We start from the raw sequence: 144,179 nt of genomic DNA on the forward strand, positions 1-144,179 counted from the left end.
GTTACAATCGTTGTCTGTGTGTTTGGTTATCTTTAGTTTGGGTTATTGAACTGCTTGTATGTCCTTTTGCTTCCTGTCAAACCAGCATCATTGCATCATCTTTCACCTTGTATTACATTTTTATGATCCTTTCCAAGAATATTTCTTTGATATTGTTGCATCAGGCATCATCGGGTTCTCCATTTCACTGTAGGATCTCCCGGGAAAAAAATAAATAAATATGTTTGCTCAACATATGTTTTCCACATACTGGATGTTTTGCTGTTTGATCCTGCAGCCTCCCCACACTAAGACAGATGGGAGTCTTTCCTTTGGGCAGAAATTTAAATTCAAGGCATGTGTAGGTTTTACACTTTTATTTACATCTTGTTATGTTGGACGGCACTGATTGATCATGAATTAAAGCTAACATCTGCTCTAAGCAGCAACACTGTAAACAAAGGCTGTAAATCGTTGTAGTGTAATAGTTGAAGATTTATAGTTTCCAAAATGTATGAAAACAAGCAGTGTGTCTGCAGCCGATTTGGATTAACTTTCAACAAAAGTAAAAGGGCAAGATGGTCAAGAACTATCTCTGTAGTTATTATTTCGGGTCAGGGTGGGTCTGTGCAACTAATTTTCAAACCAACACCATTTCAGGCTTTTAGACTTTTGGATTAAAATGAGTTACTTGGATTAGGACGTTTCAAACAGACCATGCACCAACTCGCCCCATCCTAGATTTCTAAAAAGTCAAAGGTGTTTCTCACCTATTGGCCACAGGAGATTCCTCAAAACATGAAATGATAAAGTGCGTGTAGAAAACGTATTAATATGAGCAACAGCCGTCTTTTATGAACACATTTTTGGTTGGAAGTTAAATCCAGAACATGTATGTATGAGCACACTACACTAACACTGAACAAACATGACATAAATTTTCTCTTTCTGTTTTTTTTACTGCTGAAGTTCAACTATAACTAAAACACTCAGAGAGGAAAACGTGTTGAAATATTAAAAGTCAAAGGCTTTGAAAGCAGATGTGCTTTAAGGTGGAATTAATGCTTGATCATTTGTAACCTGTTTTTTGTGGTGTTCATCGGTTTCTCCCCGCAGAAAAAAAATATGGTAGCATGCAAAATGCATTAAACTGAGAAGATAATGGTGAAAAATCCCTCAGCATGAGTTAGCTTGTTTTTCTCTGAGCTGGTTTGTCGAAATCTTCATTTCAACCCGGCAGATCTTTGTCTTCACCCTGATTGATTGACTTTTGTTCTCATATAAAATATACACCATGTGAGCAGCAGAACAAACATGTATTGCATGTCTTCAGTTCAAATACAAATATATGTATTTAGTCTTGAAAAGATTAAGCGATAAATTGAATTACTTTTTATAATAAAAAAAAAACAGCCCAGACTTTATTGTAGGAAAGCAGATAAAAATGAGTATGTTCAGCGATAAAATCGTAGAAACTTCTTCTTTAATGCCCACAGTATGGTTGAACTGTTTTTACTATTTAAGCAGGACTGTGAAAAGCCAGTGAAGGGCACTGACTGCCGCTGACTATTTGTGATAGCTGGCGATGAGTCTTTTATGTTCCTGCAGAGGAATTTTGTTCCAAACATTGTTTTCATTCAGCCATGTTGGAACGTTTCCAAACTTGACCGGCCCGTGTCAGGCAGCTCAGTAAGATAAGTCCAGACTTTGACTGGGTCAGTTGGAAACTAAAATGTTCCATATTCTTTTTATCTGTTCCAGATGACGTGTTCATCTGGAACAGTCGGAAGGTTAACGCTTGTTCCATGTTCACTCCAGCCATGTTCACTGAAAGAATTGACTTTGTAATCTTTTCCGGACTGATAAATGTCAGAGCCGTTGTTTTTAATTTGGTCTTTTTGGCCTACGTCATATTGTCAAGCAGGTTTTCTGTTGATTTTTGTTCTCGTTTTTTCCAGCCTGGCAGTAATCAGACCCGGAGTAAAACATGCGGTCACTCCCAATGATTGCTGATTGGATTGTTTAGTTGGGACTTCTTTTTCCCTTCCCAAAAATGTAATCCTTAATCCTCATCTGAAACATTTGCTTGGGAGGAATCTGAAAGAAAGGAAATACTTTTCACAGTATGGTGTATAAAAATCTCAACGCTTGCCAAAGCACATAAGTGGCAAGAAAATATAAGAGCAAACATTTAAAAAATTGAATTTGATGAAAACTGGGATGCGATGACCATAAGCCTGCAACCAAACATTAGGCCCCAGGGAACCCATCACAAAGCATGCAATGTGGAAATAATTGTACTTTCAAGCTTCTGCGATTTTGGTTTAACAAAATTGGCACAGTAACTTTTATCTACGGAAAACTATGACTCAAATGATAAGTTTGCTTAGCACCGAATATTGATTTGGTGTGAATAAATTTCCAACTGTTGCGACTGGATGTCCACAACATCACACTCCTCCTACAGTCCAACAGAGGGCAGCCACCAGTCACCCTCCATTACAATACACTCACTGTCACATCAACCTCAGATCCCCCTGTTCGTTCACACATTATTAGTCACCAATTAAGTGACCATTTGGCTCAGCCACAAAGTTTAATTCACCATTACTTTCAAATGAGCATTGAAAGATGAAACTCCAAATAACTCACCAGTGACGTATGTAGTCAGTGGGACTGTGTTTCACTTGTTTGTGTACTTTTCAGGGTCAGTTCAGGTGAATTGTTTGCCTGGCGTGATGACATTACTTGAAAGGCGCATCAATGGGGGAAAATCAGTATCAACAAGTGAATTAACAGCGGGGTCGTGTCCTCTCCGTTGGCTCAAAGAGCCCGTTTTGGGTCCAAAATCTGCCTGCCCATTCGTGAGAATTACTGGAGTGCGAGAGACCGGCACTGCGGGTTTGCGAGGGTACGAGCAAGTTCTCATTTCATTTGTAACAGACCATCGCTTTTCAATGACTCCTGTTCACACATCAGAAAAGCATCCAAGAGCATATCTGTCTGCTGTTTACCTCAGAGCTTATTCTCATTCCAATAAGATCCATACCTGTGTGCGTGGAATCTATTACTCACATGCCGAATCTTGTGTGCTTTGTTGTGTGAAGGAATTTCAAGGAAGCAGAGCAAGTTCTTCAACCAACTGTGGGGCCGAAGCCAAGGGGAAGGAAAGCAATGCGGGGACAGGATACGAAGCGAAAGGGCATGAGAGGACAAGACAGGAAAAGAAAGCACGAGAGAATGTGACCAGACACAAGGTGAAAGGAGCGGGAGAGGAGGGGAGGGGTGAGGAGAAGACAGAAGATGAGGCGAGAAGACAGGAAAGGCAAAGCCATGTTGCCTGTGTGGAATTATGGATACCACAGTAATTAATTGGTACATTCATAGACCACCTGGCATAAGTACCCTCCCCTCCACTCCTATACACACGGAATGGACAATTACATAACAAGAGAGGTCTCCACATGTACCTAAACTATGCTGTTAATTATGTTTTACAGAAGCCGAACAAAGGACCTCAGCTTTGAGCGGTTTTACAGCCATGTTGTGGTTCTTGTTACTGTTTCAACACTGATTGCACTGAAAATAAAAACCTTTACCACCCCTTTGGCTTAGTCTCACTCCTGCACCATGGAGACTTGCCATGAGAATTTTGTGTTTGTTGTCTTGTGGAGGACTATGGACCCTTCAGCGCGGGGCCCCCCGGGGCCCAGGGGATCTATATACGGTTCAAACAAGGTGACAGATTTGAGCGCAGCAGGCCTGGAGTTACTTGAGGTCAGTCGGTCATAAAGATATAAGCTCACGTCCTCAAACCCAGGACACTCTGCCCTCATGAGGATCACAACAAAAACAGGGGCAGGAGGGGGGAGAGATGGGTGCCGTAATGTGTTTGACATGTCATGACTCATTTGCTGCCTTATTTCCAAAACAAGTTGTTGCACACTGCAGGGAAGCTTTGATATCTGCTTTTTTTTTTTTGCTATGTGCAGCAGGCCTGACTTTCAAGCTAATTTTTAAAAGTTGCTATAACACAGCAGGAGCTCTTTGGAGAGCACGTAAAGACCTGATTCTGCCTCCGGAGGGGCCTCGGTTCGTCTTGGAAAGGGTCCAAGAAGGAATAAAGATTGTGAAAGATTAAACGTTGCACTTCGCTGACAGCTCACACTTCTCACATTGGACCACAAGACAAACTGGATCACTGAAAGATAACAGAGATGATAGTCATAACACAAGGATTTCTTTTAATGCTTTTATGCTATGCAGTGGTGTAAATCGAGCCTGGGCGTCGGGATCCTCTGCCTTAAACCATGAGGATACATCCTGATCCAACACACCCGACTCAAAGACTGACTTACCTGAACCGCAGGTCACTCAGTCGAAACTCCATAATCAGCATACAATTTAAATTAGCTGTGTTGATGGTGAAAAACATCTTAAACATGCAAGATAGTTTGCCCTGAGGGCGAGGATTACAAAACGAGGGTGTGAAGTAGGTTGAAGTTTCTTTTTACTACGACAGACAAGTCCACACATGTGGGAGGACCGCCTTATCTGGAAATGCTTTGGGCAATTTTAACACTTCCTCTGCAACAAATTATGGCAGAATTTATTAAATGATTTTTAGCAAAAATTCTAGTTTTAAAAAAGTATATATATATATGTATATATATATATATACTTTTTTAAGTATATATATATATATATACATATATATATATATTTATTTATTTATTTATTTATTTATTTATTTATTTATTTATTTGAGATATCTGACATGATCCATGCCTATTGGCTAAAGAAACTCACTGCTCTCCATGAGCGACTGGCAGGCCAAATGAACCAGCTGCTACAAAGTGGGACTCACCCTGAATGGTTAACTGAAGGGCGAACAATCCTAATCCAGAAGGATCCAATAAAGGGTCCAGTCCCACCCAACTACCGACCAATAACCTGCCTCTCCACAACCTGGAAGCTCATGTCAGGCATCATAGCGGCCAAGATAAGCAAACACATGGATAAACACATGAGGGTATCGGTGTAAATAGCAGAGAAGCCAAACACCAACTCCTCGTAGACCACACAAAACCCGACACACCAACCTGTGCATGGCTTGGATTGATTACAAGAAAGCCTATGACTCAATGCTGCATACTTTGATCATTGAATGCTTAGAGATGTATAACATCAACAGGATTCTGAGAGCCTTGATTGCAAACTCGATGAGGCTGTGGAAAACCACCCTTGAAGCCAACTGCAAACCACTTGCACAAGTGTCCATCAAATGTGGCATATACCACGGAGATGCTCTGTCCCCGCTACTGTTCTGCATAGGCCTGAACCCCCCAGCCAAATTATCAACAAGACTGGCTACGGATACCGACTCAAAAATGGGGCCAACATCAGTCACCTCCTCTACATGGATGACATCAAGCTGTATGCCAAGAGTGAGCGAGACATCGACTCACTGATCCACACCACCAGGATCTACAGCACTGATATTGGGATGTCATTCGGACTAGAGAAGTGTGGTCGGCTGATCACAAAGAGGGGAAAGTGATCCGCACAGAAGGAGTCTCACTCCCAGAAGGAATAATAGCAGACATAGGGACAGTTACAAGTACCTAGGTATACCACAAGCAAATGGCAACCTCGATGAGGCCACAAGGAAGGGAGCCACAGCTAAATACCTCCAACGAATAAGGCAAGTCCTGAGAAGCCAGCTCAATGGCAAGAACAAAATCCGTGCAATAAACAGCTATGCCCTGCCAGTTATCAGATACCCTGCTGGAATAAAAGGAGGAGATAAAAGCCACAAATATTAAGACTAGAAAGCTACTAACCATGCATGGAGGGTTCCACCCCAAATCCAGCACCCTGAGACTGTACACGAGCCACAAGGAAGGAGGCAGAGGACTAGTGAGTGTGAGAACCACTGTCCAGGACGAAACAACTAAGATCCATAAATACATCAGGGACAAAGCCTCTACAGACAATGTGCTCAGTGAATGTTTCAGACAACAGGGAACGGAGGTTGAGGTGCCGGAGATACCATCATGGGAGGACAAGCAATAGAGGCCCAGATCTACCACACCAGACAAGACCCAAGGTGTAGGTTGTGCAAGGAGGCCCCTGAGACAGTCCAGCACATCACAGCAGGGTGCAAGATACTGGCAGGGAAAGCGTACATGGAGCGACATAACCAAGTGGCAGGCATAGTGTACAGAAACATCTGTGCAGAATATGGACTGGAAACCCTGAGATCAAAATGGGAAACACCCCCAAAGGTGGTGGAGAACGCCAGAGCTAAGATCCTGTGGGACTTCCAGATCAGACAGACAAAATGGTAATGGCGAACCAACAGACATTGTCGTAGTGGACAAACAACAGAGGAAAGCCGTTGTGGTAGATGTAGCAATACCAAGTGATTGCAACATCAGGAAAAAGGAGCACGAGAAACTGGAGAAATACCAGGGCCTCAGGGAAGAACTGGAGAGGGCCTGGAAGGTGAAGACCACAGTGGTGCCTGTGGTCATCGGGGCCCTCGGGGCAGTAACCCCAAACTGGAGCAGTGGCTACAACAGATCCCAGGAACAACATCAGACATCTCAGTCCAGAAATGTGCAGTCCTTGGCACAGCCAAGATACTGCAGGACCCTCAAGCTCCCAGGCCTCTGGTAGAGGACCTGAGCTCAGAGGATAAGAACCACCCGCGGTGGGTGAGAAGGTAATTTTATTTATTTATTTATTTATAGATTGATTGTATTTGCACTCTGATGTAATTATGAGAACACAAGGAGATGAAAGTAGATGGAGTTTTGGTGACATTTCTGCACATTTAATGTGCTTTATGTGATACGTTATTTATTGACTTTATGGATATTTTGATAGTAATGAGCAAATTTTCTATGTTTAAACCAGGGCTACTTATTGCACAAATAACTCTAATGCCAACAAATTTTTATTTCACTGATTGCGCAGAAGAAAATAAATCTTTATTTCACATATTTATGAATATTAACAAAAAAAAAACAATTATACTCCTTTTCTATTGTCCTATTATTTTATTTGGGGGGGAGCATCTGTATCTTTCTCTGTCTGCAGTACAGTTTAGTCAGAATACATACAAATTTGTTAACTTCTGGCCTGTTGAGTATCGTACAAATCTACTTTGCTTGGTTTCAGCGACAAAACTAAATATGGCTGACAAGTCTTGTAAATACTCTATCGGCCAGTCCCATCACACATACGATATCAAATTTTCTGTTTATCTCAACACACATGTGACTTTCCCTGATCCCATCCTGCATTCTCAGAAAACCGTCATGACAAAAATATGGACTCTGGTCCGTTTGCTTTGTGGACGGCTTGTTACCACCTTACTTAATAGGGGACACTTGGAATCTGGCTAACCGGAACAAGTTGGTGAATGAGTCACAGGGTATATCATGTAACGTGTAAGTCTGTGACCTACTAGTTGCTATGCCGCAAAGTTTGTACACTGGGTCGTCAGCCCTTGTCATCTCTTTCAACGGCATGCGAGGTTTAAAATTAGCTTCTACGAAGCTGATGCTCCGTATGGACAACGCTTAGAGATACATTTGTTGTCACTTACATGAATCAGAAATTATATTTTGGAATAATTTTGTAAAAAAAAGACAAATTCTGTCGATTTGCAATGGAGTTCAGTTAAGAATATGTAGGGTGGCAGTAAACTGCAAAAATCCCATCATAAAGTAATTCACAGACTTTCCATGCGTTTTGTATCATCACGAGCCAGACAGGAACAACTTAACGAGGGTAATTCAACAAGATCGCTTTTTTTTCTTCTCTCCTCTCTATAACTTAGAGACTTTGTTAATCGTTGCCCTTTCCTGCTTGTTTCGAAGTTCCGCACATTGCTGCTGCTGATAAGATGCACTTTTAGACATGGGGTTAAGAGAGGTGAAGCTGAGATAGCTCCAGGTTATGAGTCAAATGGTAGGATATAAACTTAATGGCATATAGAGCCAAGCAATTAATCACAGTTACCAGAGGGGGTGGCGTAGCTGGTGAAACGATAGCTGCTGTTTGAAATTTCTAATGGGACGAATTTGTATTTTACTTCCTCTTTTACTGTAATATTACATACATGACTCATGCTGGCTGAGGTTAGTCTCTGTAAACCATTTGATCGGTGTTGGCACAGGTAGATGCGAAACAAGCCAATTACCCCAATACCACCAGTCAACCAGTGATGCTGCTCGAGAAGTTACTGGCTGGAGAGTGTTTTGCAACACTGTTCCAAACAAAATGTACCAGTTTAGGTCATAAAATCCCCATGAGGCACGTTAGGGGGCGGAGGGATCAGAACTGGAAAACAATGTACACACACTCATCTCGAAATCAAAAGGACAGGGCCACTCATTCACACAGGAGGATGAATCAAAATTCTTGGAACGTCTCTTTAAAAAAAAAAAAAAAAAAAAAAAAAAAGAACAAAACTGCAGACGAAGCCTCATATGGTTTATGCAATTTATAATGACACACAGGGTTTCTAAAAGGAAATCCGGAGCATTTTGAGTAACACTGCATTCATCATGGAAATATTTAACAGCACCTTAGTTGACCTTCTGGTGAAGCGTTGCTACATTCCCTGAAATCCGTTCTGCTGTCACGTAGACAGTGAGACGTCTCCCAGACATACACATACATGTCAGAGAGAATATGACAACAAGAAGAGAAACGAAACAAAACAAGGGTATTAAAAGTAAAACATTTTTGTCAGCATGCGTATGTCTAACATAAACATTTCTTGTGAGAGACTTGAGCTTTTCTCTTTCTTGGCACACTTGTTGAAACACAAGCTGACAGAAACATTTACCGTCTCACGGCGGCACATCTTGTGTTTCAGGCTTTGAGTAAAACCAAATAAAATAAACCGTCAGAAGAGTCTTCCCCACAGCATTTCGGTTGGTGACTAATATTCCTCACCTCAACATCCTTATAATCAAGAAGATAAGGCTGTAACTGAACTCAGAACTGCTTCCCAAGTGATATTGTGCAACACCTGCCAAGAAGTAGCTCAAAGTTCAGCTCCCACATACTAGATTTCAATGTTTTATGCTACATCAGGTCACAAAGATCCACATGAATAGCAGCTCCTGAATGAATAGAAGAGGTTACTCGCTCATTGGACGAAAAGAAGTATGTTTTTATTAAGGTATTCATTCACTTCAAAAAAGCATTTAGTGCACTTAATCATCTATCTCAGCAACAGGCACCAATTTGTGAGAGTTTATGATTTTGGGTCATCTTGCTTGGACATTGTTTGTGGTGTCCCCCAGGGGTCAGTATTGGGACCAAAACTGTGTGTTTCACACAAAAATGATGTGCTTTGTTTAGTGTAATTCCCACTTGTACATCGAGTGCAGGTGGGAATCACAGCAGCTCCTGGCAGAGGTCAACTCTGGGTTGTGCACTCTGAAAAAGTGTTTTGATATTAGCAAATCATCATTAAATTTAGATGAAACTAAGTGTATGTTATTTAGTAATTGTGAAGGTGGTTGAGATTTACATATTTTTAATTGATAATGTCAGCTTGAGCAGAATTGCAGAAAATTTATGGGAGTATTGAGGAATTACAAGATCTGGTGCAAACACAAAAAGCATGTAGAAGTGTCTCCTTTCTAAGCAATGTCAGGCAATTACTAGACTGCACTGCGGTGCATGTATCATGCTGTTCGCTTATTTGGCTATATATTAACTTAGTCTGAAGAAGATTGGGGCAACGACTGCAAAACCTAACTCCAACCACTATAAGAAGATGAGAATAGCTCATAAGGAAGGTTTTTATGATCATCTCAATGATTCACTTCGATTCAATGGCATTTTGACAAAAGCTGAAAGTAATATAGTTACTAGAGTGTCTTATGAAATAACATTCTTCTTAGATTAGGTTTTTGTTCTGCTCCTGGTTTGCAGAACCTTGTGAAATCCTTCAAAATTCGGGAAACGAGAATCAGCTAGCACGCATATTAAGCCTTGACAATTCGAACTGCCAGCTCATTAGGTCACTCAAGCGTTGCATTTTTCAGCCCTTCCTGTTCATGATTGGATATCTCTTGAAAGGTTGCAAAGATAATTTGACATAAACAAGTCGGTGCAGTTGACCTCAGTTTGCCTGACCTAGGCTAAATCAATACTAAACCTTCTCAGTCACATGTTTTGTGTAGTCTTTAGAGGCTTGTTGGGTGAAAACATGTTCTGATGTCAGCAGGTCCGTGCACCCACATATGGGATACCCAACACAGTTGAGACATGACTTCTTTGTGCCCTGATCCATGGCACAGACCTAACCTTTTGACCTGTTTCCCTCCACCTAAGCTGGCCAGCCGCAATTCCTCGCAGAATTATGCGTTTTCTAGTAAATACTTGCAAGGTGACAGGATTGTCTAGGCTATTTCTGCTGAGTTGATCGGGATTACGGTTGTACACTACTCTTGCACAGCATGTTTACCTTACTTGCAGGTGTAATCCAATTTGTTTTTGTTACCCGGGGAAAGATTTAACACGATAAGAATTTAGTTTGATAATACTAAGGTGCATTTACTTGAACATTTAAACATGTGCAGTGCACTGTTCACTTCGACTCTGATATCTCTGGCCCCGATAATTATTTATATTGGCCTAGTTTAAGAGAACATGACACAAAAAGTGACACATATTAGTTCATGAAGCAATGTTCCACATACAGATTGCTGTTGCTTTGCTCTTTGTATGTATGGCACACACATGACCCAGTTGTGTGTCCTGCTCTGTGTAATAGTTACTGATTAACACTTCAGCAGTTTAACAGCCGAAATGTTAATAAAATCAGAACACCAAAAGAAATATCACATGTTCCGGCTGCTCTGTAATTGCTTTTCTTCGTTAAGACATCGCCTGTGTTATTTCTTGCAGCACAGGTTAAAATAACGGATTTCACAATTTGCATTTTAGAAAGAAAGAAAGAAAACTGAAAGAAAAACTAAAGAAAATATGGGATAACAGTGATATTACAAAGACTAGAAACTTTTCCAAACGCATATAAAACTGTACTCCTTGTAAAAGATTTGTCACATTGTTTGCACATTTTGTAATCATTTGCAATAAACTCATGGTAACTCAGTTGTGTTTACTTTTGCAAGCCATTGTTGCGCAGAGTTTCATAAGTTTTGAATCATGATTATCAGTTCACTGCTAAAAAAATCAGAAAACATTTCTTTTCTAATTTTCATTTATATATTTGTTGTCTTACTTTGTCAAAGCTGTAGGTAATCATTGCCTTAAGTTGATGTAACGCTATTATCTGAAGTCACGGAGCTAACTACACAGATTCATCTGTTTCATGAGGGTCATTTTTATCCATGTCATCAAATAAACACAGATAAGGCATCATTCTGACGCTTCATCGCTCTGCTGTGTGCAGAGCAATGTGTGTGTGTCTCTCTGTGTCCGATGCCCCTTTTCCACAGCTATGTGCTGGAAAGGTGTGTGGATTACTTCGTCAGTGTGGCTGGCAGCACAGTCGGGAGCGTTTCCTCTGATAAGATCTGGGCTTATAAATCGCAGCACTCTTTCCATTTGGCTCTTTTACCGAATAACAACCGATTCTGTGACGCCTAGCCTGGCTCTGTCTTTTAACTTCTGTTCAGCCACATTTACCTCAACGCTGCTGCCGTGTCATGAACACTACCGCTGCTCCTCTGATGACCCCAGAGGAGCAGCGGCACCTCGGATGACCCCAGTCCTTCTCCACTCTTTCTGGCTCAATGTTTCCTCTTGGGGTGAAAAAAAAAGGGCCTCTCTCTGTGTGTGTTTCCACTTCTCTTTATAGCATTATAAAGGATAGGGCAAAGGACACAAACTCTTTTTTTTTGCCTCCATTTCATCTTCCATTTTGCAGCTCATGCTTAAAAAAGAAAAACTGCGATCAATAATTTCTTGCATAATGCGACAAAAAGTTATTCTCTTCTGTCATAATCGCCTACTCTATAAAATGCAATGATGTGAGTTAGATTAAGTGTGAAAGCACATGGTGACATTCTGCAATTTACACTGACGCCCCTTAATCCAATGACGATGTATTGGTCAAGCTAAAAAAAAAAAAGGAAAAGAATACCACAGTAATGGTAGGAGGGATGATCAGAAATATTTTAAACCAATCGCTTGGTTGACATTTATAAAGATGTGCAACTTGCTACATGCGCTCTAGTAGTGAATCTTTGACCTGCATTTAAGTTTATTCACCGCTGAAATAATTGATTCTGCTCAGTCAACCAATTTTAAACCTGCACTCTGCTCAGAACCCTTAGCTGTATTTCATCCAGCTAAGGGTGAATTCCTCTTCCTTGAAAGAAGATTGTACAGAGAGCTACAAAAATAAATCATTCGCTCAAAAAGCCAAACAGCTGGACAATTTATCTCGGTTCTGTGTTGAAAAAGTAATCCCTCCTGCAAAATCACATAGGCTACGGCAAAGATGGTTTTTATTTATTCATATTTACTTATTTGTTTATTTGTGAAGTCTTATTTCCTCACCAAATTATTTTCTCTCACCTTTAAAAGTCGCCAAATGGCGTCCGTGGAGAATACAGAGGTAAAGACCGCTGCTGGAAAGCACACAGTTGCCAGAAATTCTCTGGATGATCCCCAAAAACATCTGAGAGCAAATTAAAACAAAATCATAAAAAAAAAAAAAAATGGGGGGGCCACTTTTTTGGAATGTGTCATAAAACTAATGTAGCATTTCAGAAACAGATCATTAAATATTGGGGTAATTTTGTGAGGGTCTGAGACCGCTTTGCTGCTTCAGAATCTGGATGATTTCAAGTAATTGGTGGATCCATAAATTCTGCTGCGTAGCTGAAAAATCCTACAGTCGGATTTCTCTGTCATGTTTGCACAGTTTGATTTGCATGTCAAAAAGCAGCACTGACACAGCGGTTCCAATCAGTTCTCCCAGTTCATTCATTAGTTTCCTCAGGAAGGAAAATTATTGTGTTTATTTTTTCCAAGTTGTTTCTACTACTTGTGCCCTCTGTCGCATTTATCAAACTTGTGAGGTCAAATCAATAACCACTCCAACCAAACAATCTTTGTGAATTTTCGCCCATGATAAATAGCTGCAGCACGCAATTGCTTTAATTCTTCAGTGTCTGAGCCAAATGAATGGCAGATTATTTATTAGCAATTTGTTATCCTTCAAGCTGCCACATACGTCACTTGGTTGGAAGGATTGTGAAGCACTGTGAGATATAATGGACTCAGAGATTTTGAATAGCATTGTGATGGCTACTTTACCGTACTGCAGTCATAAGAAAAAATGTTTACACAATGGTTCGTTGGTATAAAGTATTTCGATGATTTTGTCGTAGGGAGAAATTTGCTGGTGTACAAACAAACAACGTAGTCAAGTCAAAACGGTTGCAGAAATTGCAAAAAATCCGCCCGAATCCTGGCAAAAGTTGAAGCATTTCATTTACCGTATTTATCCCGAACGGTCAATCTCCCCTGCGGCGAGTGGCAGACGGGTCGGACTCCCCCCGGAGTCCCATTAAGACCCTGTGTTGATCTGTTTGGTATCCAAGCTGCCGCTTTCAGACATCTTTCCTGACTTCCTCCTCCTTACTGGAATAACCACCAACAAAATCTTCGCTCCATGACCTCACATTTGAGGTTTATTACATAATGGAAAGCAAAGAGTTATGTCCTCATGGTAACGGTCTGATCCCCCCTCTGGCCTGGTGTGGTCTAAATTGAAGCAAGCCATTCAGCCACCCACCTCACATCTTCTCAAGGTACCAAACAACTGACCTGCCAGCACCGAGCCAGAGACGCAACAACAGTAAAAAATAAACAAATGAAAAATAGAATAAAACATCGTTAAAACTCAGTCAGAGATTATCTGATAAGAGGAACTGAAATCAAACAGAGGAGAGAGCGCTGCTATTAGTAATTAGGATCCAGAGAACGCGACGTAGCCTCAGGCATTTAGTGTGCTTCTGTTAGTAGTTTTTGCTCTTTGATGCAAACCCCAGTAACAAAGACAGTCAACCATTTTTTGATAAATTACACATGATTCCAGTTTGTTCTTTTTGCACTTTTTTTGTTTTGTTTTTGTTGCATTTTTACCCTTTCTTAGAATATTCTCTTTGCAGTTATTAAGCACATCTAAGATTTGCGACATGTAAAAGACAATCAGTCAGACATATAAAATACAGTCTATTTCCCAAATAGACTGTATTTTTTAGACACGAAACATTTTGGTTTTTTGAACAACAAAGTTGGCTCAAAAAACATTTATGAACCAATTCAAAATATTTTTCGGTCTGCTGCCAGATTTTTCAATTAAAAACTGCATATTAGCTGTTCAGTGAGTTTATACCATTGTAATAAAAACCTAAAATATACACATTTGGGGAGCTTACCTTACCATACCACAAATGATGGGACAAAAATAAATAAATCATGCTTACACACAACGTAAGATGACTCAGCAGTTACACACAAATCTAATTCACTAATCTTTTAAAACCACCACAGGAAGCAGTTTTAATTGCTTACATCCCAGGACATGGCCTCTGTTGGTCACCTGGTGCCCAACCTCTATTTTTCTTAGAACAAACAGTAAAAATATTTCCTTGAAAAAACAAAATGCAGAAGAGTCTCTTTCAATCCGTCCCTGCCGATATTCAGACAAAAGCCGACGCCCACAGGGAGATTTGCTTGAGGTTATGCACCCATGTCGACTGCAACCCCGAAACTGCAAAGTCAGGAATATTTTCTACGTACAGCCTGTCATTTCTTCTGTAAAATTTTGTCTGTGCAAAGGATTACTGAGCATTGTCAGGGACTCTCTTTGGCCTTGTTTCACACATAGCATTCTCTCATGACTGGAACAAAGTAGTTTGGACTTGTTTCAGTTTTGTTGTCTTAGAATAAGGGAGGAGATTATCTGTATTTGCGATATTGCTAGGCAAAATCATAATAAAGATTTCTGACCTATGATCGTATTTTTTTTTTTAAACCTTCCTTATCACTTGTTCAATCTCTTTGGTATTGTTGTTAAACACATAGCACACATAGCAACAGGCTAACATTAGCAGGCCAGACTTGTTTTGTCTTTTTTTTCTTATTTTTTTGCAGCTTTATGAGTTTCTGATGTATAAACTAATTACACTTCTCAGGAAATTTGTGTTTAGGTTGCTCACATCTACAGTCTCTTCTTGTCCGAGCTGGTGAAAAGCCCTGTAGTAACATAATTTGATATTAATGAGTTTTTAATGCTGTTTCTCTAAGGGGAAAATCCCCAATTAATCAAGGCATACTTCACATTTATTTTGACCCCTGTCATGTCTCTGTTAGGGGGGTTTTATGGGAAACACAACCCAATATGGTAGTGTGACAAAACAGAATAAGAAAAGAATGTAAACATATTAATTTTGTGTCAATAATATACATTAGTACATGTGGTGTCTAGCACCAGGTAGTGCCTGGATGATGTATAACCGGCTTAAGTCATATGTTTTAAAACACACACAAAAGAGTATTTTTATTTTATTTCAACTATTTTTATACCAAGTTATGACAGTTTTTCAGTTTTCTTATTAAAATCACTAGATTTGTATTTACAAAAACCTTACAAAACTGGACACAAGATCCTTTCTGCATATAGTGGATGCTAGTATTTGTGTGGGCAATTCTCATAATTTATTGGTGGCTTTGCAAATGAAATATTTCAGCTTCCTGAGCTGCATTTTCTATTTTGGCTCTAGTGAAAAACCTGCAAACAGGTCAGGTCATTTCCTCAAGTAATATGTCCACAGAAAAATCAGTAAATAGGTGAGTTTTCAAATGTTAAACTACAAACAGGAGGGGGATTGTTTTTCTATTTGACTAATCTGGAGAGTTTTATGCCAACAAGATCAATCATGACATCATTACATGATTGATCATAAAAATAGGGTTGAAAATGTCTGTATTGAAACATTTGATGTTTACATGTTTTAAGATGATAAAAAAAAAACAATCACTTTATTATCAACAGTGCTGTGACCAGGTAGAAACGTCAGACTATTATAACTAATTCTCTTTTATGCAGCCTGACAGTCTTCAGTGTTAACTGATACAGTTTGAATATTGAGCTCAAACAATACTTGAAGGATCTGATGCAGGAGGCCAAGATTAAATAACAAAAACAAGCAACTGTGATTTTGATTATGTATCTTGGAGCCTTTTATTGATAACTGAGTCTTTTTGTTTGTGATGTAACCTCTCTTCATGGGAGAGTCGGGACCTTCACCTTATTGAGTTCGTTCTCGAGTGATGTGAGGTGAAAGCAGCTCATGTGACAGCAGCCTCTAAATTATGTAAACAATACTTTGCTCAGCTTCTTAAAATTCTTATCAACCAGTTTGGTCCAAAGGTTTCAGGGAGCATTAGGTATAGGTTTTAGGTTACTAATTGACTTGATTCATTTCAGTCATTGAGTCCAACAAAACAGAGCATATAAGTTCACAATATTGTCCATTTTTATTTTTTTTTTATTTTTTTTTTCAAAATTGCTTCACTGTTTTGATTTTTAGGGATTGCTTCACTTTTACGTTTAAGGCATTGAAATATCTTATAATTAAGCATTCGTGGTAAAGTGATGTTACTAACAGAGGTAAAGATATAAAAAGCAAGTTTGTTTTCATGACGACATACAACATAAAACAATAGTTATCAAAAATGGTAAGACACGCAAACGTGATCTATGGGTTAGTTTCAAAATTCAGGAAAATCCTTGGATATTTATAAATATGTCTAACTTCATGTTTTACCGGTTTAAAAAAAAAATTATGTTCACTTAACATAAACTGTACCTTGAATATTCCCAAAATCAGCAAATATAATCCACACACAGTGCAACACAATGTTAGCTCCATTGTTCCATCGGTTTACTGTTTGCTGTGTGGTCTCTGTTTGCATCTGTGGGTTTGTTTCCTAGTAATCTAGTTTCCTCCCAGAGCCTCAAAACTTGCATCTTGGTTTAATTGGAGAGTTTCATTTGCCCTTTGGTATGAATGTTAGTGAAAGATTGCATGTCTCTGTGTGTTGCCCTGGGATGAACTGCTGATCCTGTGGACCCCCACCTCTCGCCCACCAATGACTGGAAACAGGCATCACCAAGCATTTACACGCTGCGCTTGCAGCACCGCTTGTCCGACATAAATTTCTCCAGTCGGAGACTAACAAATAAACCTTGTACTTTAACCAGAGAGGTAAAACAAATTATGAAAAAAATCTATACTCACAATATAATCCATTATGATCCTGTGAAGCAGCAACCAGAAATTTGGATTGTTGAGTCGTACTGAGCTACAAGAAACAACAAACATTAAAAGTTTTCACTTTCAAAATTTGATTTTTGTCTTTCACACTTATTCATTTTTTTTGCTCCTTCGTTTCCACCCCCAAGTTCACATGCGAGCAGGGAAAAGAAAAGAATAAGAAAAACACATGAGGATATTTTTTAAAATGCTTTCCAATCTAGAAGTAGACTCCCCTGAGACAATAAGAAATAAGTAAATAAATTAAATAGAGACAAACTTTGCAAACGTTCACAATCAGTGTCTCCTGCGCTGGAAATCGCAACAGCTACTTGCAGTTGTTCTGTTTAACTCTCTCGAGTGTCTTTTCCTTTAATTCTGTGTCACAACAATCCTAAATTAAACTGTTCTGGACTGTCCGTAACATTTCATCATGTTACGGACATTTCATGTTATGCGACGTGTTTTCTGTCTGTATAAAAACAAGTTTTGTCCCTCTATTATGCAACTCCATAATAATGGGAATTGTCAATAACATTGTTAGCTTTAGAGAGAAGCGGAGAGAATGATATTGTCCAGATCTTGTACGAAGCTAATTTTTTAAAATAATTTTCCTACCACAGCTGATTTTCAGCAGAAGTGCAGCTTTGTCTGTGAACTCTTGTTTTCCTCCCACTTGGATTTTACAGTAAATGTTCCAGCTATGAATTTAAATAAGTCTGGTATGCCTGTGAAATGTTATTTTCTAGAAACTTGCGTTCTCAGAAACATGCTTTCTGTGATGTACTTTGGAACACGTCGTTTTTCTTATTGTGCAACTGTTTTGTGGGAATTGTGTGGTGATTTATGTTCCCTTAAATGACCTGTTTTACATGCTATTGTGTTTTCAGAACAACATTTTGTCCTTGCGAGGAAGACGAGTGTAATTTTCTAAATCAGCCATTGAGATTTTGTTCTGCTCTGTCTACTGTTGCGGTATTTGGAGCCACAATCCTGTCAGCAGGGTTACCGGGTATATAATCACATTTTCCAAAGTATTTGATCATGCCTTAAACAGTGTTGTGCCTCCCAGTCTCTAGTTTGATATGTTTTTTAAAAAAATGTACTTCTCTGCAGTGCTGAATGCAAACACTCTGCACAACTGGCATCGCATTGTCCTTTTTAAATGGCGTAACACGACCACATCATATTTCTCAGCTACGAAAGCAAAAATTAAAACTCAAATCAAATTTTAATGGGCTCAGCGAGTTTGAGTAAGTTAGGTTTTTAGACTTTTTTCAGATTCACTAATACATATTCAGTGAATAACTTACTGACCTATTCAACTTGTGTTAAATATACTTTTGTTTTAGTAATAGTTACGTTAATTTGGAAAGGTGTTTTTTATTTTTTATTTTTTTTGTATTTACGCAGGACAAGACAACAAAAACAAACAAACTCTCAATTACTTTTTCCACGTACTCTATTTTTTTTTTATAGTAAGTAACTTCTTATGTGATTTTATTATAATTTCCTCAAGGAAGTACCAAAAACACAATTTAAGGAGAAAAATGTTTTGATTGGGTTGCAGAGAAGAAGAAATTAATGAGCAAACATACAGGTTTGTGATATAATCTGTGCACAAATTTTTTTCCACATATATATTTACAAAGATATTTAAATAATGAAATATAATACTTTTGAATGCCCTGTGAAAATCCTGTTCACTTTTCTATTTTTTCAGCATTTCTTTTCATTTTATTTTATTTCAGTTAAATTGGGTCCATGAACAGCAATTCACTCGCTACAATTTTTGCCAGCTGACGCCGACTTTCGCAACAACTATTGACACGAAAGGATCAGAGGATTCATCTAGATTTAAGAAAAAATAAATAAATGAATAAAAAAATCTATTTAGATAATTTTGAGATCAAATGAAATAAAATTAAACTGCAAATAAAGAAAATGAAACCCAAGGGAAGACTGATTAAAATTTCCAAAAACCAAGCAATCTTTTAACTGCTCCTCAGAGAGTCTCTGGTGAGGCAGAAACTCGTAAAAAACGGGGCAAAGTTCCTGTCCAAAACTAAATTAAACAAGCAGCCTTGTTGGAAATCTCCTTGAGATATTAAATCTATTCCGCTGACACATTTTATTTATTTTTTTTATCCACTTTTATCTGCTAGGTTTTGGCGATGGTACATGAAAAATGTCAAAAGGATCTGATGAACCGCAGCGAAGCGCATCCTGTAAGAGATCTTTCAAAGTCTTTCACCCCCACCCCAAAATGACCCAAATGTAAAAAGTTAAAAAAGTGATTAGATGTAAAAGAAGTACAGTGGATATATCAAAGGATGGTTTGGACAAAGGATGCTGGATATGTGAGGTGATAAATCAGCAGCCACTTTGGCCTGGACGGATTAGCTTGATGGTTGCTTAGGAACTCCAACTCCAGTCTTTAAGGAACATCAAGAGACAAGTCTGTATTTTCCCCATTCTGCATTCAAAATTTACGAATCTGCAAGTCAGCTTCAGCTTTCGCTGAATACGCCGTGTTAGGTGACATAACAGACACGGTTAAACACCTGAGCTTTATGTTTTAATGATAGGGGAAGCGCTGAGCGAGCGTCTCATTCCCAGGTTGTGTGTTCATTGACTTTACAGTGGCCCTAGTAGGAACAGTGGTTTAAGCTGGATGCCTGCCACTCTTGGTGCTTTGCTGCAGGCACTGTCAGAGCTGTTTTTCCTATTCTGGGATGTCCTTGCATGACCCGAGCTCTGATGCCAAGAACCAGGCTGTGTTGTGTCTAATGAATGCAGGCTTCCAGCAGGCCTTGATCTTTTCTGATATAAGAAGATTTTTTTTAAACACTGAAAGGAGAGGATTCAATATTTATTTTTTACACCGTTTTTTTTTTTTTTTTTTTTTACATTCTTTATTTTTTGTATAAAATACTGAAAATGTGGCATCCAAGACCAAAAAAAAAAAGTAGAAGAAGATTCACCTTTGTTTGTCTGTGACACATTGCATTTAGTCACTCTGATCTCCTATGATGGGTTTATATAGGGTGATAATTTCTGTTTCTTTGAAACGAGGGCGCTGTGAGGGTGACATAGTTTGCGGTTTAGCCACACAGTAAGAGGTTTATCTCCTGTTTTCCAGTTGGTTTAGCTGAAGAATTAAAGACTTCCTTGGCCATCTTTGGCTGGCGACGTTTAGCCTGCTGCCACACTCCTCAGCAATTTATGGATGCCCTGGAAAAACAATTATTTATAGCCCATTTACCAAGAACTCCAAGATTAAAGAACCCTAACATGCTGGTGTGACCCAAAAAAAGATCCTCCCCCCCAAGAGTGAGAGTGATTAGATTAGGTTTGGAGGGATAACATCTACTGTGAGTGCAGCGGGTGACATCTAGATAGTGAAAGTGAAGGTAAGTTGATGGCCTGTTCATCCCATCAAGTCATTAGGCAACTCAGCAAAGGCTGTGTGTCTGTATGTTGATAGTCTTCACAGAGTTAATAAGCTTAGTTGACTTTGTATTTCTGTGATGGACCCCTCAGTCTGTGAGGTTACACAAAGCTAAAATTGGACTGATCTGATCTGATCTCTAGAGCTCTCCTATCATTCCAGGAAAATCAGATTCCCCCCCAAATAAGAAACACAGGCAGGAAATTCATCACAAGCCAGCACAGATGCTCCCTTTTCTTCCTCTAGCCTCCATGTAAACAACCAAAGGCGGCAAATGGCCTAATCCAGATCACAGCGGTGGGTAAACCGAGCAGAGGAGAAACCAGCATCGCAAGAACCACTGATTACAGAGCCATGACTGGGTAAATGTTGATGCTTCTTTTCCTGGGACATGCCTCAATACGGTTGCATTCCTAAGAGATACAAGGCGCATAAAAGGCATTGGGCACCAGCTGATTGGAGCCAGTTCTTTGGAAGCCATGAGTGCACTTTTTGTTTTGTTTTCATCATTTCAAAAGTGAAAGACACGCAGGGAGAAACATCTGACTCACGTCTGGGTTGATTTAAAAGGGCTTTCTGTTCAGTTATTGTTCCTGGAAAATCGAGGATGCAACACTCTACGTGCAAACATAAGAAAAATTTTCTGATTCTGCTTTTTTGTTTTTTGTTTTTTTTTTACCAAAGGCAATCACATCTGCAGAGGCAAAGTTAAGAATACGTGACGTGTTTTTTATCCATTTGATTGCAGTTATCATAACTGCCACAATCGACATTGCTTGAGAAATACCTTAGAGGTTTAGGAAGCAACTGCAGCTCAAAACACGATTTTCAGATCTCTGGGTTGTGTTTGGAATCTGGCATTCATTTCTGCTCCAATGTTTACAAAGTGAGCTTAGCTCGATGGATGTAGATGCTTTAACAGAAACAGCCGTCACAGATGCACATCTGGTTTGCCGCGGCTGCTTCTCACCAGGTTGTCGGCTCTTCTCTTTATAAAACACCTAGCGCTGTTTTATCAGTTCAGATGGAAGAGATTACTCTTTAAAATACATGAAAAACGCATCTCAGTAAGTCGGAATATGGTTGAAAAGTAATTTTTATTTCAATAACTAGTTCAGAAAGTGTGCTATACATAGACTGATATATTTTAAGAGTTTACTTATGTTAATCATAAAGAGACTAGCTTTTAGCTAAATAAAAAAATAACACACACACAAAAAAAAATTATTATAGATTGTTTGTTGTGGCCTATACAATCATGGAAGAAGAGAGTCATTAGTACACTCCATGAGAAGGGTAAGTCCTAGGACATCATTGCTTACTGAGCTAGACATTCAAGCACAAATATTCCCCCCCAAAAAATGACTGGAAAGTTGAGTGGAAGGAAAAATGCAATAGAAAAAAATAGGACTGTGGACTATAAATAGAAAACTACTGCAAATTATTTACGGTGCACCTGAAAAAATATTCACAAAGCATTTTGTTATGCTGCATTCTATGCATACATACAGTATATCCCTTTATGGCAATGTGGTAAAGGTTTTTGGGTTTCTTTGTAAATGTATGTAAATGTAAAAGTAGAAAACCCAAAAATTAAAAAGAAAATCTAATTTATATAAATATTCCCTAGAGCTCAAAATGTAGCTTTTTCCACCAATCACCCTTGAAATGTTTCATTTGAATCCGATTAAGGTAAATTCTGTTGCTTGGATTTGATTTGGAAAGGCCCAAATCTGTCTATATGAGGTTTCACAGTGGAGTGCAGATCAGAGACCAGACAAAAAGCATTCAGTGAAACAATCTGTCTGTAGACCTCAGAGACAGGATTGTCTAGAAACACAAATCTGAGGAAGGATACGAAAATATGTCAGTATCCCATTGAGCTCAGTAGCCTGCATCGCTGGTCAATGAAAGAAGTTTAGAAGCGGCAGAACTATTCCTAGAGCTGACCAGCTGTCCAAACTGACGCAGAAGGATGACCATCTCTGCAGAAAACCTACCTGGGTGGTAAAGCGGCCAGACAAAAGCCAATCCTTACTAAAAGACACAAGGCTCCCTGTCTGGAGTCACTGAAGGACTTTCTGAAACGAAACGATCTGGTCGAGTGAGACAAAGATCGATCTGTATGGTGTAAGTGGCAGGCATCATGTTTGGAGGAAATTAGGCTTCGCTCATCATTGAGCCAGTGCCAGAATGGCACTGGCTCAATGATGAGAGGTAAGCTAAGCCAGAGAGGTAAGCTAAGCCAGAGAGGTAAGCTAAGCCAGTAGCAAAGACGTAAAAAATCTTTGCTTGATACTTTGAATGGACAAAGCGTCAAGCAAATTCACATATTCACATGTGAATACTTCTGTAAATGTGATTTATTGGTTTTATAGTTTTACTAAAACTGCAAATAAACTCTAACGTTTTTTCACATTGTTACAATGACGTATTGTGTGTGTGGAAATTGCTTTAAAACAATCTGGAGAAAGGGTGTAAAAGCAAAAATGTAGAAAAGGCGAAACGATGTAAATGTGCTGAACCATGGACTTAATATCTATGACATTAAACCTTTTTAACATTAAGAGGTGAAAGATCACATGAGAGTGAAGCGGCACCAATGCCGACTTGCTCAAGGTATAACTTTTCTGTCCAGGTTAAGTTTTGGATCCACCACATCGTGGGTCACTGTCGTCCAGTGAACTATGAGCTCATCCATTCGGCAGATTTGTGAGTCCCCGAGTTGTTTGAGTCGATGCATCGTCCACTGGATCGAACGAGCTCCACTTAGCGTGCCAGCATCCCGGCTGTGAAATTTATTAGATTGAGACAGAAAGGCCCGTCTCAATCTAACAAATTTAGCTGCATGATAAATTGTCCCGGTAATTGTTGTGATAAACAATAATAATGATGTTTGAGACCAAGTAGTATTTCAATAACGGCACAACAATGAAAGTTTGCCCTGTCAAAGACCGATAATTGTTAGAATATTAATATTAATATTAATATATTAATATTTTCAATCTATCCAAATTAGGAGCAAATGATAACAAAAAAAAGAAAGAAATAAAAACACAAACAAAATGGATTTTGATGTTTCTTCTAATTAAATTGGCCATCAAAAAACATGAATGGAGTTTCTTTTAATTTACCATCAGATTAACTGATTTATTTCTGATTGCTTAGTGAGTGAAGACAAAAGAACAGACAAACAAGAAGTGTGCTCTTGTTACGAGGAGGAATTAAGTCCTTTCTTGCAAATTTAAAAACTTTCAAACTTTTTTGCCTTGCATTTCCAGCTCTCAAATAAACCATGTAAAAAAAAAGAAAGAAAGAGAGAAAGAAAGAAACACTGCAGAGACAGCAGTGCCCAGCCTCCTTGGTTTGGATACTTTCAATTTCCGTTTTATTCCGCCATCTTTATTAGTTCCCTCGATCGCTGTGGTTAAGCGCTTTAACTACGGCGGTGATGTTTATTCCATGGCAGCTCCTGGGTTAAGAACCTCTCTCTTCCACAAGATCTGTGTCAGATCCCACGGGACATCAATCTCAAAGCAGAACAAACAAAAAAAATAATTTAAATACCTTCTGAACTATTTCTGCATTAATGAGACATAAAAATGCTTTTTCTTCCTTTTTTTTTTTACTTTGATCAATAGGACGTCCTGGATTAGGACGCAGACATGTCTTGTGTTGAAGACTGCTGCCACTGCTTGTGAGCAGAGCAGGTCAGCTCGCCCTCGGTTACCAAGTCATCCGTCTGAATAGCCTCATTTAGAAACCGGAGGAGCTTACTCAGAAGGTGGAAGTGCGGAGCCAGACAGGGTTGGCCGGGATGACATTGCGATTGTGTGTTGTGTTTTGTTTGGTGTTTTAAGCCAAAAGGGGCAGCATTTGGACTCATCCCTTGCGCCAAACGCTGTGCCACCTCGTCAGACGCCGATGCCTGAGCTGTAAATTCACCCGGGCGAGCAGAGCACTTGCAGCTGTGTTCACACGCAGCGGCTTGAAACTGTCTTCGGATAAGCCTTTCAGAGTGCGTAAAAATGAACTTTAAACGCAGAACACATTGGCGCAAGAGAAAGCCGTTATCCCTCCGGAATCATGCGGGATTTCGTTACTTATTGCTCCTTAAATGCGATCTGATGTTCATTTTGGTCACAGTGGCACAGTCCAACTAAATTTACTGTTCCACTTTCATTGTCGCTGCTACACACTCAGTGGAGATTTACAGTGAGTGACAGGCAAAGTGTTTTATGCGAGTGTAAGTATTTGGGCGGAAAAACGTCTCTAAGATCTGCTTACAGTGCTGGGAAAAATGTTTCTTCCCCTACCTTTTCTTTTCTCGTGCAACACAAACATCTCAGGTCATCGAGCAAATTTTCAAATGAGGCAGAGGTAACTTGAGCAATTTCGACGTGCAGTTTTCAAATGGCGATTGAGTTCACTGTGGGGGTAAAGGTTACCTAAACACTGATGAATTAACTGCACCTAATCGTATCTTTCAGTCATCGAAGCTCCACAGGACCAGAGCAAGTCGTTATTCATATTTTCCACCCGGCCAGATTTATTGAGAGAGCTCAGCAGTAACTCTCCCAGGAGTCACAAAATAACTCAGAACGACGTTCAAAGCTCTGCAGGTTTCACTTGCTTTAATTAAGGTCAGTACTTTTGATTCAACGGAAAGAAAGACAGCAAAATAAATAAATAAAAATAACTGCATTTACTGTCAAGTTCCGCGGCCAAAAATACTGTCAACCAAGCGTAACACAAAAGCTAACTTATATTTCCCCGTTTCATTTCTTGATGAACTCCAAAACCTTGGTCTTGGAGGAAAAGGGAGACTTTCTGAAGGTGGGTGTCCAGTTTTGGATTGGCACAATGCTGGACTTAAATCTTCTTGAGATGCTCTGGTTTTGCCTCAAATAGATTATTTGTGCCAAGAAAGCCTTCAATGTGGCCGAATTGAAAGAATTTTAAAGAAAGAAAGAAAAAAAAAAACATCTTGGACAAAATTCTTCCAGAGTGATCCAAAAGTGTCAGGGTGCTTTTTGAAGGGGCAATGATGACAAACAACACTGGAAAAAAAAAAAAAGAATTCATATGGACGTCTAATTGTGTTAATCAATTAGAAAAAGATCAATTTTAAAGCCATCCAAGATCTTCATAGGGGGTCAACATTTAATCAATCCCAGTAGGTCCAATACAAGAAGCCTATTGTGAGCCTCCAGAGTTACCATGGGCCTCTTGGCTGCTTGTCTGATTGGCTTTCTGCTCCTTTGTCTTTATGATGCTGTTTGATTTTATTTATGGGCGTCAGAGATAGAGGGCCTGAATACAAATGCATGCCACACTTTGAAGATTGCATTTCCACAAAAAAAAAAAACTGTCTGTCTCGTAAAATCCGACTGAGATGAAGAGGGAAACCCGTTAATACTTTTTGAAGGTAGTGTAAAAAAAAAAGGAAGTTACACCAACGTCATGCAGAACAAAAGAAGACCCACAGCATGAGATTCAAGAATATCTGAGCTCACAAGCAGATCAGATGTGTTTTTTTTTTTTCAATAGCACTTTATAGGACATGCTAATAACCCAGTACTAATCATTAAAAGAACATTTAGAAACAATGTCACCAATAGTTGTAAGTTATTTCAAAGTCAGGCATCATCTAGAGAACGTCAATACTTCTTAAAACAATCAAAGAAAGAAAAAAAACAAACAATAAAATATTTTTTATAAGACATTACATACTCTGTTGCTGACCTGTGACACAGTCGGAACAGACACAGAAAAAAAGCGGGAAATCACCATAGGAAGAGCTCCGGCGATTGGACACATGCTGCTTTTGTTAAGCCAGAGAAACGGAGCCCAGCAGTCACATGGTTTCCATCTCATTAACACCTGCGAGGTGGCGGAAAACACTTCAGGGTGAGGTAACAGGATTTGGGGGTCGAAGCAAAAGATCGGACTGGCATTGTTTTGGAGCTGGTCCCGACGAAACGCGTTCAATAACCCCCATGTTAGACTTAATTAAGGCTCTGTTTACCAAACAAGAGCCGCCGAGGGAAAAATCTGGGCGGCAGAACGCGAGAAATTCAGCTGACAAGATAAAATACCTCGGCGAAGATACACAATGCTAAGGCTAATTGAATTAAAGATAATTAAAACCTAACTGTGATTGCGCTGGGAAACGCTTAAAATAACGAGCATGATCCGGTGGCTTTCATTCACCATCAGCCAGAGAATTTGGCCAAAAACACCGGAATTTAGTTGACTGAAAACAATTAGCACATCCAGGCTTTCCTTTCTAAAATGTGGCTCTTGTCTCCACCCGTTTTTTGCAGATCTAGAAGCTGAAATTTCAACCTGTTCTTCTCGGCGAAACAGATGAGGACCAATCAGATTAAATGGGAAAACTTCTTGGAGGAGCAATGCTCCAACAGGATTGCCTTGGACTTTGACTGGGCCACTCCAAATATGAATATGCTTTTGATGTGAAATCATTCAACTGAACTGATGGCTGAGTGTTTTGTGATGCTGGAAGATGAACCTCCACTCCAGTTCTGAAGTATTTTTGTTTCCAGAACTTGTCCTGTACTTTTCATTCAGTTTGGTTTCCGGATTTAGTTGTTTAGTGTGGGTTTTTTGTTTGTTTGTTTGTTTGTTTTTACCACACATAGTGTTTCATACATAATCCCAAAAAATTCTAGATTTCCCTTAACTTTTTCGTGACGTGGAAATAAACCTGATTTTTGGGTTTTTGTTGTTCTTTTTTTACTAAAATCTATTAAAAAGGTTTTATGATGTCTGTTTTCTGTCTTCTGTTCTTCACCTACAATAAGTTTATGTGATTCTCTCTCCAAACAATAAACTTTGAGCCCCATTGAGTCGACACTTTATAGACACCAAGTTTTCACACTCAGTGAATTGATTTACAAAAAAGAGAGAAAGAGAGAGTTTCAGTGAATAGCAATCTTGATATCTTGCAACAAAATTCTTAACTTGATTTAAATCTGGACCACAGCATGATGCTGTCACCACCAGGTTGGGTATAGGTCCAAACTTTAGCTTATTTTTTATTTTTATTTTTTAACCAAAATGAAGTCCCTGCATTTAAGCTGACCAGAAGGCCATCAGTTTGCTGCCTCTCCCGCTTCTCGCTCCAAGTGTTCGTGGGGTCCTCGCTGCTTCTGAAACGCGGGGCCTCTCGACTGGTGTCACTGCAGCGCCGTCTGGCGGCCGCTGGCATGCATCGTGACAAACTGATCCTAGATTCCCGGCGGATGAGACAAATGTTTTCCCCGACGTGTGTGTGCGGGTAGGCGTGCGTGTGTGTGTGTGATGTGAACGCGTGGGTTTACCCCCACCATTCCACGGAAACAATAAACACAGAGCGGGGAAACGGCCCACTCAGTTGCACGTTCTCACAAGGAGTGTCATGTTTAACAGGCATCTGGACTGACAGCCCCCCCCCCCCCCCTTCACTCTTCTCCTCTCGTCACTCCCCACCTCTTCTGTGTTTCTGAAGCTCAGAGTTGACGGGAGGTAATCCCCTCCATGTGAGTGGGCGGTGCGGGTACCGGAGGCGTGTTTTTTTTTTTTCCTTCTATTATTCAAATGCCGCTGTACCTATAAAAAGAGGTCCTGCCTGCGTCAGATGATTTTCTCCAATGGCTAAAGGTGACTGAATATTAGTTGCTTCGGCATCGTCCTATCGGCAAGGGAAGAGATGATGGACGACTCCGGCGGTGTCCAAATGGCGAGGGCGCTGAAACACGCAGCCCTGTGCCTGATGCTGCTGCCCCGGTTCCTGCTGGCCGCCGTCATGCTGTGGCTCCTGGACTTCCTGTGCATCAGGAGGAAAGTGCTGCTGAAAATGGGCGAGCGTCAGGACGGCCCGGACGACCCGCCGGTCTGCGTCTCCGACTCCAACAAGATGTTCACCTGGGAGTCCCTCAGGGCCGTGTGGCACGGCCAGAAGCTGGACTTTCTCAAATCGGCGCACCTCGGGGAGGCTGCCCCCAACACCGAGGTGGTGCTGGTCCAGGAGCGGCGGCAGGTCCGGATCCTGGACTGCACGAAAGGGAAGAGACCGCTCGTCCTCAACTTTGGCAGCTGCTCCTGACCGCCGTTCATGACGCGCCTGGCGGCGTTCCAGCGCGTCGTCAGGCAGTACGCGGACATCGCGGACTTCTTAGTTGTGTACATCGAGGAGGCGCACCCGTCGGACGGCTGGGTGAGCTCCGACGCGCCTTACCAGATCCCCAAGCACCGCTGCCTGGAGGACCGGCTGAGAGCCGCGCAGCTGATGTTCACCAAGGTGCCAGAGAGCAACGTGGTGGTGGACAACATGGACAACTCGTCCAACGCCGCTTATGGAGCCTACTTTGAGAGACTTTACATCGTGATGGACGAGCGGGTGGTGTACCAGGGCGGGAGGGGTCCGGAGGGCTACCGGATCTCAGAGCTGAAGAACTGGCTGGAGCAATACAGGAAAGAGGTGATGGACCCCCAGACGGCGGTGCTGTGTGTGTAGCCGAACCCGCCCTGCTGCTCTGCCCTCCGCTTTAGTGTCCAAACCCACAGTGCAAAATATCCAGATGCTGCTATCAAACGTTCACACATGGCACATTATATATATGAATATTATATATATGTTGTTTCTCTTGCATTAAGATGTTCAGGACTGACACAGATAGAGGTTCGGTTTAAGTTGACACCTTTAGCCTATAGATTGTAGGCTGTTAAACTGTGTTGTCATGACTTTAAATTGATTTTGTTTGTTTGTTTGTTTGTTTTGTTTTTGTTTTTGTATGAAAAAAGCATTTGAATTAATTGAAGCTAGGTTCAGTTGGTGACCACTATTTTTCTATTTTGAGTGCGTGTGGGTGGTGTGCGCGCGCGTGCGTGCGTGCGTGTGTGTGTGTGTGCGTGGGTGTGTGTGTGTGTGTGTGTGTGTGAAGGAGCGTGCATTCAGCTTAATATCTCACTCTGGCGTCTGTGTGAAGTTCGGTTTTTAAAAGGCGCATCCAGAAAACCGACACTGATGTTTCTGACACTGGAAGCAGAGCAATATCAGCTGGATGCTCGCTCCCTCTGTGGTTCACTGCCAAACGACGTGATGTTGAAAACGATGTAACTAAAAAAATGTGTTTTTTACAAAAAAAAAAAAAAAAAAAAGTGAAATGAAATAAAACTCATATCAGATGAAAGGTGGGGAGACACCTTAAAGTTATTTATTTTGTTTATATATCTATATATAAAAGTGTGTCGCTTCGAATGAGCGTCTTGTCCTTTAACTGGACCACTGAAAACCTAGAAAGGTTTTAATCCAAACTGGGGTTATCAAACGTGTGGTCCGTGTGCCTTTTGTGGTCTTATGGGTGACTTTTGTGCGGCCCACACACACAAAATAAAGTACGGTGGAATTTAGTTTTATTTTATGAATCTTATTTTTTCATTAATGCCTGTCTTTTGGAGAGAGAAAAAAAATATGTAGAAAGAAACAAATCTTCCTAAATGAAAAATGTTAAGTACAACAAAAAGTGTTAATTTTTTTAATGGATTTCCCCCTTACCCCTCTTCTAATATAAAGGTAAATAGGGCCTCAGTTATCGAGGCACTGTTTTTATTCAGATACAGAGTTGGGTGCATTTATTCAATAAATTGTACAAACCACAGCAAGAAAGTTTGACGCATGTTTCATTCCTGTTGTGAATGGGCTCGATATTTTTTTCTGAAGCAAAAAAAAAAACCTTTGATGTTTACGTAACATCTTTATTATCATTTCAGAAAAATTAAGCAACTTTATGCATTTCATTTAAGCATAAGCAGTGAACAGTGAAAACACGGTCCAATTATAAAATTGTAAATACAATAACTCACATTTTTGTGTCGTCCTGAAAACAAATCATTCCCACATCATCAGGCTGCCAGCACTGTGTCTCACTGTGGGAATTGTGAGCTTGATGTCCAGCTGAAATTTTATCCCTTTTATTGTTTTACGCCTCATCAGAGCATCTTTCCTCAAGTTATTGTCGTGTCAAAGACTCAAAGGCAAACAGTTGACAGATTCTTCCAGCTGAGAAGGTGGAGCCGACACGAAACGAGAGGTTTGGTATCAAACTGATACGAATGAAATTAACCACTCAGAATGTCCCTCGTGTCAGTTTCACTATGTGTAAACTTGCCTGTTTTAAATTGAATAACGTGTTTTGCACGCCAGCAAAGAAACCAGTGGGTAAACTAATCGTCAGAAACACGAAATGAGGATTGAATTTTGTTCAAACGTAAAACAAATGATCTACACGTGATCATCTTTCCTCCAAGAGCCGTCGTGAATAAATCTTGTACTTAAAACTGAAACTCAATTTGCAGAGAAGCTCCAACTCACTGGGGAGTAATGTTCCACAGCTCTGTGCTGTTTAATCAAACATGCATATTTATATTAACTTTGCAAAGCTTTTATTCTCTAGGAACAACAAAACAAACAAAAGGATAAAAAAGCAAATGCTGTTTAGGTGATGTCTTGCAGCCTCTTTAATCAGTCCATCTTCTTCGCTTTCCTTTTCATCTCTGCAAGTGTGTTTTCGGCTGCGTACAAACACACACTGACAAATGCAATTTGGATTAGAGAGCAATGTGAATGCTGTTGATCCCATGTGGTCCGACTTGCTACTGTGTGGTTATAATTTGCCCAGTTTTTCACTTACGCGTTGGCCCCGGAGGATCAACGTGGCATGCGGCTAACGGGGCCAAGCTGAGAGCGTGGGGAGCCGACGCGCTCCCTCCGACTGTCTGTTTTCTGACCAGAAAAAGCTGCACGTCGGTTTGAATTTCACGTTGCGGCCGAGCCGCAGCTCTTCTGAAGCGATAAAGTGATTAAAGAAGGTCAGTCAATCAGCAATGTCTGACAAATCAGAAGCACACAGGCCGTCGGTATCTCCCATGGAGCTGCTAATAGGTCGCCTAAGGAGGTCAAGGGATTATGGATTACAAATAGTTTCAACATTGCTTTCTTGTTCAGCAGCAGTAAATATATCATCATAGTTACTGTCTTTCCAAAAGTAAACAACAATAAGAAAAAGGGCACATGATTCTGGAGAACTTTGTGTCCCTAAAGAGATTAGATTTGCTTCATCTGGTCAAGCAGCCAATGGACAAACACTGCTGTTCTGTTCTACTGAGTTACAAACATTGGAGGCCAGTGGTGGAAGAATTATTAAGGGACATTACTGAAACAAAAGGACAGATGCCTTACCGTCCTCGATGCTGCCAGTACTGTCCCGGAAGTAGGTACGAAAATCAGAGAACTGCACCAAATTTACTAATGGGAAAATGAATCTGGCCGGTTTGGTTAGAGGTAGTCTCGTGGGAATGTACCTCAAGAGGTTCCAGAAGTCCTGAGAACTTCACCAGCCAGCAGGACAGTCATGATAAACACCCATGCAGAGCAGCCACGGAATGGTTCAAATAAAGGTATGGTCACAATTTACAATGGCTTAGTCAAAGTCTTGGGATGAAGCAAAATAAGAATATGAGTCCAGACTTAAACATTTTGCCAGATGATCTGAAAAGATGGAAAATTATCGTCAATCTGATCTGATAATCGTCAGACAATTGCCAGATCGTCAGATTGACTATTTTCAGACCATAAAGAGATTTTATTTATATTAAAAATATTTTTGACAAAATAAAAGTTTCCTTTTCAGTTGATACTATGAAAGATATTTTTAACAACTACTTCCATTCACTGTTGAGCAAAATATGCTTTGGATTCATAATGACTGAAGCCACGGGCATGTTTAAGTTCGGGAAAGCTAGAATTGTGCATGGGACCACGCGGCAAAAGCGTTCTGTGTAATATTCTGCTATATTTCAATATTGCAAAGTTATGGTCAAAACAATCCTGGAGAACAACGGTGACTTGCCAGTTGCCCAGCAAATAGTCATTGTATCCCTTCACAAGAAAGATAAATCACAACATGACATTGCTGAAGAAGGCACAAGATTTTAGCAGGCATATTAATGGAAAGTTCAGTGGAAGGAAAAACGTAATAGAAACGAGCATATAGGTAACAAGCTTGAAGTCTGAGATCATCTCTGAAGCTGGTCAAAGATCTGCTGAGAACCTGTCTGCTTGTGACCAGATGTTAGCGCCATCATCGCCATTGGGGAACGAAGAATCTTTAAACAACGTGAGCACTGCAAAGGCTTGCCAAGATCCATCACTCTAAACCAGGTTATGCAAGCATTGTTTCCCTGACTGCGCTTCAGCAGAAACGCGTGAGTCACTAAATGTGACTGATGTGTGTCTGCGGCACCCCACATGTCAGAAATATCATTCTGCCTTAGACAATGCAAATAGACAACTTACTTTTTTTATTATCTCTTGAATTCCATTTTTGTGGAGAAACTCAGAATTCAACACTAAGAAAGCAAATGTTTTCTCTTGAGACCCGACAACTTGTCCAGCATAACAAGCACGCTGCAATTGCAACTCGCAGGCTTGCAAAACTTTCCGTTCCATGCTAAAGCAGGTAATTTATTTCTCTAAATTTACTCAGTTTAATTCAAGTCATGCTTAGCTAATCACAATCTTAGAAATTATGACAATGTATGATCTTATGAACTGCTATAAATCAGTCAAAAAAGGTTAAAAAAAAAAAAAAAGAAGAAATCCCAATTTGTGCTGTACTAAAAGAATGAATAAAACATCTTTTGTGGATGGTATCTCTGTATTTATGATGCCTACTGGAGACCAATTACCCTTTGGGATGTCAATAAAAACTGAACGGAAATAAATCGAAAAGAGTTTTAATACATAATTAGCGTCTTTTACGGACGGCGCGATATGAATCTAAATGATAGCATCAGTAATTTCACAGCAGGATTATAATGTAGATTTTTAGACGACAGATATTGTGACATGTTTGTTTCACTGGAGCTAATTATTACAAAATTATTTTGCTGGGACATTTTGTCGTAAAATTTGTTTGAGAAGTATAAAACTGTTGTTGTTTCAGGCTTATCTAACAGACAGACATCTCCCTCCCCCTTTTCGCAGTAATCCACCAGTCAGAGCAAAATGTTCTCATTTTATAAGCTTCTGATTGTTTTATTTTTTTCCTTTATTTTTCTAATCCTTTCATTCTATAACATCATGGTCAGCATTGTTGCTGTTTTAAGGTGCTTTGTAAAAAGAAAATGACATGGTACGATACGGTACGATACGGTACGATACGGTACGATACGGTACGATACGGTATGCTACAATATAGGGCATCAAAACTAGATGCAAGAACTCACTAAAAATGACAAAAAATATCTCAGCTCACTTAAAAGATATTCTTTTCATCTCACTCAAGTTTCTTTTAATTTTAACAGCACTTTCCTAAGTTCAAAGTTTCTCCGATGATTCTGGAGGCTTTCCCCCGGTAGTCTTTAAGAAATAAAGACTTTCCTCTCTCCTAACATGGCATTCACAACATTTACACTTTCTGCCAAAAGCTGAAGGCACTCAGAAATTGTGAAGATGCTCAAGTTTTTTTAAAGTAAAATAAATGAAATAAATTTTAATCTGCAAGAAGCACAAAAGTTAAATTTTCCTAGTCACAGCCACGCCAAATTACAATGAAAAATTATTTACAAAAGCAACCAAACATGTTTTGGTGCGTTTGCAGTGGAGGTAACAACTGTCCTGTTTTCTGCTCATTTACATGATGCATGGCTCCAAATTAACACAGAATGTGTAATTGCTCAGTGTGTATTTCTGTCATCACTGCAGCACTTTCATCCAGTTGTCCTCAACCAGTTGCTGCTTAGCTTGAGATAAACTTTTGACCAATTACTTTTCCACGTGTTAAATAAATTTTCTTTAATGCCTTTCAAAAGTATTCAGACCTCTTCAAATATTTCCAGATTTTGTCGTAACATAAGCATAAATATCAAAAAGGTTGCAAGATGTTATATCTTGCTAAAGGAAATCAATCAATCAAATTTTATATATAGCACATTTCAGCTATAAATATTAACAAATGCAAAACTCAAAGTCATGCAACATAGAATCAGCAATCAAAACATTACATTATGCCAAGTGCCATCATTAAATTCGTAATTGACTACGTTTCAAATGCAACTCTAAACAGGTGAAAAGCAACTCCACAGCATAATGCTGTCTCCACCATGCTTCCTTACGATAAACTATCAACAATTAAAGCTAGGTCAAGAGAACCAAATTCTGGTTTCGGATTTTTGTTTTTTTGTTATTTCCATGTCTGCAGCTACACCTTGAAAGACCTCTACCTCAGATCTTCACCGACCATTCTGCTAACCCGATGGATTAGTGACACTTGATGAACTCCTATAGATAGCTCTGTGACCCACTTGCAGGACGCGCTCCGGGAGGATAGATTTGGTTACAAAAACTTCCTGTGCTGTATGTCTCTGACAAATCTGGCTTTAATTTATTTATTTATTTATTTTATTAGGGTTTTTGCGTCTATTTCAGAAATGCATTTCTTCTTCATGCCCAGACTTACAGGCACCAAACAGAATTTGCAAGAATATCTGAATGTTTGATAAAAACGATCGCTGGACCCAGTGAGGGCAAGCAGGTGTAGAGAATGGATGGACGTTCCATAAAACCTAATTTGATTTAAACCAGTCAATGGATCCCCTGTTCCGACTTGCACACAAACTTATATCGAAACCCTGGCTGCAGGTCTTTTTTTATATATATATTTTTTGAGATCAGAATACAACATGTACCCGCTTCAGGGTACGCTAAAGAGCTGGAACCAGCCGCCGTTCGAATAAAATATGGATCGAATCACAGTAACTGAACGAAACTGTGAACTGCAGCCTCTGTAATCGTCAGTCACCGACAGCAATGGGCCTTTTAAATATATCCAAAGCTTTTGCACAATCACTATTAAGCCTGATTAAATATGTAGGCAAAACGGTTCATCATAAGACGCTGATTAAGAATGAGATGATATTATCCAGTCGCTGACGTGACCCCACCTCTTCCCTCCTGGTTACTCAGACAAAAGAAGCAACCCATTGTCCATGAAAAACAGATCGCCTTCAAGCAACCCTCACAACTCCGCCTCAGGCAAAGAAAAACTTTGTAGAGCTGAGAAAAATATTCCTATGTCATAATCATGATACTATTTAAGATAAGGTACCACTTGGCAGGACATTAGATGCCTTGTTAAAATTGTATCTCTTTATCTGGCCAATCCCATGACTTTCCATTTCGCTCTGAGCAGTTCAAGTCATATGATTTGGAAAACAAGGTTTGTAACCATGGGACAGAAGCCATCGGGAAAGATATTCCACGAACCTCTTTGTAATTTGGATCTGACCTTTACTTCTGGGTAAATAAGCTTTGATGTCATGATAAACCGAGAGCAGATAGGTGGGTTTTTTTTCTTTTTTTTTGGGTTTCATTTATCAGGCAGAAACGTGGACGATTCCTGAAGCATACCTGCTAGATTGGTCAGCAGCAATGACGCAGAATCCTCTGGAGCAGGGATTCTAGTGATAAAACAAACAAAAAAATGGGACCTTGTCATACTACTGCTGATAGGAACCAGCCAAGAGAAACACGGGTCAGCTTTGTAAACAGCACAAAGATATATTTGCAAAAAAATAAATAAATTATGAGAATATTTCAATAGGTTGCCTACATAGCACCTTAGAAAAAGTATGCACACCCCAGGGAAGCTGGTATGACCATGAGAAGACTGAGGGAGAGAAAATGATAATCATAATGACAAGTTACAACGTAGAATCTTTTAGAACACTTGAAATTGAAGTTCAGACGCTCTCCAAGCCAAATCCGACCGAACTCGAGGAACCTTGTGAAGAAGAATCAAGGGGACAACATCAGTTCCTCGACGGGCAAAAGTTCACAGACGCTCACGGCAAAAAGACTTGAAGCTGGAATTGCAGTGAAAGGTGGCTCTACGAAGTGCTGACTCAGTGTCTCGCCGTTTTAAAGCCTCCAACAGTTTTTTCTTTGCTTTTTCTTTTTCCTTTTCCTTTTCCTTTCTGTTCCACAGGATTGTTCTGGATGAATGCTCCATTCAGTTTTGTCTGGAAAGTCGTTAAGAACTTTCTGGTTACAAATTGGAAAACGCTCAGATTTACTACTTGTTCTGCTGCTAACTACGTACAAGCCAGTAGCAATATATTTCTTTCCTTTTTTTTTCATAATTTGCAAACATAAAAAAAAAAAAAAGCTAACAGCCAAACATTTACCAGTTCTGTGCTGGTGATGCTGGCGTGTGGCCCAAACCGAATGCCTCTTCGACTTCTGCCTGCTTCTCTGCTGCTTTGGAACAAAAGCGTTCCCTCAGCATTATGCCGCCACTGCAAAAGAGAAACCGTTGCCTCCAGGCCGAGATCCTATATGGTAGTTCTCTGCAAAAACATTTTTACGTCTTTGTCAAATAGTTGCTATTTGGTCTCATCTGTTCAGGTCACACATGAATTTCTGGCCTCTTCAGAATGTTGTTTTGTGTGCAGATGATGTAATTTTATTTTATGTTTTGATGATAAACTATGCGTGGATTTGACTTTTATGCAGAATGAAAAGCTTGGGGAAACCAATAGATGGTTAATATAAATTGATTGCTGTAGATGGCTTTTTCATTCAAGTTTATTTTCACTGAGAACTCTTCAAAAAGAGTTCTCAGTGAAAATGATACAATTGAGAGAAGAAGAGATAATGCAATTTTTTAATGTGGATTTTTAAGGTGAAATACATAATTTTTCTAAAACTTGGAATCCAGGTCACTTCAGGTTTGTATTTGGCTAAAATTATTAGATAAAAAGAGAGTAAGGTGGAAGCAAAGTTGACTGCAGCAACAAAACTTTGCAGTGCTCGATATTTGGTGACACCGGGTAAGGTCAGAAATACCGACATGGCCAGTCACTATTGAACCAAATGAAAAATAAATACACACACAAATATCTATTGTCTCAATGTTTTTTTGTTTGTTTTTTTAAGAAAAGGAGCTATACGGATTTCATCAGAGGTGGAAAAAAAGACAACGCGACATCCTACAAAACTTATGAAAGCAGAGCAAGACTTAAGAACAATTTTATATTGGAAAAACTCCAGGTGAGGTTAATTTGCTGATCAGATCTCAGTTTGCATTGAGATTTAATTGGAGAAGACCCGCAAAAAGTCACTAAAACCTTTCTGATGAAACAAAGTTTCAAAGTTTCCTTTTCTCTCAATGTTATGTGTGGGTGCTCCAGCGCCCTCTGTTGGTCAGTGAAGGTCATTGTAACTCCTTCATAAACAGTACACATAAAAGAAAATATATGCAAGTCTGTAGACACGTACAATCATTTTACGAGACACAATGTTGAAAGAAACTGGATCATCACTTCTCCATCTTTTCGTGAAGGTTAGCACTGCAGGCTGAACAATGCAGCACAGCTAGCTGATATCGGATGTTAGAAAGGTAATGATTCAAAACACTGACTGATGATTGCTTCCAAAACTGTAGGAATGTTAATTCTGTAGCAACAATTTAAATAAATGTAGCATATGTCATGTTTAATGGATGTAGATGTTGCTTTTATATTTGCCATAATGGAAAAAGCAGCAGCAGAAAAACATCATCAGCCGGCTGTCAAAACTATTTTCAACAGCAGCACTTTTATTTTGGTGGCCATAACTAAGAACAGCATTGCTGGAACCGATTATATTTGACCTAAAAACTAGCATTAGCATCGCAGCACAGCTATCTGCTACAGGAATTTGGAAAAGCAGAAGTTCAAAACTGCACTGAAAGATTGTTTATGGGCTGCTTACAGATTTTTAGTTGTAGGCTACAGCAACAATTTAAGCAATTAAACTTTGTAGTACTGTTACCTTAGAAAATATATTTTACCAGCTGAAAAAAAAATGCTTTACTGTTGGCAGTTAAAGCCTTCATAACGAAGGTTACTCTGGTAGTGACTCATCCTGTGGTTATAGACTGGCAAAGTCAAGATACGCTTATCTCATCGATGGAAAAGTTGTCTTTTTTATGTATGCATTAAACACTGAGATCTCAAACCAGAACAAAATGTGGATTTTTGCAGAGGGTCTGCACATCGTAAGGAGAATATCCATTAGAAAAAGGGTAGAAAGCAATTAGTGCAAGAAGACAAGACAGGATGGCGTTGGAGGCCAATGATGCAAACACAAATTTTTCGGGACGGAAACTCGATGAATCATGCAGTTAAGTTTCTTTCTTATGTCAGTCTGCAGCCAGTCGCTCTGCACACCAGCGTGGCATGTGTATCCTGGTTGTCATGGGGATGCGGTTGCTATGAGATCAATTTATCTGGAGATCTGTTGGTTTGCAGATGTCACTGCGGTGCTGATCTCAATAATATAGCCCAGGTCAAATTTCAAACCGTGAAGTCTTTTCGTGTTCTCACGCCAAGGCGCCCGGGAGATCTTTTTCTGACGCCACTCGGGTTCCGGAGACAAACTAGACACTCAACCTCTGCGAGTTTGTTTCTTTTCTGGTTTTCTCAATTAAAAGCAGCGAGCCGGCTGCACACCGGCAAACGAGCCGGTGCGCCAGATGAATACCAGAAGACGCTAACCTCGCCTCAGCCAAACTCATCTCTTACTGTGCCGCGCGTCAGAGCGCAGGCCTCCTCCCCACCCCGACGAGGAAACGTGTCTGCAGCTCTCACGTGTGGCTCTGATCAGGACTATCACCCACCTGCTTTTCTTCTGCTGTTGAAATCCCTGAGTAGCATGTGAGAAAGTGTCTTGCGGTGCAGAGGCTTTCTGAATGCATCGCAAGAGTTGGAAGGAGAAGGGAAATGATTTCGCAGAATAGCCTACCCCGAACGCAGCAGCTGCTGCAGCAGCAGCAGCAGCAGCAGCAGCAGAGGCTTAAAAAGCTGGCATTTCCCAGTCTCGTTTCCACACGATGAGACTTTAAGATCCCTGGATGGTGCTACCAATTTCAGCTATGAGCTCCGAGCCCGTTTACATCCCTCTGTTGTTCCGACTGCTCTGTTTTCCCATCATGGTTGATAAAACATGCTTCTGAAATGTCCTATTGTTGTTTGGCTGCTTACTCAAGAGATTGCCTTCTGTGACTAAAAGTTCAACAAGTAGCCTTGTTCTGGAGATGCTTGAAAAATACAAACATTTTGATGTGTTAGAAAATGGTGGTCTATTTAAAAATATAGGCTAAAATTTATTAAATGTTGCGTTAAATAACAGTTGTTTTTAGTTGCGTCTTTTCCAACGCAAAGTGGAGCAGTGGCATTTTCTAAAAGGTGTGATAATTATGAAGAAAAAAAAACTGTCAGATCAGATGATTATTTCTACTACGTCAATATTTTACTGAACATTTTGATCGTGTTGTAAAATTCCACTTGGTGTATTCGATCAATGAAGTCAGTGGACCCCCTCAAACATGTACTACTGCGCCTTGGGAAAAGTATCCATACACAACCCAACTTGTAGGGGACACGCTTTTCATGTGAAGGAGGTGCTCAGAATCAACATTTTAAAAATACCGCGGCGGAAAACAAGCGTACCCTCCTCATGGTGAAGCACGGTGGTGGCAGAATCATTCTGTGGACATCGTCATGAAACGTACCGAAAGGGTTTTACATTTCAAAGTTTAAACGGGTGCTGATACTTTTGTGTGAGTGTGGACGAAAACAACAATAAAAAGAGCCACGTCACAGTCCTTGCGTCGCCGAATCGACTTTCTGGACAGTTTTCCCAGGAGGCCTTTCATAAGCTCGCCACTGAACTGAGACGTGCCAACAGCATAACCAACCAACCAACCTTCAGGTGAGTGAGAGCCGCGCGCTGTGCTTTGTGTTCACTACTCAAGGTGAATATCCATAAAGCAAACCGTGGATCTGTTTTACAACTGCAAAAATAAGTGAGTCTTTGTACTTGTGCTCGTGAAATTAAAATGCTTGGCTGTTTGTGCTCGGGAGAGTAAAGCAAACTTTTCTTCGCCGGCCTTGAAATCCCAGTTGATCGTGAACAAACGGACACGCAGGCTCCATCAGCCACAGCGCTCCGTTTGTTCTGCAGAGAAGAGGCCCCTTTTAAATGTTTTGAATGATCAGTAGCAGCTAATAATTACTTTCTCATCAGCGGTGAAAACCTGACTGGTAAATTGAGCCAAACACATTTATTTGCACCCAGTTCTGTATGTTTAAAAGCCTTTATGTAAGTTATTATTCATATTTTGATATAAAAGCACAATGCTTTTTTTTCTCTTTCTTTTTCAAAAGCTCCAACCCTTAAATTGAGATTCTATATTCAGTGGGAAAACTAAATCCTCCTTTAGGATTAATAGCTTTAAAAACTAAAATAAAATAAAGTGCATTTTCAATTAAATTGGAACACATCATTTCTCTACAACCAAACTTAAAGAATGAAGAGACTTCTACTTCCTTTTAAAGTGACTGGAAGCTTCAGTAGCTTTAATCGATTCATCAAATCAGATCAAACAAAGCAGAAATAGTAGCAGTAATGTGTAATTTGTGATATGTAAATGTACAACTGCCACCTGTAAATAAAAACAAAACAAAAATGACAATACATAGCTAACTTAAACAGCGAGAGAAAAGAATGAAGAATAAATCTCTGAATCCAAATTGTTCTTGAATGATTTCGTTCTTTTTTTCTTATTATTGTTTTGACATGACTCGATGCCTTTTGTAGTTCTTTTCAGACACTAAAATCAAAAGCAAAACTGCAAATGTTGCTCTTTACAGGTGCAGACTATCACTTTGTATTTATGATTATTACAGTTATTGACGGAATCAGTGCCAATGTAATGTGACTTACAGATATGTGAGGAAAACAAAAACCTTTACCAGAGTAATTCAGATGAATCGTCACTGAATTTGCCTCCTTCCGTTTCTGCACATATGCCTGCTGCCAAGCCAAGTGGAATGGAGTGGGGGGGTCAAAACAGTGTGAGGATATTAAAAAAAATCTGTGCGTGCCTCTCTTGGTTGTTTGTATCTCTCCCATCAGCGCTCTTCCATACTTGCTCCGCTCTCAGCATTTTCTGCGCGTCACGTCCATCCCGTATGACCTGACCCCTAATGTTCAGAGCACCGCGCATCCAGACGGTCAAAAGAGGTCGTCATCTCCGTGCCGTCCAGGTTCGTCCTCCCCCGCATAAATTCAGACAATTACCTATGTGCTTTGTGCAAAGCGAGCACCCTCCACCCCCTCACTGTGTGTGTGTGTGGGTGTGTGTGTGTGTGTGTGTGTGTGTGTGTGTGTGTGTGTGTGTGTGTGTGTGTGTGTGTGTGTGTGTGTGTGTGTGTGTGTGTGTGTTTGTAGCGTGGCTCCTACTGCAAACAATAAGCTTGTCCCCAGATGCCTCACAAACTGCGAGACAATAACGCTTCAGAGCGCACATGTTCCAGACAGTCACAGCGGATAATCATCCTGATATGACTTTTTCTTTTCCATCTTTTTTTTTTCTTCTTTTTTTTCACAGGAATCACAAAGACAAAGATCGCTTTGTTGGAGGAAAGAAACCGTTTATGTCAAAACTTCACTGCTTTTAGCCTCTTTGGTTACGAGGAGCGGAGAGTTTGGCTGCTGTTGCCCCCAGCTGCTCATATGAACGTCATGGTTGAATACAAACACCAACACTTCATTTTAATTCATTTGTTTCACAGAGTTGAAGTGAAGCACCGTGTTGCGATAGATCTTGAGAAACCACATCCATGCCTGGCTCAGGGACGGACCAAGAAAAGTGTCTAAATTTTAAGTTCATAGACCAAAAACTCTCCATGCGAGTTCCCCGATGCGCTAGGCTGACACACAGATACCCCACGAGGCTGCGACTACAAACCAAAAAGAAATAAATAAGTAACTTGGAGGCTTAAATTTTAAAACCGTTAATAATTTGTATTCCACAGTCATTTCTATGCTCTTGCTTGAGCTCGTTTATCACATAAATGTCAATGGCACGCATCGCGGTTTGAGGTCGCAGTGTGACAAAAATGTGGAAAAAGGGTATTTACTCTCGTCCTCATCAGAAACAACCCGCCACATAAATGTGGAGCTTTGACCGAAGCTAGAAACCATTTTTCTTCATTCAATAATTATTTCCTGACATGTTTAAAATGTGCTTTTTAAAATCAACAAGCCATCTGCAGCAAAAACCGACGGCTTATCTGAATTTGAAACCCAACGTGTTCAAAAGCCTCAAGTTCTTCCGAGTGCAGTCCGTCTTGAGCTGGGAGGTCATGCTACCATCGGGTTTAATCCGTTTCTCCTCAACATGCCTTCTGCATTTTGACAGACTGCCATTCACATCCCACATTTTGTGCTAAAAGTGCCAAAAGAAAGTTTGGATTTTAACTTCATGAATGCATTTTTTCCCAAACTTATTACATGCGTCGACGTCAGCGTTAGAATCGAGGGCTTCCCCGCTCAGATTCTGCATGCGCTGATGCATCTCGCTTCATCATTTCAACCTCCACACTAATAACAAACGTCTGAGGCTGAGAGTTGAAGGACAATGGCAGTACTGAGTCCATCCATTCAGCATCATAATGTAACCCCAAACTTTTGAAACGGATCCGTCCATTTCGAGCAGCTTCTCCGTGCCTGATGTAGAAAGAGGACGTCTGCAGCATAATCCTTCCCTCTCCGTGCTTCGGCGAAGGAAGGGTTGTGTTCAGTGTCGTGTTCAGCATTTCTTCATCCGGGTGGAGAAAAGTTTGCTATTGCTTACATCTGAACTACAGGAACAGGAAGAAGACGCAGGTAAATTGGTAAAGAGTGCAAAATAAAATTAAATCAGAGAAAGTTTCTCAAGGGACGGCAAGTTAAGTAACAGCAACGTCGAGGGGAAGAAAAAAAAAAAATAAATGCCCCAGCTTTTTAGATTTAGATGAAAACAGAGCTGAATATGAGGTTGGACATTTTGCAGCGACTAGATGCATCTCACCGAGCTTTGTCTCTCGTTTCATGCCCTCTAAGAAAGTTGGGCCTGTTAAAAGTGGTTAAATACGAAGTGGAAACGTGTGTGTGTGTGTGTGTGTGTGTGTGTGTGTGTGTGTGTGTGTGTGTGTGTGTGTGTGTGTGTGTGTGTGTGTGTGTGTGTGGGTGTGGGTGTGTGTGTGTTTCTGTGTGTGTATTAGGCTGAAATGCTGGGCTGCTGCTGCTGCTGACTCCAACTACGCTTTGATGAGGAGGACTTTGATGCAGAGTTTCTGGCATCAAAAGAAAACGGAACAGTCCTGCATCCCTGTTTCCCTTCACCAAAAGGAGGGAGGAAGGGAGGAAGAAGGGGCGGGTGAAGGTGCGAGTCTGTTGAAGTCGTCGACGGCGACGACCTGAGAGGGGAGAGTCAGAGAGGGAGAGCGCAAAGAGGAAGCAGCCCCTCCATGAGGAGTGATGAGTCTCTATCTGGCTTCCGTTTTCCTTTTGAACACACACACACACACACACACACACACACACACACACACACACACACACACACACACACACACACACACACACACACACACTTTCACTCAGACCCCGTCTCAGGTGCACCCAGATGTTCTCCCCTCTTGACAGACTTCAGACTAAAGTCACGCAGACCCTCAAAGCTTTTTCCTAAAACCTGATTGGATGTCGATACAAAAGGGGTCCATGTTCCAAACTTTTGAGAGGTACTGTTTCCATGGCAATAGGTTCTGACACCTCCTGTCGTGATGAGAGGGGTTTTTTTTTTTCTTTTTTGGTTGCACAGGACTGGTGGCTGAGGATGAGGATGAGGAGGAGAGGAGAGCAAGAGAGGGCCGAGCAACGGAGGAGATCTGAACGCCGACAAGTCAAGGAAGGCCGTCAGTACAAGCAGATCAAACGAGGAAGGGGGGGGTGAAAAAAAAAAAAAAGCAAGCCATCATATTTGAGTTGAAGAGGCAGCGTTCGGCTCTCCGACTGCAGGCGAATTAAGCGAACCCATGTGACCTCATCTGAGCGGAGAGGGAGTGATACAGAGCCTTTTAACCACCCACCAAAAAACAAAGAAAAGAAAAAAAACCGCTGACGTACTTCGATCTTTAGAGACGCATCCAGCCTGGAGGAATATTTCTTAGATAATTGGAGAACAATGTGTTGATAATGAGGCAACTTGGTGGATTTACTGTGTGTGAGAGGGGAGAGGTGTGTGTGTGTGTGTGTGTGTGGGGGGGGGGGTTTCAGCATCCTCATTAAGGAAGGCATTTTGGACCAAGCGCTAATGTGCCACGCTGCTTTGTCCTCTCACAGTAAATATAGAAGCAAGTTTGTTTTGGTTTTTTTGATCCAGCAATAGGCACGAAAACATGACGCGGAGATGGATTTGCGCGATCAAAGATCAAATCAATTGCTGACGCAGAGGGGGCTTTCTCTCCTCCTAAACAGATGCATCATCATACCTCTATCACCGGGCAAAAAATAAATAAATAAAATTGGGGGAAAAAAAGAGAAAAGAATAGGGTCCCCGATACAGGTTCACTTAGGTGCCAGCAGGGGTGGGAGGGTGTGATCGTGCCTCACTGTTCCTTTAAGACGAACTTCGATGACCTGAGGAGAGAGACGATCGGGGGGAGTGTTTGTGCAAATGTTAACAGCTGACGGCGGCACCTAGCAACATCTTCACGAAATAATAAAAAGAAAGAAAGAAAAAAGATAATAATAAGCAGCGTCCTTCAGATGACGCCTCGAGGAGCAAGTAAAAGAATCGCGTGCAGCTTTTCAGAGCAATAACATCAGAGGAAATGCAGCTGAGAAAATACAAGAACATATTTTACTATTTTAGAGAAAAATAAAACGGCTTTTTTAAAATTATTATTATTATTATTTCCACGCCTGGACAGGAAAGAACTGGGTGGAGATACATTCAGAATTTAAAAAAAAAAAGAAGAAGAAACTTAAGAAGCTCCAAAAGGATTTGAGATTAAGATTTAAAATGACCAAATCCAAAAGAGAAACTGCAACAGGATAAAGATGGATGTCAACGGACAAACCCGTCCTGCCCAACTGAACACGAGCGTCTTCTGCTGTGCAAAGCCTGAAGAAATAGACGCCCAAAAGACTTGGAGTTGGAAATGGAGTGAAAGGAAGAGTGGTGAGGTCTGCATACAAACAAACTGCACACCTTTTGAGATTTGTCACACTCTTTCTGAAAACTTGTAACATTTTAAAAGGGGTATTACCCTTTTTCTAGCTCCTGTGACTTGCATTGGTTTCATGGGTCAAACACAAGAAAGATGAAATCGTTCAAAATCTCCTGGAGTCGTCTGTGCTGTTGGGCTTATGTTGAGAAAAACTTTAAAGTGTCGTCGAAAAGAATAAATCCTGCACAGTGGGCCAGACAGAGATCGAGGTAGATAAATCCTCCAGAAGGATTTGAAATGTTCAAACATAAAGCATGTGTGAGAATTGCAGCTTATTGAGATAAGCTTCTATGAGGAAAGCAAACCATCTAATTCAAACTGCAGTCTTTTTGTTCCATGTCCACCAAGTGGCAGCAAACGCCACCTTTTCCTAAACATCTCTAGTCAGCAGCAATGGGTCTTTGAATTGTTTCTGTTTTATCAAGCTGGACAAATATGCATGTGTCCAAGCTTTCTTTTAATTGGTTAGTGTAAAGCATCACTTCCTGCTAAGTCAAAATCAGATGGACAGATGATTGAAACTCCAAATATTTCTCATTCAACTCTAATGAGCTTTGTTGTAGTGAAGTAACAGAATATTTGCACTTTTAATGTCAAAATTCAAAACTTTCCTTGATGAGTTCCCAAAGTTTTTATTTGATTTTTTTTTTTACATTAGTAGAAGGAATGGAGGTTGCCGTGAGTGACATGGACAGATTAATGGTTTGATGACACCTGGATAAGAACGGAGGGATGGATAATGGACAAATGGAGTGGTAGTCGGTGTGCAACAGGTGGCTGGCAGACGGGTGGAAGAATGACTAGACGGACTGCTGAATGGACAGAGACGGATGATGGACAAACGGAGAGATGGTGGGGCAGAGAAATGGAAAGGACAAATGAATATTTGGACAGGTGGGGGAACGAATGATGGAAGGACGCGAAAACGGATGGATGGTAAGTATTTGTATCAAATGGAAGGATGAGTAGACTGATGGACGCGACTTTTATATAACTTGACAGGGCATAAAGAAATAAGACTTGAGAATAAATTATGACTAATCTTTCAGCACACATTGGGGGAGAAGAATTAAAAGCCGAGTGCAAAGAGACTGAGTCACAGCAGCGTTTTTAGGATGAAAATATAAAACTCACATGTTCTCTTTATTTGTTGTATATAGATAGATGTACACCACTGAAGGTTTTGGATAAAAGCAAGCACAAAAACCTCATTTATGTCAGGAGCAAAAAACATGGCTGGATGTGGAAGAATCAAAACGAAAAAGATGTTGGTTTACAAAGATTGGAAAATAAAATCCAAATCCTAGTCGTTTTCCTAACTGTCAATAGTTTTAAAGTGTTGAACTTTGTGCCACATACCAACCGTTTGCAGTTGCTAAGAATATCTGATTTCTATACACAGGATAGTTTGTACAAAATATGAAATCTACCATTTAATAATAGATATAACATAAAAGTACATTATATGTACAATGAAGCCAGCCATTTAGTATAACAAATACTAAAGGACACTTGCAATAAAAAAGTCTTTTCAAAGAGAAAAAAAAACAACAAAAAACAAAGCTTATGTAAAATGAAAAGAGCTCCAAAGAAGCCAGTATTAAAGCCATTTTAAGAACAAGAGACACCAACAGGGCGCGGCGAGTCCGATCCTCCCGCGCCGGTTCCGTTCCATACGAGAGTCTAGAGCAAAAGGTGCAGGAGAGGTGTTGGCGCGCGCCTTTTGGTGACCGTTGTTCTTCAGGACGAACATGGAGAGAACAGAACAGTGACTTTCAATATAATTTACAATTTGCACATTCGGTTGAAACACTGACGACGAGGTTCTGCAGGCAGAGGAGGAGAAAAACCACAACAGAATGAACTCGAGAGCATCCAGAAGCAGATCTTCCTTCTTTATTTCCTTTTTTAATTTATCGCTTAGGAAAAAAGGGGAGCGCGCAGGTCTGAGCGGACAGGGTGAAAACAAAACGTAAAGGCGGAATGGGACGGTTGAGATGGGAGGCGAGCTCTTTATGACAGGCACCGCGGGGCAGGGCAGGGGGCCCCTTCACGCTAACACAGACAGCATCACGGATTTAAACTCTGCACTACTTTTTTATTATTATTCATTGTTTTGTTACCTTTTTTTTTTTTTAAACTTTACATGCTGCGTTTCCTTTTTCTTTCAAGTTTTACCAGGAAGTGCTTAATTCGCTGAAGTGGCTTGCTTGGTGGGGGGAGACACCGCACCGCCTCCGCTCTCGGCTATACACAGCTTCGACCAGGCAAGGTTAGGGGGGAGGCCAAGCAGCGTGACGCGCCCTGCTTGGAACACGTCGGATTTTTTTTTTCTTCGTTTTTTTTTTTTGTACCAATTGTACAAATTTTTCCAATGAGCTGGCGTTTCACGTTACGTGTTGTTAATACTTCAATCTGCAGCAAATGTCCCCTTCGATGACAGAAAAAAGGCACTGTGAAAGGAAAGGCTTGGAAAAACTAAACGCACCTTTTCGGCTTCTAGCGAGAGTTGCCTAGTAAAACAAAAAAAAAAAAAAAAAAAAAGATCCGCCCAATTTCTGCTTGAAATTGGGTGGATCGAACATGAGTCAAACCCACACCTCTCTTCTAATGAGGATTTGTTCTGAATGGATGCGTATGGACGAGTTGAAATAAATCCCATCTTATGAGTAAGTGAAGCTGCAGACCAGGTTTGGCTTTGCTAACTTATTGCCTACCGACCTAAAGTTTTTCAGTGAAGTGGAAAAATGAAAGCAGTTGGCACCAAAATAGACTTCTTCACAGAATGGGGATGAATCAAACTGATTAAAACCCCAATGGTTTGTCTGTTTTCGTCAAGAGAATGAAAAACATTAGAGCAACCAACAAAATGGTTACACATTAAAAGAAGCGTCTCCTCTTTTTTTTTTTTTTTTTTTTTTTTTTTAATGAGACAAGCTCTTCATATACTACGTACGGAAAAATATAGACAGCTGTTTTGTTCAAATGTTATGAGAAAAATAGCTAATATTAAATATATACGTATATATGTATAAACAGCTGACTGGGTTCACCAAATTATGCTTTTTTGTTGTTGTTGTTTAAATCTTCGACCTAATGTAGCTAAGGGCTCGTACTATTTTAACAAGCACCTGACATCTATAGATAAGAGGCAAGAAGATCAGACAGCTCACACACTGAACAGAACACCTGAGAAGAATGACCAGAAGAGGGCAGCACAGTATCTCAAAAACACAAGCTGAGGAGACGGAGAAACTAGAGAGGAGGAAAACGAAAAACAAAAAACGCTTCTTTTAGGGGAAGAGACGTAGAGATCAGGACTGGTCTCTGCATCCCAGCAGGAGAAGGGCGGGTTTTGGGGAGTGAGAGAGGACAACCACCGCTTGTCCTTTCAAAGCTTACTGGCTAGCTTCAGACATTTTCAGTGTCGGGAGTTTTCTTGGCCTGTTCTGCACTGTGCTGCGCTGAGATACCAGAGTTCTGTTGTTGTGCTGGCCCTCCGTGGGCCTGTGGTTCCTCTGTGGATGCCGCCGCTATTTTTTTTATTCTCCCTTTCTTTCTTTTTTTGGATTCATTTTAAAGGTTGGTCTCTGTCTCTTAGTGGGCATCGTGCGTCGTCAACATTTCCTCGGCTCTTCGGTGCAACTCCAATGCCGTGACGGTGGAGATGTCTTTCGGAAGCTCCGATTTTCTCCTCACCAAAGGCCGTTCTCTGCGTTGATCTTTTTGGATCTGTGCACAAAAGACGAGCATCAGTCAAAACACCGGCGCCGACGCCACGCACAGCTCTGCTGCGCGGTCATTTAGCTTCTGCTCCGACGGTCGTCACTCTGACATCCGTCACTGTAACGTTTCGGCGCGTCTTTCCAGCATGATACAGCCGAACCAGCAGCTGTGCGAGTGACTCAGCACACCGACAGCAAAATTAGACGTGCGTAGCACATAGCGCTTCGCAACATGGAGAAACGCAGGTCTGCAAATTCAAAGTAGTATGCAAACTTTTTGATTTTATCGAATACACCTTGACACAGCAACTTGCCTGATTGCACACACCTACAGGTTTTAGTCTCTGTGTATTTTATTGTGATTTTATGTGAAACACCAACCAAGCGTAGTGCCTTTTGAGTCCTTTTCTTTTTTTAATAAAATAGTTCTTGCTCAGTGAGACTGGATGAAGAGCATCGGTGGATATTTATTTTCAAACAACACCCTAGAAGCTGCTCCATCAGGCTTTCAAAGTTTGGGATAAGTTGATAAGTTGACTAAAGTTTGTCTTATTCTTCTCCAGCTTTTCCCCTGACCCTTCTATAGTATTCCGTAATATTCCTGAAACAGAAACAGAAAAGCTGTTATTACTGAGTTTGGTTGCAAACATGAAGACTGTTGACTTTGTTTCATTTCAGAAAAAAAGAAAGACTTATTCCCCAACACAATTACACAAAATCTCAATGAAATACACAGAAGTTGTTTATGGCAAAAGTGAAATATCTCTCGGGGTGTGAATACTTTTGCAAGGTTTCTGCAAGTCAGACATAAATATTACTTTATGCCTCATTAAACCTGTACAGAAATCACTAGAATCACAATGTAAATGCTGCCACTGAAAACCAGCTACTCATCCCCAATATAAAAAGCCAAACTGAACACCAACTGGGAACTAGTAAACTCATGAGTATCAGATCTTTTTTTTTTGGTCTCTTTTTACATTGAACTGGAAGCGAATCAGTCTCTCTTTTAGCACGTTGAAAACCAGATGAGCGTCTTCGCTGCTACACTCCACACTGACCTGTGTGGCTCCCTCCTCTACTGTTTGCTTTAACACACTGACATCTTCTATCAGCGGCACATCTGTCTCCATGTCCATCGGACCGCATGATCCTGGAGGGTCAATGTACACCAAAAACTGCACACAGGCACAAAAGACGAATAATAAGAGTCACTCGTGTAAACTCAACTGAAACCTGCATGTTGTGAATGCTTATGCGCCACAAGAAGCACCTAGTCCCTCCTTGAAGACAAATTTGAGGCTGTATCAGCTGAAGCATCCGTGACTCCGGTCAAATCAGAGCAAAAACGAGCGCAGCTTCGCTTCGATCAGACGCCCGTGAAACTGCTGCTGTGTGTTCATCTCACCTGTGGGTTGGACTTTGCAAGGTTCTCTATCTTCAGCCATGCGTCTTCTCTCTCCTTCCATTTGCTTTTCTCTCTAAGACAATGAAGCAGTTTATGAGCTTATTTCTCCGAATAAGCTGGTCATGTTTTTCCATTTCTGATTCTTTTTTCAGTGATTTATCCATATGTGTAATGAGGTCAGATTTAGTGCAGCCATCCTGGAAATATCAGTGCGATTCACAAATGACTTACTTGCTTTTCTCCGCTTTGAACTGCTGGGTGCAGTCGTCAAACAGCTTCTGATTCATCTCCATAAAAAGTTTCAGAGCATTGTAGATCAAACCGTGGATTGTCCTGTGGGCACACGAACATTCCTGTGGCTCACTTGTTTAGCCCACAACAATTAGGCGACTACAACACTCCCACGTACGCCGCAGCGAAAACACCGAGCCCGGACTCACTTGTTCCAGTGGGTCTTGGAGTTGCGGTAAAGGGCTGGAAACATGATGGGAAGGATCTTGGCGGCGTTGTCGCTGATCAGGCTCATGATGTACTCGTTGTTCCAGTAGTACAGCGCACGCTCGGCCACCTAACAATACAGTTTGTCCCACAGTTAGGTCACGCAAACAAATAAAAGGATGAAAACAAAGTAATCAGAGGTGGCTAATAGAGACAACAAGCGAGCCGAGAGGAGACGCGGACCTGAAAGTGTGGACTTGACACACACTTGGCGAGCTGCCTGAAAAGAGGCTCCATGACTTTGACGAACTCCGAGGGCTCGATGACGTCCAGGATCTCCTCCAGCTCGTTGAGGAACATCACCTCCTTTGGACTGTGGGTCTTTGGCCAATATTTTAACAAAGCCATGACAGTCTGCATGGACACACACACACACACAAGCCGGTTTACAGGAAGTTAGAAAAGCACTGTTGACAAGGCCAATATATTTACCAAAGGACTGCAACAATGCTTTCCATAAACATTAACACGGCTCTTGGAGGAAAACAAAACCAACAAGAGTATTTGGAGCATAAAGCAGCAGAACAAAGATGTTTCATAGACAATACAATGATCTTTATTCCTCCAAAACAGTCTACAGTATTATTTTCATTTTGCCCACTTCTACTTTGAGATGATCAAGTTTATAGAGCTGCAATTAAAAATTAATTTAGCAATTTATTAATCCATTAATTATAAGAATAGAGAAATTGGAGCAGACTACATTTATTGTCATTTTGTGCAAAATGTATGTATTTTTTCTACAGTTTTGGCTTAATTACTGCTCTGAGGGTGCTGTTCTTTCAGCATTTTTATTGATTTACTTTTTTGGTTTATGATGTTGACCAATGTAGAAGAATGAATGTCAAATTATTTGACAGTATCTGCAGTATTGCAGCCACAAGTTCCACTACAAATTTGATATTCAACAGTTGCTGGATTTTTATTTTTTTTAAACTTCTGAGTGCCGTAGACTGTATGCAGGATGACCAAGTGAATCTATTGCCACAAGGGCTTTTCAGCTGTAACCTTGTATTGTAATGAAAGAAACAAGAGCAGCCTCCGAATATTCTTTTACAAGATGAAAGGGTTGGGCTACATAGTCATAGACGGACCTTCAACAAAGCACGGATTCCCATAAAATGTCCTATAAGAGCGTTTTTTTCATAATGAAAACAGTGTTTAGTCACCGTTTCTTAAAGGAAAAACTGCTGCAGAGTTCTACCCACAAAGCAAGTGCACAAGAGGAGGAAACACAAAGCGGCACGTGTTGAAAAGGTAAACAAACGACTCGATTCAGAGGCAGCTTTCTATTGAGTTTTGCGAGGTAGTTATTTTTAATGATCTAGCCACAGCACAATGTTGCTTCTGCGTGTAGCAGCAGATTAAACTACACTAAAAACATCCATCCGATGAAGTAGTAGACAGATTTTTGCTACATCATTGATGGTGGCCGACATGTCGACGTTAGAAAATGAAGGACTTGAAACGAATTACAATTTGAGAAACTTCTGTTCAAAAAAACGTCTACTTTAAGAGCTCTGTTTACAGAAGGAAATTCTGATTTTACACCATTTATTTACAGTAACATTACATACAATTAACATTTTTAATACATAAACAATGTCTTAAGTCCCTTTAAACTGGTAGACATTTGAAATACGGGATGTATGATTTATAAAAATTTTAAATATTAATTGTTAAAACAACTACTATTGAAATGTGGTAGAAGACTGTTTCTGACCATGTCTCAAAATTAAACGCTAGATGCGACTAAATACAAACCATCTTCACTGACAAGATTAAAAACACATTTCTTTTTAACGACCCGATCCAAACAGGATGTCTGCACGGCTAATTGACTTATCAATATAAACGACCCGACAGCATTAACGAGTTCAACCTTACCGGCTCTGTGAGGGTGCTGTCCTTCTCTAAGAACTGGACCACACAGTAGGCCAGCTGTGAAACACAAACACAGTCTCCAGTCAGCCTTCTTCTGAAGTGTAGCTGAGAGGAAAAGGGAAAGGTGTAGCACTGAGGGTACTTACCTGTGGGTGATAAACGCTCAGAGATTTGACTTTGTGTAAAGGCAGAAGGACTTTCAGTAGAAAAATTTTGTGCTCTTCTTTCAGTGGCAAAGCAAATCCATTAATTATGCTGCGAATGAAAAAAAGTGGTCATTATATCAAGAGTTTGGATTAAAAAGAATTCAAATGTAATGCTTCTTACATAATAATAATAAAAAAAAACATTTTATAACTCAGTTCTTCTTCCACATTTGGATATTTCAGAAGAAAAAGGTTATCTAGTTACTACCTGTTTGTTCCTGCAACATCACAATGCTGATGTTGACTTTAGATTAAGCCAGCTGATAAAGGGCAATTTCACAACTTTTGTTTGGCATCCAGACAAGCTCACATCAGCTCAATTTATAAATGTGTGATTTCTCATATGTTCCCTGAATTATCCCACAAAAAATACAAGGTAAATCACAGTCTCTGATCTGCGATGTGTGGTCAGGAGTGTCGGTGATGTTTGTTTTTATTTTAAATGACTATCTATTTGTAGGCACAGTTGCAATATCTTGTGGTATGAAAAATCACAGATAGAGGACCCCATTAAAAATACATATCAGTATAAAACTTTCCAGAAATAGACATCTTTATCGAAGTACAAGGACTCCTCATGATTCCATGCTTAATTTGTTTCATTCCCTTTAACACAAAATTAGAAAACTAAATGTTTTCTCAAATTACTTGGTCAAAATCAATACCTTACCTGCCGAGTATTTCCAGTAGTTCCGCTATGCCATTATGACGCTCCGTTTCATAAATGAACCTAGGGAAGAACGCATGTTTTGACTCAACCTCTGACACTCATGCAAACAATAACCGCTTACGATCAAGCTTAACAACTAAAGCACACTCACGTATAAAATATGTTATTTATCTGTTTCCTAATGTATGCTCGCAGACCCAGGAACTTGCCGTAGATGCGATGCAGAGTGGTTTTTAAAAAATCTCTTTCTCTGGGATCTTCACTGTCAAACAGTTCTAAGAGCTGAAACCAAAAGAAATATGAAAAGTATAAATTACCTGGCAACAAGCATAATAAAAAATAGTACTTTAACATTGATAAGCTACGGTTCTCACCTGCATTACAAACTTCTGGTCAATATACTTTTTGGCAACATTAGGTTGGAAGTCTGGTGACTCTAGAAACCGTAGGAAAAATTCATACACCAGCTGTGGGAAAAGAGCAATCAGTTGACTTATTGGTTTCCGGTTTCCAGTGGATGTGAAAGCTTACTGCGGCTGTGTGTTACCTGTAGATGTGGCCAGGCCGCCTCTAGCGTTGGCTCATCCTCCTCAGGGTCAAACTCTGCACCGGTGGGGTTCGATGAAGGAGGCAACGTCCTAAACATGTTGACAGCAAACTGAGGCGACAAAGGGGAAAACATCAACATTTGGGCTTCACCTTTCACACAGTTATCTCCTAAAAAGCGTCATCACACCAAAAGGCCGAACCTGACCGATTGCATCTGTCAGCCTAACAGAAATCAATGCTGCACTCACACATTAACCTTTTCTCAGTTCAAGCTTCACTCTTACTTTAGCTGATGTCTCGTAAACAAGGCAGACATTTTTTGAGCAAATTAAAAATCTGTAAAGTGTGGAATTTGGTGAATACTTTGTGTAAACCATCTACAGTTGCTGTAGTTTTCTTAAAAATCTTTAGGTTTTTACAATCTTTAGCTTTGTTAAATAGCTCAAGCTCAATCAAACTATATCGAGATCAGCTGTGATTATCCAGATAAGATCTGATGACTGTCAACAATAAACATGCACTGACGGAAACCATTTAAAAATAGCTTTGGGTGTTTAGATTTGGGTGTTTTAAGGAGACTGCAAACTTAAAACATAAAGAGCCATTTTGCTCTCAGGACAGCATTTTATTTCTATTCTTAGGCTTTAAAAAAAAGAGAATAATACAAGAGGACAGATTTTAAAAATAAAAAGAATTGCAGGTTACAACCTAATGACAAGGAAAACAGGTAAAAAAAAAATGTGCTGGCGTCATTCTCTGTGGAAAATCAATGTACAATTCTGAAAAAAAAATTTTTAAACGGTAAAAAACCTGCATCTGGCATCAAATCCATTTTAAAAACAGTAACTGGTTCCATTTAATTTTTAGCTAAACTTATTAAAAGCTATTAGGGAAGCTCCACAGAGCTTGCAAAACCTTGGTTTAGGGTCATCAGAGCTCCAAATAGAGAAAACTCTGGTCACTTTGGACTTTTCCAAAGATGCAAAATTGTTGTGTCTGTCAAACTGCACCTTTTTAAAACCTGAAGACCGATAATTACCCCATACTTACCAAACATGACACCTATTTTGATAGCAAACACAATTGAAAAAATTTACCCCTAAACAACAAATTCCTAATGTGTTTAATAACCGTAGTTATAAACATTTTAAGGTCTTTTTAGGGTCTCAAAAATGCCCTGAAAAAGCACCAAGACCCCCTGGGGAAAACCACTTGTACAGCGTTAACATGAGAATACACACTATCACCATGAAGGAGTTTGTCTTGTCAGTCCACACTTTGATGATAAAAGCCACTAGAGGACTTCAAAAAGCCCTCGTCTTTAAGGGGGGGTCAGAAAAATAGAGTGGCTGGCAGGAATAAGAGAACATTTCTATGCTGATTTGGCAGCTCGGCTGCATTTTCAGCAGCACTGATCAAATAGAGCTTCAACAACAGCACAGGGGATATTTGCACCTTGATCATCTGCAGTTTACAATGTGGCAGTGAGGGCCAGGCTTTGATTAACATCAAAGGATTTTTAATTTGGCTTGGGAAAACAAATCGGGTAATGTGGATGCATCTTGACCACGACCCTGGAGAACCAGCAGGAGGGTTACGAAAGCTAAGGCTGAATAAATGTTCAGAATCAAACCTACAGAAGGTTTAGTTGCAGATTTTGGGTTCTTTAAATGCAAGAATAACGTAATTACCACCAACCTCATTATGATCAGAAGCGTTTTAACGATTGAGTAGTGTCTGAGTTCAGAAATGCCAGAGCGACTGTCGTGACTTGAGACTTCAAACAGACGTCAAAGCAAAGACGTTAGAAGATACCATCTGTATCTGAGCCTTTATCATGTAATTCAGCAAAAAAAAATAATAAAGAACCCAACAAGGATCTAATCTGTACTTTAAACTTTTTCAAACTTAAACCTGAAACACACATCTCCACATATCTCTGACCTGATCAGACAGCAGAAAGATGACCACCCAGAGGGAGATATTTCACACTACCTGCTTTATGGAAAACATGCTTTTTACGTGCATGTTTATGCGAGAAAAAATAAGTGGGTGAATCGTTGCTGCGATCTTTGCCAGTACCCAACACTAAATCTGAATCTAAGAAAGACTGATTAATTTTTTCCCCCTCAATTTTAGCCCTAATGTTTCTGGTCTGTTTATGCAGAGAGGTAGAACTTTATAGACCCTCAACTGGGGAACGAGATGCAAACATACTCGGAAAGATAAATGTGTTTTTTTTTTAAAAAAAAAATATATATATATATATAGTCATGATTTCCATGACACCTCTGGTCATTTCAAGTCAATTGATCAAAATACTTTGAAGCAAAACGAAAGAGTGATGCGACACTTCCCATTTCAAAAAGCTTAGCAACAAACAAATGTTATTAATGCGAGCACAGCTAGCGAGTCATTCATCACCTGAAACAAACGTGAATATACTGGAAAAAGTTCTGTTGAAAGTCTGAACCCTTAGAGAAGGGAGAGCTGATATAAAAAACATCCACCAGAAAGCAGCAAAAAAAATTTTAAACATTTTGGTAAAAACAAACTGTGGCTAGGATGATTAGATTATTGTATTTAGGGAAGTAAATCAGGGGTTCGTGTTTACAGTTTTGAGACTAATTCAAAGGTAAAGTCAGACTACAAGTCGATTGAAAACAAACTCTGATGGAATAAGGGTGAAAGAGACAGGAAGGCAACATTCTGGTTCAGAATAAAAACTTCCGTGTGTTAAATTAGGAAATATTTTCTTAATCTGACTTTATTGGTAAACCGATAATTACCCCATGCATACCAAACATAATACACTTAGCACAGATGTTTGTGTCTATCTGGGGAAATTTTCTCCAGATTTTTGAACAGAGAACCTGCAGCAATTTGTGACTGCTTTGACACTGACCATATGAACTACTTCTGGATAGATGGGCTCTGTGATGACGTTCCTGTTGTGGGTGATGTATTCCACCATCTCGCTCAGAGCGGCTCGCTTCACCTCCTTCCATTTTAGGTCGCTCAGGGGGTCTGAGACGAAGTCGAAGAGGACGCAGCACTGACGCAGCTTCTGGATGAACAGCTTCTCCTGCTCTGCTGGGGGAACGTCTAGGAAACAGAAAACAGACGGGGAACTGAAGCGAGCAGGACTGCCAATTTTTTAGTGGGGGGGGACAAACAACAACAAAAAGAAAAACATATAAAGCAGCAAAGAGATGTTGAAGGCAGTGAAGATAAAATTGATCAGAAAAAGCCTTGCTGGGCAACAGTTGAGCAGGAAATGACTTGCATGCTCACACCGTGATTACTGCCAAAAATCAAATGTGAATGCTAAATCGAACATTTAGCATTTCAAAGACGGCTCCGCCACTACATCAATGATGCAGAGGATCCGAGTAATGATCCCTAGGGAACATGAGGCCACACCTGTCCACATATTATAATTACCTTTAATTAACTGTCAGTTTGAACAAACAAAAAAGATTCCAGTTTTTAGAAAACCTCGACAAATCAAGCTAAACTATTCCAGGCAACTCTAAGACTGAGCATTAGGGCCAGAATATGACTTCTTAGTTTTTCTAATTCTGAAAATGAAGTCATAGTAGTACAACAATAATGTCAAAATAATGAAAATAAACTATTAATATTAGCAAAATAAAGTCAGAATTGCACAATAATAAAGTCAGAATAATGAGAACAAATCATTAATATTAGCAGAACAACATAAAACTAGAAGATTGAAAATTAATTTGAGAGAATGAGAAATCCTGAATAATAAAAAATTGAGGAATGTTGAACATCTTGTGAAGTTATACTTTGCTATTGATTTTACTAATATGATCATGTGACAACTTTTAAGAAATCACCATCAAATAGTTTTCAGCAGCAGGACTTTGAAACAATTGAATAAACCACTTAGAAAGATCTACAGACTCAGCTACTCGCGCTCAAGTTACGTCACATAATTTAAGAAATGTCCAGCTATTGTGACTGTATTCTCATAAATAAAGAAAAATTCTCTTAGCCTGGCCCTAATAATCTGTCATACAACTCACAGAAGCAATGATTGAAATAAAAGCCACGTTTTGAAAGTAGTTTTTATTTCATTTGTAATTTGTAATTTCATTTCAATTTTAGATAAGGAATTAAAAAAAACTTAAAATTGGTATAAAAAAATATCTAATTTTACTTTTAAGTCATATCGGCCAGTATTCAGGAGGTCCTGTACAAGTCAGTTATTGAAACATAATCTCACATAAGAGGAAAAAGCAAGGCAAGGGTTTCAACAATAGGAAAGAAAAAAAAAACTCAATAATAATGCCACAGGCGTTGTTCAATCATTCAGGCATGTTTAAAGCAGCTCTAATGCACCCTTTCACCTTCAGCTGCACTCAGGCCCAAATAAGCAGAGCACTGTGCAGCAACTGGACTAACCTGCAGCACATTTTGAAAGACAGTAGTCAGACTTCACTTCTTAAAGCAACAATTGTATGTCTCAAAAATCTCATTCATAACACCAACCACATAAACAAGCAATTTGGCACTGAAAGAGCACATGGTGGGACGCACAGACACAGTCTGCCAATACACAAAAAACGTTTCGAAAATGTTTGTCGCAACAAGTAAATGCTCAATGTCATAAAAATGAAAACTCCAATGAATGAGCTGCAAGCTACAAAGAGTCCCACAAAATTCCCTCACCTCCAACACTTTTAGGTTTCTTTTAAGAAACCTAAAAGATCACAGCATGAAACCTGTCCGTGGAGCAGCATTAATCACTTCATCGTGACTCAGTTCCTCCTTAAACAGCTGCATGAGTGTAATTTGTCACCATGGTGGCCACAAAATGGAGCCAACACTTAGGCCCGGTGGGTGACCACGCTTAATCAGGGATGCATGTCGGCTACAGCTATCTTGCTCTGCAGTCACACGCCGCTGACTTGATGACGTAATCAGACGAAGACGTCAGAAGGCGAGAGGCGAGCTGGTTGGATTTTAAGAAAGTCGTTTGTACAATTTTCAATTGGAGAGGAGTTGTGTTCAGTAAATCATAAGTCAAGTTTATTTGTATTGCTTTCTTCAGCAAAAAAAAAACAAAAATTGTGACAAAGTACTTTACACCTCAAAAAGAATTAATCACAATTATGAAACAAGCAATAAGCATTACATTTTGTCAAATGCTGCTGTCAAAATCAGAAAGCAACTACAAATCAGATGTTGATCAATGCTCCATTTAATAATAATCAAAGGAAACTCTTCACTGGTGGAGTTTTATTATCGATTTAAACGGGCTCAGAGTTTCAGCATTTTTGAAGTTTTCTGGAGGTTTGTTTCTGAATGTTTGCATCATGATTTAAATCAAAACAAATTAAGAGTTTTTATCTGAATAGGCTAGGAAAAAACTACAATGTTTTCTTTGAAAATGCATCTCTTACAAACAATAGTGGAGAAAATGAGGGTTATGACATAATGTCAGAAAAGCAAAGCAAAAAAAAAAAAAAAAAAAAAAAAAGCACCTAGTAATGATCAGATGTGTCTGTTTTAGGAGATGATGTTTCAGACTTGAATGTTGATGTAGATAATTTTAGAAACAACACTTACCTCAACATTACATTACCCTTTGACTTTGGGTGTTTAGCACAAGATGAGAAAGCACTCAAATAAATATAACTTACTTATTTGAGGGTAGAATTTCTGCATAAGCTTCCTCCTTTTCTCCCTACAATTTGATAGGCTAGCAATGTAGAAGCACAGCTTTCTGACAATTTCACCGAAAGGTTTTAATGCAAGTTAAATACATTGACAAGATCAGAACACCAGTGCGAGTATAAACAAGCGAGTGTGATTGTTTATTTGTTCCATGCTCTTAAAGCAGAATGACATGTTTGTGCAACGATTTACGTGAACAAACAAAGGTTTGAGTTGATCCTGAGAAAAAAAAAAATCCAGGAACATTACTAGCAACAAACAAGATCCATGTAACGACATTGCAGGATAAAAAGCGAGGCCTGAGCTTTAGCAAGCACTCTCGGAGAACTGCAGCGTTTTAAAACTGCGCTCAAAAAGACACATTTTGAATATTCTGCATTAGAAGCTTTCCAGATGTGAAGCAGTTGGTTTTCAGCTGGACTGTCTGTGACCTGTGAATGGCCAATCACACTGAGATATCCATTTCTATGCTGGTTAATTATACATGAAAGCCACAGGAAGATAAGATCGAGTATGCTGTAACAGGAACAAAAGCACCACAAGCAGGCTGCTCGAAATGGAAATCCTCAGTGTGAGTTTAAAAAAAAAAAGATATTAAAGGTAAATATGCAGTGAAATAGTAGCACTTTTTCCCACATGCATAAAGTTGATGATTCATGATTAAACTGTAGTAATTAAAAATGTTTCCCTATTCGCAATGTGCATCAAAACTAACAACTCCCATCCAGCAAGTACTTTACAGCACAAATTTTGTCCAGAGATTAACAATCAGATAAAAAAAAAGTGAAGGAGTCATGATTTAAGTCAATTTTGTGAATAAATTGACTTCAGGAAAATGAATACATGTCAAACTACAAGTGTTGCTTCGCGTTTGCTTGGATAAATGTAACGGTTCCAGTTACACAACAGCACTAGGGTTTCTGAGCCGCCCTAAAATATTAAGAGACACGCTGTGCAACTGCAGACTTCACACACAGGCAACACTGCATGGCTGGGAACATAACCTTTACTCTTCTAAAGACTCCAGCTTGCACGCAGGAAGCCAGTTGTAAACAGAGTTTTGCTTTAAGAGTCGTCCTCTGAAAGTTTGATCAAACTAATAAAGCGTCACCACAGAGCCTTGTTTTTAAATACTGAGGCAGGCTAAGAGTCAGTATTTAAAAACTGACGATCTCCAGTAGAAGGTCTGAAGAGGAGGTTTTTTGTGCTGATAAATGTCATGAGTAGGCTTGAGTTAAAACATTCGCTGATCTCTATCAGTAGGTAAAGGAACTTGGGCTGCAGCAGGAATACAGATACAGTTACAAACCCACTAAATGTGCAGCAGCAGCAACACTCCAGCAACCTGCGAGTGTCAGATTACAGCAGATATACAAAACACTGGATATTAAAGACAGATTCAATCTGAGACCCAACTTCCTACATATGATATCAATAGTAAAGATGGGGGAGGGGAGATACAGGCAAATCTATCACTCTTTCACTGTCTCAGCGACTGAAACCAGCCTTCTAACTTTTTGGCGAATCCCTTTCTTGTTGGTATTCAAACACTACCACCTGCTTCCTGCTCCAAACACACTGCTGCCAACAACAAGAACAAAAAACAACAAAACAAAAAACAACAACAAATACACAGTCGCCTTAACAACCAATGCTGTGTTTCTTGCAACACAAGCTTATTAGGGAGGGCTGTATGCCTACATTTCTGCAAGCCTCCTCTTGAAATACAAATAAAAGAAAAGAACAAAACAGAATACCAAAGGAGCAGATTTGCTCTTCTCACCTCTAAAATGCATCAGGGCCGTAGGCTGGAAGGGCCCGTTGGAGCTCGGTGTGTCCACAACCATCCCGGTGGCAGTGCTAGTGCATGCCAACATGAGTGAGCCGAGGCAGGAGGTAGGAAGAACAGGGCAGCCCGGGCTAAGGCGAGGAGCCAGCCTCCATTTTAGCACGAACGCTGAGCAGAAAATGAAGCTCCCCTGCCGCTGGAGGGAACCAGCTAGTTAGTGACGTCATGGCCGACTGCTGCCACCCTATTGGCCAGCTGCAGTCACATGGGTGGGGCCGTCAGCATAAACAAACACGAGGGAGGGGGCTGACTGGTGGACCGAAGGGGAAGGGGAAGGGCTGCTATTGTGATTGTGGGGGGGTAGGAGAAAAGAGCAAGCTACATCTGTCAAGAGTTTTAAAGCACAGAGAAACTTCAGCCAGTTTATTTGTTTATGAAGAAAAATATAGAGATAAAAATGTTCCTTTCATTTGAAGTTTCTAATAAAAAAAAAGAAAAGTGTTGAATGTTAAACTTCAAACTGTTCATCTGCTTTTGTCCATTAGCATTAAGAACAAACAAGGAACCCACAGTGTTTGACCACACAAGTCCAGACTGCTTAGCTTAACCTGCCCGGCTGTTCCTTGCGATCCTTCCAAATATGCACCGTTCTTTGTTTATGCAGAGTTCAGTCACACATTTGTTTGATCTTGCGCGATAGATGGCTCATCAGGAACGCACCCTAAGCCCAGGTGTGTGTGTGTGTGTGTGTGTGTGTGTGTGTGTGTGTGTGTGTGTGTGTGTGTGTGTGTGTGTGTGTGTGTGTGTGTGTGTGTGTGTGTGACTGAGAAACAGGAAGGCAGGAAGTCTCATTTCAAGCAGCACAGGATGTGCATGTACACTTAGCCACATTCTGTCTCAGCAGCAGCGAGGACAAAACCCCTGCACTGTACGACTGTGCAGGAAAAGGGCAGGTCTGACAATAATCCAGACAGTTCAAGACTGACAAAAGCATTCCCGCAAACAGACAGGGTGACTGAAACAGCAACTCAACCAACACCTAGACAACATTGTATAATCTGTACCGCGAGCGTCATAAACACGGTCATGCACAATGCATGGCCGTGCAAAGAGGGAACCTTGATTTTAGTCTTTTGCAATGGAAGTAGTTACTGTGATTTATAAAATTTGCTTCAAAAAACGCATAGTGCATTCAGATGTAACTGGCTATTTCAAGAGCCACATTCTTATATTTAAGTTTCCCTTTTGACTTGAGATCAATAATCGAGTGAACTGACTTAGGTTGGGTTTAAGAATTAAGCAAATAAACTTTACTTACATATGCATGGGGTTGGATAACAGCCAATTGATATAACTTTGACCAAAACATGTCTCTCATAAGTCAGGTAGTGTGCACAATATATTAGCAATAAAATGTTGGTATAAATCCAATACATAAAACTGGCCTGGTATATTTCCATCTCGTTACCACTTCTTTGTGTTTCGGGAGGGTCGGCAGGGTATTTGTTTGGTCATGTGATAGTGATACAGCAATATTAACATTTTTTCACAATGTTGAAAGGGTAGGTAAATATAATAGAAATACTGTCAGTAAACATAAATTATGTGCCCTAAAATATTAAAAATGAAAACCTCTATTGGTCTACACTTTCATATTATTATATTAGATATTAGCCATATTATTTTCCCTAATTGAGGGAAAAAGAACAGTAAGCCTATTTCAGCCAGCTCAATGCCTGTGCGCAGCAACAGGTGGGGGAGGTGCAACAGTGGTGCTCAGTCAGTCTCCTGCTTATGATATGCTGGCACTTAAAGCCCCTCTAAGGACTGCTGAGATTTAGACCGTCTATGCCGGGGGGCGAAGGGTTTAAAGACATAGGGGAAAAGGTGACGAACATATGTGGAAGTAGTGCCTCACTTATGTCTGCAATATTCAGCTTCAATATTCAGCTGCAATATTCAGCTTGCTGTAACTGAGTCTGTTTGCTACTCATACATCCAAAATGTTGGAGGTCACATCTAATGCAGAACTCTGTCAAGCATGTAACTGTATACAACATCTTCTGCTTTTTTTCATTTTGTGCAACACAGGTCTATCAAAAGTCATCTATAGCTTGCGGCAAGCTATAGATGACTCAATATTTGGAGGCGTGGCCACGCCCGACATAATGATTTCAATCACTTCCTCTGCTTCTATTGCCGAACTGCAACCACAGATGGATGACAATCAAACACAGTGAGGACGTTATCGTTCACAACTCCTCTTTCTGTATGCTAATTAGCCTGGTTGAGGACAAATCAAACTCGATGGCAGAAATAACAAAAACTGCACTGAAGGGACATGATTAATCAAGCTGATACAGTTTAAGAATAGCTTCAAAACTGAGATGACATTTTGCAAAAGCAGGTTAATTTTAGTTTGTGTTTTCTGAGTAAAAATGTGTTTTCATTTTCTTAATCTTATGTAACTTCTAAAAAAAAAACAGCTAACCTTAACACGTTGTGATTCTTATGAGGGTTTGCACTTCTGCTTTAGAAGGGCAGGTGGTGGCTGGATTGGGTAAAGATGACATGTGAAATATCAAATTTCACAACAAATTCTGAGAGGTCCAGGGTATTACAAATGCTGTTTCTATTACACAATAAATCTGTAAACCTGTAAATCTGTAAAATCTTAAAGTTTTATCTTTAGATATGTCACTTAAAATTGTGTATATCTGCATAAAGTAGTCAAAGAGAAGTCCAAAACTCAGTGCAACTGGATGTGAAACTAAGACGGAACAGTTTCAACAATAATGAGGTCAAGTCTAATTCAGAAAGTTATTTTCATGCCATTCTGTGTCCTGGTCATCGTGCAACAAGGCAACTCAAGTTAACCAGAACATACCCACACATTAATCCTTCAAAACGTGTGTCTAGCATATGCATCCATCCGACTGGAGTTTTCTGCTCTTTGATCCTAAAATAACACACAAGTGGCTCTTTTACAGGTCTGCTGATCTTCAATGTCACAATCCTCTAGACATGCTCAAGGCTCTGATCTATTTAGAGAAATAGACCAATCAACACGGCCGCGAACACAGGTTCTCTTAAACAGCGGCTGAACTTTATGTTCCCCTCAGCAGTTCTGCAATGACCTAAAGACATCTGGATTTATCCACAATTATATGATAACAGAGAAGTGGATTCAAATTAAGTCATATGATCAAATTTTTAAAAAAAGTATTGAAACCAGGTTATCTGCAGCTATGTCAGAGGTGAAATTTTATCTGCGATTCAAAATGTTGCAGATGCTAAATTTGATGATGCCAACAGTAGGTTCCAATGTGTGAGAGAACATGGTATTTGTTGTCTTGCAAATTTCGCATGACAACAATAGATTTGGCCTGTTGAATGGGCTTTCAGTGCCTTTGATGTTCATGTTTACATCTTTAACCTTAAAGTTTGGTGTTGGTGTTATCGAGGAAAAGAACGAAAAGAAAATTAAGGTAATCGTGTCGCAGTTCATTTTTTTCCTAATATTCTGAAGCCACAAATTATAGTTTTTCATTTTAGTTCACCTTTCCAGGTTTCTTATGAAAAATGTTTCCTGACTGGCACTTGATCTATAAAACTAGATTAAATTTATACGAAATAATATTGTGTATTGTAAGAAGGATTATCCAAACTATTGTTTTTTTCTTTTTTCCAGAAGAAAACATTACAGCATAATCAACTAAAAAAATTGCCTATTAATATTTTTAAATAAATGTTAAAATTTTTAGTATAATGTATTCGATGCAAGTGTTTTGAATAATTACTTACTTTTTCATGTACAGAAAAAAAAAGTTGTGATTTTTAAGAAAATCACTTCCTCCTTCAGATCTGTTTTAGCAGATCTTCCTGCCAGCCAACAAAAAAACAAAACAAAACACTAATAACAGAAAATGTACCCAAGATATTTTGAGCAGTAAAAATAAAACTGTTCAGGCCTTTTCAGTCACTGCCCCTACATATGTACATGCTGCACAGATTGTATAAAAATTTAATTCGATAGCTGAAACTCAAAGATGTGGCAGCATGTTAGTGTAATCTAAAATAGAAACTCAAACATGGAGGAGCCCTATAGGCCAGCAGGTGGCACCAAACCCTTTCCGACAGACAATGCATGTACTAAAACTCCAGCCTGACAGGAGCTAAAAGATAAAACTTTTGCCCTAAGACTCATTCACTGCCAGTTTAAACAGCAAGCAAGGAGGTGGCACGTTGAAAATATTTATTTCCAATTTCCACAACTTTACAACACCGTTATTTTAATGATAAAACTGTCTAAAACTCTCGAAGCATATATCTGAAAGCAATCAAAATGTGCTTTTTTTTTCCTTTTTCTTTTTCTTTTTTTTTTCCAAATGCACGAATGGGAAGGCTGTTTGTTTTGGCCAGGCCTCACCAGCGTGGCTCTGCAGGACAGGCCTGTGGACATGTGTTTCTATCACAAGGTGGTGAACATGCCTGGAATAAAAACAGGCCAAGCGAGGAGCCTGTTTAGACAGGACCAAGTGATAACATCTACTGGGCCACTCTGGGGTAATGTTTTGCAGAATGTTATCAAAGCCAACACTGGGTGTGGGAAGTACGTGGGCTTATCGGAAATTAAGTTACGCTCATTGGTTTCTTGACACAACACAAATGTAGCAGCTCAACAAAAGACAAATAGAGATACCTTCTTACTGACAGACTCTCCTGGCCTGTGTATGTGTTAGGTGCAGATCTTTCCAGAAGACTGAAAGGAGCCCAAATTGTGCAGAACTGCCAGAGTTAAAGTTGTTCTGCAAGACTGGTAACAACTTTCACCTCTGAGCCAAGTCTTTCCAATCGAGAAACACTCAGGAAAAGAAGAAGAAAAAAATCACTCTTTGAAGAAATCAAAACTTTCTGTAAGTGTACTTGAAGCCAAGAAAAGTACAATTATTTTTTTTTTTTTTTTAAGTGTGGGTGACAGCAAAAAGTGCCTGTGAAAACTCATGAAAAGCTCCCCCCTCTTTAAAACTGCAGCTAGAGGAGCTAAAGTTTAATTAGAGCCACTTAACATTTTGTAGTATACTGTTTTATTTTACACAAAGTAAAGGGTTCCAGCTCTTTAAAGACAGACTCCGCTCAAAGTAAAAAAAAAAAAAAAAAAAAAAAAAAGGAGAGAAAACTTTCCGCCTGTAAAGATGTTGATGAAGAAGGGCAGCTGTTCACCGCAGTAATCTGCAAACTTCCAGTCAACACACTTCAGCGTTCACCTGTCCCACAGACTCAGCAAAGGGTCTGCTTGAACTATGAACAACTTAAACATGTAGAATTATTTTCAACAAGTCACAGTGACAAATCTTGGTAGCAACTTCTTTGCTCCAAACATCTTTAAGATATTTTCGAATGCACCGGTCAGTTGATGCAGAAATTAGTTGTTTTTTGCTGTTCTGGGAGGGGGAAGGTCTTTTTGTCTTTTTTTAAATCTAACACTTAAAAAACAAAACAACATAATGCAGGTTCTTTGAAAGAGGTAGCGCAACTGAATCAAACAAGAAAGAAGAATTTTGGAATTACACTAATTTCTAAATAAAAGCACAAGTGTCTCTAAACCTTTCATGTAATGCATTGTGAGTATTCTGATTTAAAAAAATTTGAAATTCTAAATAGAAAATGTTTATCTGCAATCAAGTGCAAATTGTCCATACTAAATTTCTAAGTTAATTGAATGATGAATTTCTGGCCCATGAGATCAATAAATGTTTCCAAAATATGACAATTGCTGTTCATTATTTAGCATCACAATTGCACTACTTAAGCTGTGCTGGAAATGTATTGTCTTATTTTCAGAGCCTTTATTTTTGCATCGGGCGTTCCGATTGTGGGCTGCACAGTGGTTAGCAGCATGCTACCTAACAGCGAGAAGCCCCTGGGTTCAACTCAACCAGGACTATGTTTATGTGTGTGCGTTTGTTTGTCCTGACAAACCGACCAGGGTGCAGTTACCAGAACAGTAGCTCTATCCATTTGTTTGTTTTCGATTATTTCTAAAGCACTGCTAAAGACCAGGGACAGAACTAGTGTGTGTATTCATGCGTTCATAAGCAGAAACATGCCTGGAGGCCTTATGGCTGTGTCTGCTCCTTACTGTCCCAGCTCACGATAAGCTGACCAAGAACTTTAGCATCTCAATATACACCTAGACAGTTCAGAGGAATAAGATACAAGGAACAGTGGCACAGTTGGGGAAAACATCTTATCCCCTATCATCCGAAACACCGTCAAACACCGCGAACATGGAATTAAAGCTTTATCTCTGGATTACTACTAAATATAGACACTTGGGTTAAATCCAACACAAAATCCATGCCATGTATGTCCTCTGTTTCCATGTATTGCATAACGCCATGTCCAGCTTAGTACTGAAATGCGGATGAGGAAGCATCAAGGGATGTCCGTGGATGGTGCGAGAGGGGACAGAGTAAGTAAATAAAAAAATTAAAAAACATGTTGAATGTATGATTTTTTTGGTAAGGCATCACAAGGATTACATGCGTGTTTTGTCTACTGAAAAAAAAGAAAGAAGAAAAGAGGAACATAAGCATACATCATACTTAATAGCGGAATGGTGCAGACACCTAGCAAGAGAGCAGAGACAATTGCAGTTAAATACCTTTGAAAGCGGGAAGTTTCTGCAGCTCCCTGCTGTTGCTCAGGCTGAAGCGAGAGGAGCTTTGCCTCTTGTCCTTTTTGACAGGTGTTTGGGAACCTGGCTGCTTCCCCTTTAGCAGCTGAGTGGTGGGAGGAACACTGTTGCTCGTCTTCCTGTTGGAGCTCTGCAGGATCAGGAGAAAGACCAACATCTCTTACACTGAACAATGCAAGGCTACGCCAAACAGAGGTGGATGAAGTGGGAACAATGTGTATGAACTTCAATATGAACAGCATAGGAAAAAAATTATAAATATATACATCTGTAGCATGTAGCAACAGACCGGTACATTTAATTATAACCAGCATGTTGCCTCCTACTCAACAGGAAGTCATTCAGGAACTGATATACCATAATTTGTCCCATATATATACACTAATAATGAAAGAATATTTCAAGTACAAAAATAAAATAAAATAAAAAACTCCCATCGGAGGTAGAGAGCTCTGCTTATCATCTCAGAACGGTGATATGCGAGGCTGTGTCTGATCCTGATGTCGGATCACCTGAATGCACAGCATTTCTCCCAGCAGGTCCCGAACGCCTGCAGGGATGCGTTCAACAACACGCTCCTTCCTGATGGCTCAGATCAGGCTTCAGCTGATGCAGCTGTGGACCTGTCTGTCGTCTGAGTCACAGGGGATTTATCACATTCATTTAAGACCCGGCTAAAATTGGCCGCGCAAAAACAGGAGCGCAGTCCGTGCCATTTAAGAAGGCATCTGGTGAAGTTGAAATGAAATTATCCAGATGGAATTTGTTCAGCACTGGACTGGCATTAAGATCCATCCACGTGATTGGATTGAATTTGCTTTTATTTCACCCTCTAAAGTGCCTTGACACCCATGTGTTGTGAATTGACACTGTATGAATAAACTGAGAATGGATTCAAACACACATCACAATAGACCTTGAGACAAACAGGCCATTTTTTAAAAGGAGAGATGAGCTGCTATACTTTCATAGATGAGTTGTTTGGGAGTGTTAAAGAAAAATGTTAAAAGCGTCATAATGATAGAAAATTGTAAACCAAACTAAGCTTGCATTTAATGGGCACACTCAAATCATTTCGCAAATTTGGTGCAGGTCCATTCAGCTGGAAGAAATTGGAAATAGAGGCCATTTTTATCAGATTTAACTCAACCGGATGTGAAAAAGTGAAAGCCTCGTTTAATGCATTAACTGTGAACTAAGATATGGACGAAGGGCAAAAGGCCAGTAAGTTGTTAAAACATTTTTATAAAATGTCATCATTAAAGCTAATTTGAAAATATACAATGAATTACTGAATAGTAATAAGTAATATTTTTGTTTCAATTTATTAAATTAAAATGTATCCATTACAAGTTAATAGCATATAATATTGATATGCACAGAGATATGTATGTTTCTATCTATTTAATAAATCATTTAGATGAAAATATTAGAGATTGTGGGATCTTTGCATTCTACATAGCATAGTTCTTTGCTCAAGTTCAGATGTTTTAAATTAAATTTTTCCCCTAAAAAAAATCAAATCATCTAAAAGAGAAGACAATGCTACTGATTTTGACGACTAAAATGCTAATAGTTTGTTGGCATAGTTTGTATTAAAGCTTGAAAATGAAATCACAATAAAAGCCACCTTCAGGTTCCTTGCCATTAAAAGCACCGACAATGTTTAAGAGGCAATAAGTGAAAATAAGATAGAGATACTTCTAACGCCACTCAGCAGCAGGTTTTTTACGGCAGCTCTACTTTGGACTTTATAACTGTGGTCAGTTATGAAGTTATGAGGAGTTTCTGATGAAGTTTTATCCTGACTGCAAGAAGAAAAAAACTACATGAACAGCCCTCTCTTTCTGCAGCAACTACCTACCAAGCAGTCAACAATTAGCTGCATTTAGCTAGAAGCCTGGCTTCTTTAAGAGACATAACTGGTCTGTCTGTTTAACTTGCTATTAGTTTGTCAGACGTATTGGACTACAGAACTTGCATGCGTCTATTTTCGGCAGGGAAGTCAAAATTAAAAAAAAAGCTTACTGGTACTTATCTGCTCAAAAAAAAAACACATAAATCTGAATACTGGGTACACTGTGTGTTCAGAGTGTTGGCTGTAAATAATTTTTCCATAAAAGATCAGTAATTCAGAAGACATTTTTAGTGAGCAAATGCAGAAAACTATTATTAATATTTACGCTGATAATATTAAGTGGAACATTTTTGCCAAAAACAAACCCTTAACTCTGGAGAATGTTCAGCGATAAATGGAAATGCAATTTTTTGTCTTATTTTTTTTAATACTTGTTATCTAGCACACACTTCACACAAGTGGTGCTTTGCGATTTATTTTTTTTTTGATATTGATAAAATGCTGAAATAGCACAAACTAATTAGAACCTGGTTTAAAATGATCTTTGGCCTCTTAATGATTAGTGAATTGCATAAAATTGTGATTTTACAAAAACAAATGAAGCAAATATTTTCACCTTATAGCTGACCCTTAGATCCAGACAACATTAGAAAAAATTTGTCTTACAAAAACCTTCAAATACAGATTTGGAGGCTACACACAGGAGCGATATGCTTGATGATTTTACCTGCATAAGCAGCACCATGTTGCCTTCAAACAGCATAACCTTATGTTAATGGACGCCCCTCCAACAGCGAGCTAAACATTGATAGCCTGTTCCATTCAACAGTTGAAGCTCTAATTCCTACAACTGTTGAAATCAACAGTCTGCTACTGAGAACAGCTGAAACAATGCCAGCAATTTGAACAGCTGCTCCGAAAAAATTCACAGTGAAAAAAATAAATCATGCGACTTGAACGCTTTAACTCATCTGACAACCTATTGAACCTAAATAAAGACCGTTAGCAGCCTGACTCCATACGAGCATCACTAAGTGCTTTACAAATACAAAAACTGGAGGTTTTTGTACATGTACGAAAGAAAAAAAGAAAAGAAATTATTAAAGAATGCATGGTAGGTGTGTAATTAAATTTCTTATGGCACATTTCTCGTGTACTAGGTTTGAACTGAAGGTAATATATAAAACAGTATATTTTAAGATTTTTTTAAAAAAATGTCTATAGATTGGAAAGTTAATCATGTAGATATAACATTGTTCTAACTTGACAATAGATCACAAAATAAGTATATTTTCCCAAGTGAACATTCTAATCTTTAATTTGATGTGAACATTTGCTAATATCTCTTCCATGAAGTTCCCTTCCCCCTAACAAAGCAATCCTTCAGTTAAAAAAAAAAAGAGGAGGAGGGGTGGGGGTTGGTTTCTAATCTTGCCATTTCAAAATAAGACGTTTCAGAACTGTGCAGGCAATACTGCAACATTGTGAAACTGTGGTGTTTTTGCATGGGGTCATCTTACTGTCAGTCTCATACCAGCCCACGTGTTGTTTCGAAAATTAAAACGCACCTCCTTCACCCACCACCTGATAAGATGTTACCATTAATCTTGGTCTGTCACTATGTGGACAAACCTTGACATCATTAATAAAAAGGTGCTGTGTTCTTTCCTGCTTTCAGGGACTACTTTTTCCCAGCTGATCAAAACAACTATAAGTATTTTTCTAACTTTACATTTCCAGCAGATTTTCCCAGACAAATGCAATAACGTGATGATCCATTTTCAGAGGGACATGAACATTCAAACAGAGTGGGCATTGCTCTGATTTACCTCATGCTCGATATTTTCCTGTCCTCCACCTCCACTCTTCCCCACTTTGCCAGACTTAGGAGACTCCTGAAGGAGACAGATTAAGCTGAGTCCAACTCGTTTTTAAGCGAGCAATGTGAAGCATTAGGGGGGCAGACAACAAGGCTGCCCACCCGGCCACATTCACGTTCGTTAAGTCCGCAGTTAGCTAGCTGTCGTTACTTTACAGTCATTATCGCTCACACTGCATAGGCAACAATTAGCGCATAAAAATCGCAAGCGACACTAAATGAGCGCTTTACTCAAAGCGCAGCAAACCACTTTTATTGGAACAAAGCAACGCGACACATTCAGCAGTGCTGCTAGTGTGTTGGCAAGATAGCGGCTAGCCAGAAATGACTGGTGCTTGGCTAAGATGATGGGACGTTAACACTAATAACTAAACGTCCAGATAGCACCTGGTTTATCTCTAAATACAGTAATACACACTCCACGTGTAGTTCACTCCCTACAGACAAAACCTGAAAAATGATCCCGGACTTACCTTATCTTTTTTGGGTTTATTCGGCATTGTACAAGCGTAGCCGCCCTTGCTCCCCTCTCGGATAATCCACAACCAAAACCTTGACAACTCTCCGGGCACTACACTGCAAGGCGGTTCAGCCAGTACTCACGCCGTGATTGGCTGTTGGCGGTCAGCTGACTCAGGCGCCAAGCACAGGCAGTTTCTGAGAGCCCCCTGCCGGTGAACGTCTGCAAGTGCAGGGCATAAATAGGCTTTTTACAAAAATTTGACTCTGTAGCGGAGGGAGAAAAACGCCGGTGCACTTCAAATGAAAGGTTAATGCTGATAATGTGACCTTGTTCCTCTCCTGGTTGTCTATCTAGAAAAATAAAAGATGAAATAGTTATCAATAATTCATCAAGTTCCTCTGGAAGTACTGCTTCATAAAAAAAGTAAGTCATGCAGTTCTGATTTATTAGTTTATTGGGAGGAAGTGGTTCCGCTAAAACTTGATAATGCTTTAAAACTCAAATATAAATATGTAAGACGTTAATGTGCTCCAACTACTCCCAATTTCTATTTCTGATCAAACATATTTTTGTCTAGATTTGGTTTGTTTTTAATAAACTGAGCAGAAAACAATCAAAACCATTTCAAAAGCAAGGAAATAGTGGAACACATTTTGACACCACAAAACACCTTTGACAACTTTCTCCCTGCAATTTCTCCAAATCGTTTTTTGTCACTTAAATTTGAACAGCCCCATATGTTTGCACTTGATTTAACTTAGCTTCACATGCTCTAAGTTTTACGTTTCCATCAACATATTTCCTAGTATGTGAACCCAACCACAGTAGAGCAGTGATGCAGCTTCATTTGGTATGTATCGGGTTTCCAGAAAAACAGAACAAGGAAGCAAGTGCAACTAATCAAATTCATTTGGAAAAGGACTAACAGCAAACCTGAGAGTCTCTATGTTCTGTGAACATTCATTGCTAGAAACCTGGAAATAACCAAGATCATAATTCTGCACTCAAAGCTTGTGGCAAGAGGATGTTCAATTGAATGCATCAATATCTGTACTGGGTTAATGTTCTCAACTGGTATTTGAGTATTAGAGTGAAGATGTTCTCAATATTAGGCAGCACCTGCCATTTTTATTTCTGTACGGCAGCATTTTAGCCACATTTCACATTCTGTTCAAGTTTAGATTTGAACGAGTCGGAGAATACGTTCTGCAGTACTTCAAGGTTAACCGTAGACATGTTCATCAGCACCTCATCTGCATTAACTCAAGTTGATGCAAAATGAACCAAACTTATTCACATGTTCAACTTTTATTTGATGTGCTCAACTGCTCGAAATAACAGTATCAGATATTTACAGTCAAACAAACCAATGGAATGTCAATAAATAAACACAAATGCAGTCAAACTTGAGGTACAAAAACCTGACACTTTAACAACTGAAATATAAAGTCCTAAAATAGGAATGATCTGAACTTAAAGGTGTCAGTGGGAATAGAAACAAGTGGTGACATTCCAAGATCATTTACAACATTTAGGTTTGAACTGTACAATAACCTATTTTTTTTTTTAAACGTTAATGGCAAACAGGAGGGCGCTTAGTCCACTTCTTCCATTCTGGATGCATCATCGTCGCCTTCAAGAGGAGGCATGTCTTCGGTGGGAGCAGAGGTGGCGTCATCAGTTGTTGTGTCGTCCTCATCGATACCTGAAAGAGGAACTTCAATGAATTACTGCAATCTACCCACTGGCTTCCATGTCGTGTAATAATTTAGTGACACATACCAAGACCAAGCTTGATCATTCGGTAGATGCGGTTAGCGTGTGTCTGGGGGTCCTCCAGTGTGAAACCTGAGGACAGCAGGGCGGTCTCAAACAGAAGGATGACCAGGTCTTTCACGGACTTGTCGTTTTTGTCAGCCTCTGCCTTCTGCCGCAGAGTCTCCATGATGGGATGGTCAGGATTGATCTCAAGGTGCTTCTTGGCGGCCATGTAACCCATGGTTGAGTTGTCCCTCAGCGCCTGAGCTTTCATGATCCTCTCCATGTTGGCTGTCCAGCCATAGGTGCTGGTGACGATGCAGCAGGGAGAAGAAACCAGGCGGTTGGAGACTGTGACCTGTGCAGGGATGCAACAATAATGTTAAGCGCTTTATTATAGATAAGAGCCAAACAACACTTTTGGTTTTCTTTTGGCATCTCACTGCTCACCTTCTCCACTTTTTTCTCCAAGATGTCCTTCATGATCTTGCAGAGGTTCTCAAATTGAGCCTTCTTCTCCTCCTGCTTCTTCTTCTCCTCCTCATCCTCAGGCAGCTCCAGGCCTTCCTTTGTTACTGAAACCAGGTTCTTTCCCTCAAACTCCTTCAGCTGCTGGACACAATACTCGTCAATAGGCTCGATCATGTAGATGACCTCCAGGCCAGCTTTGCGAAGACGCTCCACGAAAGCAGAGTTGGCCACTTGGTCCTTGGTTTCACCTGCAAGAGAGACACCGCAACGCTTGTAAATTTGCAAAAAGATTCTATATTTTTCTAAATCTTATTCGTAGGTGGTTTTAAGACCAAAAATACACTCACCTGTGATGTAGTAGATGTGCTTCTGGTTGTCCTTCATGCGTGTGACATAGTCTTTGAGGGAAACCATCTCATCTCCAGAGGCTGAGGTGTAGTAGCGCAGCAGCTCAGACAGCTTCTTCCTGTTCTGGGAGTCCTCATGGATGCCAAGCTGCAGAAAAGCAGCCCAGCTATTAGCATCCGGCACTTGGAGACCGCTTCCACTTAAGACTTTCAGTCAAGAAAAATGGCAACATTTTCTAAAAGCACACAGACTCGTACCTTAATGTTCTTGGAGAACTGCTCGTAGAACTTCTTGTAGTTGTCCTTATCTTCAGACAGTTCTGTGAACAGTTCCAGGCACTTCTTGACTAGATTCTTGCGGATCACCTTTAGGATCTTGCTCTGCTGCAGCATCTCTCTTGAGATATTCAGGGGCAGATCCTCAGAGTCCACCACCCCTCTGATGAAATCTAACAAGGAAGACAACTTCGTTCTTACACCTGCACTATTCCAGTTGGTTAACTTTAGAGCAAGCCTGTAGTATAAAAATACTTACTGAGATACTCTGGGATGAGCTCGTCACAGTTGTCCATGATGAACACCCTGCGCACGTAGAGCTTGATGTTATTCTTCTTCTTTTTGTTTTCGAACAGGTCGAAGGGGGCACGGCGAGGCACGAAGAGAAGAGCACGGAACTCTAGCTGGCCCTCAACCGAGAAGTGCTGTTCGGGGTGAAAGGTTGCAAGTTATTTTGGTGACGATTTAAAAAAACAAAACAAGTTTTTTTTTTTTTTTAAACACTAAAACTGAGATGTACCTTGACCGCCAGGTGGTCCTCCCAGTCATTGGTGAGGCTCTTGTAGAACTCTCCATACTCCTCATTGGTGATGTCATCTGGGTTGCGGGTCCAGAGGGGTTTTGTCTTGTTCAGCTCCTCCTGGTCGATGTACTTCTCCTTGATCTTCTTCTTCTTCTTCTTTTTGTCTGAAGATTTGTCATGGTCGTCATCCTCATCTGATCCGACGTCTTCGATCTCAGGTTTGTCCTCATCCTTCTCTTCCTCTTTCTCCTTGTCCTTCTCCTTGTCTTTCTCCTCCTCCTCAGCCTCGTCGTCACTCACCTCCTTGTCCCGCTCCTTCTCCACCTGGCACGTGCAAAATTAATTCGAAAAGGAGTTTGTTAATACGTGTACAATAAAAAAAATGAAAAGATGATGAAGCAGCAGCATCAACCTATATTATGTGAAATATTGTAGATGCTTACAAAGAGTGTGATGGGATAGCCAATGAACTGCGAGTGCTTCTTTACAATCTCTTTGACTCGTCTTTCCTCCAGATATTCTGTCTGGTCCTCCTTCAGATGCAGGATCACCTTAGTTCCACGGCCCAGCGGTTCAGCTGTACAGCAGAACAACAAGTCAGTTCATGTTGCATTTAAGTCACTACATAAGCATCTATCCTTTGTGTTAAAGTAACTTACTGTTGTCTAATCTAACTGTGAACGAGCCTCCTGCAGAGGATTCCCAGGCATACTGCTCGTCATCATTGTGCTTGGTGATGACTGTGACCTTCTCAGCGACCAGGTACGCCGAGTAGAAACCCACACCGAACTGACCGATCATGGAGATGTCAGCTCCAGCCTGCAGAGCCTCCATGAAAGCTTTGGTCCCAGACTTTGCAATAGTGCCCAGGTTGTTGATCAGGTCGGCCTTGGTCATGCCGATGCCCGTGTCGGTCAGGGTCAAAGTGCGCTCCTCTTTGTTGGGCTTGATTTCGATTTTGAGTTCTTTGCCAGACTCGAGCTTGGAGGGGTCGGTAAGACTTTCATACCGGATTTTGTCCAAGGCCTGTTGAGAGGTCGACAAGTTAGCAATATCCTTTTTTTTCTCTCTCTTAAGTGACGTTACAACCATTTCATTTCATTTGACAGGAAATTGAAGGCAAACTTACATCTGAGGAGTTGGAGATAAGCTCTCTGAGAAAAATCTCTTTGTTGGAATAGAATGTGTTAATAATCAGGGACATCAGCTGAGCAATTTCAGCCTGGAATGCAAAGGTCTCCGTCTCTTCCTCCATTGGTTGATCATGTAGTTCAGGCATCTAAATGAAAATGACAGATACAAGCTTTAAGTAAAAGTAATAATTTTGCAAAAACACAATTTAAAATGCTGTAAACTTTTGTCAAAAATAATTGAAAATGCAAAGCAAAAAAAAACAACTAAGGTATAGCATTATTTAAATGTAAACAAGGAAACATTGTTGAATTTATGAATAAATTTACAGATTTCAAGATTTTTGAACAACACCAATAATTTTTGGTTATCAATTCACATTTATATACCACTACTTCTTTGTTTTTATGTTGTGTCGTCTGATGTTACTTTCTTTGCGTTATTTGTTCAAAATAAAGTACGTTTTGAAACAAGAAAAAAAAAATTTGTATGTCGTCACTTTTGGAGACAGCTGGCCTGACAGACTGTCCAGTTCAACCCTGCAACTCAATCTAAACCACCTGCTTATACTTGTCATCCCAATTCCTATACTTTGCAATCACATGTGACTGTGTAGACACTTTTTAATCATTCAGTGTTCTAACAATATTTTGATTTCTCTCATAATTAATTTCCTCCATGATGTAAAAAGGACTTGACAGGAGCACGTGGTTTCCAGTGCTAGCTCCGAGAAGAGCAGCGGCGCCCCCTGCAGGATTCGTGGAAGAAACGCAGCGTTCTAGAAGCTACCAAAGATGCAAGGAGTTCAGCAGCCTCCATGATCGAAAAGCCCCTCCTTCTAATCACAATGGATGACATCCCTGAGCTAAACTGTAAGCCTTAATGCTGGAAGCAGGACTGAACATTGGCAGAGTACAAAATTAAAAATATTTCGGAGAAAATAAAAAAAGTGCACAAAGAAGCCACCGTGTGAGGAGGCTGCAGCGTTTAGACATAATTGTTCCCCCTTTTAGCCTTCACAAGTCTCAATTTTAGAGGTAAAACGAGACGTTTATTTTAGCAAGAGTCTATTTGCTCACATACATTGATATCATTTTAGAGGCTTCATTCGGTAAACTGGAAGCGTTGCCGTAATGTCAATAATCAAGCTCCAGTTAAATTAACACTAGGAAACGGTCACGATTAACGGCTGTGTGGTTTATTAAGAGTAGTCCTCATCATGGGGGAGATTTAATAAAGATCTTCTCCATTTACCTTGGTCCTCCAACGTGTGTCGAGGGCTCCGGAATGAGAAGTGTCCTGGTCGTTCCCGTGCGCTGCTACTCCGTCTGGTGAAGTATCTGCCTGCACCTGGTGGCTGTGCGGCTTTTGTAGTCTCTCAGAGCGTTCGAGAAAATCCTAACTGAGAGCTTCCAGAACCGTCTGGAATGCTCTGAGGTGCTTGCAGCTGATTGGTCGGCTGAAATGTCAATCAATGCATGCGCCCGCCCGTCTTTCCATTTCTGGCAGAAGGGGGCGGTGTCGAGGCGGAGCAGAGGTTTGTTCAGGGAAGAAGGCACGTGTGATCAGGAACGAGAACTTACCATGCTGGGTTTCACTGAAGATTCCAGAAGGTTCAATTTAAAAAAGAGGATATCGATGGAGAAAATGAAACCTTCTTTCTTACATTATAAAATCTGAAGCTGTAAAACCAGTTTTGTTTGTGTAAAACGCAGGGGGGCTAATTAAATCGCTTATAATAAAAATCGTCATATGTAAAAAAAAAAGCTGCAGGATTTATTTACATATTCATTTTATTATAAATTTTAAAGCTTTACATATAAAATGTAACAATTACAAAAAGAGGAATAAGTCAACATCTATTGACTCGACTCTTGTGTTCTCAAAAGGTCTAAATAAATATATTAGAATGAGGACTAACACACATTATGGTCTGCATTACTAAAAACAAACTTGTCAAGTTGACACTCTTCAAAAACAAATTTGAGGTAAAGAAAAAGTCATCTTAGAAAGCAATAGCACTTACAAAAAGTAAAAACTAGGTAAGAACAGTATTTTTAGTCAACTTCTTCCATTCTTGATGTGTCATCATCTCCTTCTAGGACTGGCATGTCTTCATCAGCTGGCTGAATGAGGTCTTCAACTGCTGAGTCATCATCATCAATTCCTACAATAAAATATAGTAATGAGCGATGTCGTCATAAATATATAATTTAAGAATAGGTCTGATTATGTTTATTCAAATAGTCAACAAAATAAAAACCTACCAAGACCAAGTTTGATCATTCTGTAGATGCGATTTGCATGAGTTTGGGGGTCTTCCAGTGTAAAACCTGAGGATAGCAGGGCGGTCTCAAATAGGAGGATGACCAGATCCTTCACGGCCTTATCATTCTTGTCTGCCTCTGCCTTCTCCCTCAGTGTCTCAATGATTGGATGCAAAGGGTTAATCTCAAGGTGTTTCTTGGCTGTCATGTAACCCATGGTTGAGTTGTCCCTCAGGGCCTGCGACTTCATGATCCTTTCCATGTTGGCTGTCCAGCCATAGGTGCTGGTGACGATGCAGCAGGGAGAGGCAACCAAGCGGTTGGAAACCACAACCTGTATGTGAGAGGTTTTGTGTTACTGCAATGCTCAATTATAGCTGGGTCTTTGTCATTGTTAACACAGTAGTTTTGACATTTCAGAAAGCGGTTACCTTTTCAATTTTCTTGTCAAGGATATCCTTCATAATCTTGCAAAGATTCTCAAATTTATTTTTGAGCTCCTCGTGCTTCTTCTTCTCATCTTCGTCTTCTGGAAGTTCCAGACCTTCTTTGGTCACAGAGACCAGGTTCTTTCCATCATATTCCTTCAGCTGCTGGACACAATACTCGTCAATAGGTTCGATCATATAGATGACCTCTAGGCCAGCTTTGCGAAGACGCTCCACAAAGGCAGAGTTGGCCACTTGATCTTTGGTTTCACCTGTAAAAGTTGTTGGAGATTCATTTAATCAACATGCTTTTTCAGAAGTTGATTAGATAAATTGACACTTTGATGAAGAACTAACCAGTGATGTAGTAGATGTGCTTCTGGTTGTCCTTCATACGAGAGACATAGTCTTTGAGGGAAACCATCTCATCTCCAGAGGATGAGGTATAGTAGCGCAGCAAATCGGACAGTTTCTTTCTATTTTGGGAGTCCTCATGGATACCAAGCTGAAATATGGAATGATCTATTACTGCCTGTTACACGTCACATTTTAATACAACTTGGACATGAATTTAACTCAGAAGAATGAGCCAACCTTAATGTTCTTGGAGAACTGCTCGTAGAACTTCTTGTAGTTGTCCTTATCTTCAGACAGTTCTGTAAACAGTTCCAAGCACTTCTTGACTAGATTCTTGCGGATCACCTTCAGGATCTTGCTCTGCTGCAGCATCTCTCTAGAGATGTTCAGGGGCAGATCCTCAGAGTCCACAACACCCTTGATGAAATCTAAAGGTAGGAGGTATACAGTGTTCTATTAATAATCCACATGCAGACAAAATGTAGATATCAAAGGACAGAGATAAGAATAATTCATGTGTGGGCAGAAAATGGTCACTTACTGAGATACTCTGGTATCAGCTCCTCACAGTTGTCCATGATGAAGACCCTCCGGACATAAAGCTTGATGTTGTTTCTCTTCCTCTTGTTTTCAAAAAGGTCAAAGGCAGCTCTCCTTGGTACAAAGAGCAAAGCACGGAACTCCAACTGACCTTCCACTGAGAAATGCTGAAGTTTTAAAATGGAATATACATTTTCATTAGCTTTATACACTAATAATTATGAATATTGACTAATCATTTTGAACTCTCATTGTTAGCTTACCTTGACAGCCAGGTGGTCCTCCCAGTCGTTGGTGAGACTCTTGTAAAACTCTCCGTACTCTTCATTGGTGATGTCATCTGGGTTGCGGGTCCAGATAGGCTTGGTCTTGTTCAGCTCTTGAGCATCAATGTACTTTTCCTTGACCTTCTTCTTCCTCTTGTTCTGGCCATCCTTGGAGTCTTCATCTTCATCGGAGCCTACATCCTCAATCTTTGGTTTGTCCTTGTTCTCTGCTGCGTCTTTCTCAACTTCCTCTTCCTTCTCTCCCTCTTCAAGGTCCACTTCCTTCTCTCTTGTCTTCTCCACCTTCAACGGATCAGAAGTTTGATTACTATTTTCTTAGATTTATGTTCACATTTTCAGTGCTCATTAATGGCTAACAATTGATTCTAATGTAAAATGACTTACAAAAAGTGTAATAGGATAGCCGATGAACTGTGAGTGTTTCTTGACTACTTCTTTGACGCGTTTTTCCTCACAGTATTCCGTCTGATCTTCTTTAAGGTGAAGAATAACTTTTGTTCCTCTTCCCAGGGGCTCCCCTGAAAATGAAATCAAGTTGACTTTAAGCCACAGGAAAGAAAAAAAGTTATATTTGCTTATGTTAATTAAAGCTAAAGTATCGTCAGTAAAATACTAAATCATACCATTGTCAGGCCGGACTGTAAATGAACCACCAGCAGCAGACTCCCACACGTACTGCTCATCATCATTGTGCTTTGTGATCACTGTGACTTTCTCAGCTACCAAGTATGCAGAGTAGAAACCCACACCGAACTGACCAATCATGGAGATGTCAGCTCCTGCCTGCAGAGCCTCCATGAAAGCTTTGGTGCCGGACTTGGCGATGGTGCCCAGGTTGTTAATTAGGTCGGCTTTGGTCATGCCGATGCCCGTGTCAATCAGGGTCAAGGTGCGAGCATGCAGGTCAGGCCGGATTTCAATCTTCAGCTCTTTGCAAGACTCAAGTCTGCTGGGGTCTGTCAAGCTTTCATATCTAATTTTATCCAAGGCCTGTCCGGAGGAGAAAATGCTGTTAAATCGTTGTTGAGTTCATAAATATAATGGATCATGTACGTTTTTAGTTTTCTTACATCTGAGGAGTTGGAGATGAGCTCACGAAGGAAGATTTCTTTGTTTGAGTAGAAGGTGTTAATAATGAGGGACATGAGCTGAGCGATCTCAGCCTGGAAGGCAAAGGTCTCCACTTCCTCCTCCATAACGTGTCCAGCTTTCTCTGGCATCTAAAGTAGGGCAGATGTATTAATTTAAAAAAAAAAAGATTTTATATCGTATATTTCGGTAGTATAGTTTTTTTATTTATGTTTCCGGTTTTACTAGTCTGTGCTATCTAGATGTGTTTTACTACTGCTACAAAATACTTTGACATGGCCACATGGCTTACATGTGGTGGCTAATGGTTGATGAGCATATGCTCAAGCTGTCAGTCAAAGACTTGGCAAGAGGGTGGAGCTCTAGTCCTTTCCTATCCCCCAATGGGTTTACTTTATAATCCAACTAAATTTTTTTATAGAAACTAAATACTTACTGCAAATCATGTTACTATACAATAATGTGAACATACTGCATTTACTATGTGGGCCAGGCAGGCAGCTTCTTGTGAATAATTGTTCCACTGACTAGCAGCTGCTCTCTGGGTCAGGGTCACCCTGCATGCCATGTGCTCCATTCACATTACAGTTCTATAAAAAATCTTGAGGCAAAAGGGCTCTGCTTCTGCCATTTAAAAGGGAACAGATACTAAAATGCAAACACTATCATTTCGCTTTAAATTGTCAGTACTTCCCATTATACAACTATAACCACTCTCATCTTGTGAAATTTGTTCAAGTCTTACCTTAATTAAAATTGTCGGTTCTTTTCTTCAAGCGAATCGTCAAACTGACCGCTTTTCTTGTCTTTTCTTCTCAAAGAATTAAAAGTCTGTGCTTCGCTGCTGCTCCTGTGAGGAGTCAAGTCTGTCTTGATGCGTGTTCGCGTGAGTGTCCTTTGACTCTATGCAGACCACTAGGCCATGCTCACGTCTTTTTATACTTTAGGGGTGGTTTCTCGAAGCTACCCTTCGGAAGCTTCTAGAAAACATGTTCACAACTGTTGGTGAGAGGGGTTGAGGAAAGGCCGGGAAGGAAGGGGGAGTCAGGAAGAGAGAGCCCTAATGTTACTGTGCCCTTATAGGGCAGCAGAGTCACAAGGAGTGCCTGTCACTCACAGTGAGAGCTTCCCAGATAGCTTGTCGGGCTGGTTGGCCCCACAACCTGGTGAACGCGTCATAGGTGTGTATTGCTCTTACTCCCACTTGCTCTAAGAAATGTCAATGAATTTGCCTACATAGGCAGTTTTTGGTGTATAAAATTTGGTGTAATTCACACACCTATTTTTAGGAGCTGGACAGACCCTATTATGTGGAACTCAGATAACGCAGTTACATTCATTTTTATAGATAGGCAGACAGATAGACAGACTGACTGTCAGATAAGCCACAGAAAATTGCTTATTGCGCCTCAAAGAATTTTTATAGAGAATTCATTCACTATAAAAATAGTAAATAAATTCTCAACAGTTGCTCAACAGCAACCTGATAAAGTTTAATGTTGGTCTCATCTGACTTCATGCATGTAATTTCACGTTTCTCTTATGGCGTGAAGTTTAAAACTGATTTCATAGGCCTTTTATTTTACCATAAACAATGATTTGCACATGATTTTCTGAACACAGTATATTTTATAATGGGTCATGAGTGGCATAGAGTAGCTGAATATACCACTTAGAAAATCGTGGAATACCCTGGAATAAATATTGTGCAACACAGAATAGTAAATCCACTTCAATCGGTAGCGTCTTGACGTGGCCAGTAGATGGCAGTATATTACACGTGCATCCGCTCTGTTATGTAATAGAAACGCTTCCAGCTGACTGGAGACCCTAGAAGCTGACTTTGTACCCGAATACGACGTGCTATCGCAATCGCTGCAAAAATGTTCCATTTTGAAAATTTTATAATTTTGGGAGATGATGAAATTATCTCCCAATAATATATGTATATATTTTCTGACAAGAAAGCAGATATATCCCAGCCAGCACACCTAGGTGGGCCCCATATGGGATATAAGTGGGCAGGCAATATGGGTCCCAAAAGGGTTTGTCCACGGTTTCCATGGTGGCCCCACATGGGTTTGCCCAAGTAGATTTTAATGGGTGCTAACTGGGTTTTCAGTGGGTCCCACATGGTTAACTCACATGAGGCCCATCTGTGGCCCACTAGGGTGCTGTCAAGAATATTTACGTGGGTCCCAATTGGGTCTGAACTGGGCTAGAATATGGGTACCAAGTGGGTTTGTCCACGGTTTCCATGGTGGCCCCACATGGGTTTGCCCAAGTAAATCTTTATGGGTGCTGACTGGGTTTTCAGTGGGTCCCACATGGTTAACTCACATGAGGCCCATCTGTGGCCCACTAGGGTGCTGTCAAGAATATTTACGTGGGTCCCAATTGGGTCTGAACTGGGCTAGAATATGGGTACCAAGTGGGTTTGTCCACGGTTTCCATGGTGGCCCCACATGGGTTTGCCCAAGTAAATCTTTATGGGTGCTGACTGGGTTTTCAGTGGGGCCCATGTGGTTAACTCACATGAGGCCCATCTGTGGCCCACTAGGGTGCTGTCAGGAATATTTACCTGGGTCCCAATTGGGTCTTAACTGGGCTAGAATATGGGTACCAAGTGGGTTTGTCCACGGTTTCCATGGTGGCCCCACATGGGTTTGCCCAAGTAGATTTTAATGGGTGCTGACTGGGTTTTCAGTGGGTCCCACATGGTTAACTCACATGAGGCCCATCTGTGGCCCACTAGGGTGCTGTCAGGAATATTTATGTGGGTACCAATTGGGTCTGAACTGGGCTAGAATATGGGTACCAAGTGGGTTTGTCCACGGTTTCCATGGTGGCCCCACATGGGTTTGCCCAAGTAGATTTTATGGGTGCTGACTGGGTTTTCAGTGGGTCCCACATGGTTAACTCACATGAGGCCCATCTGTGGCCCACTAGGGTGCTGTCAAGAATATTTACGTGGGTCCCAATTGGGTCTGAACTGGGCTAGAATATGGGTACCAAGTGGGTTTGTCCACAGTTTCCATGGTGGCCCCACATGGGTTTGCCCAAGTAGATTTTAATGGGTGCTGACTGGGCTTTCAGTGGGTCCCACATGGTTAACTTACATGAGGCCCATCTGTGGCCCACTAGGGTGCTGTCAGGAATATTTACCTGGGTCCCAATTGGGTCTGAACTGGGCTAGAATATGGGTAACAAGTGGGTTTGTCCACGGTTTCCATGGTGGCCCCACATGGGTTTGCCCAGGTTGATTTCAATGGGTGCTGACTGGGCTTTCAGCGGGACCCAGATGCCTTAATCCTGTAGGAACAATTCTCATCTAACCTGGATGTGAATTACATTCATAGATATGCAATCTTGATCAACAATCCAAAGTCTAGCTTAAAACGTGTTCAAATAAAAAATAAAAAAAAAGAGATGAAAAATTTATTTTGCTCAAGGCTTTTATTTAGTAATTTAAAATATTGTCAGGAGTTATTTTTTACCTCACTACAGCAATTATTAGAACTTCATTAATACTCAGGGAATGGTGCCACAAAAAGAAATCTGCAATTATTCACGACATCTTTGAAAATAACAGAAGCTAGTTTACTATAACAAACTTATAAACAGATCTATAAATATATATCTATAGATGCACACAAATAAAGACACCTACATATTTTCCTACAGGTCTATAAATGTATACATCTAAATACTATCTATATAACTTTATACACGTATATTCACATTGATACACACAATGTGAATATACACACCTATATAGATCTTTCACAATACATTTTTGTTAAACATTTTTAAAAATAACCTACATGCCATATGCATGCTTAAATTTGAAATCTCTCATACTTTACTGAAACTGTCCATCTTGAAAGACCTCCTCAACCTGAGTTTGAACTGGCAGTCTCTCTAGTCTATTTCCACTTCCACTCGGGCTCCAGTAAACCACTTCGAGAGTCTTTGCTGTATGCTTGTGTGATTCTGTAGATGGATAATTCTTTTAAGTCCCCTGAAATAACAAGCAAAGGTAGAAATTGTATTAGTGTTTCATTTTAGCACAATGTAACATTCATGAGATTTGCATCTCCCCCTTCATGGGGCAAAAATGCTTGCAGAGATATGCCATAATCAAAAGGACTCTTGAGTCATCATTATTATGTACAGAAACTATAGTCTTACTGTAAATTTAAAATATATCCATCTATATAAATCAACTAATAGGTTCTATCGTGGTTTTGTGGTTATTTTAATATTGTTTGAAATGCAAACAATATTACCTTCAAATTTTTAAGTTCTTAACAACAGTGAAAGAATACTGTTCAAATAAAACCAAAAATTGAAGACTCAATTTTTAACCTAAAAACATTACTAAAAATAACAAACAAAAGCATAAAACAACCAAAATAAATTAACATATGTTTAAGAAAGAAAAGTGAAAAAAAAAAGTTACTCTGACAATAAAAACTGATATTTACCATACAAAACATCAAAGAGACGCAGGTCCAAGAGCTTGTTTCCCATGTTGGCCAAAAAGGTTGAACTGGACTTCCAGTTCATGGGACATGAGGAATCGCACAGCTGGTTGTATTGTGTCATCTAAGGATGCTCCTCCAATTTCTGTAGCCATGGCAACCTTAAGTACAATGACAATAACAGGACATTTTGTTTTTGTTCATCAGTTTGTCATTATATCACTCTTATGTGCTTAATTTCACTAACATATTAATCTACCTTTTCAAATCATTATAAAGTGATCTTCACACGCTGATCCTCTTGAAGCCTGCAAAAATATATATTTTATGAGTGCAATATAACATTTAGACTTTTCAAAAAATAAAAAAAATTAAGGCAAAACAGCCTTTGTATAGATTAACTACTGAAGCCTTATATTGTAAACACTGAACAGTTTTGCAATTATCCTAATTTCTTTGTTAACGTGACAGGACTAAGACAGTAGTATTACTCTTAGAGAAGTTTAGAAAATCACTATAAATGTAACTAATAAAGCCTAAAACATTTCACATATAAAAAAATTAGAGCTACAATTAAATATAAGTACATTTCACATAACTGCTAGCTAAATATTGCAAAAATATCAAAAAGAATTTCTTCATCTTTCAATATTTGTTTCAGGCTTGGCCACTGATTGACATGATGGGTTTCAATTTACGGACCCACATGCAGTAACCACACGTTGGATAGGGATGAGTGAGTGATTTATTTACAACAGGACAAAATAAAATCTATTTCCTGGACATCAGCGGAAGGGTGAGGACCACTCGACCAGGTTGGCCTGAAACGAGAACTTAGTTATGACGGGCTTAGAATGACTGATCGGAGGGGAAACAGGAACAGGCTTACTTCGGTGCGGGTCTTTCGAGGCGTGGTGTGAGATGCCAGGTTCCTGAGAGAGGGTGTGCAGCGGTTCCGAAGGTAAATGCGAGGTGGGAATGGAAGAGAGCTGGAAGCTCGAAGGGTGGAGTGGAGGCAGTGGAATCGGCGGAGCGAGCACGCAGGTATTCACTGGTGAGTTCTCGAATGAGGCGACAAAACCCCTAGGATCGAACAAACACAGAGACCAGGTGACTTCTAGTAGACACAGAAACGTTCTCAGAAAACTGTTCACAACAGGAGAGGCCAGAGTGACTACCGGTGTATGCAACCATCTAGCATACACCAGTAGAATCTTCAGCCAATCTAGCGTAGACTGAAGATTCTGCTGCTCCTCCACCTGTGCCAAGCTCCACGGGCTCCTCACAAAGATCCTCGCTGAAATAAGATGCGACACTCACATACACACACAGGAACCCTGACACTGATGACTACTCTAGACCAACACAATAGCGGCAGATTGAAATAAACTATGACATAACAAAACGCTTTAAAGTGTCACACAACAATTAAAAAAAAGAATTTAAAAATATGAACTACAATGCCTTCATCCTATTTACAAAAAACCTTTTAGGCCCAATATACTGAAACCACATGGGCCCCATATAGTGTTCCCATTTCTGTCCCATGCCCAGTTAGCCCACGTTAATGCTGAATTGGGCCCATACATTTAACCCAATTGAGCCAACAATATGAGTCCCATTTCGGTTAACCTTTTGAGCCTCACGCAGTTGACCCAGATAAAACCCATGCCCTCTTATCATTACCTATATAGCCCAAAGCTAAACGATTCAATGCAGTTTTATTGAAAAAAACGACAATAATAATCTTGCATGGGTCCCAGCCAAACCAGCCTGAATCCATACATGAGACCCACCCATGCATGCTGATGTGACTGTGAGAAAGATTATTAAAAGCCCAAGTACATAGAATGAAAGCACAATAGTTACTCTTTTTAAATCATACAAATGGTTTTATTGTGTCCAGACACTTTGTAACAACCTCTGCTAGCAACATAGATTCTTCAGTGAACCGATTTCATTCTGCCTCGTTGGCGCTCAAATGAACCAATGGCAGCTCAACAAATAGAATGGCGGCGGTATTTGAAAATGGTTTGGCCCACAACGCTGCGTTTGAAATCGGTCTGCACTAAAATCTGCTTATTGTGTGTAGCTGTGTGTGTTAGCAATATCAGAAAAAGTATCACCCTAAAGAAAAGCAAAAATAACAATAACAATTAAGTCTCTTTTGGGATACTGTCGTCCGATTTGTTACGAGCAACAATTTTTTTAACAAGCGATTTAAAATCTCTCCCTAAAATTTGGTACTAGGTAAAACAGAAGAAATGTACTTACAGATTCTTTCGTAGATCAGCCAACAGGCAGACTCCGCGCCAACGGACTGATGAAGAGAACAGGCTTGATTTTGAAACCGCATATCCATCCGCGGGTCATTTTACGTTTTCCAAGAAACACAAGATTAATTTTTGAGAGTGCTACATCGGTTTAACAAATGTAAAACCGATGTAGCAAAAGTTCTCAATGTAAATAAATACATTTCGTTGTCCTCCTTATTCAAATATGTTTTGGAACTATTTTCTTCAGTGGATGTGTAAAGTGCCTACCGGTACTTCAATTCACCAACCTTTATTGGCAACGGTGCCTCAGAGCAAACAATGAACAAAAAGGTAATTGGAACCAAATGAATCATTAACAGAAATGTTACGTTTTTTATTTTTTATTTTTATTTATACTGATGACTTGGAAAATGTTTGCAAATATATGAAAAAACAGATGCTCAAAATTTTACTCTTGTCTCTCACTTACTAATGAGTTTTGTTTATTTTCTAAACATTTTGTGATATTTTTCACAATGGTCTGATCTGAACTATTTGTCCAAATAAAAATTTAAATCTTGCTGCGAACAGGCTGCAGTAAACTCTATGGATGTCTAAACATCCAATTGATAAAAAAATAAAAAAAAAATAACATAAAAAGTTATTATTAAAAATAAAACAAGGACTAAAGCTCAACCATGACCACTCTGTGCTTAATTTTGAGTAAGCACCAGAATATGAGTTTACGTATATATTTCAAACAGATTATTTCAAAAAAATGTTTTAAGACATTCAGACTGCAATAATAAAATGAAAAAAAAGTTAGGGGTTCAAAGTGTAGCAAGAGCAATACTGAACTGGCTTTTGCTTTGACATACAGTGAAAAGTTTGAAAGTGACAGGGTAACCACATTGTCGATTAAAATGTTCTACAATTTTGTCCCATTTAGACCATGAAAAAAAGTACTAGGGGCTACATTTTCCTGCCCAGGTCCAACCCATGTATGGTTAGCCCATGCTCATGTCATGTTAGTTTAATGTGGACAGCCCACATTGGGCTTCTCATGTGGGGCCCATGATACTGAAACCACATGGGCCCCAAATAGTGTTGCCCATTTCTGTCCCATTTCCAGTTAGCCCACATTGTTGCTGAATAGGGCCCATACATTTAGCCCAAATGGGCCAGCCCATAGGGGTCCCATTTTAGTTAACCATATGTGTCCCATGAGGTTTGCCCAGATAAAACCCATGACCACTCATTACCCATATGGCCTACTACAAACCCAAGGGGGGCCCACTCATGCGTACTGGCTTGGAGACTGGACTGGACTGTTCTAGCATAAAATAATAACATGAAAAATGTTAAGGGTTCAAAGTGTGGCTAGAGCAATACTGAACTGGTTTAAAAAAATAAAGCATTGTAGAATTATTTTTAATGTTTTAATATCCTGGTCCTCTGGAAGCCTAGTGTTTGTAAATGAGCCAGGCATAGATATCACACAGTGAACATGTTTTAGGTTCAAACATTAGGAAGACATGGATGTTCTGTTCTATCAGCAAAATATATCCTTGGGTGATCTCCAAGACGAGGTCACCTTCGTCCTGGAGACCTCGACAATGGTCAAGGTCACCAACCTTACTATCGTCGAGGTTTCCTACAAGGAAAAAAAAATTCTACAATTTACCTTACATCAACTCCATTAGAGGCCAGCTGAGTAACAATTGCCTTGGCAAAGACTATAAAGCTGACATCTCGGGTAATTCTTTCCAAGTTTTGAGAATCTTGCTCTTGCAGCTTTTGCTTTGACATACAGTCAAAATTTTGAAAGTGACAGGTTAACTACAGGGGTTGGACAATGAAACTGAAACACCTGGTTTTAGACCACAATAACTTATTAGCGTGGTGTAGGGCCTCCTTTTGAGGCCAATACAGCATCAATTCGTCTTGGACAAGTATGGGGCCAAGGGAATGCCATGATATGGCAGCCCACACCATCAATGATCCACCCCCATGCTTCACTCTGGCATACAACACTCTGGCTGGAATGCATCTTTGGGGCTTCTCCACACCGTAACTCTCCCGGATGTGGGGAAAACAGTAAAGGTAGACTCATCAGAGAACAATACATGTTTCACATTGTCCACAGCACAAGATTTTCGCTCCTTGCACCATTGAAACCGACGTTTGGCATTGATACGAGTGACCAAAAGTTTGGCTATAGCAGCCCGGCTGTGTATATTGACCATGTGGAGCTCCCGACGGACAGTTTTGGTGGAAACAGGAGAGTTGAGGTGCACATTTAATTCTACCGTGATTTGGGCACCGTGGTTTTATGTTTTTGGGATACAATCCGGGTTAGCACCCAAACATCTCTTTAAGACAGCTTCGTCTTGCATCCACAGTTAATCCTGTTAGATGTGGTTCGTCATTCTTGGTGGTATGCTGACATTACCCTGGATACTGTGGCTCTTGATAATCACAAAGACTTGCTGTCTTGGTGAACAATTTGCCCTCTTTTGAACTCCAGTATGTCCCAAATAATGTTATGTGCATTGCAATATTTTGAGCAAAACTGTGCTCTTACCCTGCTAATTGGACCTTCACACTCTGCTCTTACTGTTGCAATGTGCAATTCATGAAGATTGGCCACCAGGCTAGTCCAATTCAGGCATGAAACCTCCCACACTAAAATGAGAGGTGTTTCAGTTTCATTGTCCAACCCTGTACATTGTTCTACAATTTTGTCTCATTTAGCCCACTTAAAAAAGGACTGGGGTCTACATATCCACACCCAGGTCCAACCTGGGCGTGGATATGTACTGACCACACTGAACCCACAGTGGGTTCAGTGTGGTCAGCCCACATGGTCTCCCCATGTTGGGCCCGTGACATGAGCCCATGCTCATATCATGTGGGTTCAGTGTGGTCAGCCCACATGGTCTCCCCATGTTGGGCCCATGATACTGAAACCACATGGGCCCCACATACTGTTTTGCCCAGTACTATCCCATTCCCAGATAGCCCACTTAAAAAAGGACTGGGGCCCACATATCCACACCCAGGTCTAACCCATATATGGTCAGCCCATGCTGATGTCATGTGGGTTCAATGTGGTCTGCCCACATGGGCTTCCCATGTTGGGCCCATGATAACTAGAACCACATGGGCCCCATATACTGTTGCCCAGTACTATCCCATTCCCAGATAGCCCACTTAAAAAAGGACTGGGGCCCACATATCCACACCCAGGTCTAACCCATATATGGTCAGCCCATGCTGATGTCATGTGGGTTCAATGTGGTCTGCCCACATGGGCTTCCCATGTTGGGCCCATGATACTGAAACCACATGGGCCCCATATACTGTTGCCCAGTACTATCCCATTCCCAGATAGCCCACTTAAAAAAGGACTGGGGCCTACATATCCACACCCAGGTCTAACCCATATATGGTCAGCCCATGCTGATGTCATGTGGGTTCAATGTGGTCAGCCCACATGGGCTTCCCATGTTGGGCCCATGATACTAGAACCACATGGGCCCCACATACTGTTGCCCAGTACTATCCCATTCCCAGATAGCCCACTTAAAAAAGGACTGGGGCCCACATATCCACACCCAGGTCTAACCCATATATGGTCAGCCCATGCTGATGTCATGTGGGTTCAATGTGGTCAGCCCACATGGGCTTCCCATGTTGGGCCCATGATACTAGAACCACATGGGCCCCACATACTGTTGCCCAGTACTATCCCATTCCCAGATAGCCCACTTAAAAAAGGACTGGGGCCTCCATATCCACACCCAGGTCTAACCCATATATGGTCAGCCCATGCTGATGTCATGTGGGTTCAATGTGGTCAGCCCACATGGGCTTCCCATGTTGGGCCCATGATACTGAAACCACATGGGCCCCATATACTGTTGCCCAGTACTATCCCATTCCCAGATAGCCCACTTAAAAAAGGACTGGGGCCCACATATCCACACACAGGTCTAACCCATATATGGTCAGCCCATGCTGATGTCATGTGGGTTCAATGTGGTCAGCCCACATGGGCTTCCCATGTTGGGCCCATGATACTAGAACCACATGGGCCCCACATACTGTTGCCCAGTACTATCCCATTCCCAGATAGCCCACTTAAAAAAGGACTGGGGCCCACATATCCACACCCAGGTCTAACCCATATATGGTCAGCCCATGTGATGTCATGTGGGTTCAATGTGGTCAGCCCACATGGGCTTCCCATGTTGGGCCCATGATACTAGAACCACATGGGCCCCACATACTGTTGCCCAGTACTATCCCATTCCCAGATAGCCCACTTAAAAAAGGACTGGGGCCCACATATCCACACCCAGGTCTAACCCATATATGGTCAGCCCATGCTGATGTCATGTGGGTTCAATGTGGTCAGCCCACATGGGCTTCCCATGTTGGGCCCATGATACTGAAACCACATGGGCCCCATATACTGTTGCCCAGTACTATCCCATTCCCAGATAGCCCACTTAAAAAAGGACTGGGGCCCACATATCCACACCCAGGTCTAACCCATATATGGTCAGCCCATGCTGATGTCATGTGGGTTCAATGTGGTCACCCACATGGGCTTCCCATGTTGGGCCCATGATACTAGAACCACATGGGCCCACATACTGTTGCCCAGTACTATCCCATTCCCAGATAGCCCACTTAAAAAAGGACTGGGGCCCACATATCCACACCCAGGTCTAACCCATATATGGTCAGCCCATGCTGATGTCATGTGGGTTCAATGTGGTCAGCCCACATGGGCTTCCCATGTTGGGCCCATGATACTGAAACCACATGGGCCCCATATACTGTTGCCCAGTACTATCCCATTCCCAGATAGCCCACTTAAAAAAGGACTGGGGCCTACATATCCACACCCAGGTCTAACCCATATATGGTCAGCCCATGCTGATGTCATGTGGGTTCAATGTGGTCAGCCCACATGGGCTTCCCATGTTGGGCCCATGATACTAGAACCACATGGGCCCCACATACTGTTGCCCAGTACTATCCCATTCCCAGATAGCCCACTTAAAAAAGGACTGGGGCCCACATATCCACACCCAGGTCTAACCATATATGGTCAGCCCATGCTGATGTCATGTGGGTTCAATGTGGTCAGCCCACATGGGCTTCCCATGTTGGGCCCATGATACTAGAACCACATGGGCCCCACATACTGTTGCCCAGTACTATCCCATTCCCAGATAGCCCACTTAAAAAAGGACTGGGGCCTCATATCCACACCCAGGTCTAACCCATATATGGTCAGCCCATGCTGATGTCATGTGGGTTCAATGTGGTCAGCCCACATGGGCTTCCCATGTTGGGCCCATGATACTGAACCACATGGGCCCCATATACTGTTGCCCAGTACTATCCCATTCCCAGATAGCCCACTTAAAAAAGGACTGGGGCCCACATATCCACACCCAGGTCTAACCCATATATGGTCAGCCCATGCTGATGTCATGTGGGTTCAATGTGGTCAGCCCACATGGGCTTCCCATGTTGGGCCCATGATACTAGAACCACATGGGCCCCACATACTGTTGCCCAGTACTATCCCATTCCCAGATAGCCCACTTAAAAAAGGACTGGGGCCCACATATCCACACCCAGGTCTAACCCATATATGGTCAGCCCATGCTGATGTCATGTGGGTTCAATGTGGTCAGCCCACATGGGCTTCCCATGTTGGGCCCATGATACTAGAACCACATGGGCCCCACATACTGTTGCCCAGTACTATCCCATTCCCAGATAGCCCACTTAAAAAAGGACTGGGGCCCACATATCCACACCCAGGTCTAACCCATATATGGTCAGCCCATGCTGATGTCATGTGGGTTCAATGTGGTCAGCCCACATGGGCTTCCCATGTTGGGCCCATGATACTGAAACCACATGGGCCCCATATACTGTTGCCCAGTACTATCCCATTCCCAGATAGCCCACTTAAAAAAGGACTGGGGCCCACATATCCACACCCAGGTCTAACCCATATATGGTCAGCCCATGCTGATGTCATGTGGGTTCAATGTGGTCAGCCCACATGGGCTTCCATGTTGGGCCCATGATACTAGAACCACATGGGCCCCACATACTGTTGCCCAGTACTATCCCATTCCCAGATAGCCCACTTAAAAAAGGACTGGGGCCCACATATCCACACCCAGGTCTAACCCATATATGGTCAGCCCATGTGATGTCATGTGGGTTCAATGTGGTCAGCCCACATGGGCTTCCCATGTTGGGCCCATGAAACTAGAACCACATGGGCCCCACATACTGTTGCCCAGTACTATCCCATTCCCAGATAGCCCACTTAAAAAAGGACTGGGGCCCACATATCCACACCCAGGTCTAACCCATATATGGTCAGTCCATGCTGATGTCATGTGGGTTCAATGTGGTCAGCCCACATGGGCTTCCCATGTTGGGCCCATGATACTAGAACCACATGGGCCCCACATACTGTTGCCCAGTACTATCCCATTCCCAGATAGCCCACTTAAAAAAGGACTGGGGCCCACATATCCACACCCATGTCTAACCCATATATGGTCAGCCCATGCTGATGTCATGTGGGTTAAATGTGGTCTGCCCACATGGGCTTCCCATGTTGGGCCATGATACTGAAACCACATGGGCCCCATATAGTGTTGCCCGTTTCTATCCCATTCCCAGATAGCCCACTTAAAAAAGGACTGGGGCCTACATATCCACACCCAGTCTAACCCATATATGGTCAGCCCATGCTGATGTCATGTGGGTTCAATGTGGTCAGCCCACATGGGCTTCCCATGTTGGGCCCATGATACTGAAACCACATGGGCCCCATATAGTGTTGCCCAGTACTATCCCATTCCCAGATAGCCCACCTAGTTGCTGAATAGGGCCCATGCATTTAGCCCATATGGCCAGCCCATATGGGTCTCATTTTAGGTTAACCATATGTGTCCCATGCAGTTCGCCCAGATAAAACCCATGCCCACTCATTACCCATGTAGCCCACATCAAACACAAGTGGGGCCCACTCATGCGTGCTGGCTGGGATGTAGATGTTTATGAAAATATTGAAGATACCCAGCCAGCACGCATGAGTGGGCCCCACTTGTGTTTGATGTGGGCTACATGGGTAATGAGTGGGCATGGGTTTTATCTGGGCGAACTGCATGGGACACATATGGTTAACCTAAATGAGACCATATGGGCTGGCCCATATGGGCTAATGCATGGGCCCTATTCAGCAACTAGGTGGCTATCTGGGAATGGGATAGTACTGGGCAACACTATATGGGGCCCATGTGGTTTCAGTATCATGGGCCCAACATGGGAAGCCCATGTGGGCTGACCACATTGAACCACATGACATCAGCATGGGCTGACCATATATGGGTTAGACCTGGGTGTGGATATGTGGGCCCCAGTCCTTTTTTAAGTGGGCTATCTGGAATGGGATAGTACTGGGCAAACAGTATGTGGGGGCCCATGTGGTTCTAGTTTCATGGGCCCAACATGGGAAGCCCATGTGGGCTGACACACATTGAACCCACATGACATCAGCATGGGCTGACCATATATGGGTTAGACCTGGGTGTGGATATGTGGGCCCCAGTCCTTTTTTAAGTGGGCTATCTGGGAATGGGATAGTACTGGCAACAGTATATGGGCCCATGTGGTTTCAGTATCATGGGCCCAACATGGGAAGCCATGTGGGCTGACCACATTGAACCCACATGACATCAGCATGGGCTGACCATATATGGGTTAGACCTGGGTGTGGATATGTAGGCCCCAGTCCTTTTTTAAGTGGCTATCTGGGAATGGGATAGTACTGGGCAACAGTATGTGGGCCCATGTGGTTCTAGTATCATGGGCCCAACATGGGAAGCCCATGTGGGCTGACCACATTGAACCCACATACATCAGCATGGGCTGACCATATATGGGTTTAGACCTGGGTGTGGATATGTGGGCCCAGTCCTTTTTTAAGTGGGCTATCTGGGAATGGGATAGTACTGGGCAACAGTATGTGGGGCCCATGTGGTTCTAGTTTCATGGGCCAACAGGGAAGCCCATGTGGGCTGACCACATTGAACCCACATGACATCAGCATGGGCTGACCATATATGGGTTAGACCTGGGTGTGGATATGTGGGCCCCAGTCCTTTTTTAAGTGGGCTCTGGGAATGGGATAGTACTGGGCACAGTATGTGGGGCCCATGTGGTTTCAGTATCATGGCCCAACATGGGAAGCCCATGTGGGCTGACCACATTGAACCCACATGACATCAGCATGGGCTGACCATATATGGGTTAGACCTGGGTGTGGATATGTGGGCCCCAGTCCTTTTTTAAGTGGGCTATATGGGAATGGGATAGTACTGGGCAACAGTATGTGGGGCCCATGTTGTTTCAGTATCATGGGCCAACATGGGAAGCCCATGTGGGCAGACCACATTGAACCCACATGACATCAGCATGGGCTGACCATATATGGGTTAGACCTGGGTGTGGATATGTAGGCCCAGTCCTTTTTTAAGTGGGCTATATGGGAATGGGATAGTACTGGGCAACAGTATGTGGGGCCCATGTGGTTCTAGTATCATGGGCCCAACATGGGAAGCCCATGTGGGCTGACCACATTGAACCCACATGACATCAGCATGGGCTGACCATATATGGGTTAGACCTGGGTGTGGATATGTAGGCCCCAGTCCTTTTTTAAGTGGGCTATCTGGGAATGGGATAGTACTGGGCAAAACAGTATATGGGGGCCCATGTGGTTTCAGTATCATGGGCCCAAATGGGAAGCCCATGTGGGCAGACCACATTGACCCACATGACATCAGCATGGGTGACCATATATGGGTTAGACCTGGGTGTGGATATGTGGGCCCCAGTCCTTTTTTAAGTGGCTATCTGGGAATGGGATAGTACTGGGCAACAGTATGTGGGGCCCATGTGGTTCTAGTATCATGGGCCCAACATGGAAAGCCCATGTGGGCTGACCACATTGAACCCACATGACATCAGCATGGGCTGACCTATATGGGTTAGACCTGGGTGTGGATATGTAGGCCCCAGTCCTTTTTTAAGTGGGCTATCTGGGAATGGGATAGTACTGGGCAACAGTATGTGGGGCCATGTGGGTTTCAGTATCATGGGCCCAACATGGGAAGCCCATGTGGGCAGACCACATTGAACCCACATGACATCAGCATGGGTGAACCATATATGGGTTAGACCTGGGCTGTGGATATGTAGGCCCCAGTCCTTTTTTAAGTGGGCTAACTGGGAATGGGATAGAACTGGGCAACAGTATATGGGGCCCTGTGGTTTCAGTATCATGGGCCCAACATGGGAAGCCCATGTGGGCAGACCACATTGAACCCACATGACATCAGCATGGGCTGACCATATATGGGTTTAGACCTGGGTGTGGATTATGTGGGCCCCAGTCCTTTTTTAAGTGGGCTATCTGGGAATGGGATAGTACTGGGCAACAGTATGTGGGGCCCATGTGGTTCTAGTATCATGGGCCCAACATGGGAAGCCCATGTGGGCTGACCACATTGAACCCACATGACATCAGCATGGGCTGACCATATATGGGTTAGACCTGGGTGTGGATATGTGGGCCCCAGTCCTTTTTTTAAGTGGGCTATATGGGAATGGGATAGTACTGGGCAACAGTATGTGGGGCCCATGGGTTCTAGTATCATGGGCCCAACATGGGAAGCCCATGTGGCTGACCACATTGAACCCACATGACATCAGCATGGGCTGACCATATATGGGTTAGACCTGGGTGTGGATATGTAGGCCCCAGTCCTTTTTAAGTGGGCTATCTGGGAATGGGATAGTACTGGGCAACAGTATGTGGGCCCATGTGGTTCTAGTATCATGGGCCCAACATGGGAAGCCCATGTGGGCAGACCACATTGAACCCACATGACATCAGCATGGGCTGACCATATATGGGTTAGACCTGGGTGTGGATATGTAGGCCCCAGTCCTTTTTTAAGTGGGCTATCTGGGAATGGGATAGTACTGGGCAACAGTATATGGGGCCCATGTGGTTCTAGTATCATGGGCCCAACATGGGAAGCCCATGTGGGCTGACCACATTGAACCCACATGACATCAGCATGGGCTGACCATATATGGGTTAGACCTGGGTGTGGATATGTGGGCCCCAGTCCTTTTTTAAGTGGGCTATATGGGAATGGGATAGTACTGGGCAACAGTATGTGGGGCCCATGTGGTTCTAGTATCATGGGCCCAACATGGGAAGCCCATGTGGGCAGACCACATTGAACCCACATGACATCAGCATGGGCTGACCATATATGGGTTAGACCTGGGTGTGGATATGTAGGCCCAGTCCTTTTTTAAGTGGGCTATCTGGGAATGGGATAGTACTGGGCAACAGTATATGGGGCCCATGTGGTTTCAGTATCATGGGCCCAACATGGGGAGACCATGTGGGCTGACCACACTGAACCCACATGACATGAGCATGGGCTCATGTCATGGGCCCAACATGGGGAGACCATGTGGGCTGACCACACTGAACCCACTGTGGGTTCAGTGTGGTCAGTACATATCCACGCCCTGGTTGGACCTGGGTGTGGATATGTAGACCCCAGTCCTTTTTTAAGTGGGCTAAATGAGACAAAATTGTAGAACAATGTACAGGGGTTGGACAATGAAACTGAAACACCTCTCATTTTAGTGTGGGAGGTTTCATGCCTGAATTGGACTAGCCTGGTGGCCAATCTTCATGAATTGCACATTGCAACAGTAAGAGCAGAGTGTGAAGGTCCAATTAGCAGGGTAAGAGCACAGTTTTGCTCAAAATATTGCAATGCACATAACATTATTTGGGACATACTGGAGTTCAAAAGAGGGCAAATTGTTCACCAAGACAGCAAGTCTTTGTGATTATCAAGAGCCACAGTATCCAGGGTAATGTCAGCATACCACCAAGAATGACGAACCACATCTAACAGGATTAACTGTGGATGCAAGACGAAGCTGTCTCAAAGAGATGTTTGGGTGCTAACCCGGATTGTATCCCAAAAACATAAAACCACGGTGCCCAAATCACGGTAGAATTAAATGTGCACCTCAACTCTCCTGTTTCCACCAAAACTGTCCGTCGGGAGCTCCACACATTGGTCAATATACACAGCCGGGCTGCTATAGCCAAACTTTTGGTCACTCGTATCAATGCCAAACGTCGGTTTCAATGGTGCAAGGAGCGAAAATCTTGTGCTGTGGACAATGTGAAACATGTATTGTTCTCTGATGAGTCTACCTTTACTGTTTTCCCCACATCCGGGAGAGTTACGGTGTGGAGAAGCCCCAAAGATGCATTCCAGCCAGAGTGTTGTATGCCAGAGTGAAGCATGGGGGTGGATCATTGATGGTGTGGGCTGCCATATCATGGCATTCCCTTGGCCCATACTTGTCCAAGACGAATTGATGCTGTATTGGCCTCAAAAGGAGGCCCTACACCACGCTAATAAGTTATTGTGGTCTAAAACCAGGTGTTTCAGTTTCATTGTCCAACCCCTGTAGTTAACCTGTCACTTTCAAAATTTTGACTGTATGTCAAAGCAAAAGCTGCAAGAGCAAGATTCTCAAAACTTGGAAAGAATTACCCGAGATGTCAGCTTTATAGTCTTTGCCAAGGCAATTGTTACTCAGCTGGCCTCTAATGGAGTTGATGTAAGGTAAATTGTAGAATTTAATTTTTTCCTTGTAGGAAACCTCGACGATAGTAAAGGTTGGTGACCTTGACCATTGTCGAGGTCTCCAGGACGAAGGTGACCTCGTCTTGGAGATCACCCAAGGATATATTTTGCTGATAGAACAGAACATCCATGTCTTCCTAATGTTTGAACCTAAAACATGTTCACTGTGTGATATCTATGCCTGGCATTTACAAACACTAGGCTTCCAGAGGACCAGGATATTAAAACATTTAAAATAATTCTACAATGCTTTATTTTTTTAAACCAGTTCAGTATTGCTCTAGCCACACTTTGAACCCTTAACATTTTTTCATGTTATTATTTTATGCTAGAACAGTCCAGTCCAGTCTCCAAGCCAGTACGCATGAGTGGGCCCCCCTTGGGTTTGTAGTAGGCCATATGGGTAATGAGTGGTCATGGGTTTTATCTGGGCAAACCTCATGGGACACATATGGTTAACTAAAATGGGACCCCTATGGGCTGGCCCATTTGGGCTAAATGTATGGGCCCTATTCAGCAACAATGTGGGCTAACTGGAAATGGGACAGAAATGGGCAACACTATTTGGGGCCCATGTGGTTTCAGTATCATGGGCCCCACATGAGAAGCCCAATGTGGGCTGTCCACATTAAACTAACATGACATGAGCATGGGCTAACCATACATGGGTTGGACCTGGGCAGGAAAATGTAGCCCCTAGTACTTTTTTTCATGGTCTAAATGGGACAAAATTGTAGAACATTTTAATCGACAATGTGGTTACCCTGTCACTTTCAAACTTTTCACTGTATGTCAAAGCAAAAGCCAGTTCAGTATTGCTCTTGCTACACTTTGAACCCCTAACTTTTTTTTCATTTTATTATTGCAGTCTGAATGTCTTAAAACATTTTTTTGAAATAATCTGTTTGAAATATATACGTAAACTCATATTCTGGTGCTTACTCAAAATTAAGCAAGAGTGGTCATGGTTGAGCTTTAGTCCTTGTTTTATTTTTAATAATAATAACTTTTTATTTTATTTTTATTATTATTTTTTATCAATTGGATGTTTAGACATCCATAGAGTTTACTGCAGCCTGTTCGCAGCAAGATTTAAATTTTTATTTGGACAAATAGTTCAGATCAGACCATTGTGAAAAATATCACAAAATGTTTAGAAAATAAACAAAACTCATTAGCAAGTGAGAGACAAGAGTAAAATTTTGAGCATCTGTTTTTTCATATATTTGCAAACATTTTCCAAGTCATCAGTATAAATAAAAAATAAAAAAACGTAACATTTCTGTTGATTTATTTGGTTCCAATTACCTTTTTGTTCATTGTTTGCTCTGAGGCACCGTTGCCAATAAAGGTTGGTGAATTGAAGTACCGGTAGGCACTTTACACATCCACTGAAGAAAATAGTTCCAAAACATATTTGAATAAGGAGGACAACGAAATGTATTTATTTACATTGAGAACTTTTGCTACATCGGTTTTACATTTGTTAAACCGATGTAGCACTCTCAAAAATTAATCTTGTGTTTCTTGGAAAACGTAAAATGACCTGCGGATGGATATGCGGTTTCAAAATCAAGCCTGTTCTCTTCATCAGTCCGTTGGCGCGGAGTCTGCCTGTTGGCTGATCTACGAAAGAATCTGTAAGTACATTTCTTCTGTTTTACCTAGTACCAAATTTTAGGGAGAGATTTTAAATCGCTTGTTAAAAAAATTGTTGCTCGTAACAAATCGGACGACAGTATCCCAAAAGAGACTTAATTGTTATTGTTATTTTTGCTTTTCTTTAGGGTGATACTTTTTCTGATATTGCTAACACACACAGCTACACACAATAAGCAGATTTTAGTGCAGACCGATTTCAAACGCAGCGTGGGCCAAACCATTTTCAAATACCGCCGCCATTCTATTTGTTGAGCTGCCATTGGTTCATTTGAGCGCCAACGAGGCAGAATGAAATCGGTTCACTGAAGAATCTATGTTGCTAGCAGAGGTTGTTACAAAGTGTCTGGACACAATAAAACCATTTGTATGATTTAAAAAGAGTAACTATTGTGCTTTCATTCTATGTACTTGGGCTTTTAATAATCTTTCTCACAGTCACATCAGCATGCATGGGTGGGTCTCATGTATGGATTCAGGCTGGTTTGGCTGGGACCCATGCAAGATTATTATTGTCGTTTTTTTCAATAAAACTGTATTGAATCGTTTAGCTTTGGGTATATAGGTAATGATAAGAGGGCATGGGTTTTATCTGGGCCAACTGCGTGAGGCTCAAAAGGTTAACCGAAATGGGACTCATATTGTTGGCTCAATTGGGTTAAATGTATGGGCCCAATTCAGCATTAACGTGGGCTAACTGGGCATGGGACAGAAATGGGAACACTATATGGGCCCATGTGGTTTCAGTATATTGGGCCTAAAAGGTTTTTTGTAAATAGGATGAAGGCATTGTAGTTCATATTTTTAAATTCTTTTTTTAATTGTTGTGTGACACTTTAAAGCGTTTTGTTATGTCAGAGTTTATTTCAATCTGCCGCTATTGTGTTGGTCTAGAGTAGTCATCAGTGTCAGGGTTCCTGTGTGTGTATGTGAGTGTCGCATCTTATTTCAGCGAGGATCTTTGTGAGGAGCCCGTGGAGCTTGGCACAGGTGGAGGAGCAGCAGAATCTTCAGTCTACGCTAGATTGACTGAAGATTCTACTGGTGTATGCTAGATGGTTGCATACACCGGTAGTCACTCTGGCCTCTCCTGTTGTGAACAGTTTTCTGAGAAACGTTTCTGTGTCTACTAGAAGTCACCTGGTCTCTGTGTTTGTTCGATCCTAGGGGTTTTGTCGCCTCATTCGAGAACTCACCAGTGAATACCTGCCTGCTCGCTCCGCCGATTCCACTGCCTCCACTCCACCCTTCGAGCTTCCAGCTCTCTTCCATTCCCACCTCGCATTTACCTTCGGAACCGCTGCACACCCTCTCTCAGGAACCTGGCATCTCACACCCACGCCTCGAAAGACCCGCACCGAAGTAAGCCTGTTCCTGTTTCCCCTCCGATCACTCATTCTAAGCCCGTCATGACTAAGTTCTCGTTTCAGGCCAACCTGGTCGAGTGGTCCTCACCCTTCCGCTGATGTCCGGGAAATAGATTTATTTGTCCTGTTGTAAATAAATCACTCACTCATCCCTATCCAACGTGTGGTTACTGCATGTGGGTCCGTAAATTGAAACCCATCATGTCAATCAGTGGCCAAGCCTGAAACAAATATTGAAAGATGAAGAAATCTTTTTGATATTTTTGCAATATTTAGCTAGCAGTTATGTGAAATGTACTTATATTTAATTGTAGCTCTAATTTTTTATATGTACAATGTTTTAGGCTTTATTAGTTACATTTATAGTGATTTTCTAAACTTCTCTTAAGAGTAATACTACTGTCTTAGTCCTGTCACGTTAACAAAGAAATTAGGATAATTGCAAAACTGTTCAGTGTTTACAATATAAGGCTTCAGTAGTTAATCCATACAAAGGCTTTTGCCTTAATTTTTTAATTTTTTTGAAAAGTCTAAATGTTATATTGCACTAATAAAAGATATATTTTTGCAGGCTTCAAGAGGATCAGCGTGTGCAGATCACTTTATAATGATTTGAAAAAGGTAGATTAATATGTTAGTAAAATTAAGCACATAAGAGTGATAATGACAAACTGATGAACAAAAACAAAATGTTGTCCTGTTATTGTCATTGTACTTAAGGTTGCCATGGCTACAGAAATTGGAGGAGCATCCTTAGATGACACAATACAACCAGCTGTGCGATTCCTCATGTCCCATGAACTGGAAGTCCAGTTCAACCTTTTTGGCCAACATTGGAAACAAGCTCTTGGACCTGCGTCTCTTTGATGTTTTGTATGGTAAATATCAGTTTTATTGTCAGAGTAACTTTTTTTTTTTCACTTTTCTTTCTTAAACATATGTTAAATTTTTTTGTTTTTATGCTTTTGTTTGTTATTTTTAGTAATGTTTTTAGGTTAAAAATTGAGTCTTCAATTTTTGGTTTTATTTGAACAGTATTCTTTCACTGTTGTTAAGAACTTAAAAATTTGAAGGTAATATTGTTTGCATTTCAAACAATATTAAAATAACCACAAAACCACAATAGAACCTTTCCTATGCTAGTAGTTGATTTATATAGATGGATATATTTTAAATTTACAGTAAGAATATAGTTTCTGTACATAATAATGATGACTCAAGAGTCCTTTTGATTATGGCATATCTCTGCAAGCATTTTTGCCCCATGAAGGGGGAGATGCAAATCTCATGAATGTTACATTGTGCTAAAATGAAACACTAATACAATTTCTACCTTTGCTTGTTATTTCAGGGGACTTAAAAGAAATTATCCATCTACAGAATCACACAAGCATACAGCAAAGACTCTCGAAGTGGTTTACTGGAGCCCGAGACTGAAGTGGAAATAGACTAGAGAGACTGCCAGTTCAAACTCAGGTTGGGGAGGTCTTTCAAGATGGACAGTTTTCAGTAAAGTATGAGAGATTTCAAATTTAAGCATGCATATGGCATGTAGGTTATTTTTAAAAATGTTTAACAAAAATGTATTGTGAAAGATCTATATAGGTGTGTATATTCACATTGTGTGTATCAATGTGAATATACGTGTATAAAGTTATATAGATAGTATTTAGATGTATACATTTATAGACCTGTAGGAAAATATGTAGGTGTCTTTATTTGTGTGCATCTATAGATATATTTATAGATCTGTTTATAAGTTTGTTATAGTAAACTAGCTTCTGTTATTTTCAAAGATGTCGTGAATAATTGCAGATTTCTTTTTGTGGCACCATTCCCTGAGTATTAATGAAGTTCTAATAATTGCTGTAGTGAGGTAAAAAAATACTCCTGACAATATTTTAAATTACTAAATAAAAGCCTTGAGCAATAAATTTTTCATCTCTTTTTTTATTTTTTATTTGAACACGTTTTAAGCTAGACTTTGGATTGTTGATCAGATTGCATATCTATGAATGTAATTCACATCCAGTTAGATGAGAATTGTTCCTACAGGATTAAGGCATCTGGGACCCACTGAAAACCCAGTCAGCACCCATTGAAATCAACCTGGGCAAACCCATGTGGGGCCACCATGGAAACCGTGGACAAACCCACTTGGTACCCATATTCTAGCCCAGTTCAGACCCAATTGGGACCCAGGTAAATATTCCTGACAGCACCCTAGTGGGCCACAGATGAGCCTCATGTAAGTTAACCATGTGGGACCCACTGAAAACCCAGTCAGCACCCATTAAAATCTACTTGGGCAAACCCATGTGGGGCCACCATGGAAACCGTGGACAAACCCACTTGGTACCCATATTCTAGCCAGTTCAGACCCAATTGGGACCCAGGTAAATATTCCTGACAGCACCCTAGTGGGCCACAGATGAGCCTCATGTGAGTTAACCATGTGGGACCCACTCAAACCCAGTCAGCACCCATTGAAATCAACCTGGGCAAACCATGTGGGGCCACCATGGAAACCGTGGACAAACCCACTTGGTACCCATATTCTAGCCCAGTTCAGACCCAATTGGGACCCAGGTAAATATTCCTGACAGCACCCTAGTGGGCCACAGATGAGCCTCATGTGAGTTAACCATGTGGGCCCCACTGAAAACCAGTCAGCACCCATTAAAATCTACTTGGGCAAACCCATGTGGGGCCACCATGGAAACCGTGGACAAACCCACTTGGTACCCATATTCTAGCCCAGTTCAGACCCAATTGGGACCCAGGTAAATATTCCTGACAGCACCCTAGTGGGCCACAGATGAGCCCTCATGTAAGTTAACCATGGGACCCACTCAAACCCAGTCAGCACCCATTGAAATCAACCTGGGCAAACCCATGTGGGGCCACCATGGAAACCGTGGACAAACCCACTTGGTACCCATATTCTAGCCCAGTTCAGACCCAATTGGGACCCAGGTAAATATTCTTGACAGCACCCTAGTGGGCCACAGATGAGCCTCATGTAAGTTAACCATGTGGGACCCACTGAAAACCCAGTCAGCACCCATTAAAATCTACTTGGCAAACCCATGTGGGGCCACCATGGAAACCGTGGACAAACCCACTTGGTACCCTATTCTAGCCCAGTTCAGACCCAATTGGGACCCAGGTAAATATTCCTGACAGCACCCTAGTGGCCACAGATGGGCCTCATGTGAGTTAACCACATGGGCCCCACTGAAAACCCCGTTAGAACCCATAAACATTTACTTGGACAAACCCATCTGGGGCCACCATGGAAACCGGGACAAACCCACTTGTTACCAATATTCTAGCCCAGTTCAGACCCAATTGGGACCCAGGTAAATATTCTTGACAGCACCCTAGTGGGCCACAGATGGGCCTCATGTGAGTTAACCATGTGGGACCCACTGAAAACCCAGTCAGCACCCATTGAAATCTACTTGGGCAAACCCATGTGGGGCCACCATGGAAACCGTGGACAAACCCTTTTGGGACCCATATTGCCTGCCCACTTATATCCCATATGGGGCCCACCTAGGTGTGCTGGCTGGGTAGTGTATTTTTAACTGCATGAGTCATGTGCAGTCAATTCTGACTAACTCTGGTATATTCAGGGAAATGTTGTTACTGCACTATACACTGTTCCTGCAATAAATAAATAGAATCAACTATCATATTTTGTCAAACTTCAATGTACTCTATTGGAATTTTGAACTTAGATCTACACAAAATAACCTAACAATAGGAAATGGGATGAAAAGATTACACTATTTTCAGTTTAAAAAAAGCAACCATGCAATATAAAAAAAAAACCTTTTATGCAACATGTAACAGATTTTCTTCCACCATCGGCCTTTGTTCTGCTGTGCCTGTGCTGAAGAAAAGCATTGACATAGCATTGTGCTGCTTGTTTTGAATGAGCAAATCTAATCAGGAGGTTATGAAGTTTTAGTTTTCCTTAATAGCTTTATTCATTTATTTTGGATGAAGACCACAACATTTAATGTTGGTCTCATCTGACTACATGCATGTCATTTCACGTTTCTCTCATGGCATGAAGTTTAAAACAGATTTCATAGGACTTTTATTTGACCATAAACGATTTTTCCTGATAATTTATAGGTCTGTGGAACTCCCTGAGAGTTATAGGGGCTCTACTGCCTGTCATTTAGCCAGATAGTCCCAGTGGGTTTGCAATAAAGCAATACTCCTTCAGAACACTGTTGCAAGATTCGAGAATATTGCTCCATTTCAAACTCTGCTTCGCATCTTTTCTTCACTGAAATATCTGCTGGGTTCCAGAAGCCTTCCCAGAGTAGTTGTATTTATTTTATACAAAATTAATAGTCGTAAAATTTGCTACAAGATAAGAGGTTTCTGAAATTTATTCTACTAGATTATATTTAGGGGTGAAAGAAAATATGAGCCAGATATAAATGGACATCACACTAGTCGGATTTTTTATTTATTTATTTTATTGTTTATTTTCTTTTGTTTTAAAAAAACAAAAATCGAAACCACCCTTTTCTTCCATTTTGCAATTAGTGTTGGTTTGTCACATAAAATTGCTAAGTTCAAGATTTAATTCCTTTTAAGTCTGACTTCTTATTTACATAAAGTATTGGAAGGAATTATGCACGAGGTAGTAGGAAACAGTGACATATTCCAGGTATAAAATTAAGAATTCATATGTAGTAACATAAATGTTCTCCACCGCAGATAGTGAGGAGGGGTTGAACTTTATGAATAGCTCACCCGTTATCATCTCCACGCTGGGCGACGTCTGTTTCCTTTCCAGTCCCGTCTCCCCGCACGCATGACCGACGGCCTCTGCGTGCGTGTGTAACATCCGGGGCCGGGACAAGGATGAACGGCAATTTCCAAGATGGCGGCGGAGGGAGGAGGGAAGGAGACGAACGAAATTAAAACCCAGTTCACCACACGGGAAGGCGTCTACAAGCTCCTCACTCACTCCGAGTACAGCCGCCCGAACCGGGTGCCTTTCAACTCGCAGGGCTCCAACCCCGTCAAGGTCTCGTTCGTCAACGTGAACGACCAGTCCGGCAACGGCGACAGGATCTGCTTCAATGTGGGCCGGGAGCTGTACTTTTACATCTACAAAGGCGTGAGAAAGGTAAACAGTGCCGACAGAGCCGCCGCTGTCCCCGTGGAGCCCGGCGGCCGGGCGCCTTTAGCTGGCGCGAGCTCCGCGGGCTGCTGTCGGTGAGGTGCGCAGGTTGTCCAAACAACAAGGCCAATGTAGCTGACTCAAGCTAAGTTGGAGACTAATTAGCATTCTAAAGCTCACATCGTCACGGTTGTTTATGCCTCGATAAGAATCCATTGGGTGTTTAATGCGTCTGTGACAGGCTGCGACACGAGATTCCGACTCAACTGGAGGAGACTGGAAAAGGCTCGTCGTGTCATATGATGAGTGATATTTATGTGGTGACATGGCAAACGCAATAAGAAAGAAAAATGTGATCAAGTGGCGTTCACAAGGAGGGACAAACTTCGTGATCCTTGGAGAGAATCAGCGAAGGGATCCCGATTTAAGCCCTTGGACCGGGAGTGGAGAACGAGTGTTTGTTGCTCTCTTTCGCTGTGATGCACATTTAACTCTCAGACTCTGAAAGTAATGCATAGCGATCCACTGTTTGCATACACTCGCTCTTGGCCTTGTGAAGCAGGAGTGGTATCTGTGACGATCAAACTGATGAAGTGTTTCTGATGCAGCATCCCATATGTGCACATGAAAAGTAGAAGTGATCGTCTGTGCTTGTAACCTTTTCTGTTGTATGAATTTAGAAGGGAGTTGACAAATAATGTGCCAGATTTAGACATGGAGGCTTACCCACCCGCATGTTTAAACCTTAAAATATGGTATGATATTGATTAGCTCTAAGACGATTAATCCGATAAATCATGATGAATGGATTAGTGAGATAAACGCTATCTAATTTAGTAATCGACTGTCCGCTAACTGGAGTATACATGCTCAAAAACTAGGACAATTGCTGAAAGACCAACACAGTCAGAGCGGTAAATGTACCAAAACTGTACAAAAATTACATGCATTTTCCTCTTAAGACATATATATAAAAAAAAAAAAAAACAATAAAACTTTGTCTGCAAATATGTTTTACCTGAAACAAGTGGCATAGTTTTAGCTTCATAAAGTTAAAAGCAAATTAAAAACCCTCTTCATATTAAACACCTTTGTTGGAGCCCTATAATAGATAAAAATGATTGATTGATTGATTGATGTTAAATTTTTTCAGATATTCATCGTTGTTAATCCATAAAAATATATTTTTTGTGCTTGGAAATCTAATAGTTTGTGAATTGTGTATTGAACCCAGAATTATTTCAGGTGTTTATGTTTAGTTGAAGCCGCTATCAAAAGGCCCTCCCTGTTGGATCTCAGGGTCAATGTCATCATCTTCACATGAATTTACTACAACTTCATTTAGTATGGATGCAGAAGGTCTGGTTTTAGGTTTGAACAACTTAAATATTGTATATGGCTGCTCCAGGGAGGGCTGAAATGATTCATCAGTTGACTATCTTGTGAGATGACTTCTTGAAAGCTAAATAGTTCCACAGAGCTTTATACATTGAATTTTCTTCCTTCATGTGCCTGCACAAATAGCAGTAGTTTCTTTCTCGAATCAAGGTCAGCAAAAACATGAAGGTGGATCCAAAGTGAGGCTGCTGCTAACTTGGAAAAAAAAAGAAGGAAAGTCACACTATCTATATGTTGCACAATGTGTGGATCAAGACCTTTCAAAATAACAAGCGGGGACACATCCACTGTTGTGTGGAAGCAAATTTCTACACAGAGCAAGTAATGTGTGAGTATATTTGTTCTCGTCTTAGGCTGCTGATCTCAGTAAACCCGTAGACAAGAGGATATACAAAGGCACGCAGCCGACATGTCATGACTTCAACCCCCTCACAGCGACAGCAGAGAGCGTCTCCCTGTTGGTGGGCTTCTCAGCCGGTCAGGTGCAGCTCATCGACCCGATCAAGAAGGAAACCAGCAAACTCTTCAATGAGGAGGTAGGCTTTCATCAATGTTGATGGTAAATAAACACCACAATTTTCACCTGCTTATGTACCTGAATCAACCAGAAAGAAGCTAGCATTTCTATTTCTTCCTCTACTTGCAGAGACTCATCGACAAGTCGAGAGTAACGTGCGTACGATGGGTTCCTGGTTCAGAGAGCCTGTTTCTGGTGGCTCACTCCAGCGGCAGCATGTACCTGTACAACGTGGAAAACACCTGTGGCACCACCGCCCCTCACTACCAGCTCCTCAAGCAGGGGGATAACTATGCCGTGCACACTTGCAAGAGCAAGTCGGCTCGTAACCCCCTGCTGCGCTGGACGATCGGCGAAGGGGCGCTGAACGAGTTTGCCTTTTCTCCGGACGGCAAGTTTCTGGCTTGTGCGAGCCAGGACGGCTTCCTACGAGTGTTTGGCTTCGACGCCGCAGAGCTCCACGGAACAATGAAGAGCTACTTCGGTGGCTTGCTGTGTGTGTGCTGGAGCCCCGACGGACGGTATATCGTGGCGGGAGGGGAGGACGACCTGGTGACCGTGTGGTCGTTCTCGGACTGCAGAGTGATCGCGCGGGGCCAGGGTCACAAGTCGTGGGTGAGTGTGGTGGCGTTTGACCACTGCACCACTAGCGTCGAGGATGGTGAGCTGCCTGCCGAGTTCAGCGGGAGTGATGAGGACTTTCACGAGCAGATTCACATCGGGGCAGGCAGAGAGAGGGCCAACAGCTCCCACTCTAGGCTTTCTAAGAGAAACTCTACGGAAAGTAGGCCGGTCAGCGTGACATACAGATTTGGCTCAGTGGGGCAGGATACTCAGCTGTGTCTGTGGGACCTTACAGAGGACATCCTTTTCCCTCACCTTCCCTTATCTCGCACAAGAACTCACACTAACGTGATGAGTGCCACAAGCCCTACAACCACTGGACAGACAGTTACCACTGTATCCATCACCTCCACCACCAATTCCAGCGGCACCAATACTAAAGACAATGTGAGCAATAGTAGCGCCACTGGCAACCCAGCCAACTCCTTCCCCGACATGCTGCCCCGCTCCAACAGCCTCCCCCAGGCCACCAACCCAGCCGGAGGCAGCACCCCCAACAGCCACACGGGGAGCAGCTGCAGCAGCAACAGCAGTAAGGGCAACAGCATCATCGACAGCTCCTTCATCGCCAACAAGTTCGCAACGCTGTCTCTGCACGACTCGAGGAAGGAACGCCACGAGAAGGACCACAAGCGAAACCACAGCATGGGTCACATCAGCAGCAAGAGTAGCGACAAGCTCAACCAGCTCAGCTCCTCGCGGACGGCGAAAGCCGAGGCAGCCAAGACTCTAGGGACGACGCTGTGCCCGCGCATGGAGGAGGTTCCCCTGTTGGAGCCGCTGGTGTGCAAGAAGATCGCCCACGAGAGACTCACTGTCTTAATCTTTCTGGAGGACTGTCTGGTTACAGCTTGTCAGGAGGGTTTCATTTGCACATGGGCAAGGCCTGGTAAAGTGGTAAGTTTAAAAGCCTTACAGGCTAATTTCACTTATCAACTCTAGACTGATTGTTTAAATAGTTTGCTGCCCATCCAATTAGATAGACAAACAAATGAAGTAAATAAAAATCGATCTTAATCCAGGATTGAAATCTCTTATTAGAGCTTTCAATAAAAGACAAAATAATTAGTCGACATTTTAGACAGTGTTCAGCGTCTTATTTTTAGCAATTCAAATGGTTATCATGTCTCATTCTTCTCCATGGGTATTTCCTTTAAGGTTGGGTGTCCAAGTCCTGTTGTCAAAGCTAATACACTGCAACCTTTAAGTACCTCCCATTTCTAACTGATGTTAATTGAACGTAACTGTATGTTAAGAGGAAATCTCATAGTTTTACCCTGTGATGTTCAGCTTCAAGCCTTGAGGTTTCTGGAAGTGTTAGATTAATATCTGGTCATAAACAACCAAAGCAAATGATTGACTTGCCTCTTTGGTATCATTAAGGTCTGCAAAGGCCTAATCATTTAAGTTGGATTTTCAGAACTAGGAAAACATTTAAAACATTTTATCTATCTGAACTGCCTGTTTCACATCAGAGTAACCCTGTCTATCTTTTTACAGGGCTTGTTATCTCAAAACAACCCAGCCAACTCTCCGAGTGGAACAGTAGTATAGACACGTTGCTGGTGCTGCTGGCTGATCCATGGAACAGAGATGGGGATGTCCAAGCCCAGTGTGTGGCCCTTCACACACTGTCACACGGCTATTGACCTTCTGTTTCTGTGTCATATTCATCACTACTGCTACCCCAGAGTTGTCCCCCCCAGGTTAAGGAATCTGATGTTGATTGCAGTTCAAGGGGGTTTTATTGGTAGTTAAAGTGTGTGAATGGATCATTGTTACATCTTTGGTTATATCAAATTGTCTAGTCTGAAACTAACGAACTCTAATACCCAATCTCTTGTGCCTATAGATGTTGAAAGACTAGAGACAGTGATGTGATGATGCCTCGACCCAACCTTTACCTATGGGTTTCGTTCGGTGACTTGTTTGTTTTGATGTACCCCAAAATAAAAGGGAATAAGATCACTTGGAGGAGGCCGCAGCATATCCCTGAAACTTATTTCTCGTTCTTCCTTTAGAATTATTCAAATCTGAGGTATCACACTGAGTGAGTTTTGCACACATTTCCCTCCCTTTCGTACTCGTTCAATAACTGCCCCCCCCCCCCCCGCTCCCCCACTTTTGAATTTGTGATGGCAGAACGCAAGTGTAACTTTTCACATCTCTTTTTGAAGCACTTGGAGGAAGGAAAAACAAAAAAAACGGCTTATCGTTGTTCTCCGTCTCAAAGTTAGATGCTGCAATCAGTTTTTTATATGGAAAACAAATTCTTTGCACTTAATAGTTTATTAGAGGAGAATGGCTTTACATTTTTGGAGTGTGTCAGGATTCTGACAAGGTTAAGGTAAAACTTAAAAAAAAAAAGCAAACTTTGTATCTGTTGAACATTTATTTTATTATTGTTTCAGATTAAACTGTCTTCTGTATTATATGTAAATATTGTACTTCAACAATTTATGGGTGAAATTAACATTAATACTCTAGTTGAAAGATTTCTCATTTCATAAAAATAGTGATATTTCTTATACAGAAAGTCTAACGAAAAGGAGTCTTGAATATGCAGGTGAGTTTTTCTTTTCCTGTTGTACATAAAGAGATTTCAGGTGTATTTTTATTAAGGAAGCGTTTGGTATTAGGAAATGTTTTTGAAATCCTCTCGTCTAACAGGTCGTGCTGTTTGCTTGCTAGCCTGTTGCCGCAGGTTTTCGTTTTACAACACAGACAGGTAGGAACAGATGCGGCCATCACTGAGCTCAGGTAGAACCATAGGAAGACTATTGCTGATACAACCCCCCCTCACCCAGAAGCTTGTGTCCCACCCTGGCAGCATGCTTGTGAATTAAATTCAACAAGACTGACAAACGAGTTCTGCACACTGGGCTGAGACTCCTATGACACTGAGTTATTTTGTTTATGCTGTTTCTCCTGAACCGACGCCGAACTCGTGAATAAACTTTTGACACTGTGATGAATTTCTGCTGACAAAATGTCCGCATTTCAAGGTGGAGAAGCTGAGGGCGAGGGGGGGATTTATCACGCACCCCACATAGGACTGAGGATTTTAACAGTGGGAGCCTTTTTCCTTTATGTGACGCCTATTAAAACAACTTTGACAGAACGCAGCATGTGTGTGTGTGTCTTATTTGTCTGAAACGATGGCATTCCTGCAGGTTCATGAGGAAACCCCAGACATCCCTTCTCCCAGGTCATCCTCAAGGTGTTTCCAGCCCAGACGGGATGTGTATAGACCACCTCTGATCGTTGAATTGTAAATCTGTTGACGAATGTACTAATTGTTCTTACAAAATGTCACGTTTGTTATTAAAAATCAGAATAGTTGGATCTGTGATGCTTACAGAAATGTCAGAAAATAATCTAGATGATTAGTGATAGGCGATCACTTGGTTTGCTGAAACCAAAAGATCAAAAGAACCTGAAAAGCGACTCCATGTGGACAATACAATTATAGATACTGGGACGAAGCAGCATTGCTTTAAAGTGGGGGTACCATTAATATGTGTGTGTAAAAGTACACACACACACACACACATATATATATATATATATATATATATATTTTAATTTGGGACATATCCTTTATTTTCTAGTCAGATCATTTTAATTTTAATGTTTATTGGGAAACATCTGGCTGTACGCTGTCTGCCCTTTTCTTTGGTATGAAGTCAATAAGGGAAATTCTGCATAATTTGTACATCGAAAGGGATACACCTGCACATCTCTCTGTTACTGTGCAGAAGAGAGTGCCCTTAAATCAGCTTGGAAGAAAAAAGAAAAATCCTTTCAGTTAGAGTGCAGCCGTAATGCAATTATGTAGTATTTCAATAAAAGCTCGTTGTAGACATTTAATTAAAATCTCTGGAAACTATGTTACTTTCCGTGAAGGTGGACAATGCAATTTTGTTCGTTTGTAAGAGTGACACCCTTGCCTCAGGTGTAATGCATCAGTAACACAATTTAGAATCGCTTAATAGTCACAGGGGACAGTGCATTGAGTGCATTAAATTCAAGACTATCCCTGCAAGCAGCATTTTTAAATACAGTGACCTAACAGAATAGTTCTGCAGAGTGGCTTTAGAAAACCACTCTAGCTTTTAAAAACACTACATCATGTCTCACTTTACATTTGTGTTTTAGTTTTAATCATAAGCAGAACAATCTGATTAGGCGAAGGTTCATCTTTCAGAAGATGTTCTAAGCATCTCACTGCATGTTCGTCACAGATCTGAGCCAATCTCACTTTCCTAGAGAGTTCTGGGTCTGGAAGCTCTTCAATGGACACATGTGAGGTAAACATGAAGTCAGAAGCTGCATTTCTTTTTCTTTTCCGGAGACATGTCCTCCCAGCAAGTGATTTTTTTTTTCTTTTTTTGCTCAATAGATGGCAGCATTGCTCAGAGAAGACTGCAGCACTTGATCGAACCAGAAAAATCACTGTCTCCCTTACTGGTTGTCTCCATTTCTTCCTTTCCCTTCATTCTCACAGCTTCAGCTTTATTTTGTATTCCAGACCAATAATAATACTACTACTACCACTACTACTACTACTAATAATAATAAAAACACCACTCCATAGTTCATGAGTCACGTTTTGAGGAAGCAGGAGCTCTCGTCCCTCTAAATACTGCAGGCCGTGTGACAGGAGAGGTGTGGGGAGTGTGATTAGCAGGCCGGATTGACTCAGTCATCCTGTCAGGGAGCTGCTAAACGGCTCTGACTGACTGCCTGAGCTCCGAGACGGACTGCTCTCATCCGTGCCGAGCATGTATCAATCAGAAGGGCTGATCCCTTGAACAAACAAACAGAGTCGAACGGAGGTTTTTTTATTTTTATGTTTTGTTTCCCTGCCCAGCTCTCCTGTCAGCGAACTGGCTATGTGCAAACCAGGTCACTTTTCCTCCTGGGAATTTATGTAGCAGCTGAGCCAAACTTCCCACTCCTAGTCAGAAAAGTATCTCATTATTACCAGGCATACAAAATAAGATATTGGTGTAAATCTTAATGCTTTGATTTAATTAATAAAAAACGAAGCTTGCAACTTTGATCTTATGAAAAAGTTTCTCTATTCCTTGGCACAATATTATAAATACCCTTAAGATATTTACATACATGATGGGTCAGCTTCCGGAGAAAGGGTTTACTGCCATACAGACATGACAAAGTCGAAGCTGTTCTGCCTCAATGACAGAAAAAAAAATATTTGGAGAAATTAAGGAGGCCTTCAAATCTACATGCCTACTTACTGTCAAGCATGGTAGTGGCAGCGTTCTGCTGAGGGTTTATAGGATTCCACTTCAAAATGCCAACTGGTTGAAGCTCCAATGGGACAATGTTTTCCAAAAACACACATCGAAGCTCGTTTTATTGATTCGATAAGGCAGGTAGAGTGAAGATGGAGGAGCAGCCCCCAATCCAAACTAAAAAAATGAAGGGCTATATTTAAACGTGGGGCAGGAATCCAGTCCAGATTCACTCCATCATTTCTAATAAGATGAGTGATCACATATCCAGTCAGTAATCTCACTGTCAACCGTGAGATTACTGAATTGACTGGAGAGTTGTGTCTCTTTAGAATTGTATTGACAACGAAATCAATTACGAATTTCACGATGGCACTTGATTTACTGTAAGCTTTTGATTGTTGACTCTATGTTGCATGACTTTGTGTTCTTGGGTTTATGCTGCTGAAATGTGCTATACAAATAAAATTTGATTCGATTGATAATAACTGTACAGTTTCGTTTCCATGTGTAAACAATTCACTTTTTTTGCCAATAAACATCTGAAGTCGAATGAATACACGAATTCCTTTAGGATTACAATTGTTCAACATCAATATAACACTCATCCTCGCGAGCGGCTCATGAAATTCTCTGGTGCGTGTTGAGGGAAACGGGCCCGGCCTTATTGCGACCTTGATCAGATGAGACAGTTCAGTGTCCTCGGCTGCTCAGATTGTTAAAATGGCCTCCGTTTGTTTATGTAACATGTGTGCACTAAGGCTCATAAATAATGAATGAATTGTAAAAAGCAGATACTAATGTGATATAACTGAGTTAGCAAAATATCGTTGTTAATTGCATTCGTAAATGTGAAATATTACACAATTATCTGAGATGTGCAGGGATTTTAGTAGCTACCCACAAAAGGAGGAATTCGGCTGCTTAATGCGCAACATCTATAAGTTGTGTGCTGCCGGGCCGCCTGTAGATCTTTAAAATGAGGCTATTAGTGGGTTATGATGATGTACATGCTTTCTGCTTTTACTTTACTGTAGGCGAGGACAAATAGTTCTGTGGCTATCGCTGCAGGGAGCTCAAAGGAAGCGGCGCGTTGTAATTTCTAAAGGCTCCGACATTAGCCAACCATCGGTCATCACATGAGGAGCAAAGTGCCACATCCTCCATTCTTATTTCTATTCCGAGCCAGCCATCTTCCCTGGAGGTGCAGGCCCAGTTATTGAGTCTCTCCGCCATGAGAGCAGCTGCACAATGTGCCAGTCACATGACCCGAGCGCCGCGGCGCCATGACAGGAATTGAAGTTCACGCGCAGGAAATTAACTGGGGCTTCTGCGGAGATCCCTCGGTATGCAGGAATCCTTTGTCAGGCCTCGTCATTGTTGAGGTTTTGAACAGATGTTCGACTGAGCAACAGTGTTGGATTAAGCGTGTAGCATCAAGTTTAGGCAGTGCAGTGCTGAAAATGGGACCACCAGCAGAACAGTCGCACACACCTGGCTACACAAATAACCAGCTTCAATTAAATACTTTAAGATTTTGAAATAGCAGGCAGGATGGAGAGATACATGTTGCTGAGATGAGGAGGAGGGGGAAAAAAAATAAAAAATCAATGCAGCCAAGAGGCCAGCAAGCTCTGGTCTCAGTGGAAACTGTCAATACAGACCCGGTTAAAATGGAAATGCATCTTCAATAACGACAAAAGGAACAAGAAAGCAGCTCGAGTGCCAGGGGACCCTCTGGTTGTACCTGTGCTTATCGTGGGGAAAAAAAAATAAAAATCTCTGCAGAGACGCAGTGGCCCGAACTTCCATGTTCCCTCTTTAGGAATCGAGACAGTGATGCATTGCAACAAAACAAAACAATGGCCTGCAGGCTGCAGTCCTCGGCAGCAGCTCCCACGCTGCCATTTTTCTGTCAAAGTTTACTGGACTGAGAAAAAAGTTCCCATTTCTGTTGACGCCTTAGCATGTAAAAACCCCATCAGAGGGTACGTTCGAAGTGGTATTCTCAGTAAGAAGCCTCTAAATGGAGCAAGGTGTCAAACATCTGATCTCAGTAAATTTACTTGCTATAAATACCTTCAAATTAATCATGTGTGCACTGCAGGATTGTGACACCAGAGGATTACCAGCTTTCTGAGTACCCTGATGAGACAGGGCTTCAGTTCCTAATTATATTTCTATTTAAAGATGGGCTACATTTTGCTTTGCGTAATAAAATGGATTCTGATCTCAACCTTTTAAAAGGATAGGTCAGAGTTTCTGGAATAAAATTCCACTTAAGGGTTATTTATTAGGTTGTATCTAAAGTATATGACTGTTGATATGGCAAACACCCCGAGTGGCATGACTTACAGGGAATTTGTCAGCTGTGGGCCCAAATTCTTTAAATATTAAATTGGAATAGGAGCACCCCACGAGGGACAAGGGTGTTAAAAAATGGATGGATGCATGAAAATTGGAATAGGTACATTGTCTAGTGCAAAGTCTGGGCAGAGTTAGAATGCTGCTTTAGATGGCAACTTGCTACAACCGTCCCAGAGGTTGTTGTCAGATTTCCAGCTTCACATTCGGCACTTAAACACATGAACTTTTTAAAAAACATTTAATTTAGATTGGAATAAATTATCTTTAAAGTGAGACAAGTCAAACCAGAACTGGATTGGTTTACACATTGGTTTTGTTTAGCTGTTATTCTGTTTTCAATGCTTTTTTTTTTTTGCCATAAGGACTTCAGATACAATATAGAGACTGGTCAAACTTGGACTAACCCTTAACAACAATAGAGAAGCAGTTAAGATTTTCATGATTACAATTTGCTTTCATGAAATGTTTCTTTTGGCTTATTTACTTTTGCAGGCTTTTGAACCAATAACTTGTGAAAATTTACTTTAGCCTAACAATCGCATTGACTGTTTGTAGTTCTTAATGACTTTTAAGATACCTTTGTTGGCCTGGTAAGAGAAAAGTGTTTTAAGCAGAAAAGTTTTAAGTTCTCTCTACTTATACTTTTTACTGATATCAGGCACTGAATCTCATGTTCCAAGCTTCATACTTAAGAGGCACTTTCTACATTGACTTCCCAGAAACAAAACAGCCTTTGCATAAACCCTTGTTGTTTTTGTGGTTTGAGTTGCTGTGGACACTTTGGCTTTTGCTCCTCAAGACCAACTAATCGCAATTTATGAAAAAAAAGAGGCCAACCAAGTCGTCAAACACAAGAAAAATATTTTTGTGATCTTTGAACAGAAGCTCATGATAAAAAAATAACTTTTACTCTAGGTAATATTCTTTAGCCGTAACATGGGCATCAACAACAGAGCGCATATGTTCATGAAAAGAAGCCAGAAATTCAACATTCGTCTTTATTTGGAACAATCCAAGAAAACAGTCCAATAAAACAGGCAATATGGAGAATAGTCCATAAAGATTTACTTTTTTATATATAGGATGCAAAAGAGAAAAGAATACATAGTAGTAGCAATTAAGGTCACTGTAATCGAACATAACTCTTGCAGAGTTCATGATCCCTGATGTCTCCCCAGCCCCCATTTTTCACATGCGGGGCCACTCCTCCAGCGCCGTTAGCTGGCAGTCTCTTTGTGATCAGGAGGTTTTTGGGGAACAGCTGGTTCCCGCTGCTCTGTAGGATGTTTTCGATCTTTGTCTTCTGGCTGATGGGCATGCAGGAGGCCTTCTTGTGGTGCATGCCGCAGTCCCCGGCGTGAAAGATCCTGGGCGCCTCGCTCACCATGACCTTCCAGTAAGAGGGCAAGCAGGCCACAGTCAGGTGCTGGAGGGACCAGTCCCAGTTGTAGTCGTCGTAAGTGCAGAACGTGTCGGTGCATTGGATGAGCTTGTGGTACGTCTCTCTGCTCAGAGCCATTCCCATGTTGTGCTCCGTCGACTTCCAGGCCTTGACCTCCACCTTGTTCGCTTTGCTGGAGTAGCCGATGTGGCTGTAGCTCCCGAGGGACAGGATGTCACAATCGGTGCACTGCTCCCTTCTGAGAGCTTTCATCAGCTTTAAAAGGTGAATAAAGTCTGGCGACAGATAGTGGTCTTCCTCTATGAGCAGAACCAGTCCTTGGTGGTCTTTGAGGGCTCTCACTCTGTCCCAGACGAAGTGTAGCTTCCACCACCAGTGGTGCTTGGTCTGCGAGAACTTTGCCTCGCGGTAGTGGCCGAAGGAGTCTGGGTACTCCGCGTTGATGCATCCGAGTTTTAAGGCGTCTTTTTTGGGAATGTCTCTTGGGCAGTCCCTGGGGTCGTTCCCCGGGAATTCTTGGGGGTAGAGCTGAATGCTGAAGGGGAAGAAAATCTGAAGGACTTGACAGAAGTCAACAGAGGCCACCACTTTGTTTATCTCCGGAGACCAGTAGTCATGGCTGAATATCAGCAATATGCTCTCCACTCCCCTGGCCTTTCGCAGGCTATCCACTAACAGCTTCAGGTAGTCGGGTCGGTTGTGCACCTGAACTACCACGACCAGATCATCTTTCTGCCGAGTCTTGTACTTGTCTTCATTTCTTATCGTCTGGTCAAAGTTCAGCTGGAAGACGATACCGCGATAGACGAGAGTGGCATTGTCCACCTCTGGCTTGTTAATTTTGGCTTCATCCTTTGCATTGTCCAGGTGCGTCCCGTTCACTTGGATAATGGGTGGCGGGACAGGTGCACGGCTAACTGCAGGAGTGGCTTGCAACTGGATGTGATTGTTGAGGCTGCCACTGCTGCTGCTGCTGCTCCTTTTCACAGCCTCAAATTCCTTGGGGAACTCCTTGGAGAATTGAAGAGTTATGTTCTTTTTTTGCCTTCCGCTGCTCCAAAAAGCTAGGCCACAGATAACAACCACCAGAGTCAGTATCACCACCTTCCTCTTGTAGATTCGGAATCTCATGATAGACAATCAGCCTCTTGCAAAAAAGGATAGAAATTCTGTACAAAAAAATAGAAACACAACCAAAATATAGTGGTGTGTTTTTTCCACAGGTGAAAAAAAGAGGCCCAGTGAGGCTAATTGTTGGCAAAAAAAGCTCTTAATGTAAACATTAAATTTTCTTGGAATGTCATAGATGGTTCATTAATATCCCATAAGGCATGTCGGCTGTAGGGAGGCAGTGAGCATGAGCCACCTGGATAAGAAAAAAAAAAGAAAACCTGAGTTATGAATGTTAAAATATTAATACATAACACCATATAGTTCACCAAGATGTGGCACGTATATTCTGACTGATGTTGAAGACGTTGAGTCGTTTTTTTCTATTAGATCATTTAGCATTTAAAACTATGTGTACATTAGGGAGGATAGGTGAAAAGTTGCTTTCATATTTGTTTACTTTATTGTCAATCTGCCAAAAGGCTATAAATTTAAATTAGCTTCACTGAAAACAGGCATATAAGTGTATATTATTTGCAATAACCCACAAAGGACATTAAAATAATAGAAAAAAAACCCCAAATAAAAATAAGATGACATTAAATGTTTTGCACAACAAGGCACTTTACGTACAAAAAATATGGCTGTGGACTAGAAAATACTGATCAAAATTCTACCATAAATAAGCAACTAATACAGAAACTGTTGCATAAAAAGCAACTTTACAATTGTGTTCCAAAGTGAACAACTCTCATTATTATTTTTTCATTGGAAGGATTTTAGGATGGCAATTTAGAGCAAGTTCATTGGATTAATGTTCATTTGAAGACTTTTATTTTAAAGCATGTGTGCAGCTCAAAAGGTTTGTAGTGCATGCTCTAGTGCTTCATATCTCATTTTTAATGAATTCATCTTCAGGGTTTGTCGAGGCTTACATAAATGAATCATAATGTCCACTCTGACAATTGTGAATTACAAAGTTGAAGCGCCCAACCTTTTTTACTTTTTAAAATATTGTCTATTATGAAAGATAACATAACTACATTATAAATAATAGAGTCAACAGAAGCTTCTCTTGACAGTACTAATTCATAATTTAGTTTTTTTTTCCAAGCCTGCAAGTCCTTTGTAAACCAACTTTCTGACACATTGAGGTTTTTGGAGGAAGTGAACCATAAAACAAAAAGTTTACATAAAGCATGTTCTTCAGCATTTGAAGCATCCCAAGTCTAAAGGGATGTAGTATCGTTATACTACATGTCTAGTTTTAAAAATACACACACTGACCTAATTCCATCTGAAAACACAAATCCACTCCATGTCAAAGTATATCTTTAAAACTACCTTATTCTTTTATGGTCACAGAACAAACTAATTCTAGACAAGAGCTGGTCCAGTCGTGAGCTGCGTTGTTCTGTCACATCCTAAACATCTCGGGTATTAACCACGGATGCAGAAAAGTTTGTCCAGCCTCATTTTCATCCTCTTCCCATCAATTTACATTATTCGACTGAGATCGTGTGCACAGAAGGACGGTAAGAGGATGAGCTCTAAGAATCGTATTTTGCAAGAGCAAAATATGATCATAACCCATTAGTAGACTTGCTGCAACAGCAATTATTTAATTTCAGGGAAACTGGCTTTATGTCTGCAAACGTATTACTCCATCCCAGCTTCAGTGACAGGCCAACTTTGCTTGGATTATTATTGAATAAAACTCAAAGCTTTCTGCATTATAGTCCATCCTTAATTACATTATCGATATTGATTGGCCGTTTCTGCTCAGACCTGCAGAACAAACCTTCATATTTCATTGATTACTAAATGAATAATCTGTCAGCTCTGCATATCCTGTTCTGTCTGCCTCCATACGATTCAGAAGAAAACCCTTAAAAGGTACGCGTCACAACCATGGAAAACTTCATAATTTGTCAATTATTAATTGAAAATGTCTTCCAATTGTCAATTAATAATTGTACACGTTCTTATTTGGAGACCTGGAGCTTAAAGAGCATCGTTTACTCCCGTATTTATTTTACAATATAGTTAAATTGCTTCTTTTTTTCCTCCCCCTTTTTTCAATGTGTCAGTTTTCTCCCACGGCTTAAAGCCTGTCGGTGTCTGTTAATTAGCCGCGGCTTGTCAGCGGCACACCGAGTCAGCAGCGGCTCTGTTCGATCCTGCCATTATTTATAGGCAGAGCTAACTCCGCTAGCTGGCAGTAAATTCTCCAAGAGCCACTCCGAACAACGGAAGCCGCCGGTCCCAGCTTGGCTCCGTTATGACAGCGAGCATCCAGAAATGCTGCTTCAAAGCTAGCAACGGCTCCAGCTAGCAACTTCCGAGGCAGCCCGAGCCAAAGAGAAGAGCTCGGCGTCAACAACAACAGCAGCAGCAGCGGCGGCAGCGTAACAAACCGAGCACAAACAACCATGTTGTCCGCACTCACCGAAAAAACTGGACTGGTGCGGTCCTTTCACTGGGAGACATTAGAACGGCGGCTTCCCGTTCTCCTCCATACCTTCCAGCGAACTGCATGGAAACGCAAATGACGGCTAGCTGTTCGAAAGAAAAAAAAAAAAAAAAATCACAAATACAGAACCGCCGCCTCCCACTGTCCCACAATGCACTAGTCCGGGGGGAAGCTGGATGGTGGTGGTGTAGTGCAACCATCCAATATCGTTATAGTCTAAATATCTCCCTGTGTCTGCTGCAGCTGCTGACACTTTCACTGAGCTCCTCTTTTCTCAGATTATAAAATAATAAAATATGGCCACCGAGTAATAAAAAAAGACCATAATTACATTTAAAAAAAAACGCATAAAAAAAACTGTTGAGGTGCTGTGAAAAATGTTTGAGTTTCAAGCTTAATTTCGTGAGCTTCCGAGTGTTGAAGTGACAGCTTCAAGGCCTTCAGAATGAAGATTAATGCTCTGTAAGGGATTTATATGCATCTCCAAAGAATGCAAAATCAGCACTTCCACTGTACAGACAATAATAAAAAATGGTCTACACCCAGGTTTGACCATACAAGCAAGTCAACCCTGAAAGCGGACTGCAAGATGCTAACAGAGATCTCCATAAACTCCTAAAATGCCCTGACATACAACCGCCTCTTGTGAACGTTGACGTGAAAGCGCATTCCTGTCCAGTCAGAAAGAAGTTGTGCAAATTTAATTAACATATGAAGTGTGTAAGTGTTGCTGTTTTATGGTCTGGCCAGGCTTTGGTGCTGCAGGAGATGGCCATCTCAGTATGGAATAGGAACTGAAAAAATCAGAGTCACTTGCCAACCAACTTTTTTTTTTTTGGCAGCGCTTACACAGTGTAAGTGCTGCTCATTAGCTGGACATGAAAACAAGCTATTGAAAACTCATTTCAGGGAGTAGCTGAGAGACGTCTGCGATCGTGCCCTGGGCACACAGACAGAATATTCTGCTCCTCTTTGACGACAAAAGTAGAAAACTGTCTTGTGCTTGGATAGGACAAACATCTCATTTACAAAAATACTGATGTACAGTTGAAAAAGAAAGGTTATTTCCTTCAAATTGTCTGCTGTGGATTCCCAAACTAAACCTAAAGCAGCCCATCTTCTCTCAAAATTTGAAGTCACACAAAATATTATAACATCTTCTGCACACAATAACCCACATGTGCATCAGCTGAAAAATTCCTCTATACATCCTTCTCAAATCTGCCACAAACAGTCCAGACCTCTGAGTGATAATGTCATATTCAGTAAAATAGAATTATATTTTTTTAAAAATTACTTATTTCACTAAATCAATTCTCTAAGTTAAACACAATATGCAGACTAAATGCTCACAATGATTTATTTAATCCTTCTTAATCTGACGAAGAGCCTACCGAAATTTATTGAATTTGGCTGTATGCTCTCACATATACCACCATAATAAAGAACTTTCTATATTGAACCAGAAACTGTTCTCATCAATTCTTAATGAAAAAAATAGTATTCTATTTGTTCGTTTTTCTTTTTTTATTATTATTATTGTTATTTTTTTTTTTATAAATCAATAAGTTAGACATCAATTTCAGTCTACACCAAGTTATGCGTGAAACTTATCCCTCTGAATTTTTGTTTTCCTTACCAGTAGGTGGAGCCAAACGACAATTAGACAACCGGAAATACAGCGAGCGAAACAGTCTTTTGCGCATGCGCGTGCCTGGTTCTTCCTTTCCGACACTCGAGCGAGAAGAAACAAGATGGGCCATCAGCAGCTCTACTGGAGTCACCCGAGAAAATTCGGACAGGGATCCCGCTCCTGGTCAGTGACAGGCTTGTCTATTTGATTATCAGCCAAAGAGTTATTTTCGGTTATATTTGTGGCTCAGTTTGAATTTTTGCGGTGTTAAAATTGAATTCAGTTCCGTACCGCATGGGCGGTAAGGAACTGAACCAATATGGCGCTCGTGGATGTAGCTTCTACTCGTTTAGCACCACAGCCACACGTTAGCCGATTTTCCCACTCGTTTACAATTTTAAGGATTCAAAACTGTAATTGCCGTTATAGTATATCACCTCGGTTGCTCGTTAATTGCTAATTGAATGCTTCTGATGCACCCGCACCATTGTTTGTATTGACAATAGCCAGGATGCTCTGTTAAAGGAGTGCTAAATGCTAACCGGCTACTAGCAATTTTCTACAGTATTTACTGACGTATGCTAAAGAAAATCTCTAACAAAATACGATCAATGAGTTAATTAACTTTTATTTCGTTTCAGCCGAGTGTGTTCAAACAGACATGGTCTGATCCGTAAATACGGACTCAATATGTGCCGTCAGTGCTTCAGGCAGTATGCAAAAGACATCGGCTTCGTAAAGGTGAGTAACATCTTCTTGCGACCAAACTTAGGGTCGCGAATGAATGTGGCTTTTGAGAGGGTCTACTGACATCTAAATATACAACGCAAACAATTACAATTTTGTACAATAAATAATAAAATAAAAAATACATATTATGTTGATAGAAAGACATAGGCTGCTGTTAAGTACTTCACTTGGCCAGTGGGTATTTGTCTTCCACAATTATGATGCTATCATCTCATAATCCCATTTTTTTTCTTTCTTTCAGCTGGATTAGATGTGCTGTGCTGACATCCACTGGCTAAGGACAGCTGGCTAAAATGGAAGAAATTCAACACTTCTAATAAATTCTTTTTTCTTTTGATCCACCACATTGAGCTGTGTGGTTATTTGGTGACTAAAAATGTGTTTCTTAGAAAATATTCTGACATGGGTTCAAAAATTAAAAACTGCAAACTGTTTGTTTTAAATTCAGCTGAAAATGAAGGATTTAAGAGTTGTATTCATTCATCCAGGTACGAATACAAATATTAATTTTGTTCAATTCAAGAGTGCATCAAAATGCATCCAGTTTAGACTGAATGGATTAATGTTTATGTAACAAAATGATCAAGGGCTTTAAGATGTACTGCTCTGAAACTTGCATTTCTAAATTATGTTAAATTTATTTGAAAATACAATAGCTGCTGTTTAAGTGGATGCACAATTGTATGTATCATTAGAGGTGTTTTGGGGAAAAAAAAGATCACCCAAGAGACCACTGCACTGAATCTCAGGGTTATTCCACCCAATACTGATTTCTGAAATGAATACTGAAACAGTATGGTTGATCCTAAACAAATGCGACCATGTTTCTTCACATTAGTTGAGGTCTGAAAGCTCACATCTTTTTAATTATTTTGACCATTTCTCATTTTCTGCAAATACAACATTTGTGTTTGGAATTTCAGAGATATGTCATTAATTCATAAGATAAAAGAACAATGTTTATCTTACTCAAATGTATACCTATAAAAAGTAAAATCAGAGAAACTGATCATTTTAAGTGTCAATTTTTTTTCCAGAGCATTGTATATCTATAAAAAATTATGAAGTTACCAGTTTACAACAAGAGCCTGATTTAATGTTTCTTTGAATAGCCCTTTAAAAAGTACTGCTACGCTATTTAAAAGTCGTGTGGTGCAATTAATCAGCCCATCTGTACATCTAATTGAACAAAACTGCAGACTAATTTTGAAGCCAGCATGAATTCACATTCAAGGACGGGGAACATACTGGGATTTTGTTCTGCTTCAGAGCTAATGCTTCCTAATAAGTCCCCTATAGGGAGGGCTAATTGGCCAATAGCTCATGACTTCATTGTCCAAATCTGAATAAGCTTCCTGTCATCTGTAGTCAGGCAGTTTAAGAGTGACCAAAAATAATCTTGGGTAGGATATGATAGAAGTATTTAACCTCCTTTTGTCTCAATTTCCAAATGGAAGGTGAAACACTAGAGGGCAGCAACACTGCATGTTGACTTAAGATATTTACGACACCCCTATTTGGGAAACCTTAGTTGCACTTTTATTCTTTTTGATGCACAAAATTTCAATTTTAAAGCCCCTTCCTTTTTGGAAAGTGAAACATGAAGAGTCCATGAAAAGCAGCACTTTGTGTAGGACATTTGTGTCTTGAGCTATATGGTAGTTTATCAAACTCAAGACTGTTGGCTTTACATATTAACAGGAAGGTCAGGTGATGGAAATACCAAAACAAGACTTAAGAATTATCCCAGCAATCTTTAATATCAGGGTTCAGATTGCAGATTTTAAAATACAAGAATAAGGTATGTGCTTAATTTTTAAGACTAGATTATGTAGTGTCACAGTCCCATCTTACCCCAAAAGCAACAGTGAGGTAGCTTAACCAAGTGAGTAATAGAGTAAGAAATGCAAGAAACCTCTTAAACTGGACTTGTATCGCCTTTAACTGACAAGAAAGCTCAAGTTGATGCTTCTAAGAACCCGGGTCTCTTCAGGAAAGTCTTTAGGTCACTTTGCAATTCAAGGAAACACTTTGTGTAAGCGATCAAACTGTTTCATCAAACTTCCCCACGTGTACAAAATGAACACCACAGCTACATCAAAATGCTGATATCAAACAGCAGGATTATGCAATAAGTCTGTTACAAATACTAACTAAAACTGACAAAGGAGTCATCGCTCTATCAGATTAGAGTCTACAAATGGGACAGAGGTGCATACTGACGTCTTCAAAGGTTTTCCTTGTTGACAGAGTGATATTTCGGATCAAATCTGGCTCTGGCATATGGATTTTATAAATGCTAAAATATGCATGAGGGAGAGTGTGGAGTCGGGAAGTTCCTTTTAAAGCACGGCTGCCGTGGGCTGGGCTGTTGGGACAGATGGAGCTGATCACACAAGTGCTGCATGTTGCATCACATCATGGAGGCGGATAGAAGGTGATTCTTTGATGTACTTTTTTTTATTTATTTTTTTAACCAGTTGCATTAATGCCCAAGTTAAGCTGCCATCTCAGGGCTGCCAGGACAGCCAACTGATGACATTTAAAAGGTTTATTTCATCCAAACTCAGCTGCGAAGGCTCTTTGTGTCAGTTTTCCACAGTAATTGAGTTCCAAATGATGCCTAATGTTGTGTTGGTGTTGCATTTCCCAGCGTGTGTGGTGCTCTTATGTCGACACTCTACTACTGCGGTGTGGTTTTAGCTGTCAGGTTCCAAAATGAGCCAAGTATGTTGTCCAAGTTTTTCAAACGAACCAAAAAGTTGGGCAACTTCTTTCACATAAACGGTCAATACACAGCAGTTTATGGAGGACAATCGCAGAAGCAGAATTTGAAGAGAAGAGCCGGTGACGCAAGAAAGCTAGTCTGAACCAAAAGAAATGCAGCACTGCCTGGATTCAATTTTCTGATGACAAAAATGTAAAACAAGAATAAAATTTGCCAGCAAAATATAAAATGAGTTACCCCAAGCTGGCCTCTCAAAAATACATTTACATTAATAGGTACCAGTTTTTCAATGGAGAAAAATAGAATGCATAATGTGGCTCCTGTCAAAGACCTGTAAATCCCATCTCTAGCTTTGAACTTCCATAATAATGGTGTAATAAAGGGAACATGAATGTCTGACAACTTTCCCATACTGGCACAATAAAACACAGCAGAGATTGAGAGCAAACAATTGTATTTAATTCAACAAACAACTAAAAGATAAAAATAGTCCTGGATAAGCCCCCGTTTTGCCACAACCTAATGTTGCAAAACGATGAGGCCTGTTTTTATGGTGAGATCAATCCAAATCCAATTTAGTAGTATTGATTATTATATTGATCCGTAGCTTAAACTTCCAGTGAAATGTATTCAAGCTTGAGACTGTAGTGGGACAAAATGTAGCAAAAGTTCAAAGGATGTGAATATTTTTGCAAGGTGCATCAAAGCAGTAAGACATATATAGTGAGGTAAACATCATGCCATCCTTATTAAAGAGTTTACATTTTTAAATCACTTTAACTGAGAAGAGTAGTTCACCGACCTAGACAACATATGTTATATGGTTTTTCTGCAGCATTACTCTTTTGTGTGTGTGTGTGTGTTTACTAACATGTATTTTTAAGAGTTTGTGACCCTAATGTTTCCCTGCAGAATCCCTCTCTGAACCCCTACAGTCTGATTTGCGCAATGTCATTCTTTTTTAATGAGATCTAGTTTTGCAGTAGTTAATCAGAGGCTGTTTGCGGCTAACACAAACCTACTGAGGAAAGAAGGAGACTCTTGAACCATTTACCACTGCATTTTCAAAGTAGGACAAACACAAAAGCGTATCTTTTCAAGTTAATTTTACAAAAAAGTAATAATAATTTGAAATAGTGCCTCTTGATGAAATCTTTTTTTCTGTCCGTTTCATCTTTTATACATTACAGAAAATACTTTTTTTTCCCACATTTTCGAGATTATCATACATATTTTAATATCAGGCAAAGATGAAAGGTTTTTAAATACATTATTTCAATAAGGCAGAAGAAGCAATCTATTCAGTCACACATGACAATGTACCTGATTCTCTGTTAGAACACAAATTAAGTTTGGTAATTCATGCTTGATTATTGTCAGAAATGTACAATCTGAATATCTCTTCAGCAGATCTGGTCTGATGCATAAACTTTAAGATTTTTAAAAGCAGCTAATTATTCTCTGAGCTGCATAATCAGACACTTTACACTGTTAATATAAGAGATTTCAGAAAGGCATTTTTATTTTTGTCCAGAGGAAAATGAGCAAGTGCTCCAGCAGATAGACACATGTGCACAGATGTGTCTATCTACGCACATCCCTGTCCACTGACTTAAAATGGGCAAGGTCTTGATGTGACGTTTTGGACTTAAATTTAATTGAGATAAAGTGGGGTGACCTTAAACAGGCCGTTTATGCTTAAAGAATTAAACCAATTCTGCAGAGAAGAGTGGGCCGAAAAATCGGCCCACTCTGATATTATTTTGTCTGATACAAAAGCAAAAATAAAAGTATTTTAAGATATTTTTTTATTTTTGTTCTTTTTTCACTACATTGTAAATGAACCGTTTAAACTGAGCTTCTCGTGACAAGGGTTGCGAGTAACGTTATGTAGGTTAAACCATGTACAACTGTCAACCACGGTGCTTCCTTAAGGTGTTAGGAAAATCCCGTCTTATAACTGCTCTGTACTTCCGTGACACAATGAGTGAGCTGCATCTTTACAGACAGGCAGAGTTTGTGTGTTATGGGAGCACTTTTAGAGCAGACAGTTAGATGACGAAGACCCATTTTGGTATCTAAGTGACACATGTGATGCAACTGCTCTGTACGTTTGGGGGGGGGGAACATTGTTTGCTGCACCGTTTGACCTTGCGAGTGCCCAGTCAGTCTCTGGCAAGAAAGAATTCAAAGAAGATTGTGGTTACATCTTCGCACTGGACTGCAGACCTCAAGAAAGATACAAGCCCCGAATCAAATCAGAGGAGGGCTGCTGTTTGCTGGCTTGGGACCAAAAGCCTCATTGATGCTCTGGCCGACTGACTGCCAGGTACAATGCCCAGGTCTCCCCCACTCTCCGTCTCCTGGATTATGGCGAGAAGAGCAGAACTGAAAATGTTACAGCGAGCAGTTGGCATGGAAACATTCCTCTGAGTTTTACCGGCTTCTGATTGTTAGGGCAAGAGGCACTTCTCGCTGCAAGGTTCCTCAGAAAGGCTCCAGGCAAACATGCTGCTCATTCTTTGAATTCTAACCGAGTGCAATTATTGCTGACCCAGGGATGGCAAAGAAAAGGAAAGTTTTAGGGTCATTTTTTTTAGTATTATTATTTCTTTTTAAGGAAAATGGTTCAGTTGCTGGAGAATGGAAGAAAAAAAAAAGTTTATTTGAAATAAAGGAACCAACAGTGCAGGCAGGAACTAATTCAGTCTCACAGTGAAATTATGCAGTAGCAGAGGGGCTATGAAGCAAGCAGCTGAATTTAATAAGCACAGTGCTGACTGACTGACTGTTATGAAAGAGTCCACACAAAAAAGATTTCCTCCGGTGATAGCTGACACCTGATCACATCAGGAAACCCACCGACTGGCGCCAGTAATGATGGTCAATTTTAAATTAAGTGAGCTTTTTGCCTAGCAGGCATGCTTTGCCAAGACTTTTATCTGAACCAAACTACTGTCAGGGTTTCCATCTACTGTGAAAAAGATCAATTACGCTGGGATGTTATTTTTTTAGTTTTGTTCAACGGAGACTGACGTCCATTCACTTTTTGTCTCTCGTGTGTCAGCAGGCGCACCGGATCCACAGTTTGCTGTTTGAAATGGTTCTTTTTTCACTTTTGACTTCTGATTTCAGATCTGAACCAAGCTATTCTCTCTAGTTCGAGGATATTGGGAGCTGCCCAACACATCCCCCTCCCGGCCCAGCTGTCGTATGCTTAAAATGGAACTTTTCATGTGACAGCACCTTTCTTTTTGTGACAGCTCAAACGGGTGATGCTAAAAGGGCCTGACGTCGAATGTTAATGAGGATGTCACTCTGCAGCGGAGTAGATTCAAGAAAATTAGAGCAGTGCATCAACAACTAGACATCAGTAGCTAGACATATGCAATATATTTTTTTCACTTATGTCAAAATCCGGAAGTATTTATTTCTGAAATGCTCCAATGGATATAGTTCTACAAGATGTTCCTCCAAAGATTTTATGTTGTACCTCTTTTTTGACTGAGAGTGATTAAAAAAACCCAACAAACTTTTGTTGTTGAATTTTGCTCGACTTTTAGTTCAACGCAGACAGAAGATCTTGACACGAAACGGTTCAATCTGAGCTCACAAACGCGAGTCTCTCTCTTGAGCTTTCTCGGGTCAGTAATAAATCACCAATGAAGCTGGGGATATCATAGACACACACATGAGCTTATAAAGAATGAAGCTGGCATCACGGAACCGAAGGAGGCACAGAATGGAACCCACCGGGGTCAGCGTACAGCAGAGAGATACAAAGAAAAGACGTGATTAATTGATGGCGTGGGACACCTTTGTATTTATTTTCTAGTAAAGCCTCCATTGAAGAAACTACCCTTGGGTAAAGTCGCTATACTTCAATGCAACCAGTGTAATGTGTGGTAATGGTAACAATTATGGTAACAAAGTCGGCCTTCTATCACCTGAAGAACATCTCCAGGATTAGAGGACTAATGTCTCAGCCAGATCTAGAGAAACTCATTCATGCGTTTATCTTTAGTCGCATTGATTATTGTAACAGCATCTTCACAGGCCTGTCCAACAAATCAATCAATCAGCTGCAGCTGATCCAGAACGCTGCTGCTCATGTTCTCACTAGAACCAGGAAGATAGAGCACATAACACCAGTTTTAAAGTCCCTCCACTAGCTCCCTGTAGCTCAAAGAATAGACTTTAAAATATTGTTGTTAGTTTATAAATCACTGAACGGTTTGGCACCACAATACATCAAAGATCTGCTGTTGTTGTATCAACCTTCCAGATCTTTCAGGTCTTCTGGTTCTGGTCTGCTCTGCATCCCCAGAACCAGAACCAAGAGAGGAGAAGCAGCTTTCAGCATCTATGCACCAAAAATTTGGAACAAACTTCCGGAAAACTGTAAAACAGTAGAAACCCTGACTTCCTTTAAATCGCAACTAAAAACACACCTTTTTAGAATTGTAACAATATGTAACAATGTGTTGTCTATCTTGCATGACTTTGTGTTCTTGTGTTTATGATGTAAAGCACTTTGAAATGCCTTGCTGAAATGTGCTATACAAATAAAATTTGAATGATTTGATTGAATTATACACCCGGTGTGTTTGAGTTTTTTTTTTTTTTTTTTTTTACATGTCGCCAGTAAGCTGGTTACACAGATCATCTCTAATGATCTCTAATGTCCAACCCCAAAGGTGAAAAGGCATTGCACCCATACATAAATAAGCCAATACATGGCTGTAACTACAGCGAAAATCTCGTATCTGAGTATTTTGTGAATTAGGACTTAGAAAATGCTTTAAGGAAGATATTGCAGTAGAAACAACATTGGTACCAAAATAAACATTAAACATATTCAAGTTCCTACATTGGCTCTCACCGGAATTACATGACACCCAACCACCAAAGAGTTAACACCTTGACATTCCTCCCTGCAGGTTGTGCGTTTGCTAGGAACTTGTCAGCAAGTTCCCACTTGAGACTTGACCTCAGGAGTACTCCCTAGCCTCTTGTACTGCGCTTTGTGTTTTGTGATTACCCAATTGCTAACATTTGGCAGTGACGTATTTCATATTTCAGTGCTACGACGTATCCCAAAAATTGCTGTGCTTGGGGCCATATATTTTTGGCCAAAGTTTGATTGAATATAGGCCCTTGTGTCCTGGGAACGCCTGGAGAGTGCTGCTGGGGGAAGGAGGTATTGTCTGGGTTTCCCAACAGAATTTGCTATCCCTGTGATCCGATCTCAGACATTCAGAATGAAATGCGTGGCTAAATATGAAAAAATCGGATTTCTCACATGTAAAGTTTAAGCCTTAATAATGAATTGAAATACATACTATCTAGCCTTTGTACTTGGAAACATTGCCACCGTTCTGATCAGTGTTAGAACAGCATAAAGGCCGAGACAAGACAATTGAATGGGAATGTTAATTCCAGCTTCAACGTCTAAGGTTAAGAAAAAATACAATTAAACAAAGCCACTACAAAAACACCAAGAAATGTCAGCAAACATAAAAGACTCAGAAAAGAAAACACTGGCAGGTACCATATTGCCCAAAAGTTTGACATAATGAACCAGTAAAGATTGGACGAGAAACAAGGCAGCCCTTTTGTTGTGGGTTGTTGCTCGGGGTGATTGCAAACCAGCAAATGATTGCATTCCTAGCTAAAGACAAATTAACTCCCAAACAAAAGAAGGACGAACTAAAAATCCACAAAAGAAGCGTAAAGAATATCAGAGAGACTCTGCCAGAGCAATTCATCTCACAGCGGTGCGACAGAGATTCTAAGCTATAACGTCAGATTCCTAAAAGCAGCACAAAGAGACGGAAAAACTGTCCCGGGGAGGAATAACTGTAAACACCTAAATTATGCAGCCGTAATGAAAGTAACAGAAAAGGCCAAACAAGCAGGGCTGTGAATCCAAATGACCTCTCTGTGTTTAGAGTTCACGCCTTCGGCACCAACAGGCCAGAGAGCAGCATTATCGACCCATGAGCTTCAAAGGCTGTGTCGCGTAAACATGAAATTAAACACAGGATGACTGGCGAGTTTCACGCCTCCCAAGTTCGGTGGAGGCACAGAGCCGCAAGAAGAAGCTTGTGCCTACTGGATGAAATAGGAATTTGAAATTCCTATTCCCTCTCAGTCGGGCAGACAGAAAAAGGTGGAAGTCCAAAGCGAACCTGTGAGGGCAGTGTTGTCTCATAGTTGAAGATGGAAGAAACAGAGCGAGCAGGCATGCAGAAAGCTTTTAGACCAAACTTGATCAGGCAGACACATCTGCCTACGTCTAATTGAACCCACCATGCTACTGAAGCAGAGATTATGACTGGAGCAGAAAAGAGAAGCAGCACTAATCCTGGCACAGAGGGAAAGCTGCTTTCATGTACCTAAAGAGAACATAAAAATCAAAGCGTTAATGTTCTAACAAATTTCCCTGGTCTTGGTTATTTCTCGTCTCTTCAAGTGTCTGGTGTATGTATCCATGTTATCTCGCGTCTGCGCCATCGAGCCTCGCGATTTTGATAGGACAATGAAGCAGATCCTCACAAACGCCGCTTCTGGAAATCATTCACAGCGCTTCACGTTTTCCACATATGCTAGGGCCTTATTCCAAATTTTGTCAAATGAATCTCTTTCTTCAAAATTCTACACTCAAATACCCCATTATCACGATGTGGAAATATTTTTTTGAATTCATTAAAAATAGAAAACAAACAGAAAAAGTCCTATCTATGTAAGCATTCACTGCCTTTCCCAATGAAGCTCGGAATCAAAATTCCATGCTGACAACATGGAGGAGCACAATGTCCTGTTTGTTGGGCGAAACTCTCAACAGCTACCTTTTTAGCTCCCATACCATGGAGAGTTTCCAAAGCACAATGACAAATCTGAGTGGATTCCTTCCAACTTCCAGTGAAAGCGGAAACTTCAGTTCACTGTGGCGACTTGCAGGAAACTTGCAGAGGCCGATGTCCATTTCGGCATTCGAACGACTTGAGATTTGTGGCCAAGCAGAGCGCAGCGCTCAGGGGCAGTTGGGGCAAGAAAAAAAAAAAAGAAGTTCCCTCATAAATGGAAAAAAGACCAAATAGTGGCATTTAACAGTCTGCAGAGAAATGGTGTCACACAGCCCCTCATCTTTCAGTTCTCTTCGGGCCAAAAGAATGTGATGTTCCCTCCGTATTGTAATTTATTTCTCACACAGGTCACCGCTCCGCAGCCGCGCCACATACTTTATTTTAGAGGGTGGTCTCTTGCTATCATCTCCTGTCACAGTCATGCACCAATGCAATATAAAATTTACCTGGCTGTACGGAGTTTATTCAGACTTAACGCCTTTAAGTGACCAGATATAACTGCGGGCCTTTATGAAAATACCTGCCAACAACCGTGTCTGTCCGACTCTATTATACACTGGTTTAAATATGAACCTTTAAATTCACTGTGAAACTCTCACCCAAATATCAGAATCTCTGTGACAGGCTGCCTGGACTGAATTACTTGCAGGATATGCACAATTATAGCAAAGCGAATTTGAAAAAAAAAAAAAAACCTGTACACACTTGATGAAGACATGATCAGGAGGTTTGATTTCCCTTTATTTATTATTTTGCAAATGCAACATGTAAACATTTGTCGAGTGGCTCGCTGTAGAGATGCTCCCTCTGACTTATTGTGAATTCCTGAATTGTTTGAGAAGATAAACAGATGTTCGAGACGATGAGGGAACAGCTGCCTCCCGCTGATCTGATTAGCAGCTGCTAATTCTTTCTACTGCGCCTCCAGTTGCGAGGTGTCTGTCTTCTCCGTGCAGCCGTCACACCCTGCAGCCGAGCCGGCATAGCTGTCACAGTCCCACCTTAAATCCGGGAAGGGAAAATGAACTGTCACAAGTGTTTGATCGGTAGAAGTGGCTGGTAAGACTTGCTGATCTTGCACCTTGGTTTTATTTTTCTAATTTGAAATACTTGAGGGAGAGAAATGTGGATAATTTTTTTCCCCCAAGAACAGGACAAGAAATGGAACAACCCTGCAGGATCAGAGAGAAAGCTTGGGGGGAGGCTGGGTGGGAGGCAGCAGCCCACTCCAGTTTCAGTCGGTCTTACTTGTTCTTTTATTAACCCCCTCCCCATGCCTCGAACAACCATTTTGCCTCTGGCTTAAAACAGTCAGAGTCTCTGCAGACAATCCAACAGGTCAGAAAATGACTAACATTAAACATGACACACAGTCCTTATGCCATCACTACAAGCAGTCATTCCACATGCTGTGGAGATGTGTGTTTTGTTTTAGTAGGGGGCTGAGATGCTGGGAGGATGGAAGAGGTTCAATGTAGGGAAGAAAATCTGTCGGAAGCTGCAAACGACTTGAATGTGGGGTGGATGTTCACTTTCCACCAGGACATCAAACATCCATCTGGAGCCACAACAAAATGTTTTTTGGTCAAAGACTTGGAAATTGCAATTTGACAGATTATTTCGTTCTAGTCTGGCTGAGGTCGAACTATTCAGTCTGGGAAAAAAAATTCAATTTAGATCTGCAAATGTGCAAAACCGGTTGAAATGAATGCAGTATTAAATACAACGATGGGTAATTCTATATAGAACTGACTGGGAACGGTGAACAAAAAATGAAACTTTTCAAATTTTCTTTTTTATATATATATAAACAAAAAAAAAACCTTTTGTTCTTTTGGTTAATCAAATAAAATCCCAATACAATTCAAGAAAATTTGAATTGTATTGAACCTTTGAACCCTCAACTCACTTTTTCTTTCCAAATATTACTTACCATTCAGTTTTGCTGCCTGGAGCTATACATTGTCTCACTCCACTAAGTTCACCGTCTGTCACTTTATCCAAACTGCACACGCTCAGCTGCGTGCTATCTGCTGTCCTGCGATCCTCTCCAGATGAATTGATTCCGCCCGGTCCGCCCACCAGAGGAACCGATACCAGTTAACATGATGAAGAGTCCACATATTTGCAGGCCACAGGCTATCAGCGGGCTGCGCTCTGGATGTGAGTGACTGAAAGTGATAGCGATCAGTTAGAGCCAGGCTACGATTGATCAGGTATGTGTGTGTAAACAGATAGTGAGATCAATGGAGACCGACAGGCCAATTTAAAGTCCACGTGTTTATATAAGCACCGGTGAGTGACCAGATGTTAAGAGGTGTTATAGATTAATGCTAAAGCCTCGACTTGAGCTCCTCTAATTAGGAAAAACTAAATTGTCTGGAGTGTCTGGATATTGTAACTTCTAAAATATGTATTTTGTTAAAATTTTTAATAAAGATGGTTATGTTTTAAACAAATCCAAAATGTGTTAAGGATATCTTGACTTGGTCTCATTTTCTTTTTTGCCAAATCAGTGATAAATTACCATTACCAAAAGTCATTGAACCCTTGACAATCAGCTGGTGTTAAGTGACATTAGCATGTTCTCACAATTGATGTCCATCTGCTGAGCTCATAATACAAGCTACTCAGTGCCACACCAGTGACAAACTAAAGGGTTAATAAAGAAGCCATGTTGTAATGACTTCCTGAAGGCAGAGTTTCAGAAAAAGCAGGAATTTTTAAAGAGACAGAGGCCCAATTTCAAGGCATAAACTTACAAACTCATTTTTAGTCATATTTGATATACATAGACTATTTATAGCAACTCAATTGATTGTGCCATAAAATTGCACTGTGTGCCTGGTAAATACAAACAACTGCCCCTTTAAATATATTATTCCACACCAAAAAGAGTTAAGAACTTCTAGGTTTATTGAAAGGACTTGTTTTTTCTATTTGTGGAAACAAAGCATGTGTTTTCTTTGAAAATATTAAAACCAACAGACACCAAGACCATATATACAAAACCACTGCTGAGTCCTAGACGTCTCAATAAAATGAGGTATTGAGGCGTCGTGATGCCAGTAAATAAGGCAGCTGCTACAAAAATCATTCAACTATAAAGTCCACCTTTGAGCATTCACATCGTATGCTACACTTGGGCAATCAAGACACTGAGGTACCTGCTGATCATGGGCTGCAGCGTGGCTTGTGCGGTGGGAATGAAAGGCAGAACCGGCACTGGAGCGGACAGCAGACTGAGATTCTGGGAGTATGCTTATCTCTCTGTGTCAGGGTCCATCAGCATCTGTCATGTTTACTCCTAAGGCTGCTGGCTGACTGCTCTGTCGAGGTCCTCCATATCATTCACCTGTGAGCTAAAAGGGAGCAAACACAAAAAAAGAAAAAAAAACACACACACACAAAGAGCTTTGTTCTGCAAAACAAACCTCTTTCTTCATCTCATTGTGCTTATATTTGTCTCCATTTTACAATACTTCAACGTTTTCTGGGCAAATTTAAATGGACATTTTAAAACTTTTTGACACGTTATATCTACCTCTGTGAGAGGAGATCCAGGGTACCAACAGATATAACCAAAGCAATGTATTAGAAATTGTAAATCACAGAGACAGTGATTTGCACCAGCGTAAATTTTGCACGTTGTTCAGGCAGAAGGTATCGTTGTCTTTTCCACGCCTTTCGAAACTTTCATCTGGGGGCTGTGTCCATACAGATAGCACATCCAGACGCTCACTGGAACAATAATCCCAATCCAATTTCATGCTAAAACTGCTAAATTTCCCATTTGAATGCACGGGGATTACACCCTCAGATCTGTCATTATTGCTTGTGCTGCGTGAGTGTGTGTTTGCAGAGCGGTGTGATGAAGTCCAAGGAAGGTGAGCAAGAGATTTGAGGGAGACTCTCGAAATGTCGCAGGTGAAAATGTCAGCCGCGAGGTGGAGAGGAGTCAAATTCAGCAAGAGCCAGAGGTTCAAACTTTAATGAATTAGTGTCTGTGAGTCACCGCGAGTGGCCTTGTGTGATGTCACCAGCCTGTCCTCTGTATCCACTGCTGAGAACAAGCATAGGGAGTAGCACACCATGGCCTCTGGCCTTTGCAAAGAATATGCTGTGCTCTCTCCTGTTTCACTGCTGCACATCCTCCAGGCTCCAGCTCTAGCTGCGTCGGCTGTGATGACCCAAACACTATTTGTGGGGTCACACTCATGCCTGCTGTGACTGCTAATGACTATGTGTGTGTAAGTCTGTGTGTCACAGAAAGAGAGAGAGAGAGGGAGTTCTGCTTTGCAGTGCGAATCTTTATCTTTTGGTGGCGTGTGAGCTGCTGCTCTCCGGCTGACCGGACTGTTGCAGCAAATACCGTCTGCCTGACCATCTTGTCGACAAATCAGTGCAACGTCGAAGCAACTCTGAGCCACATATGAGAAGTGGCTTCTGTGCGCTGCTTTTCTGTGAGGCAGATGACCGTGGCCCGTTTCATGCTGTTTTCTCCTCACTGCGGTATCGCGGGGAGACAGGCAGCCAACCACCGTGAAGAAGTGTGCCTGGGAATGACAAACACCCACTTGATCTCGTGAACCTGCATAACAAATGGTTCTCAGAGTCATGGATGTGGCCGGTCCTGTGAGAGAGATAAGAAGTCTTGGGCAGTCAGGCAGTTCACACAAACAAAACTGGGCCAAGTTCTCAAAGCGACCGAGTTCCGACTTCCACACAGTGCTACGTATGAACTTATCCGAAGGCATTTTTGAGAAAATAATTAGGCGCGTTGTATTTCTATGAGACGAGCTGTCACAAAACCTTAACTTGCTCCAGCTTAGCACAACTAGGCTAAGCTGGAGTAAAAGTCATGTCTTGTTGAGGAAGCTCTTCCATGATTGGCTCATGTTACCAACACATTACACAAACAAGCGAATACAAAGAACCTCTAAATTTGCTTAATGCCATGGAGTTGGAGCTGAAGACGCCATCAGACATCTGTTTCAACCAATTCACTGTCACCTCAACAAAGTAAAAAAAATAAAAATTAACTAACGGCAGCCTCAGCAATGGCTTATATCATTTGTTATCTGACAAGTAGGCCACAGCTTGTGCAGCACAGAGAACTACACTCTCGTCATTCTTTATCTCTTTGGTGGGGCCATCAAAGCGTCTCGCCACACCAACAGGCATTAGTGGGACAGGTTGTGCCGCCTTGGCTGTGTAGTGCAGAAAATAACCCAAACGGTTAAAGATATTCAAAATTGATGCATTTTGTTTCTCAAAAAAAAAAAAAAGGAAGACCCTTGTCACACATTGGGCCTCATGCTTCTTACTCCTGCATAGACCTTTTATATATTTGATTCCATAGCATTTACAATGGCGCCTCCAAAGTGTGTGTCTGACCTTAATATGATTCTGGAAGTATAGTCCAACACACGTTTCAGCATTATGGAAAACCTGTCAATAAGGGTTTAACTGGTTATGGCTCCAATAATTGGGATCATGGAGCTAAACTTCATGAATGTGGAAATGGATGTCACTCAGGTTTGTCTCTAATGTTTTTGTTTTAACTGCATAAAAAGAGCAAAATGCACAAGAGATGTTTCCACAGGACTTCCCCTTGATTCTCTGAACTGATGTAAACGAGACTGTTGGCCAGAGTTGCTGATGCATTGCAAATGCAATAACTACCACAGAACTCATCTTAATAAGAACCAAGGTGCTCCATAAAGCATTTTATCCACATCCGAATAGCTGTGAGCCAAGAAGCAGTATTTTAAAACATCACTTTTACGTGAAAGTACAAAAACCTATTTGCCTCGCACCAGGTGGTGAAACATCGACGAGGGAGGTCCGTGGTGTTCTGAGAGGTCTGCTGAATTTGCGGGCGCCAGGTGTTGTTGTTGCACGATGGGAATGATAATTCTACATCCTTTGACACAGGAGTGCACACCAAAACCTCAACAACAACAAAAATGCTAGTTAAAAAGCAGTGGTTATACCTCCGCAACGAGTTTGGCGCAAACCGCCTCGGGATCTGTCGACGGTGTCACTGATGCGTCACGTTAGACAGGTGGGACAAGACGGAGGGAGCGGCACGTCAGCGCGTGAGGTTCTGACCCACTGACGCACAAGCAAAACACTGAAAAACGACAGAAAGAAACGCAAACAATTTGAGCGTGAATCCTGTACCCCACTCAGGTGCGCCACATCCGGGTCTCAGCGCGCCAACCTCACAACACCGGAGGTTGGTGCATTAATACATGAAACAAGCTTACAATGTGCTTTAAATGAATGTTGCACTGGGGGGACTTGGCTGCCACATCATGACACTGTGGCCTCTGCTGGAAGAGGAGTATGTTCTCCCTTTGTTTATCAATGTCCTTCCTCTGAAAAAGCACATAAAAAAAAAAACATTGTTCCTCATTATGTATCTGGTACACACCATTTAGTGACCTTATGTGGAGCAGCTGATGTCATGCTGCTGGGTTGCTAGTGAGAATGTGTGTACGTATGAGGGAGAAAGAGCTCTCCTGAAAGTGTGTAAACGCGTGCACCTGCGTGTTTTTCAAAAAAAATAAAAAATAAAAAAATGAATGTCAAGGATGAAAGCTCGTAGTGTGCGGCAACTGTGAGCACAAATGCTCCCTGGATGAACTGAAAATAGATTCTCTGATATTCATACATTTCATAAGAGTTAGAGCAATGCTGCAGGGAATTAAAAAAAAAGAAAAAGCATACGTCCTGCAGAGGGGCCATACTTCACGTTTGTCCTCACCTTTTTTTCTACCTCACACATTTCACTGCAAACTCTCGTATACTACGTCTTTATATGTGCTTGCAGGCAAAAATAGGCACAACACCTTCTGCAGAGGCTGCTGGGTTTTGATTTCTGACATCATGGATCGGACCCAAGAGGGGGGGAGTCTTGTGCTACTGCTTAGAACAATCTGCATTAATCCTGCTGCCGTGGGGAGAAGCAGCTGAGATGTAGAGTGTTGGAAAGTGAAAAAAAAAAAAAAAAAAAACTACAACAGGCTTATATTGAAGGCAATTTGATTTTTTCCTCGTTTTTCCTGAAGATGTTTTGACACCTGTCCAAGAGTCTTTGTTAATAAGACAAAGACTCCTGGATAGCCTTCAATTTAAGCCTGCTGTTGCAGACTTGATGCGGATGACTGAGAATATACACAGGCCACACAAGGAGAGCAGCCTGCCGCAGTCTTTGAAACAGCCGCCTTACAATCTTTGTTTTATAATTCCAGTCAAATGTTGCTTTAATATTCTAATTCAACTTTAATGTGCACTTGTATTCACTAAATTTAGTCTCAAAACAAACCTAAGCTCTGCCAGAGTTTATCAGCAGTGGCCACAAACAACTGTTTACTCATTTGTTCTTAATTAGATTTAGGTTTCATTGCAGCTCTGTCTGAATGTTCAGGGTTTCCCAGAGTGTAAAATCTTTTTCGCAGCCACCAACAACTCTGACCAGCTTCCGTTTCCTTGCAGATGAAAATGGTTGCCTCAGTCTGACGGTGCTGATTTCCACCATGTTTAATGGTGCTGATGGTGTTCTCAGGGTTATATGCAGTG

At 41.0% G+C, this 144,179-nt stretch overlaps 7 protein-coding genes and 2 long non-coding RNA genes across 12 annotated transcripts; 4 read left to right on the plus strand and 5 right to left on the minus strand.

Annotated features, from left to right (window-relative positions):
• Positions 1-28,390: 28,390 nt before the first annotated feature.
• Positions 28,391-30,177, plus strand: LOC129369265 (thyroxine 5-deiodinase-like). Its single transcript, XM_055044682.1, has one exon. It carries the CDS (start codon positions 28,475-28,477, stop codon positions 29,279-29,281), a length of 807 nt encoding a protein of 268 aa, XP_054900657.1. The 5' UTR covers positions 28,391-28,474; the 3' UTR covers positions 29,282-30,177.
• A 16,874-nt stretch (positions 30,178-47,051) lies between these two features.
• ppp2r5cb (protein phosphatase 2, regulatory subunit B', gamma b) lies at positions 47,052-73,361 on the minus strand. Of its 4 annotated transcripts, XM_055044415.1 has the most exons (16): positions 73,273-73,361; positions 72,750-72,815; positions 69,030-69,192; positions 57,773-57,972; positions 54,866-54,976; positions 54,693-54,785; positions 54,470-54,600; positions 54,319-54,378; positions 53,589-53,697; positions 53,446-53,499; positions 51,742-51,912; positions 51,501-51,628; positions 51,292-51,393; positions 51,061-51,133; positions 50,714-50,830; positions 47,052-49,659 (listed from the first exon to the last, which is right to left on the minus strand). In XM_055044415.1, exons 1-16 carry the CDS (start codon positions 73,297-73,299, stop codon positions 49,525-49,527), a joined length of 1,740 nt encoding a protein of 579 aa, XP_054900390.1. In that variant the 5' UTR covers positions 73,300-73,361; the 3' UTR covers positions 47,052-49,524. The 4 variants fall into 4 exon arrangements, with proteins under 4 accessions (XP_054900390.1, XP_054900391.1, XP_054900392.1 ...); XM_055044416.1 differs by lacking the exon at positions 50,714-50,830; XM_055044417.1 differs by lacking the exons at positions 69,030-69,192; positions 72,750-72,815; positions 73,273-73,361 and adding an exon at positions 62,357-62,598.
• Positions 73,362-74,551: 1,190 nt separating this feature from the next.
• On the minus strand, positions 74,552-79,190 carry hsp90aa1.2 (heat shock protein 90, alpha (cytosolic), class A member 1, tandem duplicate 2). Its single transcript, XM_055044412.1, has 11 exons — positions 79,023-79,190; positions 77,767-77,916; positions 77,297-77,663; positions 77,081-77,214; positions 76,635-76,961; positions 76,374-76,539; positions 76,097-76,287; positions 75,839-75,986; positions 75,471-75,739; positions 75,045-75,378; positions 74,552-74,967 (listed from the first exon to the last, which is right to left on the minus strand). Exons 2-11 carry the CDS (start codon positions 77,914-77,916, stop codon positions 74,858-74,860), a joined length of 2,196 nt encoding a protein of 731 aa, XP_054900387.1. The 5' UTR covers positions 79,023-79,190; the 3' UTR covers positions 74,552-74,857.
• A 353-nt stretch (positions 79,191-79,543) lies between these two features.
• hsp90aa1.1 (heat shock protein 90, alpha (cytosolic), class A member 1, tandem duplicate 1) lies at positions 79,544-83,745 on the minus strand. Its single transcript, XM_055044413.1, has 11 exons — positions 83,482-83,745; positions 82,718-82,867; positions 82,271-82,637; positions 82,032-82,165; positions 81,624-81,929; positions 81,362-81,527; positions 81,058-81,248; positions 80,821-80,968; positions 80,467-80,735; positions 80,036-80,369; positions 79,544-79,935 (listed from the first exon to the last, which is right to left on the minus strand). The coding sequence occupies exons 2-11, from the start codon at positions 82,865-82,867 to the stop codon at positions 79,826-79,828; spliced, it is 2,175 nt and encodes a 724-aa protein (XP_054900388.1). The 5' UTR covers positions 83,482-83,745; the 3' UTR covers positions 79,544-79,825.
• A 19,942-nt stretch (positions 83,746-103,687) lies between these two features.
• Positions 103,688-105,792, plus strand: LOC129369097 (uncharacterized). Its single transcript, XR_008606919.1, has 4 exons — positions 103,688-104,303; positions 104,880-104,929; positions 105,029-105,186; positions 105,660-105,792. It is a non-coding gene; the product is annotated as an uncharacterized LOC129369097 (long non-coding RNA).
• A 3,342-nt stretch (positions 105,793-109,134) lies between these two features.
• Positions 109,135-115,120, plus strand: wdr20b (WD repeat domain 20b). Its single transcript, XM_055044414.1, has 4 exons — positions 109,135-109,466; positions 111,212-111,394; positions 111,505-112,896; positions 113,500-115,120. Exons 1-4 carry the CDS (start codon positions 109,218-109,220, stop codon positions 113,551-113,553), a joined length of 1,878 nt encoding a protein of 625 aa, XP_054900389.1. The 5' UTR covers positions 109,135-109,217; the 3' UTR covers positions 113,554-115,120.
• A 5,491-nt stretch (positions 115,121-120,611) lies between these two features.
• Positions 120,612-124,717, minus strand: mgat2 (alpha-1,6-mannosyl-glycoprotein 2-beta-N-acetylglucosaminyltransferase). The gene is made up of 2 exons (XM_055044419.1): positions 124,589-124,717; positions 120,612-122,395 (listed from the first exon to the last, which is right to left on the minus strand). The coding sequence occupies exon 2, from the start codon at positions 122,158-122,160 to the stop codon at positions 120,751-120,753; it is 1,410 nt and encodes a 469-aa protein (XP_054900394.1). The 5' UTR covers positions 122,161-122,395; positions 124,589-124,717; the 3' UTR covers positions 120,612-120,750.
• Positions 124,718-126,311: 1,594 nt separating this feature from the next.
• Positions 126,312-127,341, plus strand: rps29 (ribosomal protein S29). The gene is made up of 3 exons (XM_055044420.1): positions 126,312-126,428; positions 126,887-126,986; positions 127,237-127,341. The coding sequence occupies exons 1-3, from the start codon at positions 126,367-126,369 to the stop codon at positions 127,243-127,245; spliced, it is 171 nt and encodes a 56-aa protein (XP_054900395.1). The 5' UTR covers positions 126,312-126,366; the 3' UTR covers positions 127,246-127,341.
• A 10,051-nt stretch (positions 127,342-137,392) lies between these two features.
• On the minus strand, positions 137,393-139,983 carry LOC129369229 (uncharacterized). Its single transcript, XR_008606932.1, has 3 exons — positions 139,760-139,983; positions 138,526-138,763; positions 137,393-137,593 (listed from the first exon to the last, which is right to left on the minus strand). It is a non-coding gene; the product is annotated as an uncharacterized LOC129369229 (long non-coding RNA).
• Between the last annotated feature and the right edge of the window lie 4,196 nt (positions 139,984-144,179).

Source organism: Poeciliopsis prolifica, unplaced genomic scaffold (assembly GCF_027474105.1).
Source record: "Poeciliopsis prolifica strain line A6 unplaced genomic scaffold, Auburn_PproV2 SCAFFOLD020, whole genome shotgun sequence".
In the NCBI taxonomy this organism is placed as follows: domain Eukaryota; kingdom Metazoa; phylum Chordata; class Actinopteri; order Cyprinodontiformes; family Poeciliidae; genus Poeciliopsis; species Poeciliopsis prolifica.

Excerpts from the sequence above, each read along its gene's own strand:
- wdr20b (XM_055044414.1), top strand. The coding sequence starts at position 109,218 with ATGGCGGCGGAGGGAGGAGGGAAGGAGACGAACGAAATTAAAACCCAG. Across the intron at positions 111,395-111,504 it reads GCAAACTCTTCAATGAGGAG|AGACTCATCGACAAGTCGAG; the intron begins GTAGGCTTTCAT and ends CTCTACTTGCAG. Across the intron at positions 112,897-113,499 it reads GGGCAAGGCCTGGTAAAGTG|GGCTTGTTATCTCAAAACAA; the intron begins GTAAGTTTAAAA and ends ATCTTTTTACAG.
- hsp90aa1.1 (XM_055044413.1), bottom strand. The coding sequence starts at position 82,867 with ATGCCAGAGAAAGCTGGACACGTTATGGAGGAGGAAGTGGAGACCTTT. Across the intron at positions 81,930-82,031 it reads GCTATCCTATTACACTTTTT|GTGGAGAAGACAAGAGAGAA; the intron begins GTAAGTCATTTT and ends GATCCGTTGAAG. Across the intron at positions 80,969-81,057 it reads AGTTCTCCAAGAACATTAAG|CTTGGTATCCATGAGGACTC; the intron begins GTTGGCTCATTC and ends TCCATATTTCAG.
- rps29 (XM_055044420.1), top strand. The coding sequence starts at position 126,367 with ATGGGCCATCAGCAGCTCTACTGGAGTCACCCGAGAAAATTCGGACAG. Across the intron at positions 126,429-126,886 it reads GGACAGGGATCCCGCTCCTG|CCGAGTGTGTTCAAACAGAC; the intron begins GTCAGTGACAGG and ends ATTTCGTTTCAG.
- mgat2 (XM_055044419.1), bottom strand. The coding sequence starts at position 122,160 with ATGAGATTCCGAATCTACAAGAGGAAGGTGGTGATACTGACTCTGGTG.
- ppp2r5cb (XM_055044415.1), bottom strand. The coding sequence starts at position 73,299 with ATGCCGAATAAACCCAAAAAAGATAAG. Across the intron at positions 69,193-72,749 it reads AGGAAAATATCGAGCATGAG|AGCTCCAACAGGAAGACGAG; the intron begins GTAAATCAGAGC and ends CTGATCCTGCAG. Across the intron at positions 54,601-54,692 it reads ACCAGAAGTTTGTAATGCAG|CTCTTAGAACTGTTTGACAG; the intron begins GTGAGAACCGTA and ends TTTTGGTTTCAG.
- hsp90aa1.2 (XM_055044412.1), bottom strand. The coding sequence starts at position 77,916 with ATGCCTGAACTACATGATCAACCAATGGAGGAAGAGACGGAGACCTTT. Across the intron at positions 75,987-76,096 it reads AGTTCTCCAAGAACATTAAG|CTTGGCATCCATGAGGACTC; the intron begins GTACGAGTCTGT and ends GCTTTTCTGCAG. Across the intron at positions 75,740-75,838 it reads GCACATCTACTACATCACAG|GTGAAACCAAGGACCAAGTG; the intron begins GTGAGTGTATTT and ends TCTCTCTTGCAG.